The sequence below is a fragment of the Mastacembelus armatus genome, chromosome 9, assembly GCF_900324485.2.
Source record: "Mastacembelus armatus chromosome 9, fMasArm1.2, whole genome shotgun sequence".
NCBI classification, from domain to species: Eukaryota; Metazoa; Chordata; class Actinopteri; order Synbranchiformes; family Mastacembelidae; genus Mastacembelus; species Mastacembelus armatus.
The window spans coordinates 7186871-7328339 of NC_046641.1; the positions used below are offsets into that span (position 1 = coordinate 7186871).

Sequence of the window (141469 nt, forward strand, 5' to 3'; positions counted from 1 at the left end):
AAAATATTCCACTATACAATATTAGCAATAATAGCAGAAACCTAGAAAAAAATGTAAAAAGTCAGAAACATATTAAGGCATGATGACAAATGAAAGTACATCTAAAAACCTCTGTAAACCTGCTTCAAGTCTGCACCTTAATGATAACTTTTTCAAAATTTACAACGGAGTTCAGATTTATTGCAGAGCGCTTGTGTTGGATTGCGTTACAATCTACAAGGTTGTTCTTTAGTCATTTCTGGTACGACTATCACATACTATCTCAGTTACACTATGCTATGCTTACCATAAAAATAGCATTTGAAATCACAACCTCAGTTTCAGTTACATTTGGTCTCAGTGGCAATTGTATTGATGCAGGCGAATAGAGAGAAAATAAATATGCACAAATTACTGGTAAACAAAAGAACATATGGTAAATCTTCCTCGTTTTTTATGTGCAAACATCAAATTTTAAACAGGACATTAAGCTTGATACTTGCCTCACCTTGGTAATGAAGCTGTAGTTATTCTTCAGCAGGCAACACACACTGGATAAATAAACGTTACTAGCCTCTTTTTTTTTTTTTTTTTTTTATTATTAAAGGCATCAATGTTGCTATGAACACGTTTGCTCCAGAGATGAAGTCATACACTTTGCATTTTAACTAAGTCATGAACATTTAATTTTCAGGCATAAAAGATTAACAATGGCATCTACTTTAACAGCAATTGTGGTTGTACATTTCTTGCTATTTCTACATTTAGTCATTTTATGAGTTAAAAGTGTGAATAATGTGGTTAATTAATGCACAACACCAATTTTAAGTTTGTTTAAGGTAAATATGTTTATTATTTTTATTGTGATTTGTGAATAGTATTTCACTTTGAAATGAGTACTATCAATTAGAGTGGCCCAAGCTATCTGAATTAACAGCAATAAAAAAGGGGATTTGTCAAATGAATACTCTGTCTTTTTAAATGTAACCAGTAAACCCTTCACTGTCATATGAGGTAGGTGCAATTTCTCAAGTTAACCTGACTGCGCAACTAAAGCTAAACTAAATCTTTAAACCTCTTACTATGTCCATTTCACATTTGGTCTGACCTTTGCTTGCTGATTGTAGGTTGTGATTTTCTCTCCAGTGATGCTCAATAAAACCAGCACTACAATTTTTTTCACCCCACACACTCATAACTGCATCATTTAATGCAAAACATGATATACAGAACTAGAAGTGCACGTGCATCCTTTTCATTGTAAAAAGTAACACACATCTCCCACCTGAGTATTTCTTTTTTTCTGTTTCTGTTTTTATGCCTGTGATGGACTGGTGACCTGTCCAGGGTGTACCCCTGCCTTTCACCCAAAGAGAGCTGGGATAGGCTCCAGCTGATCCCTGTGACCCTAAATAGGAATAAGCGGGTATAGATGATGGATGGATGTGCTTATGATAATGGAAAAGGTGTTTTATGGTCTTTTCTAAAATCACATGTAGTATATTAGGGTATGATAACAATGAATACACCTTTGAAAAACTAAGGTTGTTCTAATAATCAATATGGTTTGTTTCATTGTAAGCTAAATGAATTCGTTGTACTGATACTGTATACCAGCATGAAGCAAAGCATGCACCTATCAGGTAATTTTAGCAGCATTACCACCAGCCTCAACTTGTACATTTATTACATTACTTATAATACAGTTTTTACCAGACGTTCTCTGTTCTATAAAACATACCAATGAGAATTCTACATGAAATGAAACAATCTACTCATATGTTATTCCCAACCTATTAAGTACTATACCATGATATCCTACGCAATGTCATTATACCATGCTGCTGTACCATAGAACAGTATTAATCTGCTCTCTGCTATTTAAACGAGATTCCTGAGACACGTGTGTCAGACTCCAAATTATACTATTATCAGAGCATGATAACCATAATAGTGGCTGTCCTCTTGATTCACCTATTTGGCAGGAAATCAAAGTCATATCCAGGTGTTCAGTGTAATGTCAGCCATCTGTGTATGTACACACAAACAGATGTGGGGCAGGGATGACAGATTATCTCCCCACAAAGTGCCTTTACCCCTTACAAACCTGAGAGCAGTGATAATATTTCTGTTATCAGAGGCAATCCTACAGTGCAGTGCATTTATAATTTACTGTCCCGTATGTGTGTACGTTAAACTGATTTGTGTGTGGAGGCACATTTTAGTTGGCCTTTCATGAAATATCTGTGCTAGGCAGTATAGCATGCAGTTACAGTATCCTTAAAGCCCTTATAGTCTATACAATACAGTTTTGAAAAACAGTGAAGAACAGTGCACATATCCCTGCCTCTCTCTCTTCTGTTCTGTTCTCTTATGTTTATTATTGCTATTTAGGAGGCTGGGTCTAGGTTTTTGCCTCTTCAAGATTCTGCGTTCAGAAGCTATGAAGCTTCCTGCTTCATAGAGTAGTCATGCAAAGTGGAAAATGTCAACATTTTCAAATGTACAATTCAGATTTGCCTTTTTAGTGTGTGTGTGTGTGTGTGTGTGTGTGTTTTGACCATGGTTTCTTGATTCTCCATAATTTATATGCTACTTTTTCCTTCTAGTTTTACACACTAGTTGCTAGTTTATTGGGTACACCTCTCTATAACTAATGTCATCTAATACAACAGCCCCACAGTACAGTAAATCCTGCCTTAATGAAGGTGATAATGTTCAGCTTTTGGTAAAACTAATTTAGACATGAGTTGGTTTGACTTCATGTTCATCTTGTAGGCTGGTTTGGACTGCATTGCATTATACAGATGGGTGTTTGTATTTTGTTGTTCACAACATTTGCAGTATATCAATAGGTGTAGGGTGGTGTATGGTAGATGTATCTGATAACCTGGCAGTGTATTGTGGTGCTGACATATTTTATTTCATCATTCTACATTTCCCAGTGTAAAACGAGCTCTGATGATAGGTTTGAAATTCTACTCCATTCTCTTCTTTTGTATTATTTTCTGCTATATTCTGTATTATTCTAATACTCTGTATTTTCTCTGTTATACTGTTCTTCTCTGTTATACTCTATTACATTCTTTTCTATGATTGTATGTTCTGTGAGTCTTCTCTAGCTTCTTCTCTATTCTATTACTATATTTTATGTTCTATTCTGCTCTATTCTATTACCATCTGTTCTATGACTGTCATGTCCTGTTCCATTACTACCTATTCTATTTGCATCTATCCTATTCTATAACTAAGCAGTATGTTTTATTCTACTGTATTACCACATATTATATTCCTATATTCTATTCTGACACTCTGTAGTATATAACTTCCTAGTTTTGTTTATTTTGTGTATGTATTTCTATTCTATTGCATTATGTTCTATTTATTTCTACTGCCTGTTCTCTAATTGCCTATTCTAGTCTATTCTATTCTATTTTGGCCTACAATCAACAGCAAAGTCTGTTGATTTTTGTCCGCACTGAGATTTAAAATGCTCAGAACACATTTAGTGAAATGCAGCATGCCCGCTCCTACGTGCATTTTGAATGAGGCGAGTAGTGATATTTGCGTATAACAGAAGCACCGCCTCCCTCCCATTGGACAATGTCGACGTGAGGGCGTGGCAAGGAAAGATGAGAGTTGCAAATCCATGCCCTTACTGGGAAGACATGGAGCGCTATGGACACAGTCTACACGAATCAAGTAGAAATCTCAGCTAACGACATAAATATTTCTCCAGTTAGGAAACAAACGGTTTGAGCGACTGTGAGGAAAGCAAGGGTGGCCCGGTTGAGGATGGAGTGTGCATTTGACGCACAGAATCTGATCTCCATTTCTTTGAGGAAAATCCAAAGCTCCAGGACGCAGAGAGGAGGCATCAAGCTCCACAAGAACTTACTGGTAACGTATGTACTGAGAAACGCCAGGCAGTTTTATATGAGCAAAAACTTGTCGCAAACGCAGAGGACGCATCAGTATGAGGATGTAGCTGCGGTCCGTGAAAGGCAAGAATACCTTGAATTGACCGGGAGCTTTACTGAGTTGGCCGATGACTTCTACTGCAACTTTACTGGGGTTGAGTCGGGTACTTGGCACTGCGGAGCGCACCAGCCCAACGGCCAACCTGCAGAGGTGGCGCACCAAGACGCATCTGGCTGCGCAATGGTTTCACCAAGTGACTCTGATCTCATGGTTTCGGAAGCCTGTTGGAGTTGTGCAGACAAATCCTCCTGGGAGTTACCTATCCCAAACACACAAGTCAACCAAAAGACTGTCCTGGATTTAGACACGCATGTGGTGACTACTGTCACGAATGGATACTTCCACTCAGACTGTTGCGCGCAGCCAAAACAGCCGCAGGGCGCGCAGTGCTACACTAAAAAGCGAAAGATGGACACAAGTTTTTATATTGTTGATCCAGAGTTTTATTTGCCAGACTTCGTGCCGGTGCCGTGCAAAAGGATGAGGACTGATGATGATTCACACTCAGACTCGGACCAGTTGGACAGCACAAACATCTCTAACCTGATCTCAGTGTTGGGTTCAGGTGGACTATCTGAGTTTGTGAGTTGGCAGCAGACGGACCTTGAACAAATATTCGCCGCTCAGACAATTTGTTTAAAACATACATTGTTGACAGGCAGCGGCTGGACCAGAGCTATCGAAGCGTTTTGATTTGTATGACTGTTTTTCTTTGTACCGTTTTATTTTATTGCTTTCAAATAAACCATGACAGGAATGCAATTCTCTCTCTCTCCTCTGTTATTAAAAACGTTGAAGAAATGTGAATGATTAGAGTCATTATAGTCATTTCGGGTTACTTTTTTGTACATCAGCATTTCTCGTGCCAATTAATATCATTTCTTCACACAGTATCAATCAACTGTATCTTTCATTTAAACCATATTTTCCTCTGATTGGTTTGGGCTAGTGGAGTCTGTCTTTGGTTCGTATTTCCTGAAGAAATTAGTTAACACTGTTCCTCTGGAAAGACGTCGGACGAGCTCCACCATGTGGCCAGTAAAGATCTGTGCAGCCTCATGCACAACATCAATGCAGAATATCTTTCTGTAAATGTATTATTTATATCAGGGCCTGCCTTTATTAATCAATAAAACTAACATCGTTTAAAATGACACTGATGTATTGGCTTTAAATTGCTACTTCCGCTCCCGGTGAGTTAAGCACACTATACACTATAAACTTATTAAGTGTTCTTTAAAGTAGGTTTATCATAAATGTAAACATATGAGGTTTATAGCTTTCTTTTGATAACATCTTAACATTCAATATAATTTCATTTTTAACCTAAAACTATAAACCAAACCTGAAGGATTATAGTTTAATGATGACTCTTATGAATCACAGGAATTCCTTATAGGTTTTAAGAAAATAAAAGGAAATTAAAATAAGGAAACGTCTATGGCGTGAAGATTTTGTGTTAATTATTTTATGCAATGTGAAGCACACATGCACCAAACTTCACTTGGAAGAGCAGGACTTTTGCTGGGAGCTCGCACTTGTCTTTGCTCGGTAGGTCCGTGGGGGGGCGAGCAGCCGAGAGGATACAATGTGTGTGTCCTTGAGACATGACTGCCCGAGGGTTTCCCATCTATATTCCCGGGACAGGCAGAGGTTTTAGCGCGTCTGTCTGACAAGATGTTGGGTGTTTTTGTCAGAACCGCGGTGAGTCTGTTGTTTTTCCATGTATTTTAGGTGCGTAATAACAGACGCAGTAACGTTGCGTTTGTTTTTATGGCAGCGGGCTGAGTGGAGGGGGTGGGGCGCTGTGCAGGACAACAACATTGGCACTGTTAGGTTAAAATGTAACTCATATTCAGCCGCAGTCAAATGTCTGGTGCCTGTTTGCTGTGTAGCCTGTTAGCTCACAGCGTTTCCACTAACATGAACGTTACTAGCTCACGGTCACATTTTGCATATCATTAGCCTGGCGGAGCTAGCCGGAGCATGACGTTAGCTCAGGTGCATGTGAGAGAAACAGACACAGGAGCAACACACAATAGCAGTTACACCCGCTGCAGAGTTCAACTTTGTATTATTAGCATTTCTATATTTGTTGTTGGGACGTGTGTTGCTAAAAGAACAACGCAGCAACACTCGATGGGCATAACGTTTTTATTTTGAAAATCCCTACCGGATGCACTTATTCCAGGAAACTTGATTTGAAGTATATCCATTACTGAGGAATTATTTATATCACCCTTCCTCAATTCAGCCATATTCCCATTGGTATTATTACACTCCTGTTAAATCATCATTAACATCATCAGATCAGATGACAGCTTCATTTTGATGAGCAGCAATGACACAGATGTATTTCCTGCTCTCATGTGTGTTTGTTTTAGCTGCCATTTCAAAGGTTAAGCTGTGTCAACCTCCTATTTATAAGCTGGCAGACAGCTACACCACACCAAGACTGTCTAACGCAGTTGTTTTAGTGTCAGTTTTCACAGACCAAACATCACACAGTGAGGTACGCTATCCCTTTTTGAAATGTTGTTCTCAACTCTGAATCCACTTCTTGCCTGAAGGCATTTGGACTGAGTCATTTACAATTTGAGGCATCGATTGCATGCACTTAATAATTAACAGGATGTTGACACCTGGATTTGTGAGGCAGCATCAGTCACCTCTGTAGTCCAGTTAATCTTCTGGGTCAGTTAGTGAGTTTAGTTACCTGTAAGACTAAACATCAGTGATTACACTTTTATATGGGAGCAGTGTATTGTTATGTGCTCAGGTACAATATTTGACCAAACAGCAGTTGTGGTGTTTTTTTAGTGTAACCTTTTGCAATTGTTTTTTTGTGATGGCAGGCGTGAGATTGTGTTTATCAAACAATTTTTCATTCAGCTGCGGCCAGGCATGGTGAAAACATGTCGTCTGGTCAGACCAGTGACACAGATCCCAGACAGGTCCCTGGTGCACCAGGAGGGTTTGCCTAAGCTGCCTGTGCCACCGCTGAAGCAGACATGTGAGCACTACCTGGCTGCTCTGGAGCCCATCGTCAGCAAGGAGGAGCTGGAGCACACCCGGCAGCTGGTGGAGGAATTCTTCAAGGGCGGTGTCGGGGAAAGGTTGCAGAAAAGCCTGGAGCGACGAGCACGCAAGACAGACAACTGGGTATGCATTTTTATTTAGGCAGAATTTTATGTAGCAGGGAACAGGATGTGAATTGAATCTGTCTTCAATGAATAAACTATAGGCCATTTACCAGGGGGCTGTCTGGATCTGTTGTTGCATTAAAGAGCTGTATGTTTTTATGGAGTCATTTTTGCAAATGTATTATATCCTGCCATCTGACCACTGCTGTGTTTATGTAGTTGTCAGAATGGTGGATGCAGTTGGCCTACCTAGACTGCCGTATGCCAGTGGCGGTGTACACCAGCCCTGGGGTTGTCCTTCCCCGCATGCACTTCCACGATCGCCAAGGACAGATGAGGTGAGAAAACAAAATCCACAACTAGGACCACCCAGCATTGCTAAGCTGTTATTTTATTAAACTCATGTTTATTAAAGTCATCTCACCGGTGACCTGTCCAGGGTGTACCTCTGCCTTTAGTCCGATGAGAGCTGGGATAGGCTCCAGCAGATCCCTGTGATCCTCAGTAGGAATAAGGGGGTAAATAATGGATAGTAATTCAAACAGTGTTAGTTGTAAAATTTTCTGGGTTCCCACAGTATCAATCATAAACCATGGGTGTCTAATTATAAGCACATTCACATTGTTTCAGCCAACAGTTGCACAGGCTTCCCTCATATGGGTTATTTAAAGGGCCCTGGCTGCTTATAGCATTGCTCAGCTGTTTTGACAGCTGTGACCAATGGGATACACCAGTAACGTGGTGCTCCCATAAAAAATACTCCAGTAGAGTTGTAGTTGTGCAGAGAGTTACATTTGCTTGTGAATATTTTAATTTAGAAATAGTTACTCCTAATTGAATCTCGTGTTGTCTGTAGCTTCTCACATGCACAGTAGTTATTTAGTTATTTTAGTGGTCATATTAGTTATTTTTGCCTAAAAAGAGAAGATCATATGATTTATAATAACACAGTTCTATCTTCTCTGCAGATTTGCAGCCAAACTGATTGCAGGAGTTCTGGACTTTAAAAAAATGATTGACACGTGAGTTTGCCTGAAGCTAATGCAAACGTTGTAGTGTTGTAACAAAAAGCCCATTATCATCATGATTTTCACTTGATTTACAAAAGCACAAATGGTTAATGTGACATGCTTTGTCACAGGGACACCCTGCCTGTAGAGTATCTGAGTGGGAAGCCGTTGTGTATGGACCAGTATTACAAGATCCTATGCTCCTGTCGTGTGCCTGGACCAAAGAGAGATACTGTTGTAAATTACACCTTTGGGAAAACACCACCCACTCACGTCACTGTGGTCCACAACTTCCAGGTACTCTAGATGGCACTGCTGTCCGTTTTCTTCTTTTCCGTCTTATTTCTCAGCCAGATGTTTCAACCCAAACTCAGTTTATCATGTCATTATCATTGGTGGAGTGGTTAAAAACACTGGAACCATTTCTAAGTAACCCTGATATTTTTTTTCCCCTCAGTTTTTTGTCTTGGATGTGTACAACAGTGATGGTACTCCGCTGACAGTAGACCAGCTTTACATGCAGCTGGAGAAGATCTGGAACTCCTCTTTGCAGACTAACAAAGAGCCAATTGGCATCCTAACATCACAGCACCGCAACACCTGGGGAAAAGCCTATAATAACCTGATAAAGGGTGAGCAATGTATGCTAAAAAAAACTCTGTATCAGCTAGATTTAGTCCCTAAGTGGAAAGGTATTTTAGACAAATCTGTTGTAGATTTTGTCAACAATCTGTTGTTGTTCCTTCAGATAAGACAAATAAGGAATCAGTCCGTGCCATCCAGAAAAGTATCTTCACAGTTTGTTTGGATGCCCCGATGCCGCGGGTGTCAGATGAGCTGTACCCGAGCCGTGTGGCTGCACAGATGCTACATGGAGGAGGAGCTCGCTGGAACAGCGGCAACCGCTGGTTTGATAAGACGTTACAGGTCAGTTGGAGACAGAGGACTTTAGTTTCATATTTTGTCGTGACAGCACTTGAGAATTTGAACATACTTGCACATCATCCTCAGTTTATTGTTGGTGAAGACGGTACATGTGGACTGGTGTATGAACATGCGCCTGCTGAGGGTCCACCCATTGTCTTTCTCATCGATTACGTTGTTAAATACATGTAAGTTTCATTTAATTTCCAGATTACTGTTTACTCCATTTTTAAATGATGTCAAATTTACCTACTGTTTCATATTTTCTCAACAGGCAGAAAACTGAGATAGTCCGCTCCCCCATGGTTCCACTGCCTATGCCTCAGAAACTACGTTTTAACATTACACCTGAGGTCAAGAGAGACATTGAGAAAGCCAAACAAAATATGAACATGTAGGCAAAGTTCATTTATAATCATTGTCATCACCTCATCTGAATGTGAGACATTTTGTGCCACTCACTCGTTTTTTTTTTTTTTGTTTCATCAGAATGGTGCATGACTTAGATGTGAAGGTGCTTATGTTCTCTCATTTTGGAAAAAATGTGCCAAAGCAACATAAGCTAAGTCCAGATGCGTTTGTGCAAATGGCTCTTCAGCTTGCCTACTTCAGGTAAGAAATCCCCTGTCTAGTTAGAAATTATGCTGCACATATACATCAAGTGTACTATATCAAATGCCTTGTGTGCTGTTTTTGAATTCTAGGTTGTATAACACATGCTGCTCTACGTACGAAAGTGCATCACTACGAATGTTTAAATATGGGCGAACGGATGCAATCCGTGCAACTACTGTAGACTCATTTCAATTTGTCCAGGGAATGCACGACCTAAACAAACAGGTACTGTTGTCAGAGTTTCACAGTGAATGAACAGTTGCAGGCGTGTTAGCTGTCTAACCAAACAACAAATTCTGTCCACAGAACACAGAGAGACTGGCTCTGTTGCAGAAGGCCATTCAGACACATAAGAAGAACACGTACAATGTGAGAGCCAGAATTCACCAATATAAAAATGATTTGTTCCTGCACCCATCAGATTAAACTCAGTTTGGTAATGTACATTGTTCTTTTTCAGGCAATCCATGGACAAGCCATAGATAGACACCTCCTTGGGCTGAAGATACAGAGTATTGAAGACCTGACCTCTATGCCTGAGATATTCATGGATACGTCTTTTGCTGTGGCTCAGCATTACAATCTCTCCACCAGCCAGGTATATTTGGATTTAAAAAATGTAATATTACACAGCATGATTATTTGTCATCTTATTTGTTTATGAATTTGCCCTCATCTCTCTTTGTTTCTGTGTCCAGGTTGGCTCCAAGACAGACTGTGTGATGTGCTTTGGTCCAATGGTGCCAGATGGCTATGGCGTGTGTTACAATCCCATGGATGAGCACATCAACATTGCCATCACAGCCTTCAACAGCTGTGAGGAGACAAATGCTGCCAAGTTTGCCCAGGCTGTAGAGGATGCTCTGTTGGATATGAGGGCTCTCCTGGAAGACACAGCTACAGTCAAGGAGTGATCCCACACAGTGGCCTGGATGGTGTTTGTCCCCCATCAGGCCATATGGGAGCTGGGACTGAACCGGTACCAGTGTTACTGGCAGAATGCCATGTTGGCATAGACGCACATTGTGATGTGTGTGTGAGGTGAAACCTGTTATAGAAGGGTTTTAGGATGTGGAAAGTGTTACAGTCAGTGTGATGGAAATTCTATATTTTAATATGTTGTGTTACATATAAACTTAACTTACTCACCATAATTTGCTAATTGTAGTATAATAATATAACTATTTCAACCTAACTAGTTCCTGGTGCATTCTTCAGAATGACGCTGTGCTCACTTGACTTAATGGTTTTAAGTGCTTTGGCTTGTTCATTGTTTATTTCAGGTCAAAATAATTAGCACAGGAGGTAATGGCTGATACAAAAATGCAAGTAGTGTAAACCAAAAAAATGCTAAACATTTGCAAAACAAATCCTCAAAATAGATAACATTTAGTATCACGGATGCATGAAGGAATATTCGGCTCTGAAGCTCCCCTTGGTACGCAGGTATTCTCCATGAAATTCAATCTCAGCCATATTTCCAGAGGAGTGCCACAGAAACAGCTTTTGGCCTTTAAACACATTGGTCTTTAAGACATCGGTGTCCCGGATCTAAACCAGAAGCATAAGACAAAATTTTGTAGTACTTGTAGTGTTTCCTATGAAGTATGCAACATATTGAAACAACAGCACATGCTAAAAAGCTTTTTCGTACCATGATGTATGTAGACTGGGCGTTGGTGCTGTTGAATCCTAGTCCTATGTGTAGCGCCTGGATTCTGATCTTCACCGAGGGTGGAGCATTGATGAGCACTCGACAGGTGTGATTATTGTTGGGCATAGTTGGATTTTCAAAGATGCCGCGAGCAGAAAACAGCTGAATGTCACAATCTGTTGGTCAAAATCCAGGGAAAATTTCATTTTTGGTGAATGCATTGGAGTAAACAAAATATCACAAATGTCTCTGAAGTCAAAGGTAAATGTCCATTTGAGTACGACTCAGAAGCTGAAAGTGTTGATTATGTTAGCTGCTGATTCAGTTATGTGTTTTTTATTCTATAGTTTGTAGCATTTTACATTTCACAGTGTTTCCAACTCCACTACATTTATTGCATGTATTTGTATTGAATTACATTACACTGTGCAAGTGTTCACAATATTGCATACATCAGTTTTGAACCTTTATATTGCAATAGTTCAATTCACTTAGAAGTGCATCCTGTTTCATTTATCATCATCCTATCTTTTGAGATAAGATGATGGAATAGGGTTTAGGGTAGAATATGTTTTGGGCTTTAAAAAAGTACAACTCCATAGCTCAGCTCTGCCTGCCATACCATACCAACTTACCTTGATGGTGGCTCTTCATGTTTTTCTGTGAACTGTAGGTGAGCACAACCCCGTTCCCAGGGGTGACCAGATTTTGACGCACCAGCAGTATGTTAGTTCTGGTGGTCAGTTCACTATGTGCTACCAGCTCACACTTTCTTGTGAATGCCAGTCGGTCGAAAAACGCCACATACTCCTCTGTTGGAACACATGAACAGAGTTGCAGACACTTATTTTGCTGCCCCCGTCATGACATATGAAATATAATTATTTATCATTTACATGTTTGATAAAGCTTACTCTTTCTGCAATTTAAGGAGCCAGATTCCACTTTAATGTGTATGACTTCATCCAGGGGTCGACCTATGGATATTGTGCAGCGGCCAGTTACGTCTCTTAAATCTACCATGCCTGATTCTTCAAGGAGTAGCTGTCCACATGTACCTGGGAAACAAAACACACTCTAATGGTAATCCCACAGCTGTGTTCAAGTCCAAGTCAGAAGGGCTATGGAGTGTTTATGTATACTAACTCGGCTTAGTTGTTGGGGTGGCTGTTGGGGTGGTCTGCGGGATGGTCAGTGCCTGTAGCGCTGGAGAAACATGCCGCATGCGGAGCTGTGGCATATCTTTCAGAGTGGGAGAGAGGTGAGGTCCCTGCTCCGTGTGGTTGCCCTTCATTTCAGTATGCACTGTTGTTTTGGTGTTAGAGGTGGCGTTTGATGTGTGTACACAGCTGCCCATGTAGCAGCCCTGGATGGTGATGGGCTTGGGCATGTGCATACAAAGGAATGGGCTAAGGGGCTCAGGTTTAGAGGGGCCTATACAGGACACAGCTCTGGACTGGATCCCATATCCACAGGCTACTGAACACTGACAACACAACACAGTAGGTACACTCAGGTTACAGCGTGTTGTCATGCATAAAACGGACACGAAAATAGCATATCACCCAATAAACAGTGTTCAGTTCATGTAGCAAAATATAGCCGTGTAAGTTTGGGGTTAAATGAAAGAGTTCAGTCTCTGTAAAATGGGATCTCTAAGGGCCCAGCATTACCTCACAGCAATAATAGTTAATTTTTTGTCAATTTACTAAATGACTAACCAACTAATTGTTTAATCTATAACTTGATCTTCATATTTCACTTTGTTTGTCTCCTGTGAAATGTACCTGGCTCCATGGTTTCACCTCCCACCTGAAGGTGCAGACTTGGACAAGGCAGGGCACGGTGGTGGCCGGTTTGACAACTTTGTGGCAGTTTTCTTCTGGCACCACAGTCTCCTTGCTGTGGACATACTGCACACAAGACACAACCCTCTGAGCTACACCCAAATCACAGGACACTGAGCAGGGCGATGTTCTCAGAACCTTCCACCTGGACAAATGACAGCATTAGTGAGATGATTCAGTCATTCAAAAAAGTATTTTTAAGATGTGTGTATGTGTGTGTAATTTACCTTGCAGGGCAGCTGTGGGTGTTACATGACACCACTGCTGTGGGTTTGGAAAAGTCACTGCACTCAGAATCCTCCACCACCTCCTCCTCCCCGTCTGTTTCTTGAGCGCAGTACAGCACCCTGTTGGCCACCCCTCCTCCACACGTTACACTGCAGACCCCTTGCTTAGAGCGCCACCTGGTTGTTAAAAAAAAAAAAAATCATTCTGCTGTAATTTTTTGGGCCCTTATTTTCAACGACACTACCCTTTCCAAATTATACTGCAGACAAATGAAACATACTGCAGAATACTGTACATAAAGTCTCACATGGGAGGGCAGGGAGATGTGTTGCAGGTCCCAGCGCGAGGAGAAGGTTTGATAGAGGCGTCACAGTGGAAGTCAGGCACCCCCAGTCTAGAGTGGTGATCCACACAGGAAAACCACACCTGCAGGGTTCCTATGTAACCATCAGGCTTTGGTTGACTTTGTTTTGTGAGGCTATCCTAGTTCTGAGTGAAGGTGAGTGTATTTTTTCACTTACCATTGCCACACGTCTTTGAGCACTGGCTGATAACAGGGCTCCACACATACACAGGAGCTTGTCTAGAGTGTGGCAACAAACCAGACTTTAGCATGGGCTGGTCCTGGTTAAGAAAGGCAATGTTTAGATGAGATTCACATTTTGAAAATAAAAGATTTGACTCATTTTCTACTTTACCTCTCCCTTAGAATCCCATCCGACGGGACAGACATCTACCACACAGGGCACTGAATCAGGTGGTCTTATTTGCTTTGAACAGAGGCTTTGATCCACTTCAACATCCCGACCGTTTTCTGGCCGGATACATGACACAACGCGCTCCGCTTCTCCTGGCCCACACACTGCTGAGCATTCCCCTGGCTCAGATACACGCCATCTGTAAACACACAGAAGGGGAGATAGAAACTATTGATTTCATAAATTGTACATTTATTTCAGTATTGTTATTGTAAAAACATAGGCAGCAGGATAACACTTGAAATCTTTCACACTCTGTGGTTATAGGACGTTTTTTTACCTATGGACAACACCGTAGTGTAAACTCTTATACCTGGCAGGACAGTGTTGTAGGTTACATGTTTCAACAGCATCTGGAGCGCCATCAGGTGGGCAATCAGAATCTGGAACCTTTACCATATCGACTCCATGTTTCTGAACACAACTAACAGGGCGCACTCTCTCTCCTCCACCACAGGTTGCACTGCAAGGCCCAAACCTCCCTGTGTCCCACCTGTAAAACAGTAAATCATTCATTTGTGCTGAGCTGTACAAGTATGTCAGGCCAAAAGAAAAAAAAAACGGAGTTGAATGTGAACCTAACCTTGGGGGACAAGGAGAAAGCTGACAGGTTGTGTGGGCTGGTATGGGTGGAGGAGGTGTTTCACAATAATGTTCCTCCAAGTGGTTGTTAGTATCTTCATCTACACAGACTCGTACATGCTTCTGTACGCCTGTAATGCAAAACAGCATGTGTAGGGAGAAAACAGTTTTAACTAAATCGCAGAGCCTTATTGTAAATATTTATGGCAGAGGAGATGATTTTGCAAGAATTAAGTACAATTGTCTAAAAAAATATTTGTATGGTTTTGAGTTGCAGTTGAGGAGATTTACAAGAGAACAGTATTGACACAAAAAAGACTGAATATTAAACCAAAGCACCATATTAGACTTTTGTGCTGTATGTGGTTAATTCATTTAGTGACCATTTGGGGGTATTTTCCTACTGAAACATCTGGCAAAATGAATCTGACATTTTCAACGCTGTAGTGTCCTTGTGATAAAGTATGCAATAAACCCTTGCTCGAAAAGGTCAATTTTGCAACACACTATTCTACAAATCTCTCCTTTTTGGATCCTTTTTTTTTAGATAATGTGCAGACTATGGTTTTAAAAGGACATCTGTCATAGAAAACACTACATTAAATTTTTGTGCTTTTCAGTGTGACCCGTGACTAAAAGTTACTTACCTGATCCACAAGAGACAGAGCAGGGTGTTGTGAAGGTAACCCATTTGCCTTTAGATGTGCTGTCTGCCAAGTCACTGTTTCTGTTAGACATATAGAACTGGTAAGTAATATTTGGGTTTGTTTTCTCTCCATATTCTTTTCCATATTTCCGATACACCTGCAAACAAAAAATGATTGTAAATGTCAGAAGCTGTACAAACAGGATTCTACATTTCCTTTTTTTTCTGATGATTTTTGTATGCAAAAGCTATAATCCTTTTCTTCATCAGTCATTCTCACTGTCTCTCCTGACCTGTATGTTTATCTCCTCTTGCAGTGGTCCAGGCAGCAGCAGCTCTTCCTTCTCGGGTAAAAGGTCAGGGGTCAGGTGGAGGCGGTATTCCATGTGGTTGTCATCCAGTGCGGAGGGGTAAGTCACATTCAGCGCCATGCTGCCTGTCCCAGATACAATGTACCGATCCCCAACCATTACAGCTGCAGATGTAAAAACCAAAAATAACCTTTAGTCCTGTTTCACCTACTGCAGAAACATCAGTCTCTTATATATGTAATAGCACACACCCATATGAGTGAAGAGAGGTGCCCTGTTGACAATATGAACCTGTGTGGCATTCACTGGCAGAGAGAGGAAGGTGGTGTATTCTACAACAGAAATGACTGAATTATAAATCATGGGAGGCAATAAAGGCAGCAGTTATCATTATAATTATTATGAATTATTATTATTTGCTATTAACCTGCAAATATCAAAAAATATTGAAAACTCCACATCAAATGCTCATTCCAGTCACAAAGATATTGGATTTACAGTCTTACAGTCTTAAATAAATTTAGAAAATGATTGATGTATTAGGTCATTGAATGTGTATAATTATTATAATAATAATACACAATGCAAGTTGTTTGCTACCTCTGGCCTGACCACCAGTGTAGGTATCCGATGTCAAACTGCAGGAGGATCCATCTCCACCACACATCCCACATGTATCCCTCACCTTCCCAGAATGCAGCACACCATCACAGCCAAACAGCTGATCAGAGACAACCGACAGATTGAAAAAAAAAAAGTGTAAGACTGAAGAACCATAGTGTGAAACGGTGCAATTGCATCTGCTCTCTGGTATGTTTTGTCTCGCTTAGTCATCTTTACCTGGCATTTCCCTTTTAGACAAGCAGCTGTAGAGCCAAACAGAGGCAGACTGTCTGACTCACAGCGAGTGCCATCTACAAACTGAGAGCCACGGCTCACTATGAAGTTTTCTCCATCTGACTGGCACGTATATCTGCACTGTTCATCCCCTGGTGAGGATAATAACAGATCACATTAGCTTTAGAGATATAGGTTTAGTTCCTTTACAAGTGGAAAAAGCTCTCCAGGCTTCTTTAGGCCTACCTTTTGCAAAGCCTACAGCAGGAATCCAAGTGTAGAAAGAAGCCTTGTGTGGTTGCAGGTAAAGAGGCTGATGGTCTGTTTGGGAACACTGCTCTGCCATGTAATCCAACTGGGTGTTCACGCATGGCTGCAACAGAAAAAAAGTTTTTGGGGTTTTTTTTACCTGATGATTGTGTCTGAATTCACCACTGGCAAGTTTGCACCTTAGGCCCCAGGCCACTAGACATTTAGTCAGAATATGTTTCCTTATCTACAACTGATTTTGAAAACTGTTAACTTTGCCCCCAGCTCAAGGGCTCACATTTAAATGACTTCTCTGCCCCTAATCCTCTCCTTGAGTTGAATTGTTCCACCAACACTTAGGCTTCTGGGACTTTTAATGGGAGCATGGGCTGTGAACTACTAACAAAAGATTATTACAAAGATAAACATAGGACAGTTCTGAGTACAATGATCCACTGAGTAAACAGTACTGACCTATCGTATGGAGGCCCACTGTAAACATAACTAGTAAGAATTTACCTGCTGGTGACAAAGTTCAGCCTCAACATCGGGGCCTTCACAGTCATTCCCTCCAAAACCAGGTCTGAGAGAGTTACAGAATAACAAGTCAAAAATGTTCATACTTTGAAGATCTTGGGCTGTGTGTTTGACTGATGCCTGTATCATATTTGTTACCTTGGGTTGTTGCATTGCCGCATGCGGTGAGTGACTCCCCCACCACATGTTCGTGAGCAGGGGGAGAACTCAGACCAGCTGGACCAGGAGCCATGCACCACCACAGAGGAGCTGAGTTCATCTGGGGACACACACTGCCCCTTCAGACACCACTACAATGTAGGATTTTACCTCATTAAAAACATCACTGGACCTGTTTGATGACACTTGGGAAAACAATTGCATGAACATTTTTTGCTAATCATTGAGCAGTACCTGATTAGGTGCACACTCTGTCCCATCCAGCAGCGGAACCAGGAGACGTTTACAGGAACTATCATCATTAGGGTTAATGTGACAGGACAGGACACGACATGCTGGCTGATAGAAAGAAAACCAATATTATAAAAGTTACTAGGAAAGTGATTATACTGTTTTCTTAAATTTGAAATGCCACCTGGTGGCATCGAGCTGCTATTGTAGGTGACATACCAGGTCAGGATTGGTGAAAGAACAGGCTCTTGCAGTGCTACCAAAAGCTATACGACACTGGTCATCAACTCCATAGTATAGCCCAGGCTTCCAGTCCTGCAGGGTGCCTCCCATTGCAGGCAGGTCTTTTATACATTCAGCTTTCGCCGCACTAGAATCAACAATGCCTGTGACATCTCATTCCCCAAGTGTAGACTATACCTGATTTGAACCTCACATGTGAACTGCCCTATCATACCTAAAAACCGAAGTTACTTGACATGTGTTATGCTTTTTTTTTCTGAATAACAACCAAATATTACATGAACTTTTCTCGAAATGTGATAAAGGCATTGGTTCCAGCAACCTAAGGTTAAAACAGTGAGATATGATTTATGGATGAAATGCCCTTTCAGCAGTGCCAGGCCTGCGTGACAAATGAGAGACATTTTCAGGCACAGCTGCTCTGAACAGGTTGGCCCACCTGAAGAATGTGAGCAGCTGCTGTCTGCTGCAGGGGGACCAGGTCAGATCCACACTGTTGTAGCCCCCATCAGAGGCCATCATGAATCCACTCTTGCTGCAGGTGTTTCCCACACCATCATGGTTTATTCCGAAACTGGTTAAAATGAAGCATGGAAATACAGACCCCAAGACAGAAAGTGCTGTGTGAGTTTTAGAGTTTGCAGTTTTAACATACATTATGTTAAAACTGCTCATTTGTTACAGCTCATTTGTTTGAATCTCTTTTACCTGTGGCCAATTTCATGAGCCATGGTGATCCCCAGGTCAAAGCCCGTGTCCTCTGTGATTACACAGCTCCACTCGCTGGAACAAGCCCCACCCAGCTGTGTTACTCCCCTCACCTGCTTGTTTCCATCAGGCAACACCAGGTCATACCTGTTTGTCATGGAGGACCATATAGTAAAACATGGCTTGTTCATCCATAAAATATGATTTGTCGATACATAATATAGATAGGTCCATGCAGACATACCTTGTGATGTACAACAGGAGATCAGCATGTAGTGGGTTTGTGTCATTGGAGGGGTTGATCCTTCTGCCCCAGTCACACACACTTTTAAGAGAAGAGGTGATGTTGGTAGAAAGTTGGATCTCTGACTAGAAGAGTGAAGATAGTAACGAGAAGAAAGATACTGCTCATAAAACCAGAAATGAACAGAAATGAATTGAAATGATTAGCTTAATATGCATGATTGTTACATTAACGCAAAAATTATAAGAATTTCAGATTGCTGTAAACAAACTACTATCACAACCTGGTCATTTGTGAACTTCATTCTGAACTGAACCCAAGTTATAACAGGGAGCTGTTTACCTCTGGCTCCAACAGGATGATCATGCGGACCAGGTGCACCCGCATGTTGGCACCCAGGGTCATGTCTCTCAACAGCTCTGAGGCCTGGGTAGAAATTGGAATATGAATTACTTTAAAGTATATCAGGATAGCTTCATTGTATTGCATAGCACTCCCTAGACTGCTCATGGAAACATTTCAGCATTCATCCAACTGATGCGTCTGTCTTAGCTGTGTTGCCATTTTATCATCTCCACTATTTATTGACACCTTAAAAAGTGTTTAATTATGTTTCCTTAGCTATTGTCATACATTACTTTAAAGACAATCAGAAGCTCACAGTCTGCTTAGAAAACCGTACTTTGTATTGTATATTTGTGTTCAGACTTACAATATTGAGGTTGGTGAGGATGTATCTTTCTGTATCCTGCTTGTGGACCTGCTGGACATCAGGTCCTACGACCACCAGCAGTTCCAGATGTGTGATATCGGGCAATAGGGCCGACCGACGCAGCCGCCCAGCAGCTGTGAACAGAAATAAAGAGAAGACACAGTCTAGTGTATAGTTCCTTTTCTCTAGTTAAACAGAAAGTATAATTATACTTTTATAAAAGTATAATTTGTACATTAGTTGACATTACAGTAAAGCATACATATCCTAATATGTGTGTGTCTTTATGTTGTCACAGAAACACATACCTGAGGCATAAGGAGAAGATCCAAGAGAGGAAACAATGTCTTTTTGATTAGAGGAGTGATGAAAAACCTTCTGAAGGGAACAAACAATTACACCCTTTTTAAGGTCATTTAAAAACAGCAGCTTTCAAATTGTGTGACTAAATTTAGTTCTGTGCCCCCAATACTGAATAAAACTACAAAAATATTTTGAGGCTTTTACTTATTGGTGGTCAGCACATAAGTCCAGTAAAACATGGTTCTGACTGTCTCAGGTCATGGGATTTCACAGGACACTAAACGGTTTGAAATTGAAAAGTTCAATGTACTTTGCAGAGGTCCCAAGCAGTGAAATCACTAACCTCTGTGCTACTTTTCACTCGCAGCTTTCCACCTACCTTGTCCAATGGAGATCTCATTAGAGCACTGAAGCCAGGCGACAGAAAAAGCAGACATAGAAGAGTCATAAAAACCATGATTCCCCTCTTCTTGCGCATTAACCTGCTGTGCTTTAACACTATGACAGTATGTGACCCTCCTACTGCGGCAAGACTGAGAGCAGCCAAGAGGGTATGAGTAACATGTTTTTATGTAAACAGTAGGGACAAAGTTGATGACACACGTCATTTGCTGACTTTTTCAGCAATAGGACCAAGGGGGACGGCTCACATTGGTCTTCTTTTTCTATTTTCATGCTTTAATTCATTTGTATCATCGCTTGTCTTTCATTAGTGAGCCATGGTGACTTTTTTAATGATGAGAGGGAATTAATGATGGCACCTGCATGCTTTATTTAGCAATCAAAATCCACCTTTTGGTGCCTATATTTATATTAAGGTATAAGGCATATTAGGGTATTTCCCAGCTGAAAATCACAGCTGAATTTATCCTTATTATTATAAATAATTGTGCGTGTTGTTGCCTGTTGTTGCCATTAGAGGGCAGACATGATCCTTTGGCTAGACAAAGAAATGGGGAGATAACAGGAGCACACACACTCCCCTGCACATGAATTTAACAAAATGACCCTCTTTATGCTCATGACAGACATAAGATTGTATCTAATGCTAAATTGCTTATTTGGAGGTCATGCTATTGGCAGTGGAAACAATAAAGTAGCAACATTAAAGCTAGAACTGACAAGCTTTTTCCTGTAGGTCTTGCCTATAATTAATTTCCTTTACTACTTTAACTGGACCAGATAATTGACTGTTCTCTCTAGATACCACTTTTAATAGGCCTGGTTTATAATTTGTTGGTAGGGATGAAGTTTTAAACACATCCTTGAGTTTTATTACTTTCTATGCTGTTGATGATACAAATGCAATAAAACTAGGCCCTACAAATTGCATCCTGCTTCCAGCACTGGTTTGCTCTGTGGATTGATTTTTATTGTATAATGGGCAACATTTCTTTCTGCTGTGTTAATGACACAGATGTCCAGGAATAACCAGAACGTATTCCTTTATATTTCAGATAAACTCTAAAATACTGCACCATACCGCAATAAATAAATAAATAAAATGTTTGTCCCACTGCCCCACCTTTCCTGAGGCAGTATACTTTATCTCCTTAAAGCTAGGATTCAAGCTCCTTCTACCATTAGATATGGATATCTGCCCGTTGTCAGTCTGAATTAACAGCTGGATGTCACCAGCATTGCTGCTCCACTAAAACCTCAATGTCCTGTTGTATTTGCTGAGGACAATAGTCTATGATAAGTGTTATTAGATCATACCCATGTCTATTCCACGGAGAGTAGGAATTGTATATTTATGAGGTCCTAAATAATGTATGTCTGGCCATATGGGATGCTCAAGTGGGCACAACAGATGATGCCTCAGGAAAATGTTGTTTGGTTGCAGTTAGTAAGATGAAGTTATTTGTGGAATGAAGTTAAACACAGAAAACTGATCATCTCTGGTATTCTGTTAAATAGGTAAATTGCAATTTTAGTTTTTCAGATTTATTTTTTTTTTTGCTATGTTATAGCTATTGCTATTCTTCTTATTGTTTGGTTAGATCTTTGGTTAAATTTTGTAGTGCAAAGCCAAATCTCTCAGTATTTCATATTAGGATGTATTTATGTAGAGTGGCTCTGGATTATATTAAAAATGGATTCTTGTTTATCTGCTGTTCTTTGTCATCCCCTCCGTCTGTTCCACTGTTGTAAAAGATTCATGTGTGCCAAAACTATAAATGCTCACCTGCATTTTTTACAGCAGCCCATCACCTAAACTCTTAAGTATAAGCACTGATGCTAGAATTTTACTGTATTGGTTTAACAGCAAGTGATTTATAGTGATAATTTCAGCAGCTTCTCACAGAATGAGCAACAAAATAACTGAATCTCATGTCTTGACCACACTTTTTTTTTTTTTTTTTATCTTATCAATTGTCACTATAACCGGGGGCCTTGGATAAATCTAGCACACCTTTCATGTCTGATGCATTGAAGTTCTGTTCAAAGTTAGACATGTGGCTATTTATAAAACTGCCAGTGTGATGGATCAGATGTTGAACCTAAGTTACAGCCATACATAAAAATACCACCACAAAATGGCTTCATCCATTTTTCAAATATGTGGCTGTTTCTCTCATTTGTGTGCTTTGTTTATGTATGAGAAGCTTGAGAATAAGTCCTCTTACTTATGATGTTTTTACTGCCTTCTTGTGTTTTCTCTGCAAATTAAGACAAATATTTTTTTATGGTATACTGTCATTCTTACGATGATTATGACTTTCTGACTTGCAATGCAATACTGAGGGTGCTGAAATTCACTGGTATTTCAAAATATATGGCTGTTTTCCAGGCAGTGGTTTTCTTCCAGTAGCCCCACAGCTGTTTTAGCATATGTCAACATATTACTGTAGTGTTAAAACGCCACAGGGGCTTTTAATGATGGCCCTCAACAGATGATGGTGATTTGATGATCATGGTGCGTGGTTTCTGATAAATGGACAAATACTGTATCTGCAAGTAATTACACGGAATCATTTTCAAGGGGAGTGATTTTATAATGTGTGTTTCAATGACAGGAAAGAAAAAGAGAAATTACTTAACGCTAGCATTTGGTACTCTGCACTAGTCTGCAATGGAAACTCCACACTTTCTAACATAAATGACTATCAGATACTAAAACAAATAATGGGATTTAGAGAAAAAAATGTGACATATTTGAGCCTGGATGTCTAGAAATACTACTTTGTGATATGTAATATGAGATGTGGTAGAACAATATAGCTATGAACAAAACTGAATATAAATTATGTACATAAGTACCTGTAATTTAAAAACTTTGTAAATTATATTACAAAAATCTTTAATCTATTCCATTTTGATTTGAAACACTGTTATTTTTTGGTAGAAAACCACTGACACTGATATAGTCAGAATCTATGAAAAATCTATACTGGACTAAATAGATGATTTAAAGTTGTGTTGTGTAAATGAAGAGAGTAAGAAGCTGAGCTAAGGTCTCTGACTACAACCCCTGTGTTGAAGCTAAATGATGTCTCTTAAAAGAATTAAGAATTCACTCACGATCTTGTTTTCAGTGTAAAAAGATGAGAAGTTCATTAATTTACCCAATTTTGCTTTGTCCTCTTTCTCCTATGCTTAGCCTCATTCCCTCCTATGAGACTTCTGTCACTGAAGTTGACTGCAATAGGGGACTGCAGGGAAGGGCACTGAATACTAAGCTGGCCAAGTCAGACAGTCTACATTTAGATCCAACCCTCCCATGAATGGCCAGAAAGCCCCTACTGGGCTATAGAACGATGCTGTAGCAGTTGTTAATGGACAACTCCTATAACTAAACATCTGTTGGCATGGTGCTGATGGAAGCTGAATTTTAATAAGCTGCACATGGAAAGGTCTGACTGCACAGTCTGAACTCAAGCACGAGTTATACGACAAACAAGCATGAGTAACAAATGTGATAAATTGAGACGTGGGAAAAATGGCTCGTCTATGCATCCTTCATGTAGCCAAAAAGCAATCAATACATGTGAAGACTGCCAAACATTAATCTTTGGCTCCACATGTATTTGATTTTCTTCCATTCTCCTTTAGTTAGTGTGGTAGTATTGAAATTCTTTTTCTTCATCCCCATATTACACAGTTTGTCAGCTGGCCTTGTGCTCTCCACATCAGTAATAATAGTAAACTATGTTTGGATAGTCTTAATCTGAATTTTCTGGGGTTTGCTCACTCAATTTGACATCCCATCCTCAAACTTTTAGTCTTATATTCCAGTCTTCAGGTACAGAACATTTTATATATACTAGCTACAGAAATACTCTATCGTATAACAAAAATATAACAAAACTCTGAAATAGCACAAAAACTTTTAGAAAGCACACTTGACATGACAACTCTCATGAGCTTTTTTTAAAGTCTGACAATGTGATATGAACTTCGGCTTGAGGTTTCAAGCTTGGCCCATAAGGACAGATGAACAGTCAGACATATTCTCTTATGAGTCCCCTAACTCTTTAGTAGCTAATTCCACAGTATTATATTTAATTATAGATAAAAACACCATGTGAAGTCATAATCAGACATACCTAAGGCCCTGTAGGGAAAACAATTCATTGTCAGAGTTTCACATGTAGCCCACATTAATACAGCACAAACACTGGTGCAGTGTTTAGCTATAGTATAATGAAAAACAAAATGTAGCTATGAGCTATTCAACCCGTCATTAGCTTAGTCACAGTCATATAGGGCACAAGAGCTAATTAAGTGTTTTTATACTCAGTGTGCAGGTTGAGAATACGGGTCAAAAAGTGAGTGTGAGCAGCCTAACCCTTCACTGTATATGAAAGGACACGTGTAAAGGCTCTCAGAGCACACAAAGAGTCAGTGTATGACCGGCGGTGCGTCAGTGTCTCCCTGGCACTGGGCTGGGTTAGTCGGTGGGGGCCGGCAGTAACGTCACTCCCTGACGGCGGCATCAGAGCAGCACGGACGGCCAGCCGAGCAGCAGCGAGCCGCTCGCTCCGGAACTCGGCGGAGGAAGACGGCGTCGGACCAGCTGCTCTCTGCTTTGGACGGCGACTTTCTGCTTCTGTTGCTCAGGTAAACCCCGTCGTCTCCTCATGTGGAAAAAGCTGTTATTGATATCAGAGTGGTGTTTTTTGTTTGTTTTTCGTAAGTAAAGTAGCCACAAGAAGCAGCGTGGGTACAATCGAGTACAATGACTAGCAGCTCCGCACCGGGGCCATAAACTGTGTGTTGCTATGGTGCTGCCAGGCAACGTCCCACCTGCTGCTATCGTGACCGACCACAAGCGGCTCTGCCCGAAATGTACACCAGGACTGGGAGACTGACTGGTTGTCATTTGATTTCCTGTACATTCAGCCATTCATTTGTTTTATGTGGGTGTTTGTGGTAATTAGGGGCACTTTTTCTTGCCCTAGCCCTATAAGACTTGAATGGACTACAGCTAATTTGCTTGGTGTTTAAACTGTGCTTGTCAAATGCTAGCACTGCTGTGCACTTACATTACCAGCACTGTTCTTGCTCCACAGTATGCTTTGCCTGTTGGCCACACTGAGCAGCTTTTGGCAGACAGTAGAAAGGTCGTTGTCTGCGCTGAGTGTTTTTCCAGTCAAGTGTCTGGTGACACCACAGTCCGTTTCAGCTAAAACACAGCAAATGCTTGTCAACCCCTTTGTAACTACTGTCTGTTTATTTCCACAGTGTCTAAGTAACACCCAGGACCACAAGACTTGAGCAAGATGGTGATTACCAGCGTGGCATCCCTCAGAAGGACATCTCTCATCATGGACACAGAGAACAGATGCTTGCCATGTAGGTCCTTGTTGTAGGTTTCTACTCTGTGGCCCAGACAGCTGCTGTTGTTAGGCGTCAGTACATGCCAACGTCAGGCTCGCAATACAAAGAAATTCCATTATCCCTCATCTCCTGTCTGCTGTGACAGAGTAGAGGAAATCACCATACCATGCTGTTGCGAGGTCCGGAAGGAGAGCGAATTGTGAGTCAGAATGGAGCAGAATAGAAAACTGTCACTCTCTAAATCCGCCTAGAAGCTTGTGCTTGTTTTGGTCGACAGCTCACAAGCTTATTTTAAGAGCAAGGCCAGATCTCCTTTTCGCTGTTCAGTTGGCATCTAGAACTGCTGAACTATGTAGACACCTGGCTTTTTTTTTTTTTTTTTTTGCGTTCCATAAATTATTACTGAAACGTTTTACTTTTTCGTAAACTGATATGTCTGTATACATTCCAGGGTTTTGGCTTTAATGTTTTGAGTGAGAGTGAAATGCAGTGGGGTGCATCCAAGGTGCACTCTGTTCAATGCATTTTATTTCACTCACCTCCTTATCTCGGCTGTCAAGAAGAAGGATTCTTTACTACAGTAACTTAGCCAGAGCAGTGGAGATAGTGGTGGGAGAGGAGGGGTGGGATGAGTGAGAACAGAGAAGGACTGTGAGGGAGTGATCCTGCTTAACCCAGCCACTGAGTGACTCTTGTATCCAAGGACGAAGGTAGCAACGCATCCAAACGCCATTCCTCGCCCACGGACTGCTGTGAAGAAATGAGGCGCACACATAGGCACTCAGTGGTGCTCATATAGACTTAACACTGTGCTGGCCCTTCTTCACAGGGTCTATGGGGTTTGATTCGTATGTCTGCAGTGCTGGGGCTGATGACTGAGCAGATCATGACTACAGCTAGAGTTAACCACACTGAATCATAGACTAATATAGCTTGAATAGGCGTTGTTGTTTTTTTTTTCTTCCTCCAAACCAAAACAAAAGTGTGTTTCTTCTATTTCACTGTTGTTGTTGCACCTAAACTGGCCCACATTTTTTTTTCTATGGTTTTGGCAGAGGAGCAGACTGGAGAGGAGGTAGTAACAGGTGCTGCTTGCCACGGTGGATTTGGAGGTGTGGAGGAGCGCTGAAGATCATGGGTAAATCAAACAGCAAGCTCAAGCCAGAAGTGGTGGAGGAGTTGACAAGGAAAACCTACTGTAAGTACCTGGAAGTTTTTTTTTTGTTTTGTTTTTTTTGCTTGTTTTTAAAAAGGAAATCCTGCACAAACTCCTTTCAGTTAACGTGTATACAATTTTAGGAACATTGCGGCATTAGCTAAAAGGAAATGCAGTATGTAGTAGGGATACCTAACATTAATATAACTACTGCAGTTTTCAAATCACATCTTCTGTCTTTACTGTAAAAAGCCCTGCCTGCTGCAATGTATTGAGATTCTTCCCCGGTTTATAATTATTGACAGAACAGAGCTATAACTAAATGTCAGCTTGGGGTAGGCTCCTTGTTTGATTTACATTAAAATGCAAATTGTAATTAGTAAAGGTCTGGCAAAAAGTTGTAATCTGCATTAAATCACGCTGAAGAGATTTATGAATATGGAGATGCTGAGTTTGTATCAGCTATCAAGGTTTAGGCTTGAGAGTTGATTTTATATGCAGTATCTGGACTACTTATATACAGTGTGTAAATATTTTTAAGATGTATACAGAGACAGATTAATGAGAGTCTACATTAATTATTTCACTGCTTCACATGTTGCAATTATAAATGGGATTCTTGAGGTGAGACTCATAAAAATAGTAGGATCACAGGGGGGGAGTGAGCCATTGCTGATGCCTATCCACATCATTCAAGTACCTTCATAGTCTGAGCATAGGTCACTTTTAAATTTACCACAACAATGTCTGCATGGAAGACACCATATTAATCATTTGTGTGTTATTTCTGGAGCACAGCATTATAATAATAATAATAATTATTATTATTATTATTATTATTTCCGCAGTACAGTGTGCAGGTGTGGGTGGGAGTTGACATCCATTGGCTGCTTAATGACAGTGTTATTTGTATGGTGGGTCTCTCCACAGCAGAACCAAGGAAGGCTGTTGTGGCAGGAAATTGCTGTGGAGGAAGATTGGGCTTCGTGCTGGGCTGCTTGCTGCTGTCCTTTACTCACTCCCTCTCTCTCTCTCTCTCTCTCCCCATCTCTCCCTCTCCCCTTCTGTCTTTTTCTCTCTGTCCCTCTCGCTTTCTTCCTCTCTTACCCTTTCACCCTGTCTCTCTTGCTTTATCCCCTAATTGCCCTCTTTGAGCAGGGAATGGAATAGTGTAATTAGGAGCTTATCTGGTTAGCATCGCTGAGAGGGGCACCAAGCTTTCTCTCCCAGTGTGATCATTCTCCCTTGTTCTGTTGTTGCTTGACTTGAGACTATCATTTCTGTTTTCCTTCATCCCGTTGCCCCTTTCTCTTGCTCTCCCATGAGAAGCTTTGTCTGCCATTTTAGTCAATGTGTTCCTTTGGTTCTTGACAGATTGGGGACTTGGTAAATTTCTCTGTGCCTATGTGTCTTTTTGGCTCAGTGTTAGAAGATGTGGGATGTTTTTGCCCACCAAATATTGCCCTCTGCATTTACAGGGACAACTAAAGTCTGTACAAGTCTGCTTTCTGCTTTGTTGTAGGTTTGAAAACGCAGGCATCTTCATAAAAAATCCTTATGACCTAATATTTTCAGGAAAACATTTTCCTAGCCAAAGATAACATTAAAGGCCAGTGTTTCCCTGTTCTTTGTAAAAACCTTTGCAGCCTCACCTGTACTTTAAGCAAGTTCAGTTCAACCCAAAAAAGACTTTCCAAGTAACTGTATCACATGGAAAGATCAGCAGCCACATTAAATAATCTGTAGGATGTAGGCTAGGCCTGTGTAAAGAACATGATGATTTTGTAAGTTCTCAAAGCTGTGATGAGGCTCACCGTGGCAGAGCTGGATGTGTTCTACCACATCCTAAAGGGCCATCCAGTTGACTGGGCCCAGCACTCTTCTCCAATTGGCAGATTGTATTATTTCCCATTGCCTATGACTGAGTTATGTAATACATTTTTATTAAATCATGGCCATGGTAAATTGCTTCAGTTTTTGACTCCATTGTCTGTTGAGGCCAATTTAATGGTAGCTTGGCTTGGCTGAGAGTGGTGAGATTGACCCTGATATTTATTGCCCAGGATAGAGTCACATGATGTTTTTTTTTTTTTTTTTGAAACACTGAGCAGAACAAATTGAAGATGAGGTATGTGCAGGTGAAGGTTACGTGACCTGGCGTCCTTATCTATAGCCTCCATAGGATTCTACCCTGGCACTGCAGTAGTCACATTATAGAATACATTCAGTAAATCTCATGGTTAAGTGTTGTTTTGTCCTTGTCATAAATACTGTATATTTCTATTTGCTGTCCATTCTCCTGCAGTGTGATGGTGTTGGATTAATGGTATGTTGCCCTAAAAATGGCAAGTGAATGTCTAGGTCTTACTCTTGTTGTTTGTTTTCTTGGTTGTGTACCTTTTTAGTAACCATGACAGTGAGTTGTTCAAGGTTAAACATTACAGTAGAAGAAATTATTGATTAACTTTCTAGCCATTATTGTATTTACAAGCTTCTTACTTAGTGTCAGGCCAAACAGAAATCAGAGTAGATCGTATCTCCCCTCAGATTTACAGCAACATGAATTTAGAAGGTCTCTCTCGAAGGACCACCTGGTTAACCTAATGCTATTGATTTCCAGCCCTTGTTTTCATTAATACTCTCAGGAGCCCGCAGGATGAAAATTGCTTTGGTTACTTGAGAGAAAGTAAAGAGACAAGGGAAAACCATAGGGGATTGGTTGATTAGATACTGGCAGATAATGGTGCTTGTGTGGGCATGATAACACATCCTGCTTCCTAAACTGTTCTCTTTCTTAAATCTGAAGCTGACCTTCATTCCCTCAGCCTTGTTTGTGTCTCCCTGGGGTTTACTCCCATTTGTCCTCTACTATTATAGTCAGAAAAAAGTCATCTTCTTTAATGTTTTGCTAAAATCTAAGAATTTTGCTCTCAAGTAACTATGGCTGTTTTCCAAGAACTGCATTTTGACACAGTTGAATATTTTTTTTGTCAAGTCGGAATCTACAGTGTGTCTGAGAAAGTATTGGGCCACGATGATTAACAGTGGTACTACTTAGCTCATGAGTTGTATCTAACAGCAAGCTACTTTTTTCTAGGACAACCAAAGTTTTCCTCTAAGCTAATGTCACTCTTTATTTCTCTTACAGTCACAGAGAAAGAGGTGCAGCAGTGGTAAGTGTGTGCATTCATTTTTAATGAGAATTTTTCCATTCCCAATGTGAGGCTAGTCATATGTTAGCTACAGTGTCAAAGCTCACGAGAAGTGGGCCTGTCTTGACCCACTTGCAAAAGCCATTGCAATATACTGTATCTTTCACAGGTTTTTGTTTCTTGGTTCAGTCCAGGGTTAATGTATTTTCATTTTGTTTAATTGATTTGAACACTACAACAAAGACTGATGGGTTCTGAAAATAGAAAGACTTTAAAACCTTACTGAGACTTAACTGATAAGACTGATACAAACATTCCCATGGTGCATTCCTCAACAGCCTTTTTGGTCTATTTGCAAAGGGGATGTCTGATAACACAAGAATGGCGGGGGCACATGGTTGTTTCACGTTGAGGCACTTAATGACTACATAGCCATAGAGCCTCCAGGAGGATGCTGACTAGTAATCCTTTCTGTCAGATTCAGTACCTATTAGTCAGAGTAACCGACACCAGCATCGTCTTGGTGAGAGTTGGTCTTTGTCTATTATATATATGGGACTGCCCTTATCCTTTATGCTGTGTATTTCTGAATGCTTTTCCAAAGGCACAGCCTGATCACTGCTCACATGTGGATTAGAGACAATGCACCTTCATTACAGAGGATTTGAACCTGAGTATAGTCACTGCTTTTGTTTGCTGCATGTTGTTGTTGCCATTGTTTCTTTGGAAATGAATAACAAACAGTGATTATCAGTAGATGGAGCGCTGTAGCGATCACTCCATATTCACACTTCAATTCTCTTGATTCTGCATGCATGAAAAGAGCTCTGCCTCGAGAGCTAGTCGCTGCTCATGTCCCCTGTTAAGGGGTTTATGAGGGGAAGGAGGCAGGGCACATTCACAGCCACACAGCAGCAGCAGTAGCAGCATTAGATATCACTGAGCATTGGAAAGTCCAGAGCCTCCGAGCCGGCCTGTCTCTGGGGCTGCCTGAGTGCACCGGCCTGGAATACCCCCCACCCTTCTTATCCCTCCCACCCATGGCTGTGCAGCCATCTAGCTCACCATCATTCTCACTGTCTTTCACAGGAAAGTTTGCATGAGTCCTCACTTGAATATCAGCAGCAATCAACACGAGCGAGTGTGAGGGATGAGAGGGAATTTTACCAGGGGAAATGCCAGATGGCGTGTAATTAGAGCACAGGCACAGACACAGAAGAATTAGCAGGGTTAGATAAATGCCTCTGTTGTGCATTAAATTTGTTCCCCTTTCTAATTCTCCTCTAAGGGAGCAGCATTAGTATGCTCGAGGCTTACCTGAAATCAATAACAAAATGCCATAGCGCAGTGATGTTCCTGCCACCAAGACAGGAGCGAGAGAAATATTCTGCACAACTCTTTAGCAAGCCACCATAGTAGATGCCAAGGTGTAGGGGCCAGTGCCAGTAATAAATACTTTATCTTCATGTCGGCTCCCCAGTGTGGTCTGATGAACAATGTCATGTCTGCTGTGTCTCTGCAAGTACATTGCGTAGTTGCTTTCTTCAAGTACAGTCTGTGCATGTGTGTTAGCAGCAGTGTCACCAAGTCAGATTTCTTGTACATGATGTGTTCTTGGCAAGTGAAGGTGATTCTGATTATGACTCTGATAAGATGCTGGCAATAGGCAAACATGTTTACACGGGTACAGTGCTTACTGTAGCAACAGTACCAATTTACGTGTGTGCTGCTTATGTAACCGCACTGGTAGTATGTTAAATTTAGTAGCCAGTCTTATATGTTGATGCCTCGTAAAGCAAAATCATATGGCCATTAAATGGCTGAAGAGGAAGCAACCATTTCACAGAGTAATTTAGATTAAACTGCCAGATACATACTGAAGATTGCCAAAAATGGGTTGGTACAGAATTTTTAGGAATTATATTATTTTTTCTGAATACCATGAATAACTAATCCCAGCTGAGATTGACTGAGAGACAAATATAACAAATTTGAAATTTCACAGAAATTATATTACTATTAAAAACAAAAAAAATATTGTTTGCCTAAATTCACTATAAAACCATGAAACCCTTAAAACTTATATATACTGAACTATATTAAACAGCAGATTAAGTGCAAATGACATCTGTGTGTATATAGTGTATGATATAGCAAGCCTTTACAATGGACATGAAATGTATTTATTTATTAGTCAAAACCTAATCACCATTAACTGATTAAATAAATAATGCCTTGGGTGATGTTGATGCTTTTTTTTCTGTTAACTGTTGACAGTGAGTCCGACAACATTGCCCAACCAACAACAAAAAAGGAAGGGATGTGTTGGGGTGTGTATAACGAAAGTCAAAATCAAAGCACAAAATGTATTTGGCACACCTAAATCAGTGAGGTGTTTTCTTTTATTTAGTTTACACATCAGCACTGAGCAGATGACTGACAATGTTTGAGGAATACAATGCTTTACTGCTCAATTTCACACCCATTAAATTCTTTAAAGTGCTCTTAAGGCCTGTCACAGGAAAAAAAAACAGTTTTGGGCACTCATAGCAAACAAAGTGTTATTAAATAGGGTAATAAACTGATTTATTCCTGCACTTTGATGAAGTTGAATGACTTGTAAGAAACAGATGTTACAAAAGTGGACAAACTCAAAGCAGCAAAGGCTGAGCTATTCTTTAACACCTACATTTTACATAATGCACTTGAAGAGTGCCTTTCACTGGACTGTCCCTGCCATTTCAGACTCAAGCCAAATCAAGATAATCACGATGACATCAATAGATATTTTTTCAGACTTTGCACCCTTGGTTGCAATCACAGCACTGAATCTATGGATAGGTCTCAATCAGGCTTGCACATGTGGACACTGCAATTTTACTCCATTCTTCTTTGCAAAACTACTCAAGCTCTATCAGGTTTTTCAGGGATCGGTTGGGAACAGCTTTTTTCCAGCCACAAATTCTCTGTTGAATTGAGGTCTGGGCTTTGACTCTGGCTCTGTAGACCCACTCCAAAATATTCACCTTGTTGTCTTTAAACCATTTCTGTGTAGCTCTCGCTGTATGCTTCGGGTCATTGTCATTGAAAATAAATCTTCTGCCAAGCTTTAGCTCTTTCGCAGACTGAATAAGATTATCCTCCAGGATTTTCCTATATTTTGTCACATTCATTTTACCCTCTACCTTTACAAGCCGGCTGCTGAGAAGCATCCCCAGAGCATGACGCTGCCACCACTGTGCTTCACAGTGGGGTTGGTGTGTTTGTAGTGATGTGCAGTGTTTGATGTGCACCAAACATAGCATCTTGTCTGATGGCCAAAAAGCACCATTTTGGTCTCATCAGATGAAAGAACTTTCTTCCACTTGGTTGTGGCGTCTCCCACAAGCCTTTTTGTGAGATTTAATATGAGTTTTCTTCAACAGTGGCTTTATCTTTGCCACTTTCCCATAAAGCTTTGACTGGTGAAGAACCCAGGCAATAGTTGTTGTATGCAGCGTCTCCCCCATCTCAGGTGTTGAAGCTTGTAACTCAGTAACTGTAGTCATAGGTGTCTTCGTGGCCTCTCTCACTAGTCTTCTTCTTGCATGGTCACTCAGTTTGTGTGGATGGTCTGACTTAGTTCGATTTAGACATGTGCCATATTCCTTTAATTTCTTGATGATGGATTTAACTGAACTCTGGGAAATATTAACTGCCTTGGAAATTATTTTGTATCATCCCCTGACTTATAAGTTTCAATAACCTTTTCTCAGAGTTGTTTGTAGCATTCTTTTCTCTTCATGGTGTAATGGTAGCCAGGAATACAGATTAACCAGTGACTGGACCTTCCAGATACAGGGGTCTTTATACTACTATCATATAAGACACATTCACTGCAGTCAGGTGATCACCATTTCAATAACTGTGAGACTACTATAGTAGCACTAATTGGCTGGACATCTGTTGAATCATTTTACATATTTTTATTTAATTGACATTAGTTTGTAGAAACCTGTTTATGGTCACAAAAGCCAAATTATATTAACCATGATTGATTTATAAAATCAGTAAAAGGGTAAATCATCCAAGGGGTGAATACTTTTTATAGGAACTGTATATCAATGTCTGCATATAAGTGATAAGCACATATCAGGGTTGGAGTACCAGAGAATTTCATTTAGTTTGTCTGTGATAAGACAAAATTGGCTTATACTGTATTTGACTCATGTGAAATTATTAAATAAAGAGCAGAGCAGTCTTCTGTTAAACCCCTACTGTGCAATTAAAAATATCTTTGGAGATATTAAGATTTTTCCCTTCTGAGCAGCTTTATGATTACTGTAAAAGATTGCCTTATAGTCTGACAGAACCAGTTTTATTACAGCAAAAACAAACCAAAGTGTAAGTACACTATAGATATATTTTGTTGTTTTTACAATAGAACCTCAAATTTATATATTTCATATGTGTATAGTATATTAAGTTACAGAGCATGTTACAGTGTCATTCAGTCTCTTGTATTGGTTTGCATATACAAAGTTCTACAGTCACATTTCCTGGGAGTCTGGTGAAATGGCTTAGCTCTGGATTACGATATGCATTGTGTGTTCTGCACTTTGAATCATGAGTAGTTGTATTTTGTGATACAGTGAAATAGGTTTTCATTTTCCTGTGTATCTCCAGATAATTCAGATGTGGCTCTGCTCCCTTATTGCTTCTCTTCTCGTAAAAATCTTTTCCTCAGCTGCTCCTCAAAGCATCTCTTTGACTAGTTTAGAGCTAGCCTCATTATCGTCAAGCAGATATAAAAGTAAAGAGTTTTAAGAGGAGTGAAGAGCCAGAGTGTGTGTGGATAATATCTGTCCAAGCATTTATTCTTCACTTTCTCTGGCCTTAATTACAGCCCCACCTTAGTTTGCAAAACCTTAACTGAATTAGAGATGAACATGTAGTGCTCCTTTGAGTGGATATGCATCATTTGTGCTGTTGATCTAGAGAAAAATCTTTTTATAACTACTGAGTGCTATTATTTCCCTACTGTTCCCTCTTCTCCTACTTTTCATTTAGTGTTTATTTTTGTAAAGGCTAGCGGTCGCTTTCTTGCTCCCTGCCCTGTGCCAGCCTAGTTATATTCTGAGGCTGCTCTGCTCTTTTATGAAGACTTATGAAGGAAACTGCCTACCTTTGAGTGACTGCGCTTGAAATTGCTTATGAAATGCTTCTATTTTTAGGCTCATAGAGATGTTAAGTCACTTTCTAGATAAGTGATTTCCAGGGGGGAGAGAGGTAGCTCTCAGGCTTATCTGTCTGCTATGCATATTATCAAAAGAGGACCAGAGAGTAATTTGATTAGAGTTAACCACTCTGAGCTTGCTATTGGATTAGGGTGATTTTCTTATCTGTGAATGAGACAAATAGCTTTGCACTTTACCTTTTTGATCTTGGACACCTTTCAATCTGCTTCAGTAATACCTGCTGTAGCATTGAGGAGGTGATTTCTGTCCTGTTCCACAGCCTTGTCTGAGCAGTTATTTCATTTCATTGTAAATTATATTATAACTCTTTAAGTAATCTTTATCTGTGCTTTATTTTTCAGGTACAAAGGCTTCATTAAAGATTGTCCAAGTGGGCAGCTTGATGCTGTGGGCTTTCAGAAGATATACAAGCAGTTCTTTCCTTTTGGAGATCCCACAAAGTTTGCATCCTTTGTCTTCAATGTATTTGATGAAAATAAGGTTTGTCTTCAAATTCATATTACAAGCCAAAAGAAAAATTATTCAGCTACAGGTTTTACTTTAGACTGACAGAGAAATTGTTTAGGACTAGGCTATTTGTCTAATTATGTTAAAAGTTAAAGTGTCTGATGTTAGACCTGATTTAAAAGTCTTTATTCAGGTCAGGTCAGTTTATGAAAACAATAGATCTTTCTGGCCAGCTATTGGCTGCACAAAATAAAAGTACAATATGGTATAGAAGTCCTATTCATTTTGCTTCACTTATTTTACCAGGACTTTTTTCCAGATATCTGCAGACTCTCAAGTGTATACACATTGCTGAAGATTATTTATTCTGATCCCTTTTGATTGAAGACTATGTATTTTGGACACAAATCCAGGCCAAAGGACTGTCTTTGTACACAATAACAAGGACATTACATACAATCACAAATCACATTCAATGTACTCGGTATACTCTGCAAGTTAATTAATAAATTGATTGCCCTTTTTCTGTTCCTTAGTCAGGTTAGCACAAACACACAAATGTATAGTAATTCTTCTATTTGTTGCACATATCGGAGGATCTTGATAATAAAACAATACATACATATTTTGGAATCAGTCAGTATTTTAACAACACAGGATTAGTTTTAACATTTAATTAAAACCATGTCAGAAATAAATATTCAAGTCCATTTTTTTTTTCAAGGAAAGAGGAAAAAAACATTGTGCTCAACTAAAGAAAGGGAGGAGATCAGTGAGAGCATTTTTCCCCCATGCTGATGTTTGATAGTCTTAACTACATAGGGGGGAAATATCTAATTAATTTGGGTGTGAAAACCCTGTTTTTTGTGGCACTTGTTTTAAAATGTGCACTATATTTTTTTAAAATGAAACACGTGCATTGTTAAGTGACGTCAAGGATTTTAGGGTAGGATGATAAACAGTAATCCACCTCACTGCAGCTGTACAAGATTATTCACATTGTTTTTAGGAAGACAATCTGTAGATGAACAGCTCCTGGGATTCTGGTGAGCCTCTGGATGTTTATTGACTCCACTTAAGAGGCTTTGTGTCACGAAGATCAGACAAACCCTCTGTCTGATGTTTATCTTTGACATTTATTAGTATTTGGCTCCCCATAGTTAGCAAATGCACTGATCTTAGCAGTTTTTATGACTTATGTAGTCAGCAGAGCATGACTTCAGTATTGTCCTGCTGGTCAGATGTCTAATAGAGATAAAGTTAGCCGATCCTAAGGACACAAAGATCACTTGGAATTGAAATAAGGGCTGTGGTTAAATTCATAACAGTAACAAGTAGGCAACTGTAAGATGTTGGAGAAGCTTTGGTGGATGCATACACAGTCCTTTGGTATCCGGTGACAATATGAATTGACCAAAGTCTGAGGGCTCTACTACCAGGAAGCCAGTTTATATGCATTGCTTGTGGCCTACAAGCTGTTGTTTTTGCTTGTGAATGTGGATGCTGTTCCTGTTATGTAGCGCCACAGTTTGAATTTAGTAACTCTCGTGCAGTTGCTTGAGGGTGGAGGTTTTAACTTTATGAGTTGGTCTGATCTCAGCTGCATATGAGACACTTTGAGCTTTTATTTTACACTTTGCAGCCTTGGAGAAGGCCACACCTTTGGAACTTTTTTTTGGAAATTTTGAGTTTCTGGGGTAAGATTTAGTGGAATTTGACATAGCTAAGAAGAAATGGGTGTCTGAGTAGTACACTCCCTTCATTATCAAATAGATTCATTTGCCAAGTCTATCTGTGATATGTAATCAATGGAAAATTTTAATATCTTTGCTCCAGTTGTACAGTGGATATACTTTTGTTTACTGCAACCTTTAGGCTGTGAGACAGTAGCTTCCATCTTGCTAATGACCAGAGGTGACATATTTCTGCCTCAGGAGAGAGCCAGGTGCAGGGCAAAAAATAGCAGCTGACTTGGAGCAAATGTTTGGCCCGGATTTTCAGCAGAATACAGCAAGGACAACATGAAAGAACAACAAGGAGCTCCTGAAAGTACAGCTCCAGTGAGTGTGGAGTAAGATGCTAGTCATGTCCTTGGGTCATTTTGTCTGTCCTTTTCTGTCTCTTTTGTCACTCTGTAGGATGGACGCATTGAGTTCTCTGAGTTCATCCAGGCCTTGTCAGTGACCTCTCGGGGGACTCTGGATGAGAAGTTGAGATGTAAGGAAAATGCACTCGTTGCTTCTATTTTTTGACATTTAAATGGGGATTGACAGTCATAGACTGCATGTGAAAGAAGATCTGTTGGTTCCTGGAGAACAGCAAATAAATGATTATTAGCAAGTTGCAGCAGCCTTGAAGCCATGACCAAACCTTTTATCAAAAGTGGAACACCGTAGAAATACTTTAACTTTATCTATAAACATAACTCTTAAAACTGTAACCAACCAAGTCTGATGGTGATTTATGTTATGTAGAATTACCACTGTCACCTTGTAAACTGGGAAGCCACTGTGAAAGGCTGCTGCCTGCCTGTAGTCACTATTCACTACTTCCAACGACATGAAACACTGTGTGCTCTGTAATCCATGAAAATATATAGTTTAATCTTTTGCTTTACATGTTGAGGTCACTTGTCTTATGTCAGTGTGAGCTCACCTACCAGAAATAGCGACCTTCCTCTTTGCTGTAGTAAATGTACAGTATATGTTTTTTCCATCTTTCTCTACACAGGGGCTTTTAAATTATATGACCTTGACAATGACGGTTACATCACCCGCGATGAGATGTTGAACATTGTGGATGCCATATATCAGATGGTGGTAAGTTTGATCAAAGTTTAGAAATTTAAACCTGAAACATTTGGATAGAAGTGTAATAATTTCATATCTTAGGGAAACACTGTGGAGCTGCCAGAGGAGGAGAACACACCAGAAAAGCGTGTGGACCGTATTTTTGCAATGATGGACAAGGTTAGTATATTAATGTCGAAATAATATCCAAACATTAATGAAAAAATATAACTCGGGAGCTGTTGCAGCACCATTGCTAGTTTACCATTACCTTTGTTGCCACTCTCAGGGCTTTCATGGACACTGTTAAGTTTAGAGCTGTAGCCATTACAGCTGCAGTCTGCCTGCAGTCTATAAACATCAATATGTAGTCTCCTCAACCACTAGCCTTCAGTGCTAATTCCAACTCCCTCAGCACCAAGACTCTACTCAGCTTTAGTGAAAGATGAGACGCAGCCTGCATGGGCGTGTTTGCCAACCCACCACTGCCAAGATCAGCCCATTGGACTAGCTGTGCAGCACAGCAGCACATAGTGATTTGTATTGGCAGAGAGTGGCTACTATCCAAGTGCACTGAACCATAGATCAGTCCAGCAGGAGTAGCAGCTTTTAGCTTGAGAGCCACTTTTGCCCCCTACTGGTAACTCTGCAGTAAAGCATTAACAGGCTTCACTTTCATTTTGTTTCATGCTCTCCTTCCAGAATGCAGATGGGAAGCTGACTCTGCAGGAGTTTCAGGAGGGTTCAAAGGCAGACCCCTCTATTGTTCAGGCACTGTCGCTCTATGATGGACTTGTGTAGGAATATAAGGTGAGTGGGATATTAATGAGCAAGTACCTGCATACTTCTCTGCTTGGGTGATTTTCTATCCCAGGCCATGCTTGAACTCCAAGATAATACTGTGTAATTCTTATTTCATCAGAGCAGAGAGAAGGGAAGTTCAGTCCCTGGACTGAAACTACAGCGAAGAAGCCACTTTCTGCTCTCAGTTTGTTCTTATGAATTATTCAAATGGCCCACTTGTTTGCTGGCAATCAAATAGTCTTGCAGTGCTGAGCGAAGAGCGAGACAGCCCTCTCCTCTCACTGCCTAATGTAATACACAGACTGCTGCCAATTGTTGCCAACATCCTGCTCAGCGTTTTGTCAACTGTGAAGTGAGCTTGTGAAGACATATTGTAGTAATGCAGTAGCTCTGTTTAGTGATCATCTTGCATCCTCTGAACACACCCAGGTATCAACACACTACTTACTGTCATCTCTTCAATCCATAATCGCTCTTACAACTTCTCAGATGGATCCAGCTGAGCATCCTCCTGCGTGTTACACACCAGTCCAGCACCATCACACCTGTAATGGGAGGAAGCTGCATTTAACTTGCTCACTCAGAAGTGGATTGCAAACCTTTGTAGCACGGCCGTACGGCACCTGTGTCAAGTAGCTGCTCGTCTACGTTTCCAATAAGGATTGTGTTCAAGTATGAAATAACGGAGTATTCAAACATTTCAGCAAAACCCTCAGTCATTTATCTGTGCTTCTACAGCTATGTGGCACTGCGTACGCCCATGAGTGTTGTGGACTTTGTATGAGCATTTCAGCAAGCACAGTGTTGTGGTTTCCCCATGGACAGACCACAGACCTGCAATCCCTTGGAGGTGTTTGTGTGCGTCTTGTTCACAGATATGGAAACTGGATGCACAAGAACCACTCACAGGAACTGCTGCTTCATCACCACATGGAGAGACTCTAACCCCAGGGGAATCAGAAAAAATGTGTGACATGGTGATAAGTTAAAGTTACAAAGCAGTATGGTGTATATTGTATAATGTAAATATAATTTATTTTCTGCTTTGCCGCATTTATGGGAATTTCCTCATAAATATGGAATGAAGTTTTATTTTTTAATCAAAGGTGTTGAATTGCATCGCACTGTATTTTTCATTATTATTGTGGGATTGTTTTTTCTCATATTCTCAGCTTCCCTTTGCCTGAAAGGAGAGGGTTCTATTTAAAGAGGGGTGTTGAAAGAGGAGGACTTCTTATGGGTCATTTTACAATGTTTGGGTTCTGTGCATCCTATTGTGTTTTCACATTATCACGTGCGTCTAGTCTTTGCAGTCCTACACTGCAACATCCTGAATGACATGACCAATCAACACTGCAAACTCTCACAGCTTACTTCTGAATTGGGGCTTATTATTTCTTTTGAGAGCATTGTAGCTCCTACAAAGCCCTGGTCACTGAGAGGCACAAACGGACATCAGCTCTGGTTGTAAAGCTTTTGTGAGCTCTAGGGTTGCAGTTGTCCACCTTGTATTTGTTCTGTGTGAGGCCAGAGCATGTGACAACTTTTTTTTTTTTCATTCTTGAATTATTTTAGAGCATTATGATGTTTTATCTGCTTCACTAATTTTTATGCCTTATGCACATGATAATTTACTAAATGATAAATGTCATTTACCTGTACATTAACAGCATAAGAGCACAGAATAAAATACATTTAAGTGGCTAAATTTTCTATCACTGTATTCCTGGTCAGGATTGGGTGGAATAATGTGTTTAATTTTGTATATCCCCATATTTTGGCCATTTTAAGGAGCTGCTTTGTGGACTGACTGTTGCTCAAATGTACATTTGTAAAATGTTTAACTTCCTCATGGTAGTCACTCCTCAAGTAAATGTATCAAGACTGCAAACATCCTAACATTATCAATTCCCTCTAACACTGAGCCACTCCACGTATACAGAACAATTTGATGTCAGGCTTTGGGGCTTGTTATGCTTTGAAATACACAGTCTTAAATGGCAGCTTGCTCTGTGACATGTCTGCATTGTATAGCTTTAGAATTAACAATGAACTACACAGCTTTGTGTGTTTTGTGGCATTGATTGGTGGGTTAATGAGGCTTAGTGGCTTTTTGCAGACAGGACCTGCTTTTTTCTTGTCAAGGGCAGATGGAAGTGATATCAAGGAGGAGGTTAGAGTGGTCCAGAGCTTTGACCAGAGTCTGTCATTTGAGTATGTCTTTGATGTTTGTTATAGAGACATTTCAAATGTACCATCTGTAACTATGTGCAGCAAAATACAAGTGGACTTTGAAATGAATAACCACTTCAAAAAACTTTTAAAAATATTCTGGGCCTCTACCATTTTGCATGAAGACTGAATTATTTACATTCATTAGATCAGAGCTGGTTTCATCTTAAGGCCTGATCTTCTTAGACAAGACATGTCATAGCTAAGACATGCCATAGCTAGACACCAGGTGCTTCAGAATAATGTTCAAAGATCAATAAGACTTTTCTGTCCTGTGACAAAGTTAAAACGTCAAACTATCTGCCCATTCATATACCAAGGGGATATTTGTCAGGGTGGGCTGTGTATAAAATTAGCTTGGTGCCAGCAGATTATAAACTATAACTATTTATAAAATGGCTTTTATATTTGGCTTCACTGAGACAATTTGTTCGCCTTTTCGCCTACTGCTACTAAGCTGTTGAAAACTGAGTCTCTTGGGGTCCGCTAATACTGTGGAGAAAGTCAAATTGAAGGGGGAGGTTGGATAGGGTTAAAGCCTCGAAGTCACAGTGGGGTCAAATTACACGCACAAAAAATCAGGTTGGGTCTTGGGAAGCTTTTAATACCCATCTCCGCCCCCGTTTGAAGCGTCAGAGCACCAGCTCTCCAGGGGCTCTCCAGCACAGAGTCAGTCCACACGCTCCTCAGAACTTTGCGCACGGATGTCCTCCTGTGGAAGTGTTTTACACTGGATTTTTATGAGTTTCAGCTGAGGCTTATTGTTTCCAATATATTTTCTACCCGTTGGAAGCAGTCCCAGATTTGTTTGAGTTGCTTTGAAGTTTTCAACTCTCTTCTACTTTTACATTTTTATGTGATTCGCCTCATTCCAGCAGACAGATGCTGTACGTCTGAAAAATGACCGGTGTCTTACTAAAGTGCCTAGTCTTGGCGCTCTGCGTCAGCGCGCACAGGCTCTTGGCAGTCCCCGGCGTTGAGGAGGGTGATGGATCCGGTGACAGCGCCTCGACCCTGGCCTTTGTGTTTGATGTTACCGGCTCCATGTACGACGACCTGAAGCAGGTGATAGATGGCGCCTCGCGGATCTTAGAGAAGACCCTGAGCCGGAGAACCAGACCTATCAAAAACTTTGTCCTGGTCCCCTTCCATGACCCAGGTACTGTTTAATTAAACACACATGCCATACTTAGATTCACATCAGACACCCTGGTAGTCTGAACATTTATGTGACTGATCTCAAATAGTTTAAATGTGTTGCAGCATTTAACAGGGTACAGCCTGGCACAGACTGTCCAGGCAGACCTGTGCAACACAGTAACCTACAGCCTTGTTTATTTCTTTTCTTTTAAAATAAACTCAACAGAACCTGTGTTGGTGAATTCGCCCCCGTTGGATTGGATCTTTCTGTATGTGTCAGTTATTTGAAAAGATTGTAGCAGACTGCAGCAGCACATGTTTTAGCTCAAAGCTGCTTCATAAGATCTCCACAAAAAGAGCAGCATATGTGAGTTTGCAGGGTGGGGAGGCAGTGAGACAGGTAAGGCTCTTCACCTCTGCCCTCCTGTATGGGAAAACTACAGCTTGAAAATAAAAGTGCTCTAATGGGGGATGGTGTTTGAACACTGATGAGAAGCATATGCTGTCTGCTTGTGTGTAATTACCCCAATCACCCCACCCCACTCCTCCCTCTCCTCCATCCAAGTCTCCGGAAAACCAGTCAGTGCAGGGGGCAATAACCCACCATCCCTCCCCCGGCTGGGTGGGGGGGCTGCAGGCTGGTGGGCTGCCCTAAGACCGTATATTTTGTCTGTGTTTAATGTGCCCTGCCCTTGGGGACCTTGTAAACCTCCAAGATTGCAAAGAAGCCTTGGTGACTGACAAAAGAGGCGTGACAGTGCTGTCAGTGTTTTACCGGCACTCATGAGGAGGAGACGAGACTTGAAAGCCTCCACTGTTGGGAAACAGACTGAGAATGAGTTAGAAATATCATCAGTCTGACACATGTCTACAAATTCTGCATCGTTAGTCTCAGAGAGATGCTTCAGTGTTTTTTGATGGTTACAGTAACAAGCACAAACACAGACATCTGGAAGCTCCGCCCCACCTGGTGAGGGTCTTCTCTGTCATAACTAGAATGAAAAGCTTATGTTTGCAGACAGCAGTGTTCTGCAGTAAAAACAATGTCTTCTCTGTGTATTGGTTAATGTTTACTGTTTCATAGATTGGCCCCAGAAGGCGTCCAAGTAAGTGTCAGGCCCTGACAGGTTCCTATCCATCATGATAGGGTCTGCTGCTGCTTGAGGACCCAAGGTCGTCGCCTGGTGAAAAATGCTTCAGCTGCAGATTCTTTTTGTCTGTCATCATCCAAACTGGCCAGATTTCAGCAGTTTGTGTAAAACAAGACCTGAACATTGTCAGTGCATCAGTGTAGTTCGCGACCGTGACTGATACCCACGTCTTGTACAAAAACTGGAGGGCATCACTCTGGCCTAACAAATTAGGTTGTGGCTTATTAGCGATTCTGATGCTGTGCATGGACTGCTGAGAGGAAATAATTAAATCCTTCGCTCTGACGTAGCTGTTTTGTTGAGTTTAGAATAAATCCTGACAAGTTAGACTAAGCTTGTATCTGGTTGAGATGGCTATTTTTAGGCATACTTTACTTTTTAGCAACTGGAACAGCTCTTATAAAGCTGGTTTGATTTTTATTTTGTTCACTTTAATGATATTCATTTTGAACAAAACAGATATCGGCCCTGTGTCCATTACCACTGACCCAAAGAAGTTCCAGCAGGATCTGCAAGAGCTCTTTGTCCAGGTGGGAACCACAACACATGAAACAATTCTTCTTAAGGACTGAGATCTGTTCATTGTTCTAAATGAATCCTGCTTGTAGACTGCCATTGTTTAAAGATTGCTTCTGTAAACTGTAGTGGCATATTTTCTAATTTCTCCTTTCAGAAGTAATGTAGTGTGGCTAGTATTATGTTTTAAAAATTTCCTTTACCTGAATTTTTCTCCAAAGGCCAAAAGCCCAACTAGTATAGAAAAAGTCCGAAACACAATAAATATGAGATTTTAAGAGTTTAACCATATATTGTGTGGTGTTGATCATGTTTGATTCTGTCACCCAGGGTGGAGGCGACTGCCCTGAGATGAGTATAGGAGCCATAAAAAAAGCCCTGGAGGTTTCCCTGCCTGGTTCCTTCATCTACGTATTCACTGATGCCAGAGCCAAAGACTACCGCCTGAAAAGAGATGTTCTGCAGCTTGTTCAGCTCCGTCAATCACAGGTACATTCCTTCAAACTGTGTAATGTTGTGCAGGATCTTACAGATCGACACTGGAGACATGCTGTATCAGTTCAGTTTTGCACCTTACTAAATGTCAAATATCAATCTCATTTGTTGCACATGGTGGTGATTCCTTGACTGTAGTGACATACATAAAGCTTATTAATATGAGTCCTGGTCCACAGAGATTTCAGCATCTTTGCATTTATTACCTGCTCTAACCAAAGGGATACAGGGGCACACTGTGAAAGATCTACATGCCAAGTTCACAGGTACTCGTCTGAGCAGGGGACGTCTCTACAAAGTTACTTGGTCTCAGCGCCTGCACGGAGCATGACAATGAGCATTAGCATCACTTTGGAGTCAACTGAAAGTGAGTCTGTAGAAAGCAAACAGTGAACAGTGGTAATCCTCTTAACTCTCCTGCCCTCTTCATTCCCAGGTGGTATTTGTGTTAACCGGGGACTGTGGGGACCGCTCTCACCCTGGCTACAGGGCCTACGAGGAAATTGCTGCCACCTCCTCTGGACAAATATTTCACCTTGACAAGCAGCAGGTCAACGAGGTGAGAGCATAACATAGTGCATTACAATGTAAATGAGACCAGCCCAACCACTGCTACTTTCACAAAACCTTTTTAAAACACTAAAGTAGAATTCAGTGGTGTAAATGAATATGAAAAGGGTTTTATTGCTTAATAATGGCAAACAGCAGGAGCCTGAAAGAAACAACCCCTGTTTGACCTACTGATGTAATAATAGCGATTTCAGTGTAATCAAGTGATTCCAAAGCTGATATTACACTTCCTGGTTATATGATATGGGCAAGTGCCTTTTTTATAACGGAAGCAGCATGTAACAGAAGCCCTGTTGAAGAAGCCAAAGACAGCGGGGCTCACTTCCCAAGCAGACGTAAAAGAAGCCAGAGTTTCCTCTGGAAGAGACACTGGTATCCTGCTTGTCAACACAGGAGATAGCTGGGCAGCACGAGCTGGAGCAAGCAGCTCTGTACACTGGTGGCCCACTGAACCTCTGAACTCGTGTGTGTGCGTGTGTGTGTGTGTGTGTGTGCGTGTGCGTGTGTGCGTGTGTGGCGCGGTCTGTTTCCTGTCAAGTTGTGCTTTCATATAACTAAACATACACTGTGTGTGGATCAGTTTAGTCTGTTATCACTTCATCCTGGCAGCTGTTTAAGGAGTGTTTGAATGTCGTTTCATGTTGTAGTACTAAGGGAAGAGAAAACCAACTTTACTCTGGCCCTCACACCTCCACCCCAGATGTCTTGTTGTTAAAGTAGCCTTGAGTATTTTGACATGTTCCTAGTGTACTGTGACTTGTAAACATATGCATACTTTCTTGGATCAGTATTAGTGAATCACTGTAACCAGTGTCAGCCACTTTTAGAACTGTGTGATTATAGCTCTTGGGTGGCATGCTTTTACCAAATGAATGCAAATCCTTTAATCCCTAAAAACCTCAGAAGTACTACAAATCAAACCATAATACTCCTGTTTAATAGTAGTTTAATAAAGTGAGGCCAAATCAAATATACAAAGTCCTTTTGTGGTCTCCAGGGAGAGTGGAGCGAAAACAGACTGCTTATTTTACTCTCTAATCCCAGGATATGATCTGCCATGACTTCCCTCCTTCCAACACAGCTGCCCATAGGAGTGGGCTCCAAGTCTTCACACAACAGCTCATTGTCAGCTCTACACATTGCACTGTATTTTTTTTAATTTTTTTTTAAGTTGACTGGTTGTGATCGGCACCTCATACCTTTAAGTTTAGTGTTTTGCAGGGCGCCACAAACTATATGAACATAACAATTAAGGTACCATCCCCTGTCAGCTGTCTCGATAGTTACGACCATTGACTGTGATAAGCAAGTTGTGAGCCAGCAATAAGGTATAAGTGAAAAACCCCAAATAACAATTTCCACTGAATAATTTTAAATCCTCCAGCCACCATCAATAAAAACAAAGACTAGAGAAAACCTTGTAATTATGGAACTGATAGTGGACCATAGTTTCCACGTCTGCTTATATACAGAAACAGGGTTTCATGGCAGTACGTCATGAAGTTTGACTTTTGCAACACAGGACATGGCCGGTTGTGTGTATCTACCTTGCAGGCTGCTCATACACTCAGCTCAGGAGCCTTGAAGAGTCATTTATAACAACGCTCTTATGGTTTTCCTATTATGTGACTGCTGGAGCAGGTCAAGCAGCTAGTAGTGGTTGTCAGCCATAAAATGAAACCCAGGGTAGTATTTGTCTATGGTGTAGCAAATACAGGCCACTTCTGATGTGGAAGGCCTAGGCAGGTAAAACCTCCCACTAAGAGGGAGCAGGGTTTCCATCTGAGGCCGATTCGCTCTAAAAACCTTGATTTATAGTGGGACATCTATTTGCAAATGTTGGACTTTTTAGTGTTTAAAGAATTAAGATGACCCCTGCTCCCTCGGAGGTCTGGAGTCAAACTGTTTTGCTTAGCCACAACACAGCCATGTATTTCTACTACAGGTAATGCACCTGGACAAGTGAGAGGAATACAGCACTGCCACAGCCTTAGCTAAGCCTTCTCTGGCCTGTTATGCTTCTATGAATAGAAGAGGGGGTTTCTTCCTGTAACAACCCTGTAAGCCCCTTCAACCGAGACATGCCGGATGAGGTTTCACAGGACTTAATATCCCCTGCATTCCCTGTGTTTGAGACAGGAAGTGGTTGCAGAGCTCAGCATGCTATCCAGACCGACTGTGGCCCAGAGAGTTGATCGTCCTATCTTCACTTCCTTTTATCTGAGGTCTGAGGGCAGGGCAATGCCCACTCCTCTCTGCTGTCCTTCCTAAGAAATACACCAAATCCTGGGGCAGATGTAGGTCACTTCTTTCCTGCTCCGCTGGTGATGGCTGCACATGTGGCAGACATTACAGCTGTTTCCTGTTGTAAAATGATGAGAGGAACCAGCTGCTGTCAGCACCCAGAGGACCCGATAGACAAAAGCGGAGGCTTGATAATTAAAGTATCAAAGACTTTCCGTGTTTCGTTTTTTTTTTCTTTTGTAAATGTCTTAAGATGTGTTGCCATTGGCTCTGTCTCCATGAGGCTGCTGAAGAGATGTTTTTAGTTTGTTTCATTGCAGATGCAGTTCAGTCTTAATGCCTCTCCTTATGAGATCAAAACATACTGGACTGCAGTTGCTTTGTAAGCATTTGGAAGATGTAAGACATTTGGTCCATTGTGGCCACTGAAATGAGACTCTGAAAAGTCTGTGGGTTTTGTTGCTTCTGTTTTCATTTTACAGAAAACAAAAGGAAACTCTATTCTTTGTCAATACAATGATAATGATTATACCCTGAGGGTCAAGCACCTGTCAAAACTGAAATTCTATATTGTCTGTTCTCCGGAGAGCTGCCAAAGTACATTACTGCCTCTGTGGTTATTGGTTTTCCCACTATAGATAATCTGTCCAGCATTATTACAGACTTTTGATAATCTCGAAATGTGTGGGAATAATTCATTAAAGAAGTGGCCTTCCTGTGCCCTTGTGTGACCTCATTTGGCTTCGTGGGCTTAACCAACTCAATAGGAAAGTGGGAAACATCCAGCGTTTGTCTGTCTCTCCCTGCTCCTGCACATTAGTCAGGTTGATACTGTGGAATTTATATTTTAAGTGTATTTCAAAAACAAAGGCGCATCCTCCTACACCACATCCACCAGTGCTGTCTGTTATGAGGAACAAGCCTTATGATTCATGAGGGCTGTGTTGCAGGAGGGAGACTACTGCCTGACAGGCTTCCACTGTGAGAGACACTCTTCTGGGAATACATGCTTGAGAGTGCAGAAAACTGTATGTTATCAGTTTGACAGCTGAGCTGTTTCACTTTTCTTTGTTTAGGCAAAATCCCTCAGAGGAATACTTTTGCGATGAAAGTCTGAAGATATAGAACAGCCCGCTGCTCAGGCAAAAAAAGGGGCTGGCTAGGGCTTTCAGAGAGAGGCCACAATCTCCTCCTTCCTGTCTTTCTAAATTGAGGGGGGATTCCTGACACTGTGTGTTTGATGGCAACCAGCCGACAACTGTGTCTCCTCTAGCATGACATTTTGCTCAGCTGTAGTCCTGCAATGCTGTTTTTTGTCCTCCTGTCAGGTTTTAAAATGGGTAGAGGAGACAGTTCAGGCCATGAAGGTCCACTTGCTGTCCTCTAACCATGACAGTGCCCAGGAGAACAGGTGGGAAGTGCCCTTTGACCCCAGCCTCAGAGAGGTCACCGTGTCACTCAGTGGACCAGCACCACAAATCGAGCTCAGCGACCCCTTTGGTAATTTACTCATTAACTCAACCATATTTTTTGTTCCCCCAATCAAAGGAAACCACATTCTACACTAGGAAAGATGCTGATCTTGTGTTCTTCTCACAGGTCGTGTCGTTGGTGTGGAGCAGGGCCTTACAGAGCTGTTAAACATTCCCAACTCTGCTCGTGTGGTCAATCTGAAGTTTCCTAGACCTGGGGCTTGGAAACTGAGGGTAAATAATTCTTAATTATCTTTTTTTAAGTATTTAATGACAATAGCCTAAGGAATAACATTGCTTTCTTTTTAAAGGTGAGCTGTAGTGGGCGGCATACTCTGAGAGTCACAGGAGTCAGCAGTCTAGACTTCCGGGCCGGCTTTTCCAGCGTCCCTGTTTCTGAATTCAATGACACCAGGGAAAGGCCAATCAAAGGTGCCGGATATGTTTTATTTAGCTTGTGGAGTCTTGAGTGAAAACATGTGCAAAAGGTGGTGATTATTTTTTTTTATTGTCTCCCCCAGGACTTCCAACCCATGTTTTGCTGAAATGCACAGGCCTAAAGCCTCCAGGTCATCTGAGCCTTGTGGAGCTGATGTCAGGCTCAGGCCGCTCTTTGCGCACAATCCCTGTACCTCTGCCCTCTGACCTTGGCCAACAAGGACTGTGGAGTCTTCCGGAGTTCCGCACCCCCTCCCAGAGTTTCTTCATCAAGGTGACAGGCAAAGACAAGGACGGCTACCGCTTCCAGCGACTGTCAAGTGTCTCCTACACCAACATTGTTCCAGGCATGACAACCCCCCAGTCCTGAAGCAACATCTCACCATTGCAAAGTCTCTCTCACACCTCATTAATCTCTCTGGTGACCTTTATGCTTTGTTTCCTCCCTTGTGTAGATCCCCCAGCTGTGAGCATGCCTGATGTGGTAGAGGGCTTCTACATGCAACCTGCTGTGATTGGCTGCTCGGTGGAGAGTGACATTCCCTACAGGCTAAGATTCACTAGAAATGGTATTCCACTGGGAGAGGAGACGTTTTTACAGTGAGTCTCTCTCCTCTGTTTGCTCAGCGCTGTGTAACACTTGGCCCCGCCTTACTTTAGATTCCTTCGGATGCTGCAGCTTCACTCAGCCAGTACTATATGCAGTAAAAACGCTAATTAGGTCACTTACTGCTCTTACCAGTGAGCATGTCTGTAAAGCGTTAGAGCTGCTTTACTCCTGCATTTTATTGCCTTATCTCCCAGGAAACAGGTATACACAGTCAATTTTGTGAACATTACATATTTGATTGTGTCATTTTGAAAAATAAACCAAGTGTCTATTTTTCCCTGGTTGATTTTCTGCTTTGAATTACATTCATTAAGTGAAGCTGACTCATAGTGAACACCTTTAGTGTTTGTGTGTGTGTGTGTGTCTCAGATGCTAATTGAATGTGATGTAAGATAAGATCTTGTTCCTTTTGTCAGACTCCAGCCAATGAACCAAATGTGTCTTTGTATCAGGAATTCAGCTATAACATCATGGAAGATTGCCCACACTTCAGCTGAGGATGAAGGTCTATATGAGTGCATAGCACAGAGCAATGCAGGACAGGGGCGTGCCTTAACGCAGCTGACTGTTAGAGGTATGTCACACACACTTCAGCACCCATGCCTCACAGTTACAGAAATAATTCCTGCAATCTTTTATCTCAAATTCATGGCTAAAACATCAACATGATGAAAAGCCAGCATGTACATTTATACATTAACTGTATGTGCACTGTGGACTAGTGACCTGTCCAGGGTGTACCCCTGCCTTTCACCCAAAGAGAGCTGGGATAGGCTCCAGCAGATCCCTGTGACCCTAATTAGGAATAAGTGGGTATAGATGATGGATGGGTGGATGGATCTCTGCACTGTTTGTTCACTACTGGTAACACCAGTTTGTTTTGATTGTGTTTTTACTAAAACAGAGCCTCCTCCAGTCCTGAACCCAGCAGTGAATGTGACCTCCTCTGTGGGAGGTGTTGCTGTGCTGGCCTGCCAGGTCAAGGGCTCCATGCGCCACAACTTGACCTGGCATCGAGCAGGTCACACCATCCAGGCCACCACGGGGAGGGTGAAGCTGCTGTCCGACTCGTCCCTGCAGATCAGTGGGGTTCAGAGTCATGATGCCGGGGAATACCAGTGTGTGGCCACCAATGCCAACGGAAACAGCAGAATTACAGTGTGGCTTTTCGTCCCAGGTGCGGTACGACGATACCCTGCATGTCATCTGCTTAAACACTTAATACACCAGGTCCTCATGGCCCCTCTCAGGCCCCCATCATCTGGTTTTCCTTATTGGCTTTAACTCCTCGCAGTCATTTTGAGCTACTTGCTTGTCAGACAAATGTTTCTCATCAGCTAGAATTGATGCATGTGTGGTGCTTATTGTGGCCATGCCCTCAGATGTTAATTAGGAATTTCAAAAACAGCAAAACAAATGTGAAACTTCTCCTTGCAATTATACTCCAGTCATGATGTCAGACATGGAGCAGCTGGTAATTGCATTGTATCAGACATCATCAGGAGTTTACTGCTGCTAAACTTGTGACACGGACGTCATGAATGACATCATGCAATAGTGACGACATCATGATTCATCCTCAGCTTTTTGTCTGTGTTTGACTTGTAGAGGCTCCTACTGTGGTAGTTCACCCCCAAAGCCAGGCCTTTTCCCGAGGGGACGAGATCCGGCTCATCTGCTCAGCATCCGGCTCCCCCTCTCCCCAGCTCTTCTGGAGCCATGAAAACATGTTCCTCACTAATCGGCCGAGGTAAGGGAACTCTCAGTCCACTCAACACCTCCGGCACACCGGGCTCAGAGAGTCATTATGTTTCACTTTTACCAAATGTGCGATTGCCGGATCTTGCATGCATCACTCTGGAGGTTTACATTTACTGATCTTTTTTTGTCCCAAACCACATGTATGTTATATGTCTGTGACACATTCAAAGAAAAAAATTCTCTCAAGACTCAAGAATAGCAGAAAGGTTTAGAGATGAATTTCATGTACATCTGCACATGTCATCATGAAAAGTCAACAGTGAACAAACATGAGTTCTGTTGATTGTATGGTACAGGCTGAGTCTAAACCAATATGGAGTTCTGACCATTAAAGGGGCCCTTCCAGAGGATGCTGGGAACTACACTTGTCTGGCAACCAATGAGGCTGGGACTGCCTCTCAGTCTGTGTCACTTACATATGCAGGTAAATCAACATATTGATTGATGCAGGTGTCTGAATGGGGAGGTGAAGACATGCTGTTGTTATAGTGATCATTTTTACCATTTGGAGTATCTTTTTTTTACATTTCTGTTATGAAACAATTTGCATGAATTTTCAGACTTAAAAAGGCAACACATTCACTTATGTGCTGTGGACTACTGCTCAGCTGAATCTGATTTGAATCAGTGTGAATAATATCCAGTGTGAGTTGTGCAGTGGATTTGAGGCGAGCGAGCGTGTCCACATGCTGTCCTGTCTCACACGATAGAATATTTCTCTCCTTGTCTTGCGAGTGCTGACAGTTATAGGCTTGATGTTTCAGCCATGGCTGTCAGCACTGACAGACTATGGCAGCCTCTTCCTGGGGTGTGCTGGTATTGTTTTGTCTGAGTGTCATTTTTCACAACATTAATCCTTCAGGGAAGCAAGAGCCTTGTAAGATAGAACATCTTATGCTTTGAGCTCAGCTGTCTACCTGTTCCAAAATCATCTATTCCTGCTTTGTGTACACACAATGTGTGAAATCTAACATTTATATTTACCTCAGGCTTTTCTGCACCTATTGCTGGTTTAATCTGACATTACATTACTACAGTTTCTACTGCATCTGTAGCTGCCTTTTTATATCTCCAGAGGTGCCAAGAATCACAGTGGTGCAACAGGTTGTACTTGTATCTGTTGGTGGTGATGCGACTCTGGAGTGTAAAGCTGCGGGCGTTCCTTCTCCCCTTGTTCACTGGTTCAAAGGTAAGTTCAGGTCAAATACTGTGTCTACAGTAAAAATACTGCTCCATGTTGGAGACCATTAGGTGCATTTTTCTCTGCTTCCAGGTGAGCTTGAGGTGGGCTCTGCTCCTTACGTTGAGCAGGATGCACACCGTGGGACCCTGCACATTCGAGGGGTGCAGGAGATTGATGCTGGTCAATACAACTGTGTGGCCAGCAGCTCCGCCGGAACCTCCACTGGCACTGTTACTCTGGAGATTGGAGGTGAAACTTCAGTGTTTCACAAAATTCTCATTTGTCTCTCAAACTTACATAAAGGAAAATCCATCCAATGTCATTCTTCTTTCCACAGCAAGTCCACTGTTCTCTGAGACACCAGTTGATGTGACAGCTAATGTAGGGGAGAATATTGCCCTCCCCTGTGTTGCCCGAGGTCTCCCGCAGCCCACAGTGACCTGGAGCAAGGAGGACGGCAGACAGATTCTTAGGACAGACAGCCACAGTCGAACGGTGCAGCTGGAGAATGGACATCTTCTAATCCAGAGTAAGTTATCCATGAAACACTATCACAGCAAAGAGCTTTGGTCTGCAGTGCAGGCACAGCTGCTGACTTACACTGACTGGCATGACTCAAATTTTCCAAGTGATTATATATAGAGGATGTGGAGCCTTTCATATCAAATTCAGTCAACATTTCTTAAGAGAGTGGTGCAACAAAGATGTGATTACATTAGATGTCAACAGTAAAGTTGTAGCATATAGATGGCTCTCAAAATATTATTAAATATACATTCTGGAAAAGCACTACTCCTACTTTGTGAAAAAAACTCACCTTAAAAGTGCCACATAAATTTAATGCCATTAATCATTCAGCAAGAGTAGTGCAGTAGTATTGTCCCTTTGTCCATTCACTGACAGAGCCAATGCTTCTCAGTACAAGGGAAATTTAAGCTGTGGACTCTGGAGGCCTTCCAGCCAGCAATATCCAGCAATATATAATCTTGACCTCTGAAGGTGATTCTTTGTGCGCTAGAGACTAAATGTTTATAAAGTGCATAATATTACATTAGAGAGGAAGTGACATATGTTGCTTCTGTCACTGTTTCCATTTGTGTCGACAGCCGTAATAACTTCAATCTGTTGTAGATGTTTTTTTTTTAACCTGCCATTGTTTTAAAAAATGTCTCTGTCCTTATTGTGTGACACTCAAACTCCACCATTTCTCACTGTCCCGCACCTCACCTTCTACTTGAACGCCTAATGACTTGTCATCAGCCATTTAAACATCAGCCAGACTATCTAAACACAAGAACTGAATCATATTTTGACCTTCCAGCAAATAATCTCCAGGGAATATACTGAGTGGGACATGTGTGTCATCAGACTGACAGCTGAGCCAAACCCATTAATCCCATTATTTTCTAATTTTAACTCTTAATTACAGTGCAGTCAAACCAAAAATACCACTTGTTACTGAGTAGAGGACTTAACTGCTATTAGTGTGGACTTCTTTTCTAGATGAACTGTGTTCTTGCTCAGTGAGAGCAGTGATCTTGTCTCAGATGTTAGGAGTGTGATGTGTACGTAAAGATGATGAAATAAGTGCTTTGTGTGTTTTACGTCAGGCATCTGGCTGGATGATGATGGTCTGTACATCTGTGAGGCCAAGAACCAGTTTGGAACCATCAGGGCTGAGGCCAGAGTTAGTGTCACTGGACTGGGTAGGCTGCTTTATCTTTTTGTGCTACCGTATATGCATTTTAGAAAGATCTGCAGCAACACCAAAGCCAATTGTAACAGTAAAATACATTTCCCTGCATTTATCTATTATTATTGTCTTCCACTTCCTTTTCCTGCAGAGCCACCTCTCTTGGCCCAGGGTGCCCCTGTTATCACCACTGGCATCGGTCAGTCCCTGAGTATACCTTGCATGCTGTTAGATGGAATACCTCTTCCTGAGAGACACTGGGTCCAGAATGGGAAACCTGTAAGACTGGCTAACATGTAACTCTTAAATATGTCTGTTGCATGGATCATATCTGTTTTCCTGTGTGACGGCAGCTTTTTTGCCTTTACACAGGTTCAGCTAAGTGGGAGGGTGTTCTTGAGGAGTGATGGCAGTTTGTACATTGAAAGAGCCGCCCCAGAGGATGCTGGGACGTATGTTTGTACCGCGGTGAATGTAGCAGGCTCCATGAACATCACAGTGACCCTGGAGGTCCACGGTAAGAGAATATCTTAAAGGGGAAGTCATATATTTTTGAAAAGCCTTATTTCTTTATCACTAAACGTTGTGAAGGTCATTCATGATGACCACAAGCCACAGCTAGTAGTTGATTGGTTTCACTCAGATACTCCAGAAAGTCATTCCTGAATGCAGTTTGTCCACGCTGGAGACATAGCCGATTTCGACTGGACAGTCTAGACATAACAGTGCTGACTCAGCATGAAAAACAATAGCTCAATGACTTGACCACCTGCTGTCTTTATAATGAGCGTGTTCATTTACTGCATGCTTTGATGAAAGGGTCATCTTGTTCATTGGCATGTAATGACAGACAAGCCAGATTACAGCTCATCATCGGTTTGTAATGAAGAAATGCCTCAAGCGCTGATTCTTCAGGCTGGTTAAGACCAGTGATAATGCTGTGGGCCTGCTTCTTCATGGCCAGCTGTGCTTTTCTGACCTACTTCTTCCACAGTGCCCCCTGAGATCAACACTGGTCCATACCACTACATAGCCAATGAGGGTGTAGCCATCACATTATCATGCGAGGCTAGCGGAGTTCCCAAGCCAAATGTTGTCTGGTCCAAGGTAGGAGGTCACACTCTCTCACACATCTCCTCTTTTCTTAATGGCTGCTATGGCTGCATCCCAAAAACTCATGCACGACTAATTGGCTAGCTCTGATTCCCACAACATTATCTGGTGATACTGGCATCCGTTCCGCTTAGCATGAATCATCATTAAGACTTTGTAAATAGTTGTGGTAATAACAGCTAGGTCGCATAGTTACAGTCAAACAACAGCAAAGATCATAATTCAGTTCTGCAATAGTGATGAGATGTAGATATTTTTGTAAATGTTGAGTTTAATTTTCAGTCAAAGCAATTATCACTGGGCTATAAACATAAGATGATAGTAACGATAATAGCAGTCACCTTATTCTAATAATTCATTATCTTATGATTTAGTGTAAATTAAATCATGTCCCTCAGAAATTATTTTAAGTGCATTTTAAAGAGCAAATGAATTAGTTAGCATTCAGTTTTATTCTGCACTAACATCCTTAGTTGTCAGCACTTCCTTCAGTGGTAGTACTTTGACTAAAAATACATAAATATTTGTTCCCTTGTCATAGCTTATGTTAAGATAACCCTGTCTCTCTTTTTGGCCTTTTTTCCTCTGATTTATCACAATGCCAGTAACAATAACACTTTGCATTGCAATCAGGACTTGATTAACCTGACCAAGAAAGATGTAACCATGGCAACTTGTCATTTTGCTGCCTGACTCTGAGAAATCACTCAGTATTTTTATTATACCTTAGAAATCTATTTAAAACCTTTGTCACAGCACCTTTCAGTGCAAGACTGGAACAAAAGGAAACTCTCAAAGATTGTAAGCAGCTATTCACCCAGACTTCAGTATAATCATATAAAATGTATGTCATGGTTTTAGCCAGTCCTCAACCATTAAAGTCAGTGGTGTGACCCTTCCCATGAAGATGTAAACAGATGAAAGTTATTCCAGAATAAATACCCCAGAATAAATACCCGACACCATTACAGTCAGCAATACTGAGTGTGGTCAACATGCTATTGTTTGCTATGTCAACAGATTTTTTTCTTGCATTTCCCCAAACATTTTCAAATGAGTGCTAAGTACATTTCTTTCCTTGTCAGATACAAGTGAATCTGTAAAAGCAATTTTATGTTCAAAGCCAGTGCATGTGCAGCAGGTTGCACATTCTGCAGATGGAGAGCGACCGGAAGGGGTGCTCAGCCTTTAAAACCATTAGCTGGATGTCTAAGACTGGGTTGTAAATCTTAAACTTAGCTTAGTGTCCTTGCACTGTTGTGTAGGAAGGTTGTACCAACAGTATATTCTGTCGGCATTTCTGTCTGCTGTTTGTTCAGGGGAGGCAGACTCTGCCCAAGGACCATTCCTCTCTTCAGTCTGACCCTGCCGGATACCTCCACATCCCCCACCCCACTGCTGATGATGCAGGCATCTACATCTGCACCGCCACCAGTCCTGTGGGCTACGCCAGCCGAGAGATCCAGCTCAGTGTCAACAGTAAGGCAAATAAAAAATTTGACCGCAGTCAAATAAACATGGCATGATTTGATGCAGAACAGTCTGATCTTTGTTCGTTCAGATGAATATTGAATATTTCAACCTTTTTCCCTTTTCTCAAGCCTTGCCTAAGATCATGGGTGTGAGTGGCCATGACAACACAGTGAAGATGGCTGCAGAGGTGGGGACAGAAGTTGTTCTCCCATGTGAGGCCGAGGGAAGTCCCTCTCCACTTGTCACATGGAGCAGAAATGGGCATCTCATCCCCCCTGTCACAGCTGGGTAAGATGAAGTCTTACTGACTTACTGACATCTGACTCAAGGTGGCTGCCATTCTGAGCTTCTGCTCATGTTTGGAGTTCATTTGTTGAAGTCTTTTGAAGAGCAGCTAGGCAGAGGCAGCTACAGTCCACTGGAGAGTTGTGCGCGGGCTTCACATGTTGGCTAAAGTCAGGAGAAACATCTGGTCTCACATAGTTCACTGATTCCCAGCTTTCATGTGTGGTCACTGTGGGTGCAGACAGGCTGGCTGACGCAGGACACGCTGGATAGACAGACACCAGACTCAATGGTTTTGGGTAGATAGAAGAATGATGGAGGAGGATGGAAAGCTGTGTTGACTCGAATACAGTATGATTTCTGTGGGGCCAGCTAGAAAGAACAGGTGGGGGTGTAGTGGGGTATGGCAGGAAGAGGGGAGGAAAATGAACTGACAGGAGAAGAGATACAAGCAATGTCTGCCTGATGTTCAAATTCCCTGTGGTGCTTCAGCAGTAAAACAACATGCTGACTCTTTACTGGTCCCGTTTGATGAGAATAACACATCTCTGTGAACAACCCCCACAATGAGCCCAAGCTTTGCATATGCAGGACATGCGGAAACAGGCAGGCTGTGTAAAGAGATTTATTCTCTCCAGCTACACACGGAGGGTCAGAGGAAATGACCAGGGGTGCTAATTGTTGAAATAACTCAAAGCAGTGGGCAGCAAATTCTCTGCCAACGCCATGTGTTTAGCCTAGTACTGGCAAAAAGACAAGGGAGGTAGGTGGGTGAAGACACAGAGCTGTTCGGGCCAGGTCAGTGGTTTTGTTCACCATAAACCTAATCCTGATGAGACCAATTTGTCTCAGTTAGTGTCTGTGTCAGACTGTGTAAACGGATGACTTGACACCAGTGTGGGGCGTGATGGATGGGCAAGTGGGATGGTTTTTGTCTCATGTGTTTGAGCTTGTGTCAGTCTGTGGTAGCGCTGAGCGGCAGCACTGCAGTCTGAGCACAGACTGACCACTGCAGAGGCAGTCATTGGGTTACAGCGTTGAATGATGTTACCTCCTCTAAGGCTGTTGGAGGAGGCAGAATTACATAGCACCATGTGTGAACGCATTGGTGCTTTTAGCTCATTTCCACTTAACTAAACATGTTGTTATAAATCAGTTACTTAGCAGATACACTTCAACCAAGATAAAGTACAGAGGTGTGTTTATACTTGTGTACATTATGTATATAGCTTTTAATGGGGTGTAGCTGCTGACCTACATTTAACTACTTTAACCTACGTTTGTCTGCTGGTGTTGTTTTTGCTTTGAAGCGTGGCTTTTGGAGAGGAGGTTCATGCAAGTGATCATGTCCATCTGTCCACATCTTTGTCCGGGAGAAACATCAATAAAACAACTGAGCTGCTCTCCACATAGTTGTTCTCAGGAAGACAAACCATATTAGTTATGGAGACTTTGACCATGACCTTCCATCCAAATGAACTGTATTTTCTTACTCCTTAGTAATAAACAAACAGCATTTTCTATACATATTATTATTCCCAACAGTAAGAAACGTATTGATTTTTGGGAGCCTTTCCCACAGTGACATCATCAGGTAAAACACTGACTAGTCTTTTATGCTGTAACTACCCCCAAAAAATGACATCTGTGAAAGTAACAACCCACTGGAGAGACTGCAGAGTCCTGAGGAAGGTCCAAACACCACATAGGAGCATAGTATTTAAAAAAACCCAAACGTGAATATGTATCAACAACTTTACAATATATTTCTGTCACATCCCCTTATGTTCAGAGCTCAACAAATCACATTTACAGTGAAGAAAGTACAGAACAGTGGATACTGTACCATTATGCCCCATTCTTTATCACACTTCTTAAAATTTGCACTGCTCAGTGAGATGTGTACTGTTTTAATCAAATCAAAATAGTAATTGAAGCAGGACTGTGGCATTGGTTGATATTATATACATTAATATACTGTACAGTAGTACAGATGCCCAGTACTGTTAACACTAGGCAGCCTTTCTAAGTATTTTATCATTTATCTGCTCATGATGTTTTATGTGTGCTCCATAATGTAGACTAGAGAAAAACATCACCTCAAACTAGGAACATCTTTTCTCTGAAAATACAGTGTCTGTAGTCCTTCAGTGATTCTCAAAGCTTTGTGTTTTCTCCATCTCTGCCCTTGACCCCTACCACTCCCTAGGTTCACTGTTTTGCCTTCAGGCTCTCTGAAGATCACTGATGTGCGTCTGATTGATAGTAAGCTATACACCTGCACTGCAGAAAACCCAGCAGGCAACGTGTCTCTAAGCTACAATTTACACATTCAAGGTAACTCCACAGGACTTAATTAAAAGTTGAACTTGTTAAAAATCCCTAATATTTGTGTTTTCAACATGACATTGTAAATGCTGTAACATATTGTAACATGTGTAAAATATGTGAGATATATAGATAAACAGGTTTAATGGATGTGGTGTGACAGGCATTTAGGATATTTGCTTTTGCCCTAAGCTAAGCCCAGGATTCAGCCAGCACCCCCCATCCTGAAAGCCCTGATTGGCCAAACAGTGATTCTGCCATGTGTGGTCCAGGGTGAGCCAAGCCCTGAAGTCAGCTGGTTTTACAATGGCCGTCCTCTTGGGGTCAAGAACATCACACCCCTCAGGATCCCACAGGTCAGCCTTGCTGACCAGGGCACCTACCAGTGTGTGGCCAAAAACAGTGCTGGTCAAGAGACCTTGGAGATCAAGCTGGAAATACTTGGTGAATATCAGCAGTTCAGTTCTTTAAAATGTTTGTACCTGAACAATATTCTGTATATGCTGCTTATTCTCTCTCATCCTGATGTTGTTCCTAGCACTGGCCATATGAACATTTAGACAGTGTTGCAGTTTTGTGCTCTCCCAGTCTTTAGTGATGCATGCTGTTGAGGCACAGTAGCTCCATGTTGAAGAAGATAGAAGATAAAAACATAGTTCTTTGTACAATAATGTCAGAAATTGGCCACATTCAGAGGGGGATTGAAAAAGCAGCATGAAGATGTGGTGTCATTCAAATATACAGATAACAGTGGACATTTTCCGACCATCTTTCCAGGAAGGTGTTCATAGTATTGCACTTGGTTGCTAACATAAAGGTTTTGACACCTGATTAAATGTTGGTACTCAACAGACGTCAGCATGGCTGTTAGACTTGTTCCAACCAGTTTGACGAGGAGGCTAACCTCTGATTGCTAGGGAGCACTGAACGCAGTGTGTTAAGTGTCAGCTTAATCAGAGATCTGAGGTGCAGTCATCATTTTCTGAGAACAGAGTTATTTCCCCTAACCACAAACCTCAGCGGTTTCACTAATACTTAGCCTGAGGTTGGTATTAACTGATTTTAAGAGTACCTGTGAGAGGGCTTAAATCTTCCACCCTCAACAGATCCTCAAGGGTTCTCCTCTCTTATATACCTACACTGGAACTTTTATTAGTAACTAGTGACTAATCTTTATTTCTTTGAATTTATTGTTTAATGCATCAGCTGCCCTTGCACTTGGAACCAGCATTTAATACGGTGTGTTGTCCACACAGAGGCCCCATCCTTCGCAGAACCTGGAGATGCCATCATGGAGAAAGTAGCAAACAGCAAGGTCGTCATCTCTTGCCCAGCTGGAGGTATGAAATGATTTAGAAATGAGTCAGCCTAAGACAGACTAAAAAGAACAGGGCAATGAAAGAGCAGCCATGTGGGGCCTAAAATAGATGTGTCACTTTCTAAGCTTTGTTTTTTTATGACATAGCAAGTGAAACTTCCACTTTAAAATCGCGGGCAGGTTTGCCTATTTGCTGTACTGTCCCAGCATAACGCTCCTTTGATGGTGCACAAACAGATATTGTTTGCATGTATTGTGTGTGAGCTGTGCCATGGTAACCAGCTCAGTGAGAGAAGGTGAGCAGCGTGTTTAATGTGGAGCAACAGCTGGAACATCAGTCTGCCTGCTGCCTCAGTGAGCCACATCTGCTTTCCTCTATGTCGGGGCCTGCTGGGAGAGGAATCCTAATTACAGGCTGTTGCTGACAGATGAAGGACTGAGATGTCTGAGGTCCACCGTCAAGCACAGGAAGAGGAAGTTGTAGTCACACTAGCTCTCCCTCCATCGATGTCACGCCGGCAGACAGACTGCACCAGGCCTCAGAGACACTTGCACAGAAATGCTTGGTGCTCTTGACACAGTAGAGAGGCAGCCAGCGGCAGGAAACAAGGATCCCCTCATTGGCCTCTTGAGATCTGTCTGTATGAGGGAGATAAAGCACAGTCTGCTACAAAGTTATTATTAATTCACCAACAAGCGCATTGCATTTGACAAAGGTAATTATTTGAGAAACACATGGAAGACATAATCTGTGATTTCGTAAGCACCAGCAAATAAATAAAGTCTACTAATGAAATCTGAAATGAAATGAAATGAAATCTGTTAACATCTAAAACAAGATCTGGATGCATTTCCTCCCAGCAATGAGATAATTAACTTTGGAGCTCCTTAACTGTTAGCATGTGTTCAGAGAGGCAACGGATGATAACATCACCTTTTTAGTTGTGCTGCATCTTCTATGGTTTTGAATGGTGGAACAGCGCTGTGTTTAATTACCCTGCCTCATCTGTGGTGTTTGTATCTGTAACACATCTGTAAATAGATGAAGCCATGACATTTGGATCACTCTGCTGCACTGCTGTTTCAACTTGCTTCTTTGACCCTTGTCCTGGGAGTTAAATTGTTGTTAGGTACCAAATCTGCCACATTTTCCCCATAGCACCTTTCTCTAGTTGGCTAGTAGCTCTTTTCTACCCAGTAATCGACAGAACACATCTGTTTTAGGCTCCTGAGTGTTTTTGCACCAATGCCTTTGAACGACTTGTTCAACCACTCCTATTATTACCGCTCAAGGTCCTCACCTCAGTGTTTGGTAATAAATCCTGGTGCTGGTATTTAAATCCTACATCTTTCCACAATTCTGTGTCTTTTCATGTAAATCTGACCTAGAAATCTTAAGCTTGCAGGCTACAAGGACTCCAACCATTTTGGCACGCTCCCTCTGCTGTCCCACTGTCCAACAGATAAATGTAGAGCTGGCTTTTTCTACTCTGGGCTGCTTGCCCATTAAGTTCTCTTGTAGAGAAGCAGAGGCGAGGGAAGTAACTTCTCTTTCTGTCAGACGTGATCAATAAAGCTTCTTTTTTACTCACTCTGAATATGTGTCTTTACACCTGCAGGTTCACCTCGTCCCAAGGTTCGCTGGTTCAAGAATGGCCTGGAGATACATCCCGAACAGTCCGAGTTTTCTGTAGCGAGGGATGGAGCTCTTGTAATTAGCACAGCGTCTGCCAGCCACAGTGGGGACTTCAAGTGTGTGGCATCCAATGAGGCCGGCTCGGTGGAGAGAAAGACGAGGCTAAAAGTAAACGGTGAGAATTTGGCTGTCCTTGCTTTCTCTTCTGTGAGCAAAATACGCAGCACACAAATCATCCCTTTCTTTTTGTACCATTCTAGTTCCTCCTGAGATTCAAGATGATGGCCAGACACTGAACCTCACTGTCATCTTGAAGCAGCCCCTCACTCTGGGCTGTGATGCCTTTGGGATCCCCTCCCCAATAATTACCTGGACTAAAGATAATCATCCTGTGAGTTTTTTCATCTTAAATTCCTATTTACAGTAAATGTAACAGTCAGGCCACATGTAAATACTGTATGTTGTGTTGATATCTAGCTGTACAGTGCCCCCAAGTGGCCATCTTTCTGATTACAGTTAAACCCTAGGATGCACTAAGCTGGTTTCTCTATGTCCAGGTGGACACTCCTGGTGTGTATCTGCAGAATGGGAACAGGCTGCTCAGGATCTACAGAGTTCAGCCTGAACATGCGGGACAGTTTGCCTGCACAGCTCAGAACAAGGCTGGAGAGGCCAGGAGAGAATATAACATAGTGGTGCAAGGTGATAGCAGCTTTCACAGACTGGAGGAGTAACAGTAGAGTGGGAGGAAAAGACAGATGTAACGATAACTACCACATTAAGGGGAGAGTTAAAAAAGATATTAAAGTTTAATTAAGCTTTAATATTCCATAATTTATTATCCTGAAAGTTATCATTGCCTTAATACATACAAGGCTAATTGCTAATGTCAGTGCTAACGACCTCATTAATAGCTAAACTAGTGATCATTATCTCATTTAGCATTTAGATCGACCTCATAAATACTTTAACATTATGTGAACAAACCAGTGTACTTCTGGTGTATGTGTAAACTGTTGCAGCTCCACCAGTGATCTCAGGAACATCCAGGTTACAGGAGGTAACTGTGGTACTGGGCCAGGAAGTGGAGTTTCAGTGCAAAGTGAGCGGGCACCCAGCACCCAGAGTGGAATGGAGCCGCGATGGAGAGTAAGCTTCACTCTAACACAGTTTATTAAGACGTGACATTTGGCAGCACATGCAGTATTTATCATATTGATTGCATCTACCATTCTCTCCTCTCTCCAGGGTTCTGTCCCGTGATGGAGACCCCCATGTGGAGTTCTTGGAGGAGGGTCAGGTGTTGAAGGTGAAGTCAGTAAGACTGAGGGACCAGGGTCTTTACCAGTGTCTGGCCAGTAACAACGCAGGAACTCAGATGCGTCAGTTCAAGCTCACAGTGCAAGGTCTCTACTTTTCTCCTGACTCTTTGTAAAGACACAAACTGTTCACAACCAGAATCACAGCCTGAATTAAACTTATATTCCCTTTTAGTTAAGTCCTATACACGGTAAAGACAAAGTAAAGAAACAAGAAAGTAATACAACCCTAGGTTAGCAGGATATTGAGTTGATTTCTTTCTCTCCAAGAAAGTAGTTACAGGGTGTAACATCCTGATTTGACTTACACCACATGAATCCCTATATGCATGGCTCTGTGTCATCCAAAGACCATTAGCTCTAATTATCCAAGTACTGCATACTGTGTTTCTGTTTAAGAGAATCTCCTGCACAAACCAGGTCAGTGCCATGTGGGTCTAGTCCTTCTGTGCTCTGGGTGTGTAAAAATCTTACTGGCTGTTAAACATAAATATTTTTTCTGTGTTTTTCTCCAGCTCCCCCCAATATTAAGGGTCCCAATGAGACCTCTGAGGTGTCAGTGGTCCTGGGTTTCCCCATAGTCCTCCCTTGTGATGTTGAGGGCTCACCCACACCCAGTATAACTTGGCTGAAGGACAACCAACCCATCGTGTCCAGTCCCCAACTGACATACACCCGCGGAGGGCAGGCTCTACGTCTGGGTTCGTCACAAGGAGACAGCACTGGCCTCTACACCTGCAGGGCCACAAATCCAGCTGGCACCGCCATCAAACATTATTCTCTAAGCGTTCTGGGTAAGTGACATCTGCGCTACTAAAAAATCCAGTGTGTGAGACGACTTTTAATGTTTGTTTTATTATTTTCTCCTCATCAGTCCCACCAAAGATAGAGGGTGACTCCACATCTTTGACGTTTGGTGGTCAGGAAACGAAAGTACGGATCAATGCGAGTTTAACTCTCTCCTGCCTGGCCAAAGGTTTCCCAGAACCCAAGGTTCATTGGTTCAAAGACGGACAGGTGGGTGTGTCCTCCTAACAACCTCTGCATCTTTAAACAGGTTCAAACCTTTATCAGCCTCAGCTGGAAACCAGAATGAATTACAACAAGCTCAACAGAATTTACCACCTCCACTTTCTTTTCCTTGGCCAAAAGTATTTTCATGTGTAGCTTAATGTTTTTTGTACCATGTAGTATGTTCTGCATTTTTCATATTTCATTGTTTGATGTGTTTTCTTTGCTTTCAGTTGCTGAATGGAAGCTTCCATGCTGGCATTCAGGAGAGTGGCCACTTCCTCCACATAGAGAAGGCCACTCTGTCCCATGAAGGGCAGTACACCTGTGTGGTCACCAACTCTGCAGGGGAGGACAAGAGAGACTTTCATATCACCATTCAGGGTGTGTTGAAAGTCTGTGTATATATCTTCAGTTTCATGGTTGGAAATGTTTAAATGCAAACGTATTGTTCATTTTCTGTCTGATGTTAAAATGTTTTATATTACAATTAGCATGTGCATTTTTTTATTCATAGCTCTTGTGTATGTTGTGAATTAGTAGATAGTGTCGTGAACTAGGCATGCTGTTGTCTTGCTAGTTCCTCCGGTCTTCCACCGGTTGCCCAACAGGGAAGCAGCCTGGGGTCTGGGACAAAATGATGAGGATAATGAGGAAATGGTAGAGAAGCGGGAGGTGGTCCTAGGCCATCCAGTCAGCCTGTCTTGTGAGAGTAATGCCATCCCTCCACCCAAACTCAGCTGGTTCAAGAATGGGCGAAAACTCACCTCTGCTGATGGGGTGATGCTACTTCCAGGTCAGAGGAAACTCCTTCCTGTGTGATGGCAGTAAAAGCAAAATGTGTTTGTTTTGAATCACTGAGGCCTCATGGATAAATCTGCTGCTGCCTGTATGGGTTTGTCTTCTCAGGTGGACAGGTGCTACAAATTGCCCGAGTGCAGAAGGAAGATGCTGGAAAGTATACATGTCAGGCTGTTAATGAGGCTGGAGAAGACCACATGCACTTTGAACTGGAGATCCTAGGTAAGCAAGTGCATGTGCATCATTTCATTTTAATTAAATTGTATGCAACAATCTGTTTACATGGGAATGATACAAAATTATTTCTGAAGGGATGTCTGATGTGTTTTCACCTCCACAGTCCCTCCTGTGATCATGGGAGCATCAGAGGAGTTTATGGAGGAAATAGGAGCAGTGGTCAACAGCACTGTAGTCCTGCACTGTGATGTGGCCGGACACCCTGCTCCAGTTATCTCCTGGCTGAGAGATGGGCAGCCAGTGGACACAGACTCACAGCACCACATCAGCGAGGATGGAACACAGCTCCAGGTTAGTAATAGTTGAAATGGTATTGTTGAATACAGCTATGACATGTTGTACCAAGGAGTAACGCTTCACTCTCATTTTTCAGCTCCTCAGAGTCCAGGTTTCAGACATGGCTGGATATTTATGTGTAGCTGAGAACAAAGTTGGAACAGTTGAAAAGCTGTTCAGTGTGACAGTACAAGGTAAGAAATATGTGTAAAGCCAAATGGATTTACCACTAGGACAGATGCATCTTTCAGCTCTTGTATTTTATGTTCTGGCCTGAAAACAGGCACGCTGATTTGTAGCCTCTACAACACAGCTTCTGTTTCCTCCTTCAGTGCCTCCTAGAATAATTGGCCCTAAGGAAGAAGAGGTTGGTGTGATAAAGGGCCACATGGTGTCTTTGCTGTGTGACGTCCAAGCATACCCTCCTCCAGAAATCACCTGGACCAAAGATGGGCAGGTCATCCAGTTCAGCACCGCCATTCACGTTCTGCCAGGTCAGCTGTCTGCAGCATGTGCAACACACACACACACAGACAGACAGACACACACACACTTTACATGTGCATATTAACTTCATTTGTTTCTATAGGAGGCCAGATGCTGCAATTGCACAGGGCAGGACTTGCAGATGCAGGGCAGTATGTATGCACAGCCACCAACTCAGCAGGCCAGGACCAGAAGAGCATTCACCTCAGTGTTCATGGTGAGCAAACACATGGTGACCCAGCTGCACAATTCAGCCACATATGCAGATGATCAAATCTCAAAACAGTGTCTAAGCCAAAGATCTGTTTACCTCAAGCCATCTGTGACCGAGGATAGTTCAGGAGTGAATCATTGTGAACGCATCAAACTGACGTCATGCTCTGTCTGTATGTGCAAACATCAGTCCTGCCCACCCTGAAGCCCCGTCCTGATGCTGAGTCAGACTCAGTGACCCCACAGGTTGGCTCCTCAGTCACTCTGCGGTGTGAAGCCCACGGTGTTCCTGAGCCTGAGGTCACATGGTACAAGAATGGGCTGCAATTAGCTGCAGGGAACGGACTAAAGATGGATCGACACCAGCTGGAAATCGTAGGAGTTCAGGTCAGAAAATATGTTGTTACATAATATGTTTGAGTCTGGAAACATAATAAGACATTTTTCAAGTAGTCGAAGTAACTTTTGACAAGGTGCACAGGTATTCCGAGTCTATACAGAAACTATTTAAAAGTCTGAGGTATACATGTTCTTTCACTCTCATTGAGTAGAATAAAGATGCTCCACCTTCTATTTTTTAACTAAGTATATTTTAATCCTGTTTAAATCAAATGACCTGACTCAGAGCCCACGTACTAACTGGCTTTGCAGGAATGAGTCAAGACCTCTCTTTGACTGCAGCCTCTGCTCAAACTGCTCCTTTCCTCACCACACCAACCTTGTTTTTTGGTTCCTAGATGGCAGACGCTGGCACCTACACCTGCAAAGTGTCCAATGTGGCTGGACAGGCAGACAGGACATTCAGACTGACAGTTCATGGTGAACATATCTCTGTTGCCTAAACTCTAAACTATCTTCAGTATGTGCGGTTTTATTGTACAAATCTATTTCCACAGTTCCCCCTGTTATTACTGGGCCCCTCCAGGAGTCTCTGAACTACACTCTAGGCTCCCACGTGGCCCTGCTGTGTGAGGCCACAGGGGTCCCTGTGCCCAGCATCACCTGGCTTAAAGACAGAACTCCAATTGGTAAGGGGAAGGCAGTAGTAGGTGGGGTACAACTAGTATGGACTTGTCATGTGTGCAAGCTAGTTTAAGTGAATGTGGTTGTTGTCTAGAGAGCAGTTTGCAGTGGCAGTGGTCTGTTCGAGGGAACCGACTGGAGCTGGGGCCTCTCACTCTGTCTCATGCTGGAATATACACCTGCCTGGCCAAGAACATCGAGGGTCAAGCACAGAAAGACTACACTCTCTCAGTGCAGGGTATAGTGTTGTTTACAAACTCTACACAGTGACATACACATAACCCTGGAGGATTATTATTTGATCATTTTGAGTGTGATTTATGAGTAATTCTTCATCCTACTCAGTATCACCCACCATTCTGGACTCCATCCGCCCATCTGATGTGAGTGCACCTGTGGGAGAGGAAGTGGTCCTGGAGTGCAGAGCAACTGGAATCCCCACCCCACGCCTCAGCTGGCTGAAAGACGGAGTGACTTTAGGGGGATCAGAGAACCATCATATCACGTAACTCATTTACAGTCACTGCCTGCTCTTTAAATGCACACAGAATCAAATGGAGTAGTAGTAATATTTTCAGCAGAACACTGCTGAATTTATTTTACAAGCAATAAAAGATTCCATCAACACTATTCCCTGAAGGTTTGGGAAATGTTAGTGTTAGTGTTAATTATCATCATCGTCACCGACGATGCATTACAGAAGAATGTGCAGACAGACAAATGGAGTCCCCTGCCTAATTCCGTCATGGGGAACAGTAAGAGCAGCTGTTTTACAGCTGTTCAGTAGCTTCACGGACACTGCAACAGCATCAGTTAGAGAAAGCAAATTTGTGTGTGTGTGTCTGTAACTGTGAGAAAATCGTGGGACGGGGACGATGAGAAAATAATTCAGAGGTTCAGAGGTGGGGTGGGCATATAATTGATGCTAACTTAGAACAGGAAAAATTGATAGAGTAATACATGGTGGTGGGTGGTGTTGAGGAGATCTAATGTGTGTTTGAAACCCGGCAGTTCAACCACTGATGGCAGCACGCTAACCTTGCTGAGGCTGAGTCCTGAGGATTCTGGGACATACACCTGTTTGGCTGTCAGCCCGGCTGGACAGGAGAGCAGAATCTACACCCTCTTTGTACTAGGTCAGTTTCAGCATGTTGTTGTGCATAGCTATTAGTGCTCATGTTTCTAAGTGAATTGTTTTGATTCTTTTTGATTTGTCACAGTCCCACCATCTATTTCTGGGGAGACCACTGTTCCCAGAGAGGTGCAGGTCACACAGGACACCACTGTGACTCTGGAGTGTCAGGCAGCAGGAAATCCTCCACCTCAGATCAGCTGGCTGAAGAACGGACATCCCCTGCTCCTGTCTGCCCGCACTCGCCTCCTCTCTGGTGACTCTGTGCTGAGGTCAGTTTAGATAGAAGAAGCTGAAACACGGTCATTTTTGTCTCATTGGTGAGATAAAGGCTGAATGTTCCCTTTTGTTTCTGTATTCAAAAGGATTTCTCCTGTGCAGCTGTCTGATTCGGGAGTTTACACATGCGTGGCACGCAGTCGAGCTGGTCTTGCTGAGCTTAGCTATGATGTTCAGGTTCAAGGTACAATCTTATATACCACCCACTGAGTTCCTCTACAGCTGTTACTGTTTGTAATGTTTTGGGTCTGAGGGTTATATACAGATGTGTATATGAGTGTGTGTGATCCACAGTGCCCCCAGGTGTGGATCATGTTGAACCAGTGGAGCCGGTGACAGTAGTCCAAGGATCATTAGTGACATTAACCTGTGAGGCACGTGGTGTCCCACCTCCCACACTTACATGGATGAAGGACAGCCAGCCACTGTCCCTTCACAGAAACCTAGTGCTGGATGGGCAGGAGACACGGCTGCAGCTGCCTGACGTGGCTCCTTCAGATGCAGGCCTCTACAGCTGTGTGGCCAGTAACCAGGCTGGAAGCAGCACCAAGAGTTTTAACCTCACCGTGCTTGGTAATCCCAACACAGTATGTATAGTTCTTTTATTTCTAAGGTAAAGTCATAACTGAGTCTAATCATCCAGCTTGTTAATGCAGAGCCTCCAAAGATCTCCAGCTCCAGCTCTCCAGAAGAGCTGACCATTGCAGTAGACAGCCCACTGGAGCTGGAGTGCTCGGCTGTGGGAGTCCCACCCCCTACTCTCAGCTGGCTCAAAGATGGTCGCCCCTTGGAAGGGACTGACCTTGTTCAGCAGGATGGACAGTTCATTAGGATTAGCAAAGTCCAGGTAAATTAGAAACCAACAAGATCTCTGACTGCAAAGTTACAGAGATCTGGTGAGGCTTTATTGAAAAAACATGTATACCTTATCTGGGAGCAGAAGAAGTGATAGTGGCACATCTTTCTGCCAAACACTGCTTTGAAGAAAAACAATGTCTCTTTAAAGGTTGAGGACGCAGGCCTGTACACCTGCTTGGCTGGCAGTCTAGCTGGAGAGGATCGAAAAAACCACTGGGTTCGAGTCCAAGGTGACACAAACTGTTCCTTGTTTATCGTTCATCATGTCCACTCTCTCCACAAACACATGATTTGCATCTGAGTTTTTCTGTTCTGCACGGCAACATCTGTTTAACTAGCTGTATATTTTGTGGTCACACTGAGAACTTTTAGAAATCATCCAGCCACTTTAAAATCAGCAGCTGTGTTTCAGTTCCTCCAACTGTCCTTGGCTCTGGTGATGTGAGGAAGTTGACGGTACCAGTTAATGGACACTTGACTTTGGAGTGTCTGGCTGACAGTGACCCCCCTCCCAATATTGAATGGTACAAGGATGAGGCCAAACTCCAGGTACAGTGAAGAAAAAAAAAAACAAAAAAAAACACAAACCAAAACAGCAATGAGCCAGAAACTCTCTCCCCGGGCTCACAGACGTTTCTTTTCCTCCACTCCTGTTGTTATATCAGCAGGGTGATCGTACCCAGCGTCTGGCAGGGGGTCAGTACCTGGAGATACAGGAAGTCAAGTCTGAGGACAGCGGCCTGTACAGCTGCGTGGTCACCAACATGGCTGGAAGCACCAGTCTGTTTTTCACAGTGGAGATTCTCTGTAAGTGTTTTTACCAATAATCAAATAATTTACATTTTTAAAAAATAGCTTCTATTCACGCTAAACTCAAATCACTGCATGGATATGCCTCTTTTTACGTATCTAGTACCCCCAGTAATAAAGAAGAGCGGTTCAGTGGTGACTGCACATGTCGGCCAAGATGCAGTCTTACCTTGTGAAGTTGAAGGTGACTCTTCACCTACAGTCACATGGAGGAAAGATGGCTTCCCTGTGTCTCTGGATAACAAGAAGTATGTTGAAGCTGAGCATCAGGGCCTGTCAATAGTTTATGTTTGATAGAATCTATTTATCCATTCATTTTTGAACCGTGCACTTGTTTTAGATACACCATGCTATCAGAGGGCTCCTTGCGTGTCCATGGAGTTCAGCTGAGTGATGCTGGTCGCTACTACTGCACTGTTTCCAACCAGGCTGGCTCAGACAACCAGGGAATGGATCTGCGAGTATTTGGTAAATAGAGGCAAAGAAATGACTTCATGCCATTGGTAGTGTTTATACAGCACAGGCAGCATGACAGCAGTTTAGATTACCAGTGTGTCCTTGTTTAGAGTTTTCCATAAGCTGTTTTGCTTTAACACAGTCAGTCACTGGTCAGCATGTCTATCAAGCTGAAACTGTTCTGTCTTTTATCAGTGGGCCCTTCAATCAGCCTGGGTCCATTCAATGTGACAGTAACCACAGGGGTTAGGGCTGTGCTGAGCTGTGAGACTACAGGTATACCTCCTCCTAAAGTGTCCTGGAAGAGAAATGGCACTCCACTTGATATCAGTCAGCAGCCTGGAGCGTACAGGTAAAGAACTGTGTCTGGGACTGCCTTTGAATACAGCGCGTACATGCAACACAGCTCACACAGCTCTTAAGGACTTGAAAGCTGATGCTGTCGAGCCTCTCTGTTCAGGTTACTGTCCTCTGGGTCCCTGGTTCTTTTGTCACCATCTAACGAGGATGAAGGTTACTTCGAGTGCACTGCTGTCAACGATGTTGGAGAGGAGCGCAGGGTCATCGAGGTCATCCTGCAAGGTACTGATGCTGAGTGTAGTACAAAAGCAGGCTGTAGAAAGACATTTGACTGGCTGATCTGATGAATTTGGTGTTTCCTCTTTTAGTCCCACCACATATTGAAGATGACGTCACAACAGTTACGGCCGTCAAAATGTCTCCTGTGGTCCTCCCTTGTCACATACAAGGACGTCCTCAGCCCACTGTCACTTGGACGAAGGGTGGGGCCAAACTGGGCTCCAGGGGAGGAAGTTATCGTGTCCTTCCAACCGGTAAGACTAGGGAACAATTCTCAGCTCTTTACATTAGTGTTTATTATGGTCTACTGGAATAAAAATGCCACAGGACTAAGGAATGTTTTTTTGCTCACCAAATGTGACATTATACTGTATTTTCTATTCATTTTCATACAGGACTGTTGGAGATCACTGCCACTATGCCAAGTCATGCTGGTAGATACACATGTTCAGCACGCAACCCAGCTGGAGTGGCTCACAAACACATCTCCCTTACAGTGCAAGGTGTGCTCAGGCTACAGGCCTGTTGGAATACTTAATAGTGAAACATATTAAACCATATGATAATATAATATGTTCTTTATGTACTTAGAGCCTCCAGAGATCAGACCAATGGCAGAGGAAGTGCAGGTGGTGTTGCATCATGGGACAGTTCTTCCCTGTGAGGTCCAAGGCTTTCCCAGACCATCCATCACCTGGCAAAGAGAGGGAGTCCCCATCGCAGCAGGTAACAGTATGTAAAATACTTGCACAATCTTAAATGGTACTTACTAACATTATTTTCAGTCTGGACGACAGTACTGTCACGTCAGCAGCTCAGTCAAACTGGACTACAGAAGACATCAGGTGTTTTTGCTCATGTGACTGTCTTGTTCAATCACAGGCCACAGGCTGACTGTGCTCTCCAATGGAGCGCTGAAGTTCTCTCGGGTCACGCTGGGTGATGCAGGGACCTACCAGTGTCTGGCAAAGAATGAAGCTGGTGTTTCTGTGGGCAGGACCAAACTAGTTCTTCAAGGTAACATGAGCTTTTCTATCTCACAGATCAGCTTATCTGTGCTTATTCCTTCTGGTCACATTATATGTAACATGCAATAATAGAACCCCCCCATTCCCATGTAGTTTCTAACAATTGTAAGTCAACAAATGTTTTGCCAGTTCCACCGGTGCTGAGTGTGCCTCGTGTGGAGTACACTGCAGTGCTGGGCCAGCCAGTCAGTCTGGAGTGTGTAGCTGATGGGCAGCCTCAACCTGAAGTTACTTGGCACAAAGAGAGGAGGCCCGTGGTTGACGGCACTCATGTACATGTCTTTGCCAATGGAACTCTGGCAATTGCATCTACCCAGCGCAGTGATGCAGGCCTTTACACCTGTACTGCCAAAAACCTCGCCGGCAGAGCCAGCCATGATATGAGGCTGGTTATTCAAGGTGAGTTAATCAGTTTTTCCACAATGTAAAGTAAAACTATTATAACATGCTCATTTAAGCTCACGATGATGTTGGTTTTTAGTTCCGCCCATGATTCCAACTGCGCAGACCGAACTGTCAGTCATTCAAGGGTTTCAGGCGCTGCTACCATGTGCTGCTCAGGGTTCACCAGAACCCAGAGTATCATGGGAAAAGGATGGTGCCACCATGCCGAACCTACCAGGCAAATTCACTGTCCTGCGGTCAGGAGAGCTGATTATCGAGAGAGCTGAGGTACGATCCATGTTCTTCAATGTATCAAATATTCCTCACCAAGTCTGCCCAAGTCTGTTCATGAGAATCGATTCTGACTGCTTTCTGCACACAGCCAGGAGATGCTGGTGTGTTCACATGTGTGGCTACCAACGCAGCAGGCACTGTGAGACAAGACATCCACCTGTCCATCAACATGAGGCCTGCCTTCAAGGAGCTGCCAGGCGATACAACCCTGAACAAAGGCCAAAGTATGGCTTTGTTCTGCCATGCCCAGGGAACACCTTCTCCTGTCATCTCCTGGACTGTCAACAACAGTCCGTACCCAGGTATCGGCACAGTTCTGCACTTCCATTGTGACAGTCCTGTTCAACGTGTCTGCTTCAGTGTTGCTGTCACAGTGTTTAAACTAAGGCAGCATTTCGTTTCAAAACAAAACAATTTTATGATGAAAAATGTTCTAGGTGCCACTGTAGATGATGCTGGTCGGAGCTCCATCATCATTGAGAACGTGACTGCAAGTGATGCTGGGACCTACGTGTGCATAGCTGAAAACAGTGTGGGCTCCATCCGAGCGCTGTCATTTGTCCGCATCAGAGGTGAGCTTTTTCTAAATGAACTCATTTAACTTTGCACAGACAATCAGACTGACTTGATTCATAGTTATGGTCTGTGTGCTATGTTCCTCCAGAGCCTCCAGTGCTGAAGGGTGAAGCTCAGATGTCTCAGACCGTCATCCAGGGTGCCTCAGCTGTGCTCGACTGTCCAGTTCACGGAGAGCCCAGCCCTGTCCTGCGCTGGCTCCGAGATGGAAAACCATTACTCCGCTCCCTCCGAATGCAAACACTTCACAATGGATCGTTGGTCATTTACAGCATCACTGTAAATATAAAGTTTACTTTGCCCCTTTCAGATTTACAGTAGCGACCTTCCCTATAGACAACTTATTTTAAACAGTGTCACTCAGGATTTAATGAATCAGCCTCCATGAGCAAACTAGTTACATCAATAAATGTCTAAACAACGAAGTGGTATTCCTTCCAGCCAAACTAAATCTGCAGTCCCCTTGGCTGTCCTACTGTGTCCTTCTCCCACCTAAATCAGATTGAGTTGAGTAAGACAGGCTAACAGCATTAGGACCAGAGAGCTGGATGTTCCAGGAGGCTGCCCCTCTTTCCTTGGCTGGTAACCTTGTTAGCTTTCTAACTGCTCCTGTAATTGCACAGCCTGCAGCTGAGACTTTCTCACAGACAGATGACTGTCCTTCCCACAGAGCGCTCTAATGTGAAATTTTCTTTATCTGCTTCAATAAATAACGATTATGACAAACAATTCAATTGAATAAAGTCACAACTGCCCAGCAGAAAATGTCAGCTGTATGCTGTAATGTCAGCTTTCTTTTACCATAAAACTATATGTGATCTAAAATACAGGTCTGTGGCTCTATCAGAGGATAACTGTTCCTCAGAGTGCCAATTAGATCAAACTCTCCTCCTCTTCCTGTTTTATCGACAGGCTGCAGATGAAGCAGAGTACCAGTGTGTGGCAGAGAGTGAGGCTGGAACAGCTGAGAGAACCATTAGTCTCAAAGTTCAGAGTGAGTTCTGTGCTCATCTTTACACACTTTGTAACAAGATATGAAATTAATACAAAACCATACGCCAATAATATCTTTTTACTTCTCAGTCTGGCTTCCTCTTCTAAAAACTATTTCAAAAAAGATTTCCCAACATGTCTTTTATTCTTTTATTTGTCAAATCTTTGATGTAAAGGCATATTCCCGTCTCATGTTGCTTTGATTTTTCACTTCAGAAAATGTTCTGTAAGTTCCTCATTTCTTATTTTCACAATAATCTAGACCTGAAACGATACTCTCCTCCTCTCTTCTAACAGTCAATGGAGGTTATTCTAACTGGGAGGAATGGGGTCCTTGTAGCAGCACCTGTGGACAAGGCTTTCAAGAACGAGTAAGATTATGCAACAACCCAGAACCAGCTAATGGTGGCCGATCGTGCGGTGGCCCCAGTATCGACTCAAGGAGATGTCAAGCTGGTCTTTGTCCAGGTGTGACTGTCTACTTTGTCATCCTCTAATCACTATTCTTTAAAAAGGACATTTCTTATCATGGAATGAAACTGTGTTCCTTACTTTTTTATTTAATTTATGAATGTACTCCAAGTATCCTCTTGAGATGCTGTTAAAATTGTTTATTCCATCATTATTAATTGGTAAATTAGAATTCTTTAGGGTCAAAGAATTAATTTAGTTTCCTTGTGGCTGGTTTTTGTCACTGAATTCAAAGCAATACAGAGTTTTTATTAACATGAAACCTGTTGCTGTTGTCAATAATTATGAAATGTTGAAGTGCATGTAAGCTATTTTTGGTGATGAAAGGAGAGACTCCTCGTAAGACCAGAGGCAGCCTGATAGGAATGGTGAACGAGAGGGAGTTTGGGGTGTCCTTCCTGGAGGCCAATATTACAGACAATGTGGAAGAGGGAAGCAGCACCCTCCAGGTCCACCTGGACAACGTCCCCCCCAGTGTGGGTGAGTGATTGCACATAGTACAGTATGGCCACAGTACAGTAATTCTTTCTAGACATTACATGTCTAGAAAGAAAGGATCTCCAAGTAAATGTAATAATGCTGCAGAGCAGGCACTGGTATGTGTATATATAAACTACCACATCACTAAATAAATGATAGGAGAGTTCATTTTCAGCTGCATATAGTGTATTTCTGTAAGAGGCCAAAGCCTGATGCTGCTTTGTGGTAGGTCCCTTGCTGCGGGTGCTGGTGTCAGTGTTTGCCCCCCTGTACTGGACCACGGTGCTGCAGACTGGTGCCACCAGAAATGGCTATTCCTTCACTCAGGGCCAGTTCAGGCAGGAGTCTCAGCTGGAGTTTGACACTGGTGAGTTATGCAGGCTTTGCCCATGTATTAATTCAAGCATCCATGCTAACCTTGGTATAAATTATGGTGAGTGAGTGTTAAAAAAAACAAAAAACATACACACACACATATTACAAAGTTTTTTACTGTGACTACTGACTATTTAGAAACCACCAGCAGATGGCTCCACTTACTTCGACTGACATTCACAAGCTTATGCACTGACGGCTATTACTTCTGCAGACTCTCAGTATGTTCCTTTGTGCTTGAAAATAACCGGTGATATTATTGTGTTTTTAAAAATATCTTAACAGGGGAGATCCTTCGTTTGACGCATGTTGCCAGAGGTCTGGATTCTGAGGGAGTTCTACTAATCGATGTTGTCATTAATGGATTTGTGCCTCCTTCAATCGCATCATCTCATCTGAGCCTACAGGTCCAGTCACTGCTGTGTATTAAAGAGGAACATACTCCATTAAGCTTTTGTAGACATACACAAGTTCTTCTTCAGTTTTTCTGATCTGAATTCTTTTGGGTCCTGCAGGACTTTGAGGAGTCATATGTGCAGACAGGCCAAGGGCAGCTGTACTCGTGGTCCTCACAGACCCACCAGAGAGGAGGAAACCCCATGGTGTTGCGATGTAATCACACCATTATTTATGAGGGTCAAGAGGAACGCCAGGGCCCTCTGCTCCAGCTGCTCAATGTCTCTGGGATCAGTAGTGTCTACAACATGTTCACTCTCACTTTGGATTTCCATCTTACTGCCAGCCTTCTCATACCAGGTCTTTAAAACTTCACCATCACTACATCATATGAAATCCTGGATGTGAATGTTCAAACAGCTAACACTAACTGAACTCTTCATTTGCAGACGCCTATGAAGACACTTGTCCTAAAGGTTTCATTCTTGACACAGCGTCCTACTGTGCCGGTATGCTGCTTTGCTTTTTTTATGCCTCGTCATGCTAGAAAGTCTGTAACAGTGCCAGTGTTAGCATTATGTTTAATTGTGCTCATATTAGATGAAGATGAATGTGCGCTCCAGTCTCCCTGCTCTCATTCCTGTAACAACATCATGGGAGGCTTTTCCTGTGCCTGTCCCTCTGGCTTCACCATCTCCACAGAGAACAATACATGCCAAGGTGAGCCCAAAGGAGACATGGCTGCAGGACTTTCTGTGATAATAAGTTAACTACACCCTCACTGCCTCAGCCTTTGGCCTCATACCTTTGTTTTACTACATCTTTGTTTTATTACATCCCAGACATTGATGAGTGTTCCCAGGGTTCATACATGTGCCACTACAACCAGCAATGTGTCAACACAGTGGGCACATATCGCTGCCAGGCCAAGTGTGGACCAGGGTTTAAGCCCAGCATCACAGGAACCAGCTGTGAAGGCAAGTCACTGTTAATCGTTGTTGACTTCTGTGCTCAACATTTCATTTAAGGCGTTAACAAATTCTGCCACTGAACAATTATTTTGGCACCTGCTACAATCAACAAGAAGTATCAGAGTTCTTACCATACACTGGATGTCTGCAGTAGACTGACTGAGCCAGATGTGTCCATTATGTTTTCCAGATGTGGACGAGTGCCAGGAGTCCTCTATCTCACCGTGCCAGCATCAGTGTCTCAATACTTTGGGCTCCTACCGCTGTATCTGCCACCCTGGATACCAGCTGTCAGGGCATCGCTGCATTGGTCAGTCACTATTTTGACTTTATTATTAAAATTATTAACTATTATTGTTATTATTAATTATTATTATTATTATTATTATTAGTAGTAGTAGTAGTAGTAGTATTAAAACACCCATTGTAATATCTGTATAAGTGGAATATCCTTTGAGCCAGGTGGTAACTGACAGTGTTGCAATGGTTGCACTTTGACAGATATAAACGAGTGCATGAGAAATGTGTGCCCAGCTCACCAGCAGTGCCGTAACACAGAGGGAGGATATCAGTGTTTTGACAGCTGCCCAGCTGGCATGACCAAAGCAGAGAATGGAGCCTGCATGGGTGAGTCTAAATGTACCATTTTCCCACATAAATCATTCCTGCAGTCCTTTTATGACAGCAGCATCAGGCATGCCTCTCAGCCATGAGGGGCTTATAGATTTGGTTCACACCTCTAAAACACTGCCTGGTTTTGTGTGCGCTGTAATCAGTGGGAAGCAGCAGGACCCTCGGTGATAATACTGGCAGTTTCTACCAACAGCAAAGTGCATTGTAAGTTCTGAAACACCAGGTTTCACACGATTGCTTTCAGAAACACTGGGGGTCACTGTTGTTCCAGCACCACTGGCATGAGCTCAACAGTGCAGTCACTTCAGCTACAGGCCTGTTTTTCTTACGCTCAGTGGCTTCAGAAAATATTCATGCCCTTCACTATATGTCTAAAAGATTTACTCAGAAATGTAGAAAACAACACTTTTTACCCACCAACTAACAACTTATAACGACATTTTTACCACTGCATTAAAATCAAAGACTTAAATCTCCAATTTACAGAAGTACTCAGACCTTTAATTCAGAGGTGTGTAGAGCTCCCATTGGCAGTAAGTACAAACTGAAGTCGGATTGGGCCACTTTGTCCACTTCTACCTGGCAGATTTGAAGTGTGTGTCAACAATTTGGCATTCCTTAACAGAAGCTTTTGACTCTTAATACATTTTGAAAAATATTCTTGCACTTTGTTCTGGGTAACCGAGTGGAGAATGATGGGAAATAACTGGCCACCACCTGGTGTAAAGTGCAGGGGTCACAATACTTTCTGGAGTCACACTGTTGGCTGTAGTTATTATTACACTGATGGCTGTAATTATTATATTGTAGGTATCAAGTATAACCCACAACATTTTTTCAATTCAAATTAAAGTTTGATGAGAACTACAGAAACTGTGACCCTATGCAGCAGGTACAATGTGTTTAATGCCAGATGCTGCTATCAACTACCTCTTTTTCAGATATTGACGAGTGCCAGGATGGAAGTCACATGTGTCGGTACACTCAGATCTGTCAAAACACAATCGGAGGTTATGGCTGTGTATGTCCTAGAGGATACAGATCACAGGGAGTAGGCCTCCCATGTCTGGGTATGTCTGTTCCCTGATACACCTCAGCCCTGCTCTAATGGAGAGCACACATTAGAACTAACCTGGGTTTTTGTTTCACCTTTCAGACATTGACGAATGCCTGCAGACACCAAACCCTTGTGCCTACCAGTGCCGTAATGTTCCTGGAAGCTTTAGGTGCCTGTGTCCTCCTGGCACTGTGCTGCTTGGGGACGGCCGCTCCTGTGCGGGGCTGGAGAGAGGGCAAACGTTTACGAATGGGACCAGAGTCCTGGCAAGGCTCCGTCCACAGCTAGTGTCGTCTCTAGGCAGACCGATCCTTTCCCGTCCCCATGGAGTATCTCGCACTACCAGGCAGAGCTGTCCTGTGGGGTACACCAACAGAGACGGCACATGTGTTGGTGAGTGTGCCTCCAAAACTAGTTCGTAGACAAAGAGCTTGCAGGGCTTGCAGAGCTTCTACTTACATTCCTCTCTGTGCAGATGTGGATGAGTGTCTGCAGAGGAAGCCATGCCAACATGAGTGTAGAAACACCATAGGCAGTTTCCAGTGCTTGTGTCCCCCTGGTTACCAGCTCCTGCCCAATGGCAGAACCTGTAAAGGTAAGAGTCTCATTAAACGATCTGCAGGCTGCATAAAGTTCACCCGTCCTTTAAAAACTGCAGCTAAGGTCTGATCCTCTTTCTTTACCATTAGACATTGATGAGTGTGTAGAACAAGGCATCCAGTGCAAACACAATCAGATGTGTTTTAATACCAGAGGAGGATATCAGTGCCTGGACACGCCCTGCCCTGCATCCTATCAGAGTGGAGGAAGCCCTGGGTAAATTGCACAATTAAAAAATATTGCAGTGTTTCAACACAGTGATCAGACTGTACACATGCATGTTTTGTAGCTATTATGTAATTTAATGTTACTCCTTCAGTGACGCTTTTCTCCTTCCTCTTGACTTTAAAAGGACTTGCTACAGGCCCTGCTCTCTGGACTGCACCACAGGAGGCTCTACTCTGCTCCTGCAGTACAAGCTGCTCACTCTTCCCTCTGGCATTCCAGCCAATCACAACGTGGTACGACTGTCTGCTTTCTCAGAGTCTGGCATCTTGCAAGAGCGTACGTCTTTTACCATACTCGAACAAGAATCGGAGACAGAGGCGATGGGACAGGTATTTGGCATCAGAGACGAGACAGGCAGGGGGATCATCTTCACCCGGAAGACTCTGGACAGATCAGGACTAGTGCGGCTCAAAGTTCAGGCCACCACCATCTCAGTGCAGGGCCGCATCACCTACCAAAGCATATTCATCATCTACATCTCCATTTCACCGTACCCCTACTGAGCCTCGGTGCTGCTTTGAAGATGACTCTGCCCCCTGGTGGCCTCTCGGACACAAGGCAAGTCCCCAAAACCCTGTGCCTTGGACATATCCCTGCATAGAAATTAATGTACAAGATGAGGTGCACATGGATAGTATGTGGATGTGTTTCCCAGACTGTGACTCAAAACTCATAGTGGGAAAAAGTTGTGTAAGAGAAAAGGAAAAAAAAAAAAGTTGCCTTCACTGTGATCTGTTGAATTACTTACAGAGCAGAGCCTACTCTATTGAAGAACTCTGAACTGAGAGCATTGCTGGATTTTAGAAAAAAATATGCCGAGAGCATTTTTCAATATCTGAAAATACAGAATGGTAAAAAGTGTACTGTAAACTAAGCACTGACGTTATTTAGTATCCATCGGAAACTGCCAGATTTTGTTTATGTTCTGCTTTCACTTCATACGTTAGTTTCAGATGTTGAATATCTAGTTCTGGGACAGATTCTCATATGAAAATGGGTGCTGCCAGCACATGGAAATACTTTTTTTTTTTTTTTTTTTTTTTTTACAGCTGTTTCTCCCTGCTATAATTTATTAAGTCAACTGAACTCATCACTGGGTTCAAACAGTCTCACAGAAGATCTGCTGGCGTTGTGATGAAAAACCTTCAGTGTGACTGTAACGGTGGCCGGTAGCTGGTGACAGTGTGTGCCTTTGTACTCTTTTATAACAGTTTTTTATCATTTGAAAAAAAAGTCAAGGTGCTATTCTGAATGTACTCAAGTGTTTTTAACGGGTGCTGGTGTTGCTACAGAAAGTTATTTACAAATGCCGCAGTTGGGCTGCACTTAAAGTTACTGCAGTGTGGTATTTAACTACTAGATGGCATGTATTTCCTGGAATTATGACACTACATGCAGGATTTTAATATTCTCATTTCAACATTTGTAATAGTTGGTGTTAATAAAAGTAATCAATCATGTGCCATCAATGTACAAAACACAGGGGAAGTTATCAAAAACCATAACATGCTTCACAGCTGCAGTAACAATGTTTGTCCTAATCTGGCAGATTAAACAAATATTTCTCTTTTGCTGTAAATGTCAAATATTTGTAGAAATAAAATGAACAACACTTTCATTTTTGTCTTATTGCTGTACCCTTGTCCCAATCAGTCTTGGTTATATCCTGTTATGAATATACATGAACATTTTACAAACATCATTTTGCATCTGACAAACAATAATGTTGGAACAGTTATTAACCAATGGGGTGAGTTCATACATACATACATCTAATCAGACATGGCAATAACAGTAATGAATTAGGTTCCAGCTATAATCAGATGCAAATCAGTCTTTTAGACTATTTTATGCCATTTCGACTTAAATCTTCAGTAAACTTTACAAGATTTACTTCCTACTCTGTTAGGACTCATTCTTGATACATCCTGTTTGTCAGGGATCCAAGAGAGCGGACTGCCTTCAATCATGGAGTGTATATAAAGATGAATGACGTGTCACCACCTACTACCACTGTGCAAAAGTAAACCCCAAATGCAAGATGGCAGCTGCAGTAACACATTTTGCAATCAGATTCTGTGCAGTAGTGACCAGAGGTGAGGCCTATCAGGCTGCTAATTACAGCCATCAATCATCTGAGATGCATCGACACAAACTTATCAGGAAAATGACCACAAAAATATCCACCTAAATGATGGGAATCAACTTCTGGAAAAATATAATTTGTTTGTAATTTTTAGTTTGGCTCATGTCCCAGATGCCAACATAGAAGGGCTGGAGTTTATGACAGTACTGAAATCAGCCACCAGAGGGCATTCAACTTCTAGATGGGCTGTCACGTCATCCATCTTTATATACTGCACAGTCTGTGGTTTAATGGGATAAATCAAACTGCTGTGCTCTGTGTTCCTACAGTAATCCTACAACAGTCTTTGGTCTTTCGATGCTTAAATCAAGAACGCTTTAGACAGATAGTAATAATTGATCTCAATATAACAAATCTGTTAGTTACCTCAGGTAATATATCAGCTGTTCTTTTTGGTCAGGGAGATCAGGTCTTGTGACTGTGCTGCTGTCATCGCTGCCAGGTGTCAGGATGCTGGTTGTGAAAGCTGAGGAAAAAAAAAAAAAAAACATTGGAACAGATTATTCTCTACAGGAAGGAATTCAACATTACAGCATTTCTATGGCGGCACATGGAGGTAAATCGGCGCCTGGCCTGACTGATACAAGTAACTGGCAAGGTTGAAAAGCTTATAAAACTGGCCATCTGTAATGCAGAACTTCATTCTTTAGATGTTTTTGCTCTTCATTTCCCTGAAATGAGTCAAACCGAGCTGACCTGAGCTGTACCGAGAAAGTGTGTTTGTTGATGCTTCAGTGTTTTGTCTGTGTGTGTGTGTGGGGAGGAGTTGCCTGGAGTTGTTTTGCTTTTTGCTGTTTGTGTGATGTGGTCATTAGGCTTACCGTGGATTTAAGAAGTAACTAGTGATTGTGAAAGAACAGATGCCGTTGCTGAGTGTCAAACGTTACCAATATTGGTCAGCTAACCTCACATGCTCTCTAAAGTGTAAAGATCTCCATTGCACAGCAATGCTCGTCATTACTGTCATGACAAAATTTACTCTCAAATATGCTTTGTAAATAGAAGTGTTCTTTGTGGTGTGCTGCAAAAGAACAAACATAAGAACTGCCAGCCTCTCATAACAAACTTGATTCTTTTTGACTGTGGTTCTATGTGAAGCTAATTAAAACAATTCGTGCTGTGTACCTAATATCTCTGAACTATGGGCAGTAACTTTAGCAGGTATAAATAGAACAAGCAAATAACTGAAGAGAACATCAAAAAGAAAAAGAAAAGGACAAGTTGAGTAAAGCAGCAGGACAAAACACCAATGTGGAAACTGGTCATTCATTAAGGTTTCATCAAGCTTCACAAAAATCCCTCCATGTGTGGAATATACTGCAAAGCCGACAGGAGGTCTTTTCCATTTAAAAAAACAAAACAAAAAGCCAAGTATTAGTGAGAATGAATGCTTAAGGTTGAGCAATGGCTACCTGTACCATCTCCCCTACTGCTTTACACAGTCAGGATGTCAGAAGAAATGGGGACTCGCTGTGCTCCTCTCACTAATGAGCACAACACTGCTGCCTATTAGCAGGTAAAAGCAATGGACCCTGCAGCAAATTAAACCAGCAAACAAAGAATTCTTGGAGTCAAAGTCTTGCCAAACATTTTAATCTATATTCTGCCTGAGATCTAATGCTCCTTTATACACCAGGACAAACTGCTCACAGTTTGAACATACATATATATACACACATACATATATGAGGTTCAATATGAAATGGTTCTTAAACACAACATTATTATTATTAATATTAATAATAATTCAATTCTAAACTCTACAAATCATTTCCACATCTTTCAAGTCATTGTTTTGGCTTTATGAGCCAGTTATGACTCGGTGGCTTGGCCAGCAGCAAAAAGCACACAGACAAAGTTAGCTGGTAGCACAGTGTAGCAAGATATTTCCCTTTGGAGTAAGTGGAGAGCAAAATAGTGAGTGAACATTGGTCATTTGTTAGATGAAGGCAAGTGAATGTTAATGCTGCTCAGCATCTTCAATATGTAAATAGTGTTTACATATTGAAGTGTTAATATATTATGTCAAGGTTAGAACTAGCCAACAAATATCCAAAAATGTGTCTTGCTGGTCATTGCATTACAAGTCAAGCCACTGAATTTAGAAATGATACTGTGGCAGGCTGCAATTCAGTATTTTTCTGCTGTCAAAGACAGATTCACTGATTTGCCACGTTACAAAACTACCATGGCAAAACATCAGGAAAAAAAAGGGAAAAAAATGAAAATGAATGAGGCCAGTTTTTGTTCACACAAGAAGCTGGATTTGAAGGAACATGAATGAACATGAGTAATGCCCAGCTTCAGACAGTTATAACTCTACTGTCTGTAACTCGGTGTGGAGAGGCTGAGTAATACTATAATTGGGTGATGGAGAACCAACAGTGAAAGTGTAGTGGAGAATTTGGACAGTCTGTTAGGACTCCAAGAGCAGAAGTCACAGCAGCCGTATTGGACACTGCTGCACAAAGTATTGAGTGTATAGGCCACATTGAGACTAGATTGTCTGGTGCATTGACTATAGTCAAAGTAAGCTCAGAGTAGTGGTTAGATCCCAATCCATTCAACAGCCTTACACTGTATCTCCTGTCCTTGTTAATTAGCACATGATGAGGGTCATCTAATGCCAGAAATTCAAATGTAATCAGGCTGCAGTACGAATTTGAGGATTTTTGGCTCAATGTCTTAATAGATTTGCTAGCACACACCTTGTCAACATGCCACTCCTGTGTGGAGACAAATTAGTGAAACTGTACTCCAAGATGACATATTAAATTTCTCTCTTTATACGGCTATAGTGCCAACAAATGTGATACTCCAATACATGTGTGGTATGTTCCCACCCAGTACATCACCCTGTGGCCTGCTGGAAGTAAACTTGCACAGATGAAAAGGATGCAATGGTGGTGATGATAATATTTATGTGTTGCCATAGTAGCAGTGAAATAGAAATCTTTAAAAAGTGGGTCAGTGGAAAAAAAGTAAGTTTGGAATAATGCAAACACAGCACACTAACAATAATTTGGGGTCATTTGTGTATTAAAAAGCTGAAAGCTGGTTGTTTATAACGTGTGGATCTGTGATGTTTAAACTTTTGTTTAAGGAAGACACTTTAGTATAAGCACTAACACGGGCTGATACATGGGGCCGGAGAGTGTCAGTGTCCATCAGCATGACAAAAGCTCACACCAGCATGAGATACTGCTTAAACAGAGCATTGCCCTCAAAGCGCTGACCCCTCTAAGCAGGGGAATAAAAAACAAGGACACGGTGTGGTATACTCCATCATTTTCAATCAGACAGCCTGACAATACTTTCTGCACACCTAAAGGGATAGCTTGCCAAAAACATCAGCCTTTTGGAGCAGTGTTACAGCCCTGTATGAGACTGTTGACTATACAGCCAATGATCTCATCACTGGGACAACCCCACTGTGCCAACCACCCACACTGCTCATTCTTACTAACATTTACCTGCAGGAAATGTAAAAAGAGACCAGCTTGTTGATATCTAGGATAACGCTGCTTTGTGTTCTAAACACACTGACTGGAATGTAGCTGTTGTGTGAGTCCATACGCCTGGTGGAGTTTTAATGCAGGCCAGACGCTGACTTCATCACCACAACACTTACCACAGTAGTTCCATCCATCCTGCTTCCCAGTGCCCCAGCCAAGCCCTGCTTCCTACCATTACTCGCTGGGTCTGCAGATGAGAGGGGAAAAGAGACTTGTATAAAATCCTAACATGGATGGAAAGAGGTGAAAAGATCACCACATGGTGAAAAACAAGAGGGAAACCACGCAGGTCTTTGGTTCCACACAACGTCTTAAAGCTACTGTTCTGGGGTTGATTCTATGATTAATATTTTTCACATCAGTCCAGGGATGAACACAGAACTACAGACGCCAGAGTTGCTGTGTTCCTCACATTTCACATTTTTTCCAAACAAAATGATTTTCCAGATCCACATAAATAAAAACTATTATATAAACATTTACAGAACAAGGTCAAGTAAAATAAAAGAAAGCAGGACACTGGTAGCAGTAGTTAAGTGCAAATGCTGAGCTATACATGTATTAACCATGCATAATTTATTAACTACTACTGTGTGCAAACTGAGGATTACATAAACCCTTGGTGCTAAGGAGAAGTACAGTATAAACACCAATTTAAAGACGTGATAATGAATATTTTATATTAAAATTGTCTCAAATGACCAAGTGTAATGTGAAAGGTGTTGTCCATAGTGACAAACCCACCTTCCTCATCGTTGTGATTTTACAACAATAAGTGTACTGATTTTTTTTTTTGCCTCTCGACATTCAGCAGCAGCCAGCTCTAAAAGCTAAACATATGGTATCTGCTCAGCACCAAACTGAAGACACATACCACGCTGAATATTTGACAGCGTGAGCAGGTTTGCTACCCCCTCAGGATATTTAGTGTCGACTCTATTAGTGAGGCCAAAACCTGGCAGACAGACAGTTGTTCAGTCACCACTCCACTGACATTTACTGCCTTGTTGGACAGGTAATTGTTAATGCTGCTCTTACATACAAGCCATACTGTGCAAGACAACTGGTCAATAGGTTTTTTTTCTCATGCCAAAGACAGAGACAGTAACAACAAGGTAAGAACCTCAGGGTATCTGCAAAAACACCAGTGGGGCAACTAGCATACATGCAATATTGTAGGTTAAAAGAAACCATGTTCAGTAGCAGGTTAAGTGATGCCCCTGTACATGTCCTCGGAGTATAAAGGATAACTTTGTAGGTAGCAAAAAAAATACTACTAATATTTGCAAGATACTACAAAGATATTTGAATGTATTGAAACCAAGTACGTGAAAAGATGAAGACAATGTTGGGAGCGAGGATACTGAACTTGAAAACAGAGAGACCAAACCACACTTTTGGTCCCTGTTGTCAACCAGATGTCCCATGGCCCTATGTCTGTAATCACATGGTTGTAAAATGACTTTTTAAAGTTCAAGTTGTATAAGTGTCTTTGACATCTGTTCTCCAATCTGCAGAGGTTTGCAGGGCTAGTATTTCTCAACTTCAAGATAAGCTTTAATCCACAAATACCTCCTAACACCATCAGTCACCGGCCTGGAATGAGACGGGATGGAAATTTAAAGTCATAAATATCTTTGCAAAGCAGAGGCAACGGGAAAGACGGGGAAAACGAAAGGCCCCTGCAACTCTCTTCATCCTCCAACACACTGGGCTATGCTATAACTGTGGTCATGATTTTGAAAGAAGTGTAATGACTTCACTCAACAGAGGAAAACTTAACTCCTATAATTTTTGAGAACATAAACAAAGCTTCTACATAATCTATGTAAGGAATTCTCACTTTCAAAAGTAACAACTAATAAAAATGTAACTGTACCTAAAAAAAGTGACATGGAAAAACGAGCCACAAAATCTTGAAAAATTCTACTTAAGCAGAAACAGTTGTAGCTGGACATTTCCAGCCTCTGATAAGAAGTCAGACGCTGCACAGACCATCAACAAGTGTGTGAAATTAACATCCAAGTAAACTGCAGGGTGACATCATTAGAAACATCCCCCTGTGTAAGAATTACCTCACAAGAGAGGATCAGGCCTTTTTACAGAAAATAAAAAGGGGTCCAATAAAGACATGTTCTACCACTTCTAAGACTTGGTCACTGCAGTATATTTTTTAGCAGACAGCTTGGAGGAAACCAAAAGACAGCATCCCACGCTATGAGCACTGTTTGTCTTGGCAGAATCATCTTTTAGTTATCACCAGGCCAACGTTCACATTTTCACTTTGGCTCTGTTTGAGTGACTAGGATGTATTAGATCAGAGTTTTTCTTCCTGGAACTGAGAGCGCTGGTGGCTGACTTCCAGAGAGACGTAACCTCCAGCGGTGTGACCTCAGGAAATGGCGTGTTGCTGGAGGGGTTGACAGCAATCCATCACAGCCAGTGGCCTGGGACAACCTGGGGAGCACGGCTGCAGTGTGCTCTCTCTCCTCTCAGCAATGACCATTTCATGCTTCTTGAAATCCAATACATGCTTATATTTAGCTCGTCTTCTCCACATTTTACAACACAGACAGCAGGACCAACAAATGCCCACGACATACCAGTTAATGGCCACTGTATGAAATACTAAGGCCCCTGGCAACAGACTGCTTTTGTGTTGTCAAATAACATGTAGGGGCAAGTGACCACAGAGAAGGACTAAAAAAAGATAAATGGAAGTCAGCTGTGGACAATAAATCAACACACTTGGATAATGACGCTGGAATTTTAGATTTTTAAGAACCAGTTAATATAACTCATGCCTAGAACCTTTCATCAGCCCTATCATATATCAAAGTCAGCTCACCAGTTGTTACTAACAAAATGTCCCTTAAAAACACAGAAGCATTCTGTTGTATAATGTGTTTTCATGCTTTCCTCAAGCTGCACGCAAAGCATTATCTCCTTACTGAATGCGTGAAGACTTTCCATGTTCCAGCATAGCAATTGTTTTGCTCTGAGTAGCCACTGGAGCGGCTGAACAACAAGCCCTCTGGTGAATTACACTTTGACGACAGTGGAACATTTGACATGAAAGTTACAAGACTTTTAAAATCTATTGATAAAATCTGAACTTTAAAGTGTGGTTCAGTGACATTCCTCCAAAACAACAATTGCCACAAATGAGCTGAAATAGGCTGGAAGAAAACTGGACCCTGTTTTCATGCTGGTCTTACTCACTTCAGTAAATTAGAGAGTTTTTGGAGGGCTGGCCCTCAGACAGCCGAGCACTGTCAGCAAAAACAACTGCAGCTCACTCTGTAAATACTATTAAAAGAAAATGATTATAAATCACCTTGTCCTCAGATGTCCTCTTCTTTACTAAAGCTTGGAGGTGAGCGAACATTGTACAACAAAGGTGAGGTCAGGTAAAGCAGCTAGCCCAAACCAGAACAGACCTGATCCAATAAGTTGTCAAACACAAATCATATTCATAATTGGTTCAACAGTCGTAATGTATACTAATCACCTCTGAAATATACCGCAGCTCTCATACAATGTGGAATTATGAACACAGCTTTTTGTTTCTGTGTTATAACCCCCTTAGCGAATATATTGTGTTTCTGTATTTATAACAAATGGCCTGACAACCTGAGTTAAATTTACCCAGCAGCTACTGCATACACTGTCCACAGCCAGTGAAAACATCTCATTTTGTCAGATAAGCATTTTTGCCCACAATCTGCACCTGGCTCATTTTGAAAAGCGACAGATTTGTGTCTACGTGTCACTCCACTGCAAACTTTTGTTCAGCCAGTTCAACAACAGGGATGTGCACCCCTTAGAAGGACATTTAAGGCTCCAAATAGTGTCTCTCTAATCCTGCTCTGCTCAAAAACAAAATAGTAAACTGACTGGCGTTAAAGCAAAGTATATTAGCACCAAGTTAACCTGTTCTATTTCACAGATTCATGAAATTTGGCAGACTTGGATAAGTCTCTAAAACCTGATACAGAACTGCTTTAGTCAAGGCTCGTAGTGCCAGACGAGTCTGTTTTACCACTCCAACTGCTTTTCACTTTTGCAATGAAGTTCTTCCCTAAGCTAGATCTTCCACTGTTATTTAGTATAAACTGTTTTCTGCATCATTTTACAAGCTCCATGCTTGTTAGTACACAGAGCCTACTTCAGTGAGGCAAGACAAGAAATTCAAGCTACTTTTCTGCATGTTTAAAGAAATGGAAAGTTTTAGGTGTAAGAACAACAGGTCAAGTACTCTAACCTGAATTTTACTTTACTCTCTGGGACATTCTTCTAAAATGACCTCATAAGGGACAGCAGGCCCAGAAAGCAATAAAACTATCTCGCTGGAGACTTTTTTCCATCAGCTCTCTGGCTTCATAGCTCGGGACTGGGGTTCAGACCTGCAGTCTAGGACCCCCTGTTGCAGTGTCAAGGACAGGGGAATAGGCTGCTACAACTCATACTTCTCTGGTATCTCTCAATAATATTTATAGCCACTACGAGTTCATTTTATAGCCCTTAGTTCCCAAAAGGTTAGCTACTGCACGCCAACTGTTATGGTGCAAAGTAAATGAGAGCAGCGTGGCTGTTTGTCAAAAGAAGTGAGAATGGGGTGCGAATCACTCTGAACAATGATTTCAATAAACCTGTGAAATTTTTTAGTCAATTTCGTCAAAAAAATAAAAAAATGAGCACAAAATCGATCATGACTGGTAGTGTGTGTTTGTGTGTGTATTTCTAGGATTAGCCTTTGATAGATGCAGTTAACTTTGGAGACCATTAAAAACATGTTTTAAACATATTTTAGAAAACTACTACTCACATGTTTATACAATGTCTGGGAGTAGGTCTGGGAAGAACACAGCAAAGTCACAGGAAACCCACAGTAAAGAAGAAAACCATAAATGCTGTTTCCTGCATCCATTTAAATCAATGTAGTAAATATCTGGTGCAGTGGATGGAGGGGCAGCTATCTTTAACAAGGCCTGCTTTGCTGTGCACTGGTGTTGTTATGTTTAAATGATGTTTCTGCAGTGATTATATGAGGCAGGTTTAATAGACACAGTGGATAATAATCTGTTCATGTCACAGTGGGGATACTTAGTCAGTGATGGGCCTCAACCTAAAGTTTAAGGGCACATGTCCAATATTATCTGTGTAATATGTAAACACAAGCAGAGAAGGTGCAGACTGGATTTCATCCAGAGGCAGTACATTAGCAAAATTTGCTTTTAGCCTAATCACACTGATGATAAAACTGAAGTAAGCATTCAAGGATGTTGACATAACATTCAGCACTATAATAGAGTTTACATCATCTAAGTAGGACAGACAGACTAGTGTTATAATGTCTGTCTGGAGCTCTGGCTTTTTAATGGCAATACTTTGCCTGGCCAGTGGAAATAGCTGACTAAATACTGGCAAAGTTGTCAGGACTAAATACTGGCTGAAAATAGATGGAAGCTATGACTGATAAACATTTGGTAACTTTGGTTCTTGTCTTTCAATTTCTGGTATTTAGACAGAGAGAGGTAACACTGGTTTCAGAAAGCATTCAGGCCCTGTCTGTTTTTACACATAAGTATTTAAGATTTAATTTAAAATGGATAAAACGGATAAAACTGCCCATCAGTCAACACTCAATAACTCAATCAGAAAATGAAGAACAAATGTTTTTAGAAAGGTTTGCAAATGTATTCAATACTGAAACCTCTCATTTCCAAAAGTATACAGAACTCCAGTCCTTGGACAGAATTTACAGGCCTTGAGTCTTCTTGGGTGAGACTGTACAAGCTTTGCATGCATGGATTTGGTAAGTTTATCAACCTCCATCAGGTCAAACAGGAAGTTTGATGTTCTGTGTGGTTTAAGTCTTTGCTTTAGCTTGGGCACACATGCACAGTCAGAGCTGAAGCCACTCCAGTGTTGTCTTGACTGTGTGCTTCAGGTCATTGTCGTGTTGAAAGTTGATCTGCTGGCCCAGTCTCACGTCATGTGCAGTCTGGAGCAGGTTTCCTTCCAGGACCTCAAAGGTATCAGGCTGCATTCCCCCTTCCTTTGGTTCTAACCAGTCTCCATATTGCAGAGAAACTCATAGATTGTTGCCACCACCAACTTAGGGATGGTGTTATCAGGGTGAGGAGCAGTGCCTGGTGTTGAGCACACATAGTGCTTGGAGTTCTGCCCTAAGGGCTCAGTTTGTGTCACATCAAACCACAGAATCCTTTCCTTTATGTGCATTAGATGCCTTGTGGCAAACTCCAAGCAGGCTGTCATATGTCACACATTTCACTGAAAGTGGCTTCTGTCTTTGCCAGGCTTCCATAAAGGCATGATTGATGGGGAGCTGATTGATAGGCGTCTTTCCTTTTAAGTTTTCCCAGCTCTCTATTTTTTTTAGGTTACTTTTTTACCATCTTTTTATTTCAACAGTAAGTCATGAGGCCACTGTAATGCAAACAACAGCTACTGTACTACGTCTGTAACCCAGAAATTAATGTCATTTCATACATCTTCTATAACGATGCAGATTAGAATTTAGATTTGATTGCATGTCTGACTACAGCAACACTAAATATGTGCAGAACAATAAAGCTTTTGTGTGAAAACCCACTAAATTGCTACCTTAAGATCATCCAGGCAGCAGTGCAAAAATGGGTCTCTAGGAAAAAAAAGAAAATCAGCTGCATTGCTCTGGAGGGAACAGCTAATTTTACTTATGAGACAATTCAATCAACAGGCTCCCTATTGTTCCAAAGTGAAAACGGCTGCCAATTTGGGGAAGGGAAACTAATAAAACGTTTCATTTGATTGCTGTTGCCGGATAAATACAACTTTTCAGCAGGAATTTTATGCCGCGCCATCAGGTCTTCTGCAATGACATGTGACATTTACAACAATATTCATGACTATGGGTTCTGCCACTTGAAGCAAACTAAACACTTGACACTCTGATGTCAGCACTGTACACATTCATCTGCATGAAGCCAGTGGCACTGGGAAAGCATTTCAACTGTGAATAGAGCACACTTTAGGAACTGGCCCACGTTCCACATTGTGTCTCACTCTGCAGAACGTGCATTTACCTGGGGATACAGGATAAGTTTCCAAGGACCTTAATTCAAGTGGTGTTCAGTGATCCGTTACTGTTACTGTACAGTTACCAAATTACAGAAGTGACACAACGTTTTGTTCATGCATTGTGTTTGTTCAGGTCAGCTGCCCTGACCAAACCTTAGGGGCATCTCTCTCACAATCATAGCTGCAACCAACAGACTACTTGAGCTTACATGTTCAGGAATGTTTCCAAGGTAAATTTCCAAACTAAATACACAAAGATTGCCAATGTCCAAAGTGGGAGTGCAGGACTGGTCTTCTGTTTTAGTCTGACGGCACAGTACAAAGAGCCTGCAGACATTCAGCCAAATTATGAGCTCAACACTGGACTCTGCAAGCAGCCTGCGCTTAGAGGATACTAAGTGCCTACATGTGTTTGTGTAGAAGTGTACGGTTATTAAGCTTGTCTCGTCTTCTGATGTGCTCAGGAAGTGCCTCACTGCTCCACTTGAGCCATGTTTAGGTTACAGTAGTAAACATTTTGTAGCCAGATTACTGCATGCTATAAGACTCATGGTATACGACCCTTAAAAAAAAAAAAAAAAAAAAACTTTCCGAAGGCATGTACTCATTAACAATAAAACTAGAAATCACATTGCATCACTGCTACCTACAGAATCAAATAAAGTACAGGAGGAGGGTACATTATTTATCAATCCATACCTAATTTCTGAGAACTTGAGGATATGAAACTATTATTTAAGTCACAAGACGACATTAATTGTCTTAATAACTGACCTATAAAAGTGATCTAGTTTGGCAGCTGACCAAGGCACAACACCACGATTTGCTACACATTATCTCATGTGCAGTGGAAAAAGCAATTCCCATTATGTGGTTCCTTCAGTTTTCTCCTGTGAAAGTGGGGTCTGTGTTTGGAGTAAGGGCAAGGAGCAGCTTTAATCTGGAAAATATTACTCGAGGGAGTGGGGAATGAGGGGGGACATGGGAAACAATAATACAAGGAGGATTCCTCTTCCATCCTCTGGGCTCAGTGATTTGAAGATATGCTGGAGTCTGCAATTTTACCTCACCACAACTACCCACTTGGCCCCCATACTTTGCTGTTCTTTTTCCACCTCCCTCTAAAGTGGGCCTTTGCCTTGGGCAGCCTGCGAAGTAGAATAGCTGGAGAGCAACTGCAGACGAGCAGAAATCCCTCAGGTAATAGTATAGGTAGAGTTGGCCTGCACTACAGCAAGCTGCTGCACATCATTTAAAAGATGAATGTCCACTTAGCTTTGAGCTTTCAGATTACTATACCACTCCTCTGCCAGTAAAGATGTAATAGATGACATTGGTGTGTTATGTGTTCTAGCTGCCCTTGTTCAGTCAAAGACTTCCTCTTCACACATGGAGAAGTAATCAAAACCTGGAGCCAAATGGAGCAAGTAGGTCGTCCTTTAAAGCAATACTCCACTTCTGTTTTTCACATTGAGACAGACAAAGGCTTTCCGGCAGCTGATTAACTACTGTTTTGACAGAGGAAACCATCACAAATTATTTGTAAGCTGTTGTGTAACAAAAATCACCATAGGGACAGTGAACGGAAAAATTTTTATCAACATTTGCTTCTTGCTGGGATGATTTGTGGAAAATACCTCATAAAAATGTAATGCTACTGAGAGAGGAAAAGATGTAATACAAATCCATTCTAAACACTTCTGCTCAACATATTCAACTAAATCACTGAATAGTCTGTATGTCATTTGTGATGTGGATCTGCAGGTGAGTACAGCGCTAAAACTTACAAGTCTGGTTTTTGTGGGCCTATTTTGAGAAGCTACTGTACACTGAAAGCTGACAGAAGAGTCCTCAAACACAACCTCAGTTGCTTATTTGATCAATGATCCAAGACACACAGTTTGCAGCTTCAGAGTATAGCTATGTGACCGTGTGGTCTGTACAGGAGCACAGTGTACCCATAAAGACTCAAGCTTTTAATGTACAAAGAACACAAGATGCCTATTTATTACTGATACAACTACAGTTTAGAGATCACAGTATATTTTCAATATAGTACAAACAGTCACTGTCACAACAAGGAACTAAGAGCTACTCATGTAGGTACAGGAAATACAAAGCTACAGCTAGTAGTTGGTTAAATGTGTTTAGCAGAAAAGCCAGAATTGGGAATCAGCTAGACTGGCAAAATCCAACTACCAGCACCTTTAGAGCAAAAAAGTCAGATTTCTAGAGGAGTTCAAATTATAGCAGATTTTCTAGGATGCATGTTTAAAAAATGCTGCTGCTTCTGTAGCTAAGACTTTGCTGTCATGGCCAGTGTTTCCTGTGTAGCCCTTACTAAGGTCAAATCCACAGCATGCCAGTCACATTGTTAATGTTGCGTTTACTTCATCATCAAACTGTTAAGTCTTATAAGTCTTACAGTATTATATTAAGTATATAGAATTAGTCTACAATTACCAAAGGTATTTAGCATTTTACAAGCTGTTGGTAAACTGTCAAGTTACCAATATGGAAATTTCAGATTTCATAAGCTGTCAAGTCACAAAAAATTCAATATTAGCCCCAGTTTCTGAGGTATCAGCAACTCACAGTGATAAAGTAAAGTCACTGTAGACCCACTTATTGCTGTTGTCTTCTGCAGGCATCACAGTGACAGTTATATGAGATAGTATATGAAAAAAAAGTGGATGCCTGAAGTGGACTGATTGCTGATTTTTTTTTCTCTTTAATTTCATCACCTATTGACAGTACACTAAAAAGCCCAGGAATAAGGAGAATGAAGGAAAAAAAAAGCTATGCTGTAATTTTAAATTTCTAATAATTTTGTACTTATTAGAGTAACTGATTATTCACAGGAGGGTGAAGCAAGCATACACGTTTTGTGGATATACAGGGATGGAAAAGGCCACACTTGACTAATTTGGTCACAGAAACTGGAGCGAATACTCCCTGGGAGTTTCAGGTCAGTGGCTTTCACTTGGAAACCTGCTCATTAAATTAGATTTTTTTTTTTATTTTTTTTTTTTATAAAAAGCAAATGGATAAAACTGAGAACAAAAGGCAATTCGTGAACCAGTTGATACAGTTCTGCAGTTACAAAAAATATGCATGTCAGTAATCAGGATTTTAAGGGATTTGTCCGACCATCATGTTCATCAAGAGCCATAGTGACTGGAAATCAAAGCTGAGTAACTTCTACTACTTTGTGACAATTGGTAAAGAAAGTGATTCTTTTATTCAAATTCATCAACACACATGCAATGCACACTTTATTTACAAAACAGTAGATCTTATCAACCACATAGTTTAATCTCAAAACAGACAGCAGTTATATAGCACAATGTAACAACTGCATAGAAATCGTTTCAAACAGTGATACCAAACACTAGTCCAACACAAGTCCATGGCATAAAAGGTGTATTATTTTAGCACCGCTGTGCTTCCTAGCAGTTTCCCCACACAGGAAATTATCAAGCAGGACCTCTCTGGCAGGCCGGAGACCTGAGATTAAGAACATATTCTGTGAAAAGATTGCAATTTAACACCAAAATATGTTAAATGTATATCCTCATAAACAACATAAACTCATGATTGTTTTCCAAATAATGCTTCTCTAATGCCACTTGGTTCAACATCAGTCAACAAACTACAGCTCTATAGTAACAGTTTAACATGAGGCTGAGCTGGGGGGTTGGGAGCGTCCCTGCTGACATCGGTAATTCCATAAACAGTAGGGAAACGAGCTATAGTCCACCTTGAGCCAGGGTGCCATTCCAGTCATTCCCCAGGCTGTTCTTTACCCAGGACATCAGTCGTTAAAGCTAGCAGACCTGAACCTAAATACACGGCTACAGAATACACCTTGTTTTCCAGGGCTCTGCAGCTGAAACCAGAGGGAAAAAGGCTACGAATCATCCTACATTACCATAGCTTTACTCAGTGTCACACCTGGCTTATCCAAAAATGCTGCGTAATAAATGTCCACTAAGATTTGACAGAGCCAAGAAAGTGACAGAGTGATCACTGTTGCTATAAAAAAAAACCTGTCACATAAACTTGGAGAATGACCATATTAATAGAACTGAGATCCAAGATTCATTAATCACTTGAAGATGCTAATAACTGCTTAACAAGTCCTCCCTGCTATAAATATACGTGCCTGAAGCAACTGCAGTGCAAACAGTGCATAAAAACATTAGGCACAGAGTAGAAAGGACACATCTATTATATTGAATGTGACGTTCTAGTCCTGTAGGTTCTTCAGTATGCAATGTAGTAGGGAATTCTTTGTATCTGCACAAGCAATGGCTACTGGGCTGAAAGAGTAGGTCAAATATGCTGCTGACATAATCCACACTTCATAGTCACTTCACCTTCACTGTCCAACTCTATTACTGACAACCTGCCCTGATAACAGAGTACAGTATGTCAGCCATGAAAACTTCACTCTTTCCTCAAGAGTCTTTGAGAAGCCACCAAGTGGTACCCTTGAAGTCTACTCAGGCATAAAACTCATATAGAGTAACTGCCTTCCACCTGCACATTAGTCACACATCATATTTTTAAGTTAAGCTTATATGGCCACAGGCTTTTATTTGTTGTTCTCTGCTGCTACCACAGGTCCCAAACCACAGCGCCTGTGAAAAAGCCTTTACCTATTGAGCGTGTTCCTTTGGATTCCTTCCAAATGACGTAAAGACGGCCCGCTTCTAACGTCTGGAAACCACACGGAAATTCTTCAGCTCTCAAAATCAATAAGTAGAGAAACTGTGATCTTTACATCCCAAGGTACCAAACATGATGTGAAAGGTAATAATAAATAACACAGTAAGATACTGAGCTGATTTAGAGTGTAAGAAACAAGTTGCAAGTATGAATAACAGGGAAAAGTGATTGCTTCTTAATTGTTTGAATTTACACAAATACAAGTTGGTCACATAGTGAATATGCGGCAAGAACTCCTAATGTAATTTGCAGCTCCAGCAGTGCTCGCAATATATCGTTAAATCCCTGCATGGATTATGTCGAGCGAAGTTAAGACAAGGCCACACAGGCTGCCCGTGCTTTCAACATCACACTAATGAAGTCTGAATGAAATCCTGTTCCACTGAATTCTCACACAGTCCATATTTACTGGTCTCATTTGGCGTTTTCTGCAACAGTTTGGGGTGGGGGTGGGGGGACAAAATCCTGAGCCAGTCTCATTCTTTCCACTCAGATCATAAAACTCAAAATTTTCCTCCCAACAGAACCGTCCTTGTAGGTCTAGCCGCCAGGCACAGTGAGCCCTACACAGCAAGGCCATTGAATAATTAAGCCAAGTCTTTCCACGCCACATGACAGAGGAAAAATATTAATATTTCGATTGTAATAAATTTGAAATTAAAGGACAATCTGTACAATCAATTAAAGGACAATCAATAAAACCAAACAGAATAGACATGGAAAAAGAGTCCCATTACAACAACGATTTACAAAAGTGAATTCACAGCTGTATTAAACCTGTCAATCAAAAGTGCATAATAAACAGCAAGCAACAGTAAGCCAGGGGTGACAAGGTCACTACAGGTCACCAGTGAACCATCCATCATGGATTTCAGACAGGGAGACCTGCTGGTTTGAACATACCTGCGTTTAAAGAAAGATCACTATGGTGGCCTCACAAAGAAAGTCACTCAAACTGTGTACATCAACAACCTCGCTGCATCTGATCCCATCCCATTCACAGAAACATATAACATGGATTACATCAAATACTGTGCATCATGCTTTAAACACAGATTTCAGGCCTGACTGGAAAGGCTGGAAATAATAAAAAGCATTCATGCCTGTTAGTGTAACCGAGCTGCAACTGTAGCTTTCAGGTGTATTTGTGGCTGTTTGAGTACACCATTGTACTAGCAGTTTTACTTTAGTGTAGCTACCTCACTTGAATTACATAGACTACAGGGTACCCTACAAATGTCACCACTCTAAAAGCATTTGACACTGAACAACTGCAGGGATATTTGCCAAAGAGTGAAATAAATATTTATGGGGCAGTTTCCTATGAAACCAAGTTGGATCTCCATTCATAATTTTAGGTGAAAAAAATCCATTGCTGTTTTCTCTTCATATTCTGAAGATTTGAAGGCGAGCTACTATAACTCTTTATTTAAAGTGCCAGTCCCAATGCTATAGGTTTTTAAATTAAAGATTTTACGTCTACTTAAGAAAACAAAATTAATTTAAAAAAAAAAAAAAAAAAAAAAAATCTTCACCTCAGTTTAGCTGTACATAAAAGTAGGAGCATTTCGTCTATGATAAATTGCGCCCAATTACTCTGTTTGTACAACTTTATTGAGGCTTCATTATTTTTTCAGGTCCAGATATTATTAGGGTCAGGATGGTAAATTTAATGATATGCTACAAAACTAGATTCCCAACCAGGAAGAGGGCCCCAGGGTAATTTGTTTGGGAATTTGCACCTCTCAAGTTTAACTGCGCTCTGCATTATTATAGTCTTGTGGCCCAATACGCTAAAGGAGCCATGTGTCAAAATTTAGTCCTAACATTGTTGTTCATTATACTGTGCCTAGATGGGAGTATTTTCTGAATAAAACTGTGCTGTGTATAAATATTTTTTGCATGCTACAGTACTACACTGGTTTTATCCTCAATGGTCCTAGTTCTTGAGCAGATCACTCTAGAATTTTTGACCACTTCTCGCATAATGAACAGCATCCACACGAGGTTGCAGGTTACACTACTATTTTTTTTAATACTTGAACGCTAATTTAATTTAGTGTTCAACTGCTGCAGGATCAGTTTTCACACACTTTCATTTGTGTGAGCTTGTTTTGTTGCTAGTGCAAGTTGCTAGAATACAGAATAAAGTTCCTGTGCAATGACACTAAAATATTATCGAATTAAATGCAATCGAATGGGGGGCTCGTTCACCAGCACATTTGAAAAAAACAAAACAAAACAAATCAATATGGCATGCAACTGACATAGCTTTCATTTAAAATTGAATAGTATTAAATTGCCACGTTTCATGCTGAATTGTCAATTGCATTTTCAACTTGATTCAAATTGCAGATTGGACACTGAATTGAACTGCAAGTTGGATGAAGGAGCCAAAAAGCTTCCATACATATACAGTACGACAAAGAAAATATATTGGTTGTGTCTAATGAATCATGGCTCCACAAGTTCAGGAAATGGCTGAAATCAGTTTGTGAGACTTCATGAAGATGAGAGAGGGTACAAAAGCATATTGAAGATTAGGAGCTGCACAGTTTCAGCACTGGCTGAAAGGTAAAGAGATGTAAAGAGCCATACTAACAATAGCAGCAAAAGTGCAGCGGCCACAATTATTTTTGAAATCTATCACTGAAAAACAGATGGGTAAGAACTTCTGCTTGTCACAATGATTATCTGTGGAAAACAATGTTTCAGTGATTCATCAGACAATGTTAAACACATTACATGTCGTCATCATCTATGGAGAGCATCCAGTAAGAAAACCATTACTCACAAAATGGCGCAAAACTGCAAGAGCAAACTTTGCCAAAAAAAAAGCTGTTGAGACTGGCAGCATATTTTTTGGTCAGATGAAACAATATAAATCCAGCATCTCTGCCATGGACCTGGCCAGGACAACCACAATGACTGCATAGTGCTGATGTTGAAACATGGAGATGTGAGTGTGGCGACCGGGGGTTACATGAGCACAAAAGGTGTAGGATCACACTGGTAAGCGACACTATGAATGAGAGCTTGTAAAATGAAATGCTGAGTGAAAAGGTGACTTCCAATCTTAAAAAGCATGGCAGTTTTTAAAGAATACAAAAGGAAAAACCATGATGAGGCCAAAAGCAAAAAAGAAAAGAAAAACCTGCACAAATTAATTCAAGACTGGTATCGGCCATACCACGAAGCCTCTCATCTGTCACCAAATGTCATCAGCCAAGCAAAATAAAACAAAGAAAGGAATCTCAGTACTGATGAGTGTACTGCCTTGTGGCAGATGGTCCTTAAAAGAGATTTTCCATTACGGTTTAACTGGTTAAACGTTTACAGTTTCAAAGAGACTGGCTAAATTCTTTTTTTGTTTAAAAAACTAAGAAAATTGCATGATATTGACAGGACTTCAACTAATTTTAGTGATCTTGACCAGTTGTGTACTCACTTTTGTTGCATAATATTATATAACTCAGTACCTTTGTAGCTGCTTCCTGGATATGACTACTAATTATTGTAGTTGAATAATTTTATGTAATCTGACAATTTCCTAATATTTCATGTAAATCTTTTTAATGAATAAAAGCAAAGAGCATCAGATTTAACAACATTAATAAGATTTTTTTTTTATTCTAAATTTATTATTTAACTGGTCACACATTGTACCTGGCAGCTTTGCTCCTGCCAACCCTAATGAGAGAAAAACCAGACAACTTTCTCAACATGCTCACTTATCCACCAAAATAAAGCCCATCTGTGAAACATTTCCAATATGAAGCCACTTTCCATGGTCTCTTCCCTGTGATCCTGGCACCTTTAAAATGACCTTTCTATTTCGATATGGGACTAAAAATTTTCCACCAGACAATTTTCTGATCTGGTGTTCCTACACCTGCTGAGGATTAGAGATGGAAAGAGAACTAAACACTGCACCAACAACTGTGGTTTTGAATAAGATCCAATGAGTCAGCCAATGTTAAAAAGCAGCTCAGCTTCTCAGCCACTGAGTAAGAGTGCTATTCACCAGTTACCCGCAAAGTCAGCAGCAGTTGTCATTCAGAAGAAGCAAGAGATGAAAGAGGTTATAAACAACTGAGTAATACCAGTGGAGTATATAACATGTGGCACAGGAAAGTTCAATCACATTTAGTTGATCAAAAATGCCTTTAGGGGATTAGCTCGCCAAATATGAGACCAGCCCTTCAGTCTGGCTTAATCTCAGATGTTATGAAATGAATTTGTCCACGTCTTTCTGGTCCAGTATATTCAGCCAGGAACTTTCTCTCATGAAGCCAATTGTACATTCTCACAGTGTCATCAGGGGAAACATTTAGACAGTCACATTCACGTAAGGAAGAAACCAAATCAACTGTGCAAGAAATCAATGGCTGTCCGTATTTAAAGCCACACATGGTCTGAACAAAGAAATCACACATTAATGTGAAATCTAAAAATGTACCAAGCACTATGCTTAATGAAGTGATGAGGTTGACTATTAAACATATTTCACTCCATATTTCCCACTGTAACTGGTTACAGCTTCAACACTTTGTAGTTTCACTCAGTACTTATGAGCCTGTACATCCAGCTGCTGGTCTATGAGTTCATCAGAAAGATTCAGTGCTACCTGTTGTAAAAACCTTCCCACTCTTACTACATTTGGGTAATCTGGATGTCTGAATTTCCTTGTGAGGGGTACTACTACTGATGTAAAGGCCCGGTAATTAACACTAAAGTATTTAGTCCAAACCTTGACACATTATAGAGAATGCAACTATTTCCACATTGTCAGTTTCCCCTTCCTTTCCTGATTTAACACATTCCAACACTTTTTGGGGTTTACACTGAACACACATTAAAGTTAGCCACCATGTGTAACTCATTTAATTTTTATATTGCTGAGGGGAGAATCACACATCCTGTGCATTAGAAAACAAACTCCACAGCCATTTCATTAAATGCACTGCCACAATAAAACAGCAAAGTAGCTGTTTGCAGATTCCGTCAGCACACACAGTAGGATAATCTGGAGTTTGATAGCATGAATGCTTTTTTTTTTTTTTTTTTCCAATTTGCTCAAGGTTAAAAGTCACAAGTTACGAGTAGTTGATTCATACAGTTGTGCATCTGGTGTTACTACGGGTCCAGTTTATTTAAACATCTTATCTTACAGCAATACCAGATTAAGAAGATATCAAAAATACTAAACAATGTTAGTAGAAACAAGAAACCAAACTGACAGCAGTATGGGCTGAGTAAAAACTTAAATCTTATTGAGAAAAGGTAGGCAACAGAGAAACAAGACAATTGCCAAGGCAACAGTGTCCAAAGCTACATCTGTAACATCAGACCACTGACAGGATGACAGGACAAAGTGTTTCATATCCTTTTGTCCACCAACACATATGGACACAAGTAAGTACAGCTTCACTTTTAAAGTAATTACACAATTATCCCCCAGCACTTTACAGATCCAGCCCACTACACATCTCACTTCCAGGCTATAAACCAGGGCCAGAAGTCTCTCACCCAGACCCTGTAGGTAACACCTAAGTCTAACACCTGGACCTCCTTCTCATATGACAGTTTCTTTGTCGCCTCTTCAGGAGCCACGTGTTCATTCATGCCCAATTATGATCTGATCAGTGCTGTCCACCACCAGAAGAACCATGCAGAGTCCACGCCAGAAATAGTGGTGATGAACTCATGGCCAGGGGGCAGGGGGCTGGAAATTCGAGAAGTGTGTGTGTGTGTGTGTGTGTGTGCGTGCGTGGCTTGTGTTGTGCATGCTTGTGGATCTCTTTTGTGCCATGAGGAGGAGGGGTAGAGAAAGAAGGCTCTTGCTTTAAACGGGAATGTGCTCAAGGTTGAGGGGGAGGCTCTGAGCTTAATTCATCTGCCTGCCGAACACTGCTCGACGATTTTTCATCAATTCATTTAAAAGCATCAAGGAGGGAGAGAGGGAGAGGCAGGGAGCGGAGGAGGAGAGAGAGAGGTGCAGCTGAGAGAGACAGCCTCTTAGAGCTGTGAGGCAGAAGTGATGGATTCAGCCCACAGAAAAGTGACAGTCTTCTCCTAACAGGCCACAGGCAGCGTACTGCCCTGGACTGTCACATTTTTTCAGGAAACTACTTCCAAACAAGCAGCTGAAGTTTCCAGCTCTCTTGAACGTGGGCCAGCCTTTCCAAGTGGATTTTGGACTTAATGTTTGTTGAAGAATTTCTGACAGGTATAGCTTCTGTTGGGCTAATGATAGACTTGTAATAAGAGGCTTTAAAACACAGCTATCTTTCCACTGCTGGAATGGACTAAGGTGCCAAGGTGTGTGTAAGGAGGACAAAGCACAGAAACATTTGGGATGACTTTCTACAAAGAGAAACTTCAATCAGCTCTGGCAGGAGGACAAGGCAACTGAGGGAGTTCCATCATTACTCTACGGTTATCTTGTAAGCATCGTGTTTTTTAGTTTATTTAAAGGGGTTAATGCACATGCACAAAAACTACTTCAGCTTTCTGCATTGATAATAATTTATAAGTTATCTATGTTTTTAAAAGGTAATCTTACAGAGTAAATTATGACCCCTTGACAAGTTGTTAGTGAACTCAGAATCAATCATTTCAAACATTTCAAACAATGTTGGAGCCATTATTCTGTCATCTTGTTAAACTAACTGATGTCAGACTTTGGCTGTTCATCCTCAAGCTGCTGCACTTTACATAATTATTTTGTATTTGGCTTTATTTTGAACTAAGGAGTTGTCATTCAGCGTCTGTTACCTGACTGCATGACGCTAAAGGGTCATTCTACTTACTGATCTACTGACAGATAAATCTGATAGACTTGGTGGAAGGGGATTCATTCAGCGCAGGGAGATGCTGGAGAGTGGGTTCTTTAGGTTAAGTGCTTTTTCTTCTGATACAACACTCAGCCTGTCACAACACAAGACTAAATTTGTTGCGCATGGGAAACTAAAACAGTGTGCATCAGATATATACAGCAAGAGAATTGAATTAAAGCATACATGCTGTCAAAGTCTTCTTTTCTAATATTTAAATTGTACCAATCACTTCAAAAAATAAAAGTCATCAAAAAAGATTCTTAGATCTTTACTATGTCAAAGGTCTGCAGCTTGAGGATGTTCCCCTGAGCTCAACGGGACAGAGAAGCAGGCAGTTGAATCCCCTCTTTGTTTCTCTTGCCAGGGAAATGTTTGGATAAGGGGGCTTTGAGGTAGAATCCTGGAACTTATCGAAACAATTCTCAAGACCCCTTGCCTCCCTGGCTGGTACCGAAGATCGCACCAATGTAACGAAACTCAAATTTGAACAAAAACTATTTTGCTAAAAACATACTTTCCTCTGCCCTTAAAACTGAGCAGGTGCTTAATGGTTCCAAATGTCATGTTACAAGGATTACATGCTTCAAGAAAGAATGGGGCGACCCTCAAGGTAATGTAATAGTACAGATTACCATGAGAAAATTGAATTTGGCTCTGATCCAACACATATCGGGTGTCGTGCAGGAGTCTGCCAATTCTCAGCGGATTTGGTACTAATTTGAACATGCAACATAAAGCCGTCCAGCACAGTGCGTGCTGCTTTTTGGCTACTGTACAGTTGTGTTTTGATCTGCAGTGGATGATGTGGTTAAGTATGAAGTGACACAGAAAGTAGGACCCTGGCAACAAACTGAACCAGCAGATACAGTATGTATTACAGGTACTGCAGGGATATCGGTCCTGACTGGAGAGGGTCTAGCTCTGGCCACCACCATTGACTCTCCATGTGTGTATGGCATCTCACTCTAATGAGGTGACGAAGAATGTGAGGAATGCCATGCTCACACTGAAATGAGAGGGGCTGGGGTGAGAGACATCAGCCAGTCTGAGTGAGGTGGCCCATCTTCTAATTAATATGTGCTGAGCACGGCTGAAAATGCTGGAGAACAGCACGGGCCGAGACATACCCACCGTACCCACCTATCACACTTAATTTAACTTTGAGTTAAATCCAGAAGCAGGAGTCATGTAAACACAGACTTACCACCTGAAGACAGTAAAACAAAAACATTTTGGTGTGAAGCCAACTTGAAGAATCTACCCAGGAAGACCTGTCAGTCAAATTACAAACAGAACAGTTATTCACTGCACCGCTGACCACAGTACACATATATCGCACTTCTCAACGCTAGTTAATCATGCTATAGACCAGTCAATAGCAGCTTGATAAAGAGAACTGATGTGAGGACAGAAATGAGCTGTGTGGGTTGTTACCAGCAAAGACGGAGGAGGAAGCTTTCTGTTGTTCCCTCGGGCAGACTGTGGATGGGTTAATAACAGGCTGCCTGTCGGGGCAGATGGGACTCTCTCTGGTCGCTGGGAGACTCAACCCAGCAAGTGTTATCTGAAAACACATTAATGGAAAAAAAAAAACCTCTTAGACATGCAGATCCCACACACACTCTCACACAAAACATGCAATTCATCACAAGCTGCAAACATTTTCCCCTCAGCTTTGAAGTGTGGTGAAGCTGCAGGAGCAGGAGATTCCGGGCTAACGATGGCCAACATGGGACTCCTCTCCAGCATGGGCAAATCACAGCATTTCTCAAAGTCAGAGCTCATGCTTCAGAGGGAGAAACCACAGGAGCCTCTGGCCAAATACAATCATCAGCACTTTGCAAGAACAGGATCTGGGTTGCTGTTATCTTGGTATGGGCTTGTAAGATATTATTAGTGATGACTTTTAATTTCAGTGACAATTCATAAGTAATTATTTTGATAGTGTGATAATTATGACACCACAGTATCTTCATTATTTAGCATTTGTTTGGGTAATGTTTAATGGCCACTTTAAAGGCAGATATATTACACCAGAGCATAGTTTGCACAATCTCTTTTTCTATCAAAGTACATTTTCCACTAAGTGTTTATACATTCTACTCTGGACAGATAAAACCAGAAAGGTCAAATGTGCCCAGGGTCATGTTCTTTGAGAGCGCTGCATTTCTCTTCTCCATGTCTCCAACCTAATGTGCTGGCAGTATGCCCAGCTTAACAAGACAAAAACATTTCTGCTCCCTTACTTATTCTGTGGTAGTCTACTTTCACACAGAGATGAGCTATAGCAAATGTGTGAGGAAACCACTTATAATCCAGCTCTTCAAAACCAAGCCAAGGTAGGCCTTTCCATAATACCATCCTGACAGGACAGTACCCACCTGTCTCTGGGGACGTGTTACACAGGACCATTTTGTAATCCAATACACAGCAGCTTTTAATTAAGTTGCCTCAGGAGTTCAAGGTCTTGTTATCCTCAATGGCATCGTCTCCATTTATTATAACACCAAATCATCTTCAGAAACTGCCTGCATTTTTTTCTAAGAACACTTGGACCTCAGTTAAGCATCTCAGTCCTGAGGAAAGTTAGGGGTTGTACCAAAAGGTCCAATTATGGAAGAAAGAATTTAAAACGAACTGTAAAGTAAATACAGATATATCTCATATATAAACAGAAATTAATGAAGACAGGCAAAAATAATGTTTTGTAACATCCCTAGTTTCTAGTTTCCTTACCATGCTTGATGGCTAAAGTAAGCTAACAGTAAAAAGAAGCAGACATGTTCAAAGTGAATGCATAAATCATAATTAATTGCCTTTCAAAGTTATTTCCCTGTCTTGGTAAGGACTATGGACAGGACTGATTCAACACAATCAACATTGAAAGCAGTTCCCAGAATAGTATGAACTCAATGTGCCTCAAATTTTCCATAAGCAAAGATGTCCAGGCCTGCAGAAGGGAGCAGATAGGAGTGCTTCTGTGTGTCAATGACAGGCAGTGGCAGTCGCCCAAAGAGAACCTGAGCCAGTACAGCAATCTAAGCAAAACACTCCCTTAACAGCAATGTGACTGACTAAAGAGAGTAGCACATTGTTAGACAAAAGAAATATTTTTCTTAGTGGCAGTGAGGGGATTAGTAACTTTCAAACAGCCTATATTGTGTATATTTGATAGTGGAGAGCGTATTTAAACAAACTAAGATTAAGGCCAAATGTATACACTGAATTGCACTTAAAGGATAAAAACAGCAGTTTGTGCCAGTAGTCATATTGTTTATTGAGTATAGCAACCATGAGATTTTTTATTTATACATTACACATGATTGTAATGTGTTTCTTGTCACAAAAATTTACAGCCACTCGGAACCTCTACAAGCCAAGTGGAGGATTTCCCCTTAGATCTAATCTTTTTCAGTAGCCCATATTTTTGTGAGCTGCAATGTCCTTCAGTTCTGCCTCGGTTGAGATGTGCAGTTGCCATAGGGCTGAGTGTGTCTGCACCTAATTGGTGTCACTAGAGAGGACCAATGTATGCTGACAGGTAGCCTTTTTCTGGTCTCAGTCAACACAGCTGTTAGGGACCCCCATGGATACCCTGTAAAAATAAGCATGCAACTATGAAAACACTATCTGAAAAGCTTTGCTCATGCAGCCGTATGTTTACAGGCTACAAAGCTCATCAGTCATCACAGTTTTTTTTTTTTTTTACCACAACAAAATTATGACATTGATCATCTTTTCCATTATCCTCAGACTTTGGTGAGTCGGACGGAAACTCATGGAGCCCCCTTCAGTGGTGCTGCTGGGGTTCCTACTGGTGTATGGACTAGCCTGTGGTGTCCAGCAGATTGATGGGAGTCTACTGAACAGCAGCCCTACCAGGGAAACGACCCAGCAATTTGAGAGTAGTGAGGATGGTCCAGAAAGAGAGTTTCTCTATGCTGGAAGGAGCAAACGTGCTCCAGCTGACCAGCAGCAGGACAAGTGCTCCTATACTTTTATTGTGCCTCAACAAAAAGTAACTGGAGCCATCTGTGTCAACTCCAAGGAACCAGACGCGATGTTGGAGAATCGAGTCAACAAACAAGAGTTAGAGCTACTAAATGTCGAGCTACAGAAACAAAAGAGGCAGATTGAGACCCTGCAGCAATTAGTAGAGGTGGACGGAGGTATTGTCAATGAGGTCAAGCTCCTGAGGAAGGAGAGCCGAAACATGAACTCCAGAGTCACTCAGCTGTATATGCAGCTGCTCCATGAGATAATCAGGAAGAGAGACAATGCCCTAGAACTGGCTCAGATGGAGAACAAGATCCTGAACCAAACCTCTGAGATGCAACAGCTCACCAGTCGATACAAAGATCTCGAGCACAAGTACCAGCACTTGGCTTCTCTGGCTACTAATCAATCAGTTCTTATTGCCCTGTTGGAGGAGCAGTGCCAGAGTCGACCGCCCCCTCGTCAGCCTGTGCCTGTACCCCAGCCACGGCCTCAGCCACCTCCACCATCACCACCTCTCAACAAGCCACCTGTCCTTCCACGAAATAACAACCCAATCAGCAACGAGATCCAGAGCGACCAAAAATCTCTTCCCCCTATTCTACCAACGATGCCCACTGCCACACACAGCCCCTCCACCACTGACAAACCATCTGGTGAGTCTAACAAAGTCCATTATGACATTTTATTTTTGATGCAGTCTTACTAAACACAGCAGCTGCCATCACAAACAAGGGTCACAAAGGACTGATTGTCAGAGATAACTATATTATGAATGTCTTAAGCGTTAATCACAAGACAACACCAAGTACCCATTCTTCCAGAACAGCCAATTTAAATAAGTCCCACACATTCCCAGGGAAAATGTCTCACAGTGAGAACAGAAATGCTGTTGTCTAGAGCCTTTTGAGATGCATATCATCTAATTGCCATGATTTAACCCACACAAAAATTCAAAAGTATATTAGCAGGGTAAATATACGTGTCTAAATGGATAGCTGGCCTCAAGCCCATTGGTCTCTTGGAAGATAAAGCTTTAAATCTGATCAAAGGGTGTTTTGTGGTATTAGTCAGAGTGAACAGTCTACTGCTACTCCCTGTCATTAGAGAATATCATTTTAAAATGGTGGGAAAAAAAACCAAAAAAAAAAAAAAAAAAACCATGCCCAACATGACTAGTGGGAGCTTTTTTCCATTGACATTTTGAACTATTGCTTGCCATTTTCACTAGGCTGCATGTGAACGGTAGCCTTTGTATAGAAAGCTTGAAAGGAGGCAAGTAATTTCCTGCCCACTGCCATGCAACTAACACAGCAAAAAGCTACATAAACCCTTAACACAGAGGGCTCCACACAATGCAGGAAAGTTAAAAGACATGAGACAAACAGAGGGATGAGTCTAAGAAAAACTTGGAGGGCGGCGGGAGGAGTACAAACAGAAAGAGATACTGGGAGTCAGTGATGTCATTTGTTCCAGTTGCGCCAGGCAAGAATCAGTCATATGTTCCAGCAAAGCAACAGACTTTATCAGGCAGAACAGAGCAGGGCACGGCAGGGCAGCTCTCTGGCTTGTATCTGCTCAACAGAGGCATCCCTGAGATTAAATGAATGGCTGAGACAGTGATTTGATAAAAATCAAAAACAACCATGTTATTGAGAGAAAAAAAAAAAACAAAAACATCTGAATAGTCAGACTTTATGTTCATTTACAGGTCTATGTGAGCTAAATATGACCTCATTACATAGTAGAATAACTGCTATGCTGTATTTCTTCTTTCATAGACCTCCTCAGTCTTTATTTCTCTTGCAAACTGTTGATGCATCCCTTGTGCAATATCGTAATCTCTTTCCACTTGTTTCCACTGTATTTAAGTACTTTGTAATCCAGGCCAGTTGGCAAAGCTCACAAGTCTGAAATCATAAAAACCTGAACACTTTCACAGCCAATTGAAGCAGGGGAGACAGTTGCCCCATTAGTCAGATCTACTGAGTTTTGAATTTGGGGTAAAATAATAATGGCACACAGGGAAATTAAGTTTCACTGATTTACACCATAAAATCCAATAAAAAAAATAACCTCACACAAAACGTGTGCCACATGAATTCTACTGCTGCAGGATAATGCAGGGCTGATGCTGTATAAATATTGTATATAAATATATTATTTCAAATTGCTGTGGAGTCTATTACTTCATGTAACTTACTGGTTAAGAAGTGCAATTTAAGATAAAGATTTTCAAGTTGTTTTTAAATGAATTTTGTTTTGGAAATCCCCTCTTAACATGCTATTAGGCCTTAATATGTATGCCTCCTCTGAAATTGATGGATCTGTATAATATACAACAACCTCAGAGAAACCAAGTGAAAAAAATCCTGAACTCTAAGGAATCGTTTTTGCTTCTGTTTCATCATTCAGTAGTCAGGATTCCCTTTGCCCTCATGCCAGTGTTTCTTTTGGCTGCACAGCCAACAGCCATTTCCCTCTTGAGAGGGACAGCCAAAGTCAATTCCACAGTTAAAAGGAGAGCCTCTATTGAAACATTGGATTCCCTGTGGTAAAAATATACCACCTCTTTGTATCACTGTGGCTTTTGCTCACTTTCATTTTCTTAAGCTTAGAGATACTGTTGCAACTGACTGCATGTTATATGCTATACAGGTCATGTTGTCATCTGTCGTCTGTTTAGGACCATTTAGGGATTGCCTCCAGGCTCTGGAAGATGGCCATACTGCCAGTGGCATGTTCCTGGTCAAGCCAGAGAATGCCAATCGGCTCATGCAGGTGTGGTGTGACCAGAGACATGACCCAGGTGGCTGGACAGTGATCCAGAGGAGGATGGACGGGTCTGTCAACTTTTTCAGGAACTGGGAGACATACAAGGTGCAACAACCTTACACCAACTCAAAGACCTCATATTCTGGAGGGAAGATGGTGGCTCATGCAGATCTTTTTGATACCTACCAGATGCGAAGCAATGAATGGTTATTTGTTAAGCTTTCAATGTGTCTAATGTGGTACCTGCATCAGGCACTGCTGCAGCGTTATGACTCATTAATCCCAGAAACATTAGTAGGTCTTTGTGAAACACTTCACACCAAAATAAAAATGCAGGGATACTGGACTTAAAGGTACAGTTCACGATTTGAACGGAAAATTTCTTTACATTGACTTCGGCTAATTTCAGCCAAGGGGCACAGGAAGCACTTTCGCTCATATACAGCTGGGCAGGGAGGAGAAAGTGGCGTAATCTTGGGGGTTAAAAGGCAAGAGTCTGAAATTCACTACAAAAGGGAGCCACCCCTCCCTTTTGACGGCACAGCCAAAATACCAGCCTATATAGCCAACCAAAGAGGATAACGTCAGAAGAGCAAAAATCGGAAAGAATGGGCTATGATCAGGCAAGCCCAAAGACCTGTGTAAACATAGCTAACGTTTTCCTTCTATGAAGACACCTCCAGGATTTGAAAGGTCTAACGTACACACAGGCTGCACTTTTTTGATCTGGATAGGTCAGTAAAGTTTGCTGCCTTCCACTAAGAATAATTTAAAAAAAAAAAAAAACAAAAACAACTAAATTCCCCATGGGTAGCTATTCATGGATTTGTATAGATGCTGATGAAAACAGCAATACCTCGCTGAATCGCTGACTGTACCTAAATGTCACATTAGATGATTATCAGCATTTCTAATATTCTAGAAAAATTATCCTATTTTGTGAATATTGCATCAGAATATATCTGATTAAAAAGTGAAGAACTTTTTGTTTTCCTTACACAGGCAAACTTATTTTTCTTTTCTGAATGGGAAACCCCTCTCACAGGGAGCAGCAGTTCCCTAGTAAACATTTGTTTTCAGGCCAACAATTCACAAAGGTCCTGATTAAATCTTCGCTAAGGGCAACAATAGAGACTTTTAAGTCTTATACACAAACTTTTAAACCCCATGAGATCTTGAATTCCATTTGTACACTCAGAAGGAGTGTTTCCATGATTCAAAGCATGTGTATAGTAGAGGAAACCACAAACCAGCTTACAGTATGACCAGAACAAAGCAGAAACACAGCATTTAGTATGCTGGATTTCATACTATATGCACTGTACCCTGCTGTGTTTACAATAACAAAATAACAATGGAAATCTGGACACCTGATGCAAACTATAAACTTGACTGAGAGGGTCCATTTATTACAATGTTCCTTAACAATAAACAACCCCACAGAACAGCTAAACTCATAATTAACTCCAGAGCATGAGCAACGACCCTGAATCATCCCTCTGACATCCAAACCAACTGCTCAAAGCATTCACAAAGGATTTTCTAATCGTGCTGATAATGTTTTTCTTATCACTGCACTTCACAGCAAGGTTTTGGCAATATTGACGGCGAGTACTGGCTGGGTCTGGAGAACATCTATTGGCTGACCAACCAGGGGAACTACAAACTGCTGGTCACGCTGGAGGACTGGTCTGGCAGAAAGGTGTTTGCAGAGTATGCCAGTTTTAGAGTGGAGCCTGAAGCTGATTTCTACAAATTAAGGGTGGGCCGTTACCACGGCAATGCGGGAGACTCCCTCACCTGGCACAATGGCAAACAGTTCACAACACTGGACAGAGACCATGACGTATATACAGGTAAAAAAAAAAAGTTAAATACAAATCTTGGCAACTTAAAACCAACAATTCAAGTATGCACTATGAAAACAAGCTGTTTTATTTATTTCCAAATCTTTTTAGGTAATTGTGCCCACTACCAGAAAGGAGGCTGGTGGTACAACTCTTGTGCTCATTCAAATTTGAATGGAGTTTGGTACAGAGGAGGACACTATCGCAGTCGCTACCAAGATGGAGTCTACTGGGCAGAATTTAGAGGAGGAGCCTATTCTCTAAAGAAAGTCGTCATGATGATCCGTCCAAACCCAAATACCTTCCACTAATCAGCCAAGGAACACAAACTGTACTGTATCTCTCACCACACAAAACCTTTTCAAATCCTAACACCAAATCAAACCATGTGACAAAGAGAATGGTGATGTTGTGATATCAAAAAATCAGACTGATATACTGGTACCTCTTGATAATTACTTTGTGCATTGTTATTTAGTTGTCTGTCCATTTTCCCTTCTACACATAACTCCGTACTGACATGTTTTGAATCTCCTGTTTGCTCAGGAGATTTTTAAATACACTGTTGAAAAAAAAAAAAATCTGCCTAGTTGACAGTAAAATAATAGGAATCTAATTTAACATGAAACAAACGCATTACACTCAATTCAGTTATGTCGAGATCGGAAACCTGCACTTTGTCAGTCCATCTATTTCTGGATTGGGTTGCAGTGTCTGCTGGTTCAGCAAGGTAACTCAGACATTCTCCTTGTTGATCATGCCTGATGTTACTTGCTATTTGTTTTGTTTGTTTGTTTTTGTGGGAAGAAGGGGGTAACAAACAAATGAGGATGACACAGGAAATGTATCCAGTGACATTTAATTTCATTCCCCAAATGTATAATTGATAGGAACAGTTAACAGTTGTCAATTTCAGTAAAATAAATACTATAAATAGTATAGAAATAGGGCCGTTTTCTTTAACATAAATCCAAAACTGTTTACACCATTTCCTGGCATTATTAACACCATTCACACAACCTTTAATAGATCTAAGGACAAACATCAACTCAATACCAAATTTTGAGGATTTACACTCTTCAGCGTCCTGCTTTTTCTGAATACTTGTTTTGAAATCTTGAATTGCTTGAACAAGCATTGCTTGTATGAACCAAGCACTGTATTTACTGTATAAATTTAGTAGTTTGTCGATGTCAATAGATCCAAAACATCAAGTTTGTACATAAGATATTTGTAATATAATGTATTAAAACCTGTTACAACAGTAATCATTTGCAATGAAATATGTACAGCTTGTGAGTGTTTTTGTGTCTCATGGTATAAAGTAGAAATAATCAGTCATAACTGCCGGCAAACTAACATTCATTCATTTTCCAAAAATGAAAATAAGAATTTGGTGGAAGGGTGAGCATATGTCTGGCATAACACTGATATATATCATCTATCATGTTATATGTACATTTTGCTTGAATGCGATGTAACCATTAAGTGTAATTTGGTTAACAATGACACCTTCAATAAAGAGTTGACACAGCTCTGTCATGACAGTGCTATTAGTGTTAAAATCATAATAAGTTCATAATTTTATACAGTTTTCATGACTTATGCCAGTTTCGTGTATTCCTCTGAACAACAAAGCTTTTGAATGTTAATCCTTAACAATTCCATTTTGGTGCAGAGTATAAGTAGGATTTATTTACATTACATATGTAGTGTGAATGGAAGAGGAATCTCAGTGGAGCATTTCAAAGTGAAATGTATGAATTGTAATTGGTGTACTTCAGTTTTTAAGTTAGAAGACTTTTCTGATTTTCTGACCAAACAGTTTGGAGAAATGCAAAATATTAGTTTACAAAGATTACCGCAGTTCTCATAGTGAAAAAAAAAAAAAATTTAAAAAATTTAAAAAACAAAAATCGCACTTTACAGTACGTGCCTTCACCATGCTGCAGTAACAGCTTTGGCATTGCAGCACCCTTTTCCACTTTATTTTGTGATTAAATACTGCTGTATAGAAAAATAACCTGTTATTATGAAGAACATGTTTCTTCCCATCAAAAGGACTAAACTATGAGAACTGGTTGCATTAAAACATGTTGTCTCAAACATGATCAAGCATGGTGTCTGCATATAGCGTTAGAACACCAGGAAATGACAAACGAAATGTGACAGGCTTATAAAACCAATGCATCCAGCAGTCCTATCTAGTGACAGCTTAAACCACTTTTACTTCACTACTGTGTAGATGAGATTTCCAAAGACAGCTGGAAAATGAAGCAAAAATGACTTTACACAGCAATGACCCAAGCTCTATTAATGTCAAACTTTGTGGCCAGACTTGAGTTGAAGAAGGTTTAGACAGGTTTGAGAGAATGTGAAATCATTTTAGTATAAAAGCTTGTATTTGACAATCTGAAATTGTCTAGAGAGATCAATTATGAACGCAGCAAAACCTGACATCTACTATTTAAATTCTGTTGAGCTGAATAAAAGCCAACTTTCGCATCAGTTATCGTTTTGTGCTGCCATGATGGAAAAAGGATGATTATGTGATAGAAACCAAAACACTAACCCTACATTTAACTAATGAACACTGGCTGCAAAAATCACATAAGTCAAAAGCTAAAACGCCTTCCTCCCTGTGACAAAGAGGCTTTGGTTGAGACAAAGGAAGACATTCATCACTGAATGTCACTGCTGTCAGCTCTGTTTTCACTAAAGATGAATGAGACCTTAAAATCACCAAATCCTTCCGTCTTCCAAAAATGTTTTCCAGAATTTCTTTTATAGTAAACACATATTAAAATCAGTTAAAGTCTGCTTTGTCAATTAACCTAATCGTGGTAAAACAGAGGACGATGTTTCATAGTCTCCATAAACAGACGACAGACTCTTTGGATGCCCTGTGTGTCTGAGGACTTACCACGATGGAAAACCTTCAGTAAGGGTGGCCTGTACAGCTCCCACTCCTCAACCAACATGGAAAACCATGCGCTGACACAGTGCTCACTCAGCACTAAGAGAACCACATTTCCTTAGCCTTCAAACCTGAACCTTCAAACTGGCCTGTCTTGTTGTTTTACATCTGTAAAAATCCATGTCCTTCTACTTTTAATAAGGCCATTTTTACCTCTCATGCACTCCCGTGAATCCCTTTCACTCCAACTTTTCAGTAAATGTACCGTAGTTATCATAAATTTTTGTTGGGAGCTTTAACCACTCACAGTTCATGCCTTTACTAGACCAGAATGCAGGCATCCTCCTAGGGCCTTCATATGCCACGTAATAATTCACAAGTAATTACTCAAAGTCTAACAAAATTGACTCATGATTTGGTACAGACATCATAGGCTTTAAAACAGGTCAGTCACAGTGAAAAACAATATGTGACTAGCCTATAACTTTTGAAACTATTTGAAGTCTGATTATATGGAAGATGCCAGCATTTGTTCAGGTTAAGTTACTAAATGTTTGGACATCTAACACTCTGAATGGACTGTGTAGTAGGGGAGGCCACTTTTCCACTGAAGTCCTTTCCCATTTTCCAGTGGTTGTGAACCAGGGTCAAGGTGAGTAACTAGCATATCTACAAAATACCATGAATTAGCTGTATCAGTGGGATTATTATAATACAATATTACTAACGTCGACAGTCGTTTTAACACAGAATCCTTCATCCTGTAAGGAAACGTTAAACACATTTAATGCCAACAGTAACCATGAAGTGTCAGCACAGTGAAATAACATCCATCTTACTGTCATCTCCTTTTCCTCCCTCCTTTCTCTTCTGCAATGTGATCACTCTATCTTTCTGTCAAAATTCACCACAGACACACTGAGGTAACGCAGCTACAATATCACTTCAGGGCCTGGATCATTTCTCTGTCTCATTGCGTAATGGAGCATACCTCTGAGATGGCACAACACTGGCTAAAGCACAAGCTATAATTGCCATTGTCACACTCCAAGTCAGCAAAAACACAACTCTGAATACCACACAGTAAGATCCAACAAAATGCTGTGCAATAAAAGGTAACCAACATCTTTTTCCAAATCACTCCCTACTCCTGCTGTGAAATTGTTATGACACATATGGTTGTTATTGAGACACGCTTAAAAATAGAAACACATAATGTGGTAATGCCTCTCGAATAGTCAATTTGTTGTTTATTACTTACACAGCGGAGTGGCAGGTTTTTTTCAGCATTTCAGCTGATTTCCAACTGTGCAGATTTGCTTATATCCACTTGCCATGACCACCGTTTCATGTTATTCCAAAACGTCTGAGTCCTCCACAGGGAACTTGCAGTAAATCTCTCAGGGTCAGACAAGAGGAATTTTCCTTAATACAATGGAAATTTTATTTAGTAGGGGTATTATGGGGGGATGTTCCAGTGTTGTAATATTTCACAGCTAGGCAAAAATTTATTAGCAAAGTATCTTTACTGTTAGACAAATAAAAATCTCTTGCACACAGTTTAATTCAATGCATCTTTGGGAACTGGACAATGGTACTTTAATTTGGTATGTAAGATTTTCTCCATGTGCAGCCTGTAACCTTTCAAACTCTGTTCCCTCAGCATTTTCTTCCAACAGCTCTCTTTAGTAATAATTGCACACAGACACAGGACACAAAGACCCACATAAAAACTTCATTATCTGGCATTAATTTGATAAATCCATTAGAAAACCAGTTCAGACACTTAAGTGAAATCAGTTCTTGGCAAAGATTATGACACAGCAGTGCCAAATTCTTCATACACTACACCGAACTGATATTGAAATCACAGTGTATGTTTGAGAGAGCAGACCAGAGCCCACCCCCACCAGTCTGCCTTAAGTTATAACACTACATTTACCACGAACAGAAAGGTGACTGTAACGGCACTAAATCAGGCAAAAATGATATTCCTACCAAAATCTATCAAGCTGTCAGAATCTATTGGAGAACTTGCTGTTAATGCGTGCTCTGTAAGAAACACACTGTAGTCAAACAAACCAAAACAAAAGCAGCAGTACACTAAACCATTACCTGCCTGTGAGTCAAAACGGATCCAGTCCAGAACAAAGGATGGACTAGGTTTTAATAAAGGAAAATATGAACAACATGAAAAGGCTTAGAAAAAGGAGTGGTTCCTCTGATCCTGACAGATGTTTCCTCTTACTTGGGGTTTGGGTTAACAAGTGTAAATGTAAGATTTAGAGTGAATACATATATACTTCAACATTTGAATACACATCCAAAGCCACTTCAGATAAGTGCATCATCTTGCTGTAAAGCTGGAACAGAGACACACAAGCGTCTTAATCATGCAGGTAATTCATTCATTCATTCATTTATTGAGCCTGTTACTTCATTTTTCCCATGTTAAAGCTGGGGTAATAATAGCTCAGCCAAACATGCAGTCTCACAGCCAGTTTGATGGTGACGGGCTTTTTCCACAACAGGCCTTTTGACTCGTCATTGAAAGAAAACCGCAGGTGTTGCTAATAACGTTGTTCCAGTAAGCCATGACTGTGAGCCAGTATGAACAAGCCCAGAAACATCAGCCAGCGAAATCATCATTTCATCATTTACACCTCAAAACGACAAATTATAAGCGAAGCGCCGCCTGGTGTTTTTGAGACAAATACTTATTTCTGAACATGACCGGGTCACCTGCACGTACAAGACAGGTAGACTGGGTCACGTGACTTTCCCACAGCTACCAGCATGTTGTCACAACCCATTTAAACTCTTAGTAAGGAAATAATGAAGGGGATTTCTACAGTGAGATAACCCAAACCAGTCACAGCTGTGGGCCAGAGCAGACCATTAATTTAGCTACAGCTAACGTTAGCCGCTAATGCTAATGTAGCATAGCCGCGTTAGCTCCAGACTCTTTCGCCAACGCTAACAAGCAGCTAAAACCCACATTGCATTTAATAATGTAAACAGCTCGATAACACTAATCTATTAAGAAAGAAATGTGACCTCACCTGTTAGCTGTCATGCTCAGTTAGCTTCATTTTCCTGCTTTTTCCTGTCCACGGCCTTGGCAGCCTTTCATCTCCAAGAGGTCAAAGGTTGAGATGGACTGACTGACATCCCTCCAGAAATGAGCCCGGGATCAACTCTGTCGTTTGTTCATGTGACCTGTCTGTTTGTCTCCTCTCCTCCACCAACTAATCTCTTGTCTCCATAAACCTTTGTAACCTGCCATCACTATCGCACAGACAAATAACATGGGCGATGATTATTGCCCTTTGACCTGTGGGCAGTGAGGCCAGCCGTGACTGTCCTGAGTCACTTCCACATCAGCCCCTTCACAATAATGCCAATCAACAGGGTGGCACACAGAAAAGTGCACATGTAATTACCCTGACACTGCTGATTTCAACAAAATGTAAATGTTCATCTAGCTGCCTTTTGAGGTTTTCCCATTGTCAAACAGCACAGAATCTGTGGAGTGCTTGAACACACAATAAGGCAGGAGTACCTGTCATAAATGAATGTGCAGACAATTTATAACCTACTGGTCATGTTCCAGTTGAAGATCAAATTTAAAGGTCAGCCTGAAATTGGATGTTGAACAAAGGCGTGAAACGGCTATACCTATCTGTTATTTTACACCAATCTGCCAGGTTTGAGTTACAATACAACAAACCCATAGAATGCACTTAAAGACCCCTTGTGGAAACACGAAGACTTTGACTTTCCTGCCCTTGTATTTTGTGGTTCGTTTTATTCTCATATTCCACTGAACAGCGAAATTTAGCCTATTATTTTAGGATCAGCTAACCGTCCAGTCTTATAATGCTGTAATTTCAACAATTTACCCAGTTTACTACAGTTTTAAGCAATCAGTGAAGTTTATCTCACAATAGGTTGCAAAGTATTATGCCATTTACAGAGATTATCTGTAATTGACAATATTAGAGAGAAATTCTCTTCTTCGAGGTTGGTGCGGAACTGCAACCAGCAGCAGGGTAGATATAAGCTACTTCAAGAAAATGCTAGTAAAGCACAGAGCTGGCCTGCCTGGTGGTTATTAGTCATTTGGCTCCTTTATGGCCTTACTTTTTGTAAAACCCAAATATATACACTGGTTACACAATGAGAATCCGTTGTATAGTTGTGTCACTTTATCAACATATTTCTCCCTTCAGGTGCGTTTTTAACATATCAGGGACAAGAACAATAACACTGCTGGGGAATAGACAGAGGAGATGACTGAAGATACAGCAGGAAAACAAACATGTTTAGTGATAAATAAATTTTATTACCAGCCATCCGAGACTTAAACAAATTATTGCTTTATATTTTTCTACTTGGCCTCTGTAACTTTTGAGTAGCTGATTTTCCACAGGCACCACTTGCATCAAAAAACCTCAGAAGAAGAAAGAATTTTTAAAACCTCTAAAGGACATATAAAAGGAAATGTTCTTTTCAGACATCTGGTTTACTTATCTATCAAAATCAATTTAACTCCTCATACTTGTGGCTATAGCTTTTAACTGTTCCCCAATCAAAAGATACGACTACAGGCCTTATTTTCTCTTTATTATGCCAAAAAAAGGTGTGGAAAAACAAAACTTACATAATTACTCAGTTAGTTACACACTCAGTGCCATTTGTATCAGTCATATTTTAATAATGACTCAAGCAACCCAATGTTTTAGGTTACAATGGCCTAGTAATTCTTATATGCTTATTTAAATTTAGTTGCAGAACATCTGCCCTAAAAGTTAAGTGAATTTGTTATTCTCTAGCTCCCTCTGGAGGGTTAAAGTTGGACATACATCAGGTATCTCTCCAGGCGACATTCATATATAGTCTTGCTTTAGGACCATACAAATTCAATGCATGCCAACAGCACATTGCAAACATATATATGTCTTTTTCTTCAACACGTAACTAGAGAGGTTGTATAGTACAATATGCTTTTATCTGAATGACTTGAGATTTTATGCACATGTAAATGGTTAGAGCACATCAATCCAATTGTGAGAAACAAAGAAAAGACAAATCAGAGCCAAATCAGCATCTTTTATTTTACAAACGCATTATTCTATTGACATTTTTTTTAATAAAAAAGCAATTTACAAGCTTAAGAACCAAAATGAAGCAGCACAGAATGATTATGAGTAAAATATATAATTTGAATAAATATATTTTATTTCATGCTATAAAATAAATTCATAAATGGCAACAGATACAACATCAGCTCTAGCTAGCTTCATTTACTTCATAGTTGTACAAAACAGTAGAGTTCTGAGGTTCACAGTTGGGTTGTGAGGTTGAGTGTAGAGTGGACAAAACAGGAGTTGGGGCATTTCTGCTATCATGGTTCAGTTCGTGGCCTCCAGTGTTCCTCAAGCTACAGCTCTGTGGAAAATATGGGCTCATTGAGACCTTGAGGCAGAATGTTTGGGAACCACTGACTGAGGACTTGTTTCCCCCACCTGAAGAGAAGTGCACGATTATACTATGGACATAAGATGTATGTCCAATGAGACCACTTTTAACACTAAATACCCTGAGTTCTAAGTTGTTTTTTTTTTTTTTCTTTTTTTTTTTTTGCCTTGTCACCAAATAACATATGAGCCAGAGACCTTTTAGTGCAGAGTTTAGGGAGTTGTAAAAGGAAAAAGAACAATAGCAAGACTGAAAACTTCCCCTCTGATCCTGAACAACTACAACTAAAGTCTCATTGCCTGAGGAGCCAAAGATGATCACTGAACCTCAACATGACAACAGACCGCCCGCTCCTAAACAGTGGCTATACAGCCCCAAATCCCTTTCATTATTTGACACAGCTGGAGGTGCAACTCTGAACAGTGCCACTGAGTTGGATGACTAAAACACACTCAGTTCTTGTGTTGCAGTTTACTGACTACCACTGGATTTTGATGAGCATTTAGAACACCAGCAAGCAAGACCACTTTTTTTCCATTTATATATATTTTTTCTGAATACGAAGTCAACCTGTCCAAAGTTTCAGAAAATATATAAAAAATAAATCAATATCAAATTGTCCTGGTCCTACTTCTGTTCAACAGCTCCCTGACTTTCAGTTTGTTTGATATATGACAGGCCAATATTTCAATAGGCTTGATGATCCCAATACACCACTTTTAAAAAGGTTATTGCTTTTTTTTTTATTTTTTTTTTTACAATACACAGTGGACAGAAACTGACAGAAAAGCTATGGAAGACTTAAGATTTTTTCTAAGCCTGTATCAGTGTTTGTAAACTACCTGAAGTGAGTTTATTAGAAAAGGAAAAGGATGAGCTGCAATTTCAAAAAGTAGTTTGACAGCCTTCCCTGTAAACACTTCCTTTTGATTACTTGTGGCCCATAATTGTATCTCCTGTTCCTCTCGGAGGTGTGGAACTAAGAGTTGACAAAGAGTCGATTCGAGTGTGTGTCAAGTTCAGTTGGTTCTGTAGGTGTGTACTATCACAAAAGTAACGGTAGTTAATGAAAAGCAGTCAAACTATTTCCCCTCTATTCACCTATGATGAATATATGTTGTTTTATAAGAAATAAAATATGACTAGTCTAAAAGCACCATTAAGGAGGAAAAAGGTCCCCTACCAAAGTGACTGAGGCCATCATAGCGGAGTCCCTTAAGGGTACCTAAAGATATAACCTAAACTTCCCCAATGGAATTGGTATGTACTATGAAAATTTTTAAGTGCACAATTGATGACATAAATAGAAAAAAAACGCAATTTTAAAAATTATCCATTGGCAATTTTATACAATTTTGTGGTTGAGCAACGTGCAATTCAGCTACAGTATATGAGGGTAAGCTTTTTTTTTTTTTTAAACTCCACAATTATTCAAATATTATCTGCTAAATACTGAGGCAGCTGTTCCCCTGCCAGATGCTCCAAAATAACAGAGAGGAAGTAGATTTTGTTTCTCATGCATCTCCTTACATCACTGAAATGCCTAAAACTACAGTACATTAGTAAGATTGTCCTCAGTGGTTAGAGAGGGGGGATACAGTGTAGTCTCTGAACATAGGGGAGATGGCTTGCTGGGAACAAGTCTGCTTCATTTGATTGTAACCCATTGCTACAAAATCAATTAAAAATTAAAATCAGTTGTACATCGCATGACAAAAGAAAATAAAAATTCTAAAAAAGCAAAAAAAGGGTTGGGGGTGCAGATCTTGAGCTGAAAAAAAAAAAAAAAAAAAACTACAAAATGGACAAGAGTGACATGAATCCTTCTTGGTACCATTTTACAACAAATGTGGTCACATTTAATTATAATCTCTCTTTTCAATCCATTTAAAATGAGAAAGAGGCACTCAAGTCCAAGTGCCAGAATTTAAAATGTAAAGCTTGTGGCAAGGCACTAAGTTTAAGATGCCACTTTTTGTTAAGTATTCTCTTTTTTGTTTACATTGGCTTAAATTACAATACCTATTGCACAGCTTCTATATTGTCAGCTTTTGTATGGCTTAATATATAATGCTATCTATGACTTCGCTGCTTAATGCCCTATTGGTAAATGTTAGAAATTTCAAACAAGTTATTGTTATAAGCTGGGAAACGGACATCCCTCATAAATTGCAACGGACTAGTCCTACGTAAAATTAATAACCTATTATTTTTAATTACCATTCAATTATGAAATACAGGTCAAATTTGCTGTTAAACATCACCTGCTCGTCTTTGGTGTGAACTCTTGGCACAAAATTGTTTTAGCGGTTTGCACCTACTACTTTGCAAAACATCACTTACAATAATGCCTATAGGTATTGGCTACTTTTTTTTTTTTCTATGTGAAGGGCAAGAATCACCGTAGGCATTCAAATTAATCAGCGACTGATTTTGGTGAGGTCAGATCCGTTTTCAAACCTGTACATTACATCAGTGGCTGACAGAAACAAAGTTAACTTGGTAAACATTCATCTAAAAAGTACTGTGAAGGTTGATGGACTGTGGGTGATAGAAGGTTTCTGAGGTGAATCTGTATACAAAAAGATAATGAAAAGCTAGCTATACCGATTTTTGCTAAACATCCTAAAGTTTGGTTTGCTAACTGTCAGTGAGTGAACATTACTGCACATTCAGTGGAATAAAATGGACTGCACTCTTGATGTAACATTACACATAACAAAACACAATATTCTCCCACCAAATGCACACAAAGTAGAAAATTATATGAAAATTGTAAAACAAACTCAATTCATTTATGCAAATTCAGCATGGACCGGATGGGACAAAATAAAAGCTTATAGCAGAAGTTTTAAAAGAAAATAAAAAAAGGCATTACAACAGCTGGATGGCAAATAAGAAAGCAGGCTAGCACAAAAGGGACCACCCAGCTGAGCTTTAAAATATGCAAGATCAATCAGGCCTTTTAAGTGCCTTTATGTGAATGTAGATTCTTTTAAATCACAAGAGAAATAAAACCAAGTATCGATATACTAACACCACCCCCACCCCTAATCCCCATGGTTCAGATAGTATAGGTACAATACAATGTTGCCATATGCAATGACATATAGCCAATAGTATTCATGTGATTGCAGAGTCTCATCAAAGTTCACAACATATTCTCAGAGGAAACATCACTGCTGTGAAGAAAGCACTACTCTGACACTGCTGCTGCATCAGAATTAAGACAGAGATTAGCACATTTTATCACTGGGACAGCACCCATCGCACCCATTAACTCTGCAAAGTGCATCAATACTTTGGATCACCAGTCAACCCTAGCAACATTTGCCTCTTAGCTTTCATCCAGCTATGCTGCATGTATGTCACTGCCATAAATTAGCACTGACAAATGAGGAAAACAGGAAAACAAATAAAAGAACAAGGCAATAAACCAAGAGTACTCCGAAATAATGGAAGAAAATATCAAAATGGCTGAAATTCCTTTGTTCTTTCTGTTTGCATATTATTCCATCTAGCATACTACATAGATATTTATGAACAGATCCAGAGCTGTTCCTACTGTGCTGAGTTGACATGAGTGCTCTTGTCTCTGTTAGATGCTGAGTATTAACCTAGAAGCCTACCTCAGGACAAAACAACCTACACATACAATATTTCTGTATAAATCTGCCATCAGAGTATAGAGCAATAAAAATGACTTCACTGTATGGATGTAATTCACCCATTACATAGATGACAGCATCTAAAACCATGCCTTGGCCAACAGAGTGAGATCTCCAGTAGTGATGATAGATAAAATCCTTAAGTGTTTTGTAGAACGTTGTAAGACAGCAAAATCATATTATGAAAGTATATAGGGCCAATCTCTTACTCTATTCTCTGAATTTGACAAAAACTAACACACAAGTAAGCTAGCAAGTTTAATGCACTCCTAACATAGCACCTTCTAAATCATCATTTTAACCTGGCTGACCATGAAACATCTGACAAGAACTTTGTCCCTAATCCATACAATCAGCAAGGAACATTTCCCCTAAGTATCAAGGCTTTGTGTTGAGACAATATTCTTTACAGGGTTTGGCAATAAGATACTGTACATACAACCTAAAATGGATTTCAAACGGTGAACACATCTGTGCCTGGTAGGTTCTTGGCTATGAGGTAGAACCCGGTGAGTTCATTTAAGATAAAATACTGTCTGTTGTGAGTATGTAGTTGCATCATGAGGTATTGAACAGATATGTCACACGAAGCTTTGCACTGGCAGAAAATCATTCCTTGTGAGTAAGTGACCTCCTGTGGCCACATGTGCAAAAACAGGTCAGGTAAAAAGGTGATATGACAAGCATCTTACCAGAGCTTTCACATTATCAGTTATTGCAACATGCCTATATAACTCTGTAAATATGTTCTAAAAAACATGGAAAGATAAAAAGAGAAATCAATTGGGGGGTCTTGATTATTGGGACCTCCTGAAAAATAGTAAGTTGTTACTCCCTTTGCTTGGAAGAATCAAATTTCTATAAAGCACTCATTTGCTCTCTGCAGTCAACAGCTAACTTTCACAAAATTGACAGAAACCCTTGACGCAAGAAATGTCCACAGTAGAGGGAGCTAATCGAAAAACCAAACAAAAAACAAAACAACAACAAAAAAAAAAACAAACAAAAACTGTCCTTTAACTTGAGGAAATAAACTTTTCTTAAAGCTTCCATAACCTGAAGCAGGACCTAAAAATCACATCTTGATGCTTGAGCCTCCTCTGGACTGCATTTTGAACTCTCCTCCATATCATTGGCTGGTGCCTCTTCTGCATATTGCGCCTCAAAGGCCATCCCCTCAGATGTATCCTCCTGGTCCTTCTGACCTGAGCTTCCCTCCGTCCTCTCTGGAGAGTCCATGTGATTGCTGCCCTCTGAGGCTCCCAAGTGCTTCTTCCTCAGGTGCTGGTTAAGGGTGCCCTGAAATGGGAAACATTTGCCACAGATCTGACAGTGGAAGGGCTTGTTGTCCGTGTGGCCGCGGATGTGGTACTCCAGCTGGTCTTTTCTTGTGTACTTCTTGCCACAGAATTTACAAACAAATGGGGTGATTCCCATATGCAGGCGCATGTGGCGGTCCAGGCTCCCTTTCTGATTGAAGGTCTTTCCACAGTAGATGCAGATGAGTCTCTCATTGTAGGGGTACCACTGGCTACGAAGGCTACGCTCTCGCACATCGTTCTCCAACCCTGTGGGTCCCACAGCTGATTCGCCATCATCGGAGCCTGGCTTGATGTGACTCAGCACCCCTGCTGGGATGGCCAGAGGGCGCTTTGCCCTGGCTCGCCCACCTCGGTAGCCACTGAGTATTGAGCGGGAGGGACTGGAACTGCTAAGGTTAACAAAGCACGGGGAGGACAGCCCTGAGTAAGAATATGCAGCAGGCTGGATGACAGGACCATAAGAACCCACACTAACAGCCAATACCTGCTCTCCGTCGACCAACTCTGTGTGGTAGCCATCATCACCAGCTGAGGAACTATCTGAATAAGTGGGCCTCTCCGTCTTCTCTACCTTCACATGCACATCTGTTACTTGCCCATCTTTGCCAATCAGTTCCACTTGCTCTGTTTCTCCCTCTATGGGAGCATCATGCTCTGACACGCTGTCACTACTTCCACGGTCCGACTGGCCTTCCTCTTGCTGCTGTCGCCCCCGGCCCAAGCCCTGTCCTGCCTGACTCTGCCGGGAGTAGTAAGGGGGGGAGATCTGGGTAGGGTTTACAAAGAGGCTGTTATCATTGACCCCATTGCGACTGGCCTGTGAGTCATCCTTTTCTGGGCTGCAGACATTAACTGGGAGGCTGATCTTGGAGTGGATGCTCTCCAGGATTTGGGTACACTTGTCAATGATGGCCTGCATCTGCAGAAAGCTGGCAGCAGTGAGGAAACTGATAATATCCTTGAGCTGCAGGGACATGTGACCTGTGTAGCAGAATGCAAGAAGCTGCTCAAACACCTCAGGGCTTTTGATGACTGAGATGGAAAGGCCACTCATAGTGCTGAGAGCTGAGTGGTCACGAAAGTAGGGCGAACTAGCTGCCAGCACAGCCTTGTGAGCTCGAAACGGCTGGCCCTGAATGTGAACAATGATGTCACACAGCTTCCCCTGCAGCCGCAGCTCATTGAGCTGGGTCAGAACAGTATTACTGAACTCCGGCACATCAAACTCGATGTAGCTGCCGTCGTCCATTTCTTGGATATGTTTCTCCAGTTTGTCGACAGCCTAACAGGAAAAGAGACAAAGGCAAAAACATCAGTTTTTGAAATACTGCATCTGCAATGGACTGAAGCATCTTTATACCATAAGACAAGAGAAACAGGACGATCTTAAACATTTGATACAAGCTAATTTTATACATTACCACAAATTACTGATTCTATGGGAAAACTACAACACTCAATGCAATACCACAAATACATCTTCCTTAATTCGGTGTATTTGCTTTCATTTTAAAATGACACACTGCTAGGTGATGGATATATTTGCATTTAAAGGTTATACTACATTTCTTAAATTTACCATCATCTGTCAACAGCAGCCTCATCAAAGTACTGACATAGCACATAATAACTATTATAGAGTCCAAACATTTACTTAAATTTATATTGAAAAAAAAATCTCCAGCATAATTACATATTAAAACATGCAGGTGTATTTTCAAAATGACTCTAAAATAGAAAGTGCTATAGGGAAAAACTGGTTCTCCTGGGTTGGTACTAGTGCAACAGAGGTGGCAACAAGGCATTTTTTAACCCCTTCTTGAATTTGTCATTTAGTGATTATATATATATATATATTATTCGTTGCCATTGTTGCTACACATGAAAGTGAAAGCAAACAATTGCAACTATTGGAACATAATGTACCAGCATACCACATACACTGACTGTAACGAAACAGGCACATGAGAGAAGCAACAAAGATTTACAGAACATATCTCACTTGGCAGGGAAAGAAGAAAATCTGGTTCTGCCTGGAAGATCATCCTGAAAAGCCTCTTACAATTCCTTTCTTAGAGGTTTCTCTGCTATATTTCAACAAATGAGTGTCAGTAATGCCTGCACTGAAGCAAATGCTTTTGTAATTTCTTAATTATAGATAATGCCTTTCTCATAGCTACTGAAACACCTGTCAACTCCAGAATTATGGTATTTCGCAATTCACTATCCATAACATTCAAGCTCTGACTGGCACACATTTTGGCAAAATTATCAGATCCCCTCCATACAGTCATTGCTGCACCAGTAGTTGTATACTACCCTTTCACAATAATATACTGACTTGGGCGGGTTGATAAAATATTAACAGACGCAGGCCCTGCCTTTCAGCAGAGGCAGTTAAACCACACTTTGGAATGCTGCAACTCCGATTATATTTACTTATATATATACTGACTGTAATTCCGTGTTCATAAAACAAATACTTCTGTCTTGCAAAACCTTAGTACAGTATGTGTCAGTTCTCTATCTTACCCGTCTTCTCCCCGTACGCCATCTGCCCTTCTCCTATCTCTCCCTCTGCACCTATTCCTCCTCATCTTCCTCCCCCTTCCTGGCAATTTAGCATGCTCTTCTGCACACTGAATACCTGTCAGCACCTATAGAGCGTAAACAGTTTCCGCAATTGACAAAGCTTGCCAAGACACCTATCCAACAAACTGTATGTTCACATCCTGGCACAGAAGAAGGAAATGAAGTATTATCATAAGAAGGTGTATATTATTTTCTCTTCCCTATCACCCTTCATATAGAACATGTCCGTACACTAAAACATACGAGTGGCTGCCAGCAGCTCATATAGTGGATGAAGCCAAGTTGAAAGGCAGCCAAAGAATGCCCCCTCAGTAGATGAGACGCACATGCTGGGCGAGGGTCACATGCTTTGCTCAAGTGGAAAAACCAAAAATGTTTAAACTCTGCTCAGAAATTCCATCTGCAGCTCGTGCTGTCTGCCTGATAAAACCTTTTGGACACTAATGTTCCAAGGAGTAGGTAAAAAGGATGCCGAGTATGTTCTGATCATGTGGCCAACCAAAAGATCAGCGAAACTCTATTGCAAAGACACCATATTAAAGTTACGGAGGCTATAGATTTGACTTGCTATTTAGATAAAAAAATAATAAAAATAACAGGGAAAAAAAAAAATCAAAGCCAGCAGGTAACTATTGTTTACACTCTTCAACATCAGAAGCATTTAATCTACTTGGAAAAGCAGACTGTGGGCCAAACCTAAGTGGAACCTGCTTAACAAGCAAAGGTTGGGAGAGCAATTTAAAACATTCAGTAAATAAGATGAAACTAGATTTTGATATGTTCATAAATAAACTTGCCTTAAGTGCCAGGTATGATGTCAGGAATTTTGCTGGTTTAAGAGTAACAGGCATTATGAAAATCGTTAGTGGGAGCTCAACATGCACAACGAAACAGGAAATGGATTTTGTTATTTTATCAGATTTGTTTGGAATGAAACTATGGCAATAAGTAAATATAAAGTTGCCATTTTCATCCAATGGAGATACAAATAACATGTGACATCAATACACATTTATAAAAAACACAGCAGCAGTCAAAGAGCCCGAGTTGGAGAAGAGTCATTAAGTTAATACCTTTACATTTTATTTAGCACAGTCCACTCATTCATTATGTAACAGGCTTGAACTCTCTTAATGCAGTGGTGTCCAAAGTGGGGGACGAGACCTTTAGTAAGGGGTGCACAGGGCATTCTTGAGTAATGACAGCATAACATAAGCCACTTTTGGACCTGGGGAACATTTTCATATTTCTTATAACCTTTGGAGAAAGTTCCCCCTTCTGTGTGTCCAGAGCACAGGAACCGAGAACTATAACAGTTCTTAGAATGCTGCTTTAGGGGACTTTTTTATCTCCTACTTCAGAATAGATCATTTTCATTACAACAGGAACCATGAATGACGTACACCAGCAACCACCATTTTCAAAAGCTAATTTTAGTAGCCTAAACAGTTTTCAAAGTCCAGGCTGCCTATGTGAAATGTGAAAACTCAGAGAGATCTTGATGTACCAGTGTATGAATTACAATGTTTAAAATAATTTTTGTTTTGAAGCAAGAGATATGTGTGTGTTGAGAACATATGCAGCTATATACAAAAACTAACTTTCAAGCTACATTGAACTCAGTTTTGATTTCTTCAAGTTTTTTAACTTGGCACTATATTCATTCTCATGCAGAAATATTTATATAATTCCCAACAAGATAATAACTGAGAAACGTTCCATCAGTGTGTCCAATCTGAATACAAGAAAGGACTATTCATAGATCAGTCCCATGTGGCTAAAGCTCAATACAGATTTTTTTAGTTCCAGTGTTCACAGTAATGTACAGTAGATGTTTTCATGCAGAGGAACCAAAACATCCCCTGAAAAAATGTAGGGAAACTGGACAGTTGTCTTCATGTCCACAGAGTGACAGTGTAATAAAGACAGAATATACAGATTTTATTCTAAACTGAGGCTTAATCCACGCTGTCTATGAGTATTTAAATGTGAAGTAATATTACTGGCTGTTCTCTGATGACTGACTGAGCATAAAAGCAATCAAATCAGGTCATGGGTAACAAGCCATAAGGCTACTGTCTAACTGGTATTTTTAACCTCTTCACCCAAATTTCTTCAGACTTAACAAGAGGGAGGAAACAGAGAGAAACTCAGGGATTGTTGAATAAAACCTGACAGAGAGCAGGATGTATTTATAGAGTAAATAATCTCACTAACTTTCATAGTGAAAGTGATCTCTGTTTCTGGAACTGAAAACCCAGAGTTTCTGTCAACTTGGGGTGAACAAACCCCATGTTTTCACTTAATCCACTTTCTGGAATAGCCATCCTGGCTTGCTCAGATCAACAATTGTGTTCACCCTAAAAATTCTGGTGCACACAGGAAAACTAGAAAATTGGGTAGTCTGGTAGACCAAGGACCATATGTGTTGTGGATAACTGTAAAATGATTTCAGAAAAAAACTCTCTGATGACTGCACAGCAAGTCAAAAGGACTGAAATTGATGTTGATTGACTGATGATATTCCCTGATCATCAAGCAACACTTCATAACCATAATCTAATAAGAATCATGACAAGGTGCCAATCTGTGGTAAGACTCAAAAACCAACAAGTAGGAAGCAAAAAGAAAGTAGTACAGTTCTGGAATAACTGGTCTGGTCTAATGTGTGGAGAACAAAAAAAAAAAAGGAACAGCTCAAGACCCAAAGCATACAACCCGATCTGCCCAACATTGTGGTGGTTTTACGATGACTTGGACATATATAAATGCCAGTGGAACTGCCACACTGATTCCACTGTCTATGAAAGCAACCAGATCAATGCAGAGGTGTACAGTCCCCCTGCACGTACTAAGATTTAAATAGATGCATCCAAATTAATTTAACATTTCATCATTCAGCAGGATGACAAGCGTGTGGCCAAAGTGACCAAAGAGCTTTTCAGAGTAAAGAGGTTGCATACCCTCTACTGGTCGAGTCAGTTGCCTGATCTCAGTCCAGCTGATCTGAGCTCCACCTGCTGAAAACTAAAGGAAGAGAGACCCGCCAAACAAGAGAAGGTCTTGGAGAGTATCACCAATAAAGATACAGGGCATCTGTGGGTGTCTGTAAGTCAAAGCCTTCAGACAGCTGAATGCAAAGGGTTTTCCACAAAAGATCAAATATGACAATTTTGTTTTGAGTTCATGTGTATCTCTCAAATTACTTTTCAACACATAAACTTTGGGCTGTGTTAAAATGACATCTCCCACACCACAACTCCTAATGAAATTAAAAAATATTAGGCACTTCAATCTAGTAACTATTATTTTACTTGAAATTATATATTCTGAACCACACATGAAGAGGATGAAGAGGAAAAATGTTTAACTGTCTAAATATGTAGATCTGGATTGTAGGTGTGGTTAGAAATTTTAACAGGAACAAAAAGATGGAGGACATCCACAAGGACAGTCCAACAGTATCTTCCGATTTCTACATCTGCAGATGAGAGTAACTAGTTGAAAGGGAACATAGCTGATCCACAACACCAGTGCTGTGACTCTGTCCTCCATATCTGGTTCGCTCCTCCTGCAGTTTTATTCTGCATTCTGTCTACTGTCAAGCCTGACAAATTTAGCAAGAAAGTGCTTTTTAATGATTTGCTCTAGTAACCAAGGATATCATCCAGCTACAGTGTCTTTTCATCTAGATCCAGTATGCAGTGGTCATACTATTGCAACTGCAGATTTTATTAACCAAATTTTAATTTTTTTTACTTAGGAAGAATTAAAACATTTAGTGACATTTATTACAGTTATAGATAAGCGAATATAATCTTAGAGGAAAATAATGTTACTTTAGAAATTTAAGGAACATAACTTACAAAGTTTCTACAAGCAATAACCACTGCACTCAATTTGTCCTGTACTGCACAAACACTAATTTCAGCTTACAAACCAACACTGTTTGACTGCCTATCCCAGACAGAGAAGGGACGATAAAAATGGGAGGTTGAACGGGTGCAAAGTCATAATCTCTATTCATGATAAAGTCATAATTGGTTTGGCTCAACTCTGTTCTGACACGCCTTATACTTAAAATATTTGGGCTGCTTTTAGATGCAGTTTTCAAGGAACAACGTGTGTTACTGGTTTCAAACAGGGGTTTAAAACAGGCGAACAGGTCTCCTGATCAAAGTGAACCCTATTGTGGTTAATAACCTGCCAAGTCCCTGCACTTTGGCCCTTCCTGCCATAACATCAAGTACAACTAGTTTACAGGGACATTTACTGTTATCAAGAGCTTTGACTGAGACTGGCAGCTTTAATCTTTCAGCCTAATAAATGGCCTGAGGACACTAATCAGTAACGTTACTGTGCAGGTTAAAGTTAAACTCAGACACACTCAAAACTGCGTTACGGCCTGATGCGATACCACACACACTGACACCGGATTAAATAAAGTCTTACAATGTTTAGGGCAATAACCGATTCGTTTAAAGTCGTTTTAAGCATGTGGGCTCCTTTCTGTGGGAGTCGGTACTCCTGGTCCCACCCCACATCAATACAGTACCAACATACAGGAGAACAAATGGGTCTCAAAGTTTATTCTGCTCATAGTTAGTCAGCTATCGGTGCTGGCTCCAGCTAGCGGGGCTGCTAACGTAGCAGTAGCTTGGCCATCGCACCCGCCTACATTTTGTTAGTTGTCTCTAATGTTTCTAATTTCTGTGGCAATGAGAAAAGTGAGTTAGGCTGGTGTTATTATGAACACGCATCGGCTCCCCGGGCCGAGCCACCCAGCTACCAAGTGGCACACAAGCACTGGCTAACTAGCTCCGTTAGCTAGCGTAGCCTAAAGCTGGACAAGTACTTCAGGAAAAACGCTAAACTTTAGCTCAGACGCGACTCTCGCACACACGGGGGGACTACTTCACGGCGTGGTCGCGTTTTCTGAGATTACACAGAAACCTGACAACACCATGTAGTCACACAGCGAAGCTACAGCGTCGAGTGCGGGCACAAGCCGTCGACTGCCACAGGAGCTCGCTAGCTGCTATGCTAACAGCTAGCACCAGCTAACTAGCCAATTAGCGGCTAACGCTAAGGGTAAATGCTAACGTACGGCTGCGGCAAGTGTTTCCCCGGGACCCACACAGCGAGAGAGCAGGCTCTCAGAAATCACAAAGCCATAACAGCAAGCAGTCCGAGCCAAAGGTGAAGCCCGCCGAACTCACCGTCTTACAGATTAGCACTGAACGTTGTCCATTCCTCTGAATAGTTGGCTAACACTACAGCCAGGCCTCCCCCCCTCTCCAGCCCAGATGTGTCAGACAGTTGCTGCTGCAATTTTTGCATCAACAGGAAGTGTTCTTTTGGCTCTTTGCATTCATTCTCTCAGGGCGCTTTGCAGCAGCCCCTCCCTTGCTCATGTACAGGAGACATCGTGTTCTTCATATACGACGTGACCGAGAACACAGACAAATGAATGTAAAGCACCGGAGCCTCCAGTCGGACCCAAATAGTTTCTACAGATAAGGCGGCTGTACTCTTATCTCCTAACTACACCCACAGTCTGCTGCATGGGCCTCCACATTACAACACGGACACTGCGAGGAGCACAAAATGCACTTTACTCCTCTTTGATAGTTGTGTATACATTGTAACACGATGGTTTATTTATTTCAGTCTGAGCTGGTATTGACTGAGTTTGACTGTAAAACTGAACTCATCCAGTGTAAACTTACACCCCCCACATTTGTACATCTGTCTTTGTGAGGACATTCACATATACATTAGTTTTCATAGCCCCTTATTTTAATAACTGGAATATTTTCAGCTAAATGTCTAACCCAACCCTTACTCTAACCTAAATAAAATCTAATCCTAACCCTCAAACCAAGTCTTCAAACCCTGAAACATCCCTGTGTGAGACAGTCAAAATGACCTCAGACCTGGACTTACCGTTGGCCATGCAAGTCCACATATCCAGAAAGAAACACAGAGAAACAGAAAGTATTTCTTTTCTGAAAAGTTCCCTCTGACAACATTATTTCAATGATGGAAATAAATTGTATGTTTCTTCTCGTTGCATTTAGTCTATTGATTATTACAGTCCGGTAGCGGTGGTAACAATTGAATTTCCCCACTGTGGTATCAATAAAGAATTATCTTATCTTATCTTATCTTATTAATATAAACGGTAGATTATTATTTCTGTAATTATTAAGAAGCTAAAAACTGTGATGATGTGCTGCTTAAAGATACATTTCAGATGAGTTGCTCAGTATAACAAATGATACTGGTCACCTCTGAACTTATTAGAAGCTTTGACAGTCAGATTTTATTTTACTGTACATTTACAGCCCTTAGTTGAATGTGTTTCATTATCTGGTTTTATGAACTTAGACGGAATTCATGCAGTTCTATGTGGATACCACAAAGGGGCGCTAGCGACTAAATTGATGGGGAAACTTCAACATTTTTTTGCTCTTTCTCTGTTTTACTCACAAAAGGTTGAAATGGTTCAGCATGTCCTGGAAAGTATGCTTTCAACCATATTATTTGAGATTATAAATTAGAAAAATCTAGGTCTATAACTGATTGAGCAATGGATAATGAGAAAGTTTTAGAGAGATTTAGAGTGATTTAATGAGAGGGGACTGACAAGGGTTATAGTCAACTTTCAATTTCAAAACATTATCTGTAATTTTATATCTTTTGTGTTTGTCAAATGGTAGATTATATTGATCTGTGTTTAATATGTCACTTTTAGAATAATAGTTTTACTTTGGTTAAAGGGGCAGCTAAAGTTGGGTCTGCTGGTTTCTGCAAGGAGAACTTTATCTGCAATACTTGTAGTGGGGAGACATGAATGTGCACTGTGTGTGTTTTTTTATTGAGTGTGAGTGACAGGTTGGCAGCTCAGGTGAATATCTGACCTAATCTGTGTGCAGGTGGGTGATCAACATAGAGAAAAAAATCGCTTTGTCATTGCACGTGCTTCTTGTTAAACAAGTCAGTCCTCTATTCTCGCCTGCATTTTTTTTTTTTTTTCAGGAGATTGATGCCCACTCCAAGGTGCAGCCAAAGTATGGTGATAAGAGCTGGTTTTGTTGATCTGCAGGAATGATCACGGTATTGATAAAGTTTCAAACAAACTCACAATCAAAGGGTTTCCTGTTGAAGTTGTAATCTTTTCTGAAATAGGGCTTTGTTATCTCAGTGTCATTTGGATGACCAGGAATTATTTGGTGGTAAACTAATGGGGCTGGTTTTGAGTGGTGCAGCGCCAGGATCATATAGGGGCTCCAGGTGGTGTGGCCTGGGGCTCTGATGTGCTGCTCCTTTTTAATCCCAGATGACATTGCAAAATCCCCAAACCCCTTGCCCCTGAATAAGACTGTATATGAACAGAGATCAGATGATTTGTTTAAAGAGTGCATATCATGTATCAAACCAAAGGAATAAGGGGTTCCACTGTTTTTTAGCTACGTCTGAGACTATAGGGTACACTTAATATGAAAGATAGATATTTATTCTTTGCTCTGATTCTGGTATGTATGTGTTCTATTATGTCTAAATATATTAATTACATTAATTATGCTGATCTCTCGGTTTCTTAGTTTCTGTTTCGTCACTTACACTTACTTTAAAAACTACATATGCAACCATCTTCTGCAAAATATCTGCAGTTTATTGCAATATTATTTAAGGATTTAATGAAGCTATGAAATCATTTTGCCACAGTCAACAAATGCGTTTGGTTAGGATGAAAAAAGGACAAAATTTTAAGCTCAACATGAATAAGACATTGTTTTCTATGTGTGCCAAGAGTCCCAGAATACCTTGGCTGATGGTGCTGGGGAGAACAATGGTCTCCCAGTACTCCTGTCCAGAAATAGTCTATAGCTCACTGATGGAGAACATATTTCCCAATAGCAGGTGTCTGAGTCAGTCAGTGCCTGATCCTCACCATGACTGTAAATGAAAAGACCAGGTTGCCCAGGTGCAGGAGCACCTCTTTGGCCCTCTCAGGTTTCTCCTTGATGGAGAAGCTTTTTTGTGGAAGAATGAGGAAGAGAAATATTGGCATTAAACTATGTGTATTACTATCAAAGAGCATGTACATAATACCTTTTAGAATATGCAATATGCTACATAAGGTCAATTTGTTTGTTGACACTACTGACACAGCTATTCTGCATAAATGACTGACAGCCTTTGAATGAGTGTTTTTCTTGTTTGACAAAGCATAAGGTATATGATAGTTTCACCATTTCGTTCATGCTTTATATTGGAATAACAATAGAGACAATCTACTTCAAAATCCTTTTGTGTTTTTGGAAGTGCACTATTAAAGCAATCCCGGCATATGCTTATGAAACATTTATGCACCACAATGATAGTCAGTTTGACATATCTTCATTTCATTTTAAAAATCAGCTTGGCTCCAACCAAAGCCATTCAAGACAAAACCTCAGAAGCTACGAGTTTTACCAGTAAGTACAATAATCACTTGCATTGCAAGGATAATGAGCTCTCAGATGTGTCATATATTTGCCTGAGAAATTAAGCCAATTTGTGGAAATGGTGGCCTGGGGTTGAGGGAATACAGAGTGGCTTGTAAAGATGAGTGATATCTGGCACAGCATGAAGAGAATGAGAGGTGTGCTGCCCGGTGCTTAGCTCAAATGAAAGCTCTGATTAGTGGAGCAAAGATCAAAATGACAGAGCGGTGGAGGCTTCAGCTGGGCCTTTGTTATTGATAAGTCTGTCATCTCGGCTGATATTGGAGCAGTAATGGCAGCTGATGATTAGGCCACTCCTGAGCTATTAACTACATTTCTTATCCTTTTACTGAGGCCCAAGAGAGCCTGTTTGAGAAACAAAGGCTTCCTTTATGAAGCTGGCTTCTTAAACGGCATCCACCTGACCTAAAAGGCACAACTGTTACGTCTTTCTGCCAGGCCAAAGAAGTCAGGGACGAGATACATGTCAGAGGTCGCAGTGTGGTGCTGTTTCAAATGAAGGGGTTCTGAGTGAGTAAGCTGCTGAAAGACAGTTGCAGCAAAATTACAGAAAATTGGCTGTTTTGTCAACATTTCATCAGAAGATTTACAGAAAGCTGAACCCGACCCTTTCTCTCCCCCTCTTTCACAGGGCTAAGGAGATTGAGTGGGTCGGAACTGACTGACAAACAAATCTCTTCTTTATTTCTTTCTCGCTTTCTCTTTCCCTGTCTAGAAGTGATATTCAATATGATCTCTTTTTAATGATCCTAAGTGGTTGAAATTACATATCTTTCACACTTATTGTTAAGGTTGGTTTAGTCTGATTCCAGGGCACACTAAGGGCATAAAAAGTAATTATCAAAATGTTTCAATTCTCCAATGAAAAGAATAATGTGCCATTCATTTTGTATTATTATACCATGGTGTGCATAGATCCGGTACATTCATTTTAATATTTAGTTGTTTATATAATTGTACAGTATGAGAGTCAGATAATTACCACGTGTGACCTGAAAAAGACAAGAGGGGAATATATTTTAGTTGGCTTGCACGTGTGCAATAGATCAGTGATTCCCAACTCAGGGTCCCTATATTGTGCAGGTGCATGGCAGATTGTTGAGCATCTCAGCCTGTTTGAAAAAAAAAATAGATAAAGGATAAGTAGATAAAGGAAAACAATCTGCATTTTACGGAAACTATAACAGTATATGACTGCACGAGTACTAGTGAGTAATTAAGTGAGTAGAGAGGTCTGAACTATTTAGCTATATAATTGATAAACTGTGTGAAAACAATTGAACTGTATAATTTGTAACAATTTGCAGGTTGCTATTCGCCAATAGGCTCGGATTTGTTAGTTTCTACTGTTTTGGAAATTCAGAAACAAAAACAGGCTAATTATTTTTATTCTTTTTAACTATCCAAGAAGTGATTGGTTGCATCTAAAAAGGTCAGTGCTGTTCAGGCCAAAGTTCTGAACTTTTGGCAAACACCCCCTCCGCTGGGTGCAATCATCATCACAGAGACTGTCATAAACTGTACACAACAAGAGCAGGGCATGCACGAAAGTTGTTTTTGAAAGTTTAAATAGCATAAGTGGCCTAACAATTAAACAGATGAAATATTTAATAAAGTTACTAGATAAATGTTTCATAAAATGTAATATATAATTAGCTAACATTGAGGGATAAACTGCTGAAATGGTTAAGTAAAATTAATAAATAGCTGAAACATTTCAATTCTGCTACTCTAAGTGAAAATGCATTGGAGTTATATGAAAACATTACTATTTATCCATATTCGCATCATTAATGGTTTCACCACCCAATTTCAAATCAATTCAAATGACTGCATTTGGCACATAATGTGTGGTGTGAATGGGGCTCTGTGGGTAGTTCTGACAAAAGCATTTGGGGACAACAACATGTGACTGCACACAGGGTTGTTTAAGGCAAAGCATTTCCATCTTCAGCTCCATGCTTTGCCTCCGACCCCAGCTCAGTCTGCTTTCTTGTCTTTGGTATTCCCCTACAAAGACCAACAGAAATCTTAGGCTTGTTGATTTAGCCCCCAGTGGCCGGAGGCAAAGCATCTTTCATTAACGTCTAAAACCTCAGGAATGAGATACTGGCCTCACGATAAGATCTGGTAATGCAGTAACATGGAATTATGGAAGAAGAAAATTGCCATTTTGTATATAAGCACCTGTGATCTCCCATGAAAGCCCTCTATTCCCCGGGTTGGGTCAGTCCCAGGAGAGGAGAGGGTCCTGGAACCCAATACATTCTGGGGAAGAAAGATTTTTAGGCTGAAGGCCTGGAGCAAGGTGCTAGTGTCTGTGGAAGGTCAGCTTAGAGTACCAAAACAGTGATCCTGTGTGTCTGCCACAGAAAATCATCTCCTAACCACAGGAGAAATGCCCCCCTCCCCTGCCCCCTATACCTGTTTGTGGTCAGCAAATGCTTTAAGGTCAATACAAAGCATTTGTGAGACACTCCAGAGGTATTGTCACTGTACTTTATCAGTTTACCAGTAAGTGTGGACAAATCAGAGAGCTGCTGTGAGACTAAGGGAGTTCTTGTTTCCTCCATTGCTCTTACAAAGGTATGTCAGCTTCACCACTCTTAGAAAGGTGTTTCTTTATCTAAGCCTCTGTAGAGACAACATGTCAGAAACAATAGAGTTATGTTGCATTCTGACATTTTGAAGAAGTTGGATACCTTTTTACACGTACGCGCAGGTCGAATTCTGAGTCCTCCAGAGAGCCTGGAAGGAATGCAGGTGTTCTGCTCCCAGCAAACTGCCTGAAGAAAAAAATCTTTTGCTGTTCATGAGCTTCCTTCATCATGCGGTCTGTGCTCAGGCAAAGCTGTTCACGTAGCAATTGCAACAAACACTTCTTCAGTTTCTGGTTTGGTCATTTAGACATCGCTATTTGAAACTGATGCAATTTTTTTTTTTTTTTAATTGAATCCAAACTTTAAGCAGGAAGTCCTTGAGGGATTTCACAAGAAAGGTTTATCTGATTTTTTCAGGTTTTCCATATATGTAATCCCAATCATAAGTTCCTTAATAAAAAAACAAGTTCAAATGGTTGGCAATGAGTGCTCAGGGTAAAACAGATCAACTAGAAAGAAGAGGCTAAAAGGAAGAAAGGAAGAGAAA

The 141469-nt window shown here is 41.2% G+C and overlaps 7 protein-coding genes and 1 long non-coding RNA gene across 11 annotated transcripts; 6 read left to right on the forward strand and 2 right to left on the reverse strand.

Moving 5' to 3' along the window:
• The first annotated feature begins 3629 nt into the window (after positions 1-3629).
• LOC113138878 (immediate early response gene 5-like protein) lies at positions 3630-4717 on the forward strand. Its single transcript, XM_026321706.1, has one exon. The coding sequence runs from the start codon at positions 3775-3777 to the stop codon at positions 4651-4653; it is 879 nt and encodes a 292-aa protein (XP_026177491.1). The 5' UTR covers positions 3630-3774; the 3' UTR covers positions 4654-4717.
• A 774-nt stretch (positions 4718-5491) lies between these two features.
• Positions 5492-14063, forward strand: LOC113138734 (carnitine O-acetyltransferase-like). 2 transcript variants are annotated; one of them, XM_026321427.2, is made up of 14 exons: positions 5492-5664; positions 6853-7122; positions 7323-7441; positions 8072-8125; positions 8245-8410; positions 8571-8745; positions 8862-9040; positions 9125-9225; positions 9309-9431; positions 9527-9649; positions 9742-9877; positions 9959-10021; positions 10113-10250; positions 10351-14063. In XM_026321427.2, exons 1-14 carry the CDS (start codon positions 5638-5640, stop codon positions 10564-10566), a joined length of 1890 nt encoding a protein of 629 aa, XP_026177212.1. In that variant the 5' UTR covers positions 5492-5637; the 3' UTR covers positions 10567-14063. The 2 variants fall into 2 exon arrangements, with proteins under 2 accessions (XP_026177212.1, XP_026177213.1); XM_026321428.2 differs by having other exon boundaries at positions 5493-5664; positions 9312-9431; positions 10351-10566.
• On the reverse strand, positions 10910-20586 carry adamts13 (ADAM metallopeptidase with thrombospondin type 1 motif, 13). The gene is made up of 29 exons (XM_033325366.1): positions 20281-20586; positions 19907-19976; positions 19599-19732; positions 19229-19312; positions 18887-19011; positions 18643-18789; positions 18374-18508; positions 17911-18061; positions 17695-17799; positions 17440-17591; positions 17284-17347; positions 16762-16888; positions 16519-16667; positions 16279-16399; positions 15930-16010; positions 15661-15842; positions 15369-15525; positions 14723-14852; positions 14453-14632; positions 14080-14278; positions 13903-14005; positions 13690-13818; positions 13381-13576; positions 13094-13298; positions 12453-12792; positions 12221-12364; positions 11942-12118; positions 11307-11482; positions 10910-11203 (listed from the first exon to the last, which is right to left on the reverse strand). The coding sequence occupies exons 1-29, from the start codon at positions 20377-20379 to the stop codon at positions 11048-11050; spliced, it is 4218 nt and encodes a 1405-aa protein (XP_033181257.1). The 5' UTR covers positions 20380-20586; the 3' UTR covers positions 10910-11047.
• Positions 20587-24804: 4218 nt separating this feature from the next.
• On the forward strand, positions 24805-40220 carry LOC113139370 (neuronal calcium sensor 1). 3 transcript variants are annotated; one of them, XM_026322530.1, is made up of 10 exons: positions 24805-24965; positions 25590-25700; positions 26741-26883; positions 29990-30014; positions 35572-35710; positions 37816-37894; positions 38408-38496; positions 38569-38646; positions 39169-39276; positions 39389-40220. In XM_026322530.1, exons 2-9 carry the CDS (start codon positions 25690-25692, stop codon positions 39265-39267), a joined length of 663 nt encoding a protein of 220 aa, XP_026178315.1. In that variant the 5' UTR covers positions 24805-24965; positions 25590-25689; the 3' UTR covers positions 39268-39276; positions 39389-40220. The 3 variants fall into 3 exon arrangements, with proteins under 3 accessions (XP_026178315.1, XP_026178316.1, XP_026178317.1); XM_026322531.1 differs by having other exon boundaries at positions 39700-40220; XM_026322532.1 differs by having other exon boundaries at positions 39760-40220.
• A 2182-nt stretch (positions 40221-42402) lies between these two features.
• hmcn2 (hemicentin 2) lies at positions 42403-81906 on the forward strand. The gene is made up of 81 exons (XM_026321193.1): positions 42403-42661; positions 44253-44323; positions 44640-44798; positions 45241-45363; positions 48947-49118; positions 49218-49324; positions 49402-49522; positions 49612-49875; positions 49984-50128; positions 50591-50712; positions 51043-51315; positions 51747-51888; positions 52196-52323; positions 52975-53088; positions 53173-53331; positions 53420-53611; positions 54693-54788; positions 54927-55054; positions 55148-55292; positions 55770-55882; positions 57208-57367; positions 57490-57649; positions 59856-59983; positions 60167-60418; positions 61231-61314; positions 62912-63103; positions 63189-63319; positions 63486-63630; positions 63951-64077; positions 64177-64334; positions 64763-65041; positions 65122-65264; positions 65492-65642; positions 65839-66054; positions 66168-66281; positions 66400-66587; positions 66670-66766; positions 66905-67066; positions 67162-67275; positions 67462-67658; positions 68009-68090; positions 68168-68299; positions 68389-68532; positions 68640-68799; positions 69306-69430; positions 69515-69698; positions 69792-69889; positions 70000-70278; positions 70362-70552; positions 70712-70793; positions 70976-71112; positions 71229-71370; positions 71477-71621; positions 71714-71841; positions 72025-72181; positions 72290-72411; positions 72498-72662; positions 72804-72911; positions 73000-73134; positions 73291-73425; positions 73566-73835; positions 73918-74108; positions 74203-74416; positions 74552-74686; positions 74779-74969; positions 75603-75684; positions 75981-76151; positions 76482-76634; positions 76864-77001; positions 77295-77416; positions 77525-77765; positions 77855-77914; positions 78006-78125; positions 78248-78382; positions 78567-78686; positions 78878-79003; positions 79951-80079; positions 80166-80459; positions 80542-80661; positions 80756-80882; positions 81019-81906. The coding sequence occupies exons 1-81, from the start codon at positions 42403-42405 to the stop codon at positions 81395-81397; spliced, it is 12600 nt and encodes a 4199-aa protein (XP_026176978.1). The 3' UTR covers positions 81398-81906.
• Positions 81907-95267: 13361 nt separating this feature from the next.
• On the forward strand, positions 95268-98373 carry LOC113138626 (uncharacterized). The gene is made up of 3 exons (XR_003296476.1): positions 95268-95405; positions 96503-96609; positions 98268-98373. It is a non-coding gene; the product is annotated as an uncharacterized LOC113138626 (long non-coding RNA).
• A 5928-nt stretch (positions 98374-104301) lies between these two features.
• Positions 104302-114864, forward strand: angptl2b (angiopoietin-like 2b). The gene is made up of 5 exons (XM_026321192.2): positions 104302-104818; positions 108965-109863; positions 111894-112087; positions 113568-113838; positions 113941-114864. The coding sequence occupies exons 2-5, from the start codon at positions 108990-108992 to the stop codon at positions 114138-114140; spliced, it is 1539 nt and encodes a 512-aa protein (XP_026176977.1). The 5' UTR covers positions 104302-104818; positions 108965-108989; the 3' UTR covers positions 114141-114864.
• Positions 114865-121838: 6974 nt separating this feature from the next.
• zbtb34 (zinc finger and BTB domain containing 34) lies at positions 121839-135313 on the reverse strand. The gene is made up of 2 exons (XM_026321266.1): positions 135029-135313; positions 121839-128499 (listed from the first exon to the last, which is right to left on the reverse strand). The coding sequence occupies exon 2, from the start codon at positions 128464-128466 to the stop codon at positions 126964-126966; it is 1503 nt and encodes a 500-aa protein (XP_026177051.1). The 5' UTR covers positions 128467-128499; positions 135029-135313; the 3' UTR covers positions 121839-126963.
• Positions 135314-141469: the final 6156 nt, after the last annotated feature.

Excerpts from the sequence above, each read along its gene's own strand:
- LOC113138878 (XM_026321706.1), top strand. The coding sequence starts at position 3,775 with ATGGAGTGTGCATTTGACGCACAGAATCTGATCTCCATTTCTTTGAGG.
- LOC113138734 (XM_026321427.2), top strand. The coding sequence starts at position 5,638 with ATGTTGGGTGTTTTTGTCAGAACCGCG. Across the intron at positions 8,746-8,861 it reads CTATAATAACCTGATAAAGG|ATAAGACAAATAAGGAATCA; the intron begins GTGAGCAATGTA and ends TTGTTCCTTCAG. Across the intron at positions 9,878-9,958 it reads TGCACGACCTAAACAAACAG|AACACAGAGAGACTGGCTCT; the intron begins GTACTGTTGTCA and ends TTCTGTCCACAG.
- adamts13 (XM_033325366.1), bottom strand. The coding sequence starts at position 20,379 with ATGCGCAAGAAGAGGGGAATCATGGTTTTTATGACTCTTCTATGTCTG. Across the intron at positions 16,889-17,283 it reads CTGAACTTTGTCACCAGCAG|CCATGCGTGAACACCCAGTT; the intron begins GTAAATTCTTAC and ends TTTCTGTTGCAG. Across the intron at positions 16,400-16,518 it reads GTCTAAAAGGGAAATGCCAG|CTGTTTGGCTGTGATGGTGT; the intron begins GTAAAGATGACT and ends GTCTCTGATCAG.
- LOC113139370 (XM_026322530.1), top strand. Across the intron at positions 30,015-35,571 it reads GAGAAAGAGGTGCAGCAGTG|GTACAAAGGCTTCATTAAAG; the intron begins GTAAGTGTGTGC and ends TTTATTTTTCAG. Across the intron at positions 37,895-38,407 it reads TCTGGATGAGAAGTTGAGAT|GGGCTTTTAAATTATATGAC; the intron begins GTAAGGAAAATG and ends TTCTCTACACAG.
- hmcn2 (XM_026321193.1), top strand. The coding sequence starts at position 42,403 with ATGACCGGTGTCTTACTAAAGTGCCTAGTCTTGGCGCTCTGCGTCAGC. Across the intron at positions 64,078-64,176 it reads GAATGGAGCCGCGATGGAGA|GGTTCTGTCCCGTGATGGAG; the intron begins GTAAGCTTCACT and ends TCCTCTCTCCAG. Across the intron at positions 71,371-71,476 it reads TTTCACAGTGGAGATTCTCT|TACCCCCAGTAATAAAGAAG; the intron begins GTAAGTGTTTTT and ends TTACGTATCTAG.
- angptl2b (XM_026321192.2), top strand. The coding sequence starts at position 108,990 with ATGGAGCCCCCTTCAGTGGTGCTGCTGGGGTTCCTACTGGTGTATGGA. Across the intron at positions 109,864-111,893 it reads CACCACTGACAAACCATCTG|GACCATTTAGGGATTGCCTC; the intron begins GTGAGTCTAACA and ends TCGTCTGTTTAG. Across the intron at positions 113,839-113,940 it reads AGACCATGACGTATATACAG|GTAATTGTGCCCACTACCAG; the intron begins GTAAAAAAAAAA and ends AAATCTTTTTAG.
- zbtb34 (XM_026321266.1), bottom strand. The coding sequence starts at position 128,466 with ATGGACGACGGCAGCTACATCGAGTTTGATGTGCCGGAGTTCAGTAAT.